Here is a 106,376-nt window from a genome sequence, read left to right as displayed (position 1 = left end):
AAGAGCGCCCACTTCCTGGCCGTCAACTTAAAGATGTCAATGACAAACTTGGCCAAGCTGTACATTAAGGAGATCGTTCGGTTGCATGGAGTTCCTTCGAGCATTGTTTCAGACCGAGACACGAGATTCACTTCTCGTTTTTGGCAATCGTTGCAAGAAGAATTGGGGAGCAAGTTGCTGATGAGTTCAGCATATCACCCTCAGACGGACGGCCAATCTGAGCGAACCATTCAGACGCTCGAGGATTTATTGAGAACGTGCGTCCTAGATCATATGGGAGTATGGGATGAAGTTCTGCCGCTAGTAGAATTCACGTATAACAACAGTTTTCAATCAAGCATAGGAATGGTACCGTTTGAGGCTCTCTATGGAAGAAAGTGTAGGACGCCGCTGTGTTGGTTCCAAGAAGGAGAGAATGTATTAACCGGACCTGAATTGATCCAGCAAACAACTGAGAAGGTGAAATTGATCCAAGAGCGACTGAAGACGTCTCAAAGCAGACAAAAATCTTATGCTGATAAGAGAAGAAGACCCTTAGAGTTCGCTGCAGGGGACCACGTTTTTCTAAGGCTGAATCCGATCACTGGAGTAGGAAGAATCCTTCGTCCGAAGAAGCTGTCTCCCAAGTTCGTAGGACCTTATCAAATCTTAAAGAAGATCGGATCAGTGGCGTATGAGTTAGCTTTACCACCTCAACTGTCCAACCTCCATCCAGTCTTCCACGTTTCCCAACTCAGGAAGTATACAGTCGATCCCTCACACATACTGGAGTTGGAAGACGTCCAGCTTCGCCCAGACCGAACGCTGGAGATGCAACCCGTTCGTGTGGAAGATAGCCGCACCAAACTCTACAAGGGAAAGGAAGTTAGTCTGGTGAAGGTGGTGTGGGATGCAAGGACTGGCGACTCAACATGGGAGGTTGAAGAGGCTATGAAGGAGCTATACCCTCAATTGTTCCCTGGTAAGTCTTAGAATTTTCGAGGACGAAAATTTTTGTAGTTAGGGGGATTGTGAAACCCTGAATATTTAACGCACCAAATCCCACACTCTGATCACCATTAAATGCACCGTGCCACGTCAAAACCCTCTCACACCCACTCTGCATGCGTTTGCCAAGTGTCACAGCTGGAACATTCTAAAAACGTTAGTGGAAGACAAGTGGCATGAGGAGAATGGACGTTCGTCCTGCGTGGGAAGGGAAAATGGTTTTCTGGAAAACTCTTCTCCACTTTTCTGCATGTTTCATCTTCTTCCCTGAAATTCTGATTTCAAATTCTCTGCCTTCTCTCTAAAATCGCTCCATCTTCTCTCTAAGATAACTCACCACCAACCTCTCCGATTCCATTTCAGAAACCATAGGACCATTCACGGCGTCGTGAGCTCTCACTGGAACCGAACGCTTTAGAGTTCTGTAACCGGTAAGTTCTCAAACTCTAAACGTTCCTTTCTGAGTTACATGCGGACCCTGGTGCAGCTGCATGTTAGAATATAAACTAAGTTCTCCTACGTTTCTTTTGGTTAGAATTAGTGAAACATTTGAGAAGCACGTTGAGTGTAGAAAAACCCTAGTTGGACGAGTCAAAAAGCCATTGTATTTGGAAGTTCACTGCTAGACCAGGTAAGGGAAGCTTTAGTAATTTAATTGATACTGTATAATGTGTGTGAAAGCATGAAGTGTACTGGATGTATGAAATGCATGATGTTTAACTGTGATTGAATGAACCATGTTGTACTGGTTGTGTATGAGTGATATTGTATGAACTGTATGTTGAGACTGAAACGTATGAATTGGAAAATGGATGATTTCTGTAAGTTATGTATGATAATATGAATTCTGTAATGTATGAGATTATGGTGGGGATAAATTATAAGATATGAATCGTATGAAAAATGTGAAGTTATTGTAGATGAAAAATCTGGAAAATATAATAGTTCTTACTTTGATAATGCACGCTCGTCATCGAACGGTCTTCTACCGTTCGGCTTTTCCTGAAAATGATTTAGAATAAGAGTTCTTTCATTTGGAAAGGATTCGGCTTAAGAACTAGCGTCCTCTTGTGAAAGTCTAGGTTTGAGCGTTCGGCTCATCCTAGTGGTGTCCAACGATTTTAAATAATTGAACTCAGATTTGTAACGCTCGGTCTTACATCGAGCGTTCGTTCTAATTAGTGTTCGGTCATCTACTGAGCGTTCGTCCAAATTGTGCTCTCGGTCTTGTATCGAGCGTTCGTCCTAAGTGGCGTTCGGTCTCAGACCGAACGTTCGTCCTTTCCGTAAATTGCAACGAGCGATAATAGCGTTCGTCTTGAATTTAAATAGCGTTCGTCCTGAATGGAAATAGCGTTCGTCCATAAAGTTAATTAGCGTTCGTCCAAACAGTAAATTTATATCCGCTACCGCGTTCGGTCATTGACTGGCGGGTAGTACCTTTTATAAATTCGTATCCGTTTTAATATCTAAAAGTCTTATGATGTCTTTATTCAATTAGATTTAAACTAATGTCCTTGAAATTTAAGTTATTCTAAGTATCAGTTGAATCGTTCTAGAATCAGTCATTTAACTGATTCAAGTGTTCACGACGTCCGCCATTGGAAGGACGTTCATTTTCCTTCTGTCAGAAACGAGTCTCTCTCTCTGTACCATATTAACGTCCGTCCTCATTATGAAGGGGGCTGAACGTTCGTCTTTTTATGAAAGTGGAAATAAGAATGAAAATGTGATTTAAAGGGAATTATAAAAGGTGTGAATCATGTATGAGATGAAACTGTGATTTTGGAATTTTAACGAGCGTTCCAAGGAGGAACGTCTCTCTGATTCGAATATGATAAGTTGTATAGTATGACCATGGTAAAACTGCTGATGGCTGTTCATCCTGATATTCCGTGAGTGCTCGTCCTCACTTAGATGGGAGTAGGTCATGTGTGGGAATGGCAGGAGGTCCTAGTCCTACTGAGTACTTTGGACTGATAGGGCTAACCTCGGGTGACAGCTGATGAGTGTTTCCAGTTACCACACCACCCGAGTGAACGAACGCCTGTAGTTACATGGATTCATACAGTCCGGACGGTCGGTCTTATGAGAGTTTGGATGATTTATTTTATGCTTTGATGTATTGTTAATTGTCGTGTATGTTAATCGCATATGTTAAATTGTTATATGGGTTGTATGGATTAAATTACTTAAGCTTACCCTGTGTCTCTTTCTTGTGTTGTCGTTCGTCCTTGAACGTTCGTCTTGTCTATGCAATGATCATCCGTGTGGATGTGAGCAGACGGAGGGGCGTTGCTTGAAGAAGCGCTGGAAGAAGAAAATTTGGAGGACGCCAATCTGGTTGAAGTAGAGGTTAAAGCCGAGCCCTAGAGCGCTCGTTAGTTGTAGTTTTTATGTTCTACTAGATTTTTGGACGTTCGGTTTAAGTTTGTAAAGCCGTTCGTCATTAAATTTTGAAATACTACTGCATGGTATTTTACCCCTGTACGTAAGAACGTTCGGCTTTGTAATTTTTCGTGATTAGTATCAAACTGCATGTTTTAACTGTTAATTGTAATTAATTCTAATTTATGGTAATTACTATATTTTGGGATGTTACATTAGTCCTTTTTATTCTTTTTACCATAATATTCTTTGAATATATATATATATATATATATATATATATATATATATATATATATATATTTGGCTCAACCCCTTATTTTAAAGGATTGAGTTTATTAGTGTATAGGTAATTTTAAAAGTCTATTTAGGATTTAACTTCTCTAAGTAGTGATCATTAGGTACATATTTTGATGATAAAATACTGAGTTATAATCATTGATAGAAAAATGAAAAATAATATTTGTTATGTATATAACATTCAGGGTTTAATAAATTCATAATTTGTAATATGTGTTTATTGTTGTACATTTGTATGTATATATTCTCAATTACGTTTATATACTTTGTTATAATCTTAATTATAATATTTAATTGATAATTGTACTTTACCAGTACATTATTAACTTTAAATTTGTAACATCCCAAAAATACAATCTAAAACTATATAATAGAATAATCACATTAAATAATATTACAGATCAGTCTTACATTAAAGTAGAACGTATGGTTGTGGCCGAACGACCTTACAGAAAACTAGAAAATTAAAACCGAACAATATAAGCAAATCCCGACCGAACGGTTTACAAAATACTATACCGAACAGTCCTACCAAAAGAAAAAGGAAAAAGATGATCGAACGATCATCTTAAAACTAAGCTAATAAACTGACCAAACGATTCTACTGTTCGGTCTTAACTTCTACCTCCACTAAGCTATCTTCCTCCAGCGCCTCTTCCAGCAGCTCGTCTCCCTCTGCTCACATCCACATGAATGATCATTGCAACAGAAGAACAACTGAACGTACAAAACAGACAAGACAGGAAACATAGGGTAAGCTTATGTAATTTAATTCATGTATAAACATATATTTCACACAATCAACCAAACAAGATAATTCATCATTTGTTCATGCAAAGCCTAATACTAGACTGACTGTCCGGACTGTATGAATTCTGTGTAGCTACGACGTTCGTGTACCCGGGTGATGTAGTAACTGGGATGCCCTCAACAACTGTCACCCGAGGTTAGTCCTATCTGTCCAAATTAACCATAAGGACTAGGACCTCCTGCCGTTCCCACACATGACTTACCCTCCTCTACGTGAGGACGAGTAATCACGGAACATCAGGATGAACCGCCAGCTTAGCATGTCCACATTCATACTTTACCAAATTCCAATATCCATTCATGAGCTATTCCTTCCCGGAACGCTCGTCCATAATCCAAAACATTTCATCCACATCATATTCTATTCATCTTTCATTATTAATCATCTCAATTAAACCATTCGTACAAAGATCACTAAGGATACCAAATACCGAACGTTCAACCCTAACTCAGAACGAGACCAAACACTTGGAGCAAGACCGAGAGGTCTCTAGTTCTAGAACAGATTAGACCGAGAGGTTACTATCGGGTTGAGAAAGAAACCAAGTACAATTAGATATCACAAGAACGAATGAAACGAATGTTATTTTCAAAGTGAGCCAATTAAATGAACTGACCCTTGAGAGCTCAAACCGAACACCGAAAAGACCATGTCAAGTACTAACACTCTAAGTCGAAACCAATGGATACAGACACTTCAAGACATTCAAAGAATAATACTTAGAAGAATTCACATGAAGAAACCGAACGCTTATAAATACTTAGTTTATTTGAGTTTAACATCAAGAAAACCGAATGCTAGTCAATGACCGAGCACGGTAGAGAGAGAACTCTATTGAATTTGGACGAACGCTATTTTCATCAAGATAGATTATAGAAAAGAGAATGAGCGCTTGGGGTAAGACCCAGCACTAAATAGTACGAGCGCTTGGTGAAAGACCTAGCTCTAAATCGTACGAGCGCTTGGTGAAAGACCTAGCATTAAATAATACGAGCGCTTGGTGAAAGACCTAGCACAGAATAGTACGAGCGCTTGGTGAATATAAGATATCATTTGACTAATGTTCAAGAACGAACGGACATACTACTACACAAATATACTTAAATTTATATTAAAATACCAAGGAAAGGATATCCTTGGTGGAACGCCTGTACACAAATTGTACTGGACGAAGACGCTCGTCCTCAACATAAATTCCTTCCAAATGAAAGAATCTGATTCTAAACGAGTCTCCGAGAAAAAACGAATGGTCAAAGACCATTCAGTAACGAACGTACATTATCATAGGGAATTTCATACTTAGAATTATTTATCTCAACTCATTTCTCAACATTTATCTTCATAATTTCATACATTCATATCATATTGAATTTCCATACTTCATACAATCAGATCATAGCAACAATCATATTAATTCAGTAAACTCAACCAACATACATGCAATACAAGCAACATCCAAATTAAATTAAATAAGCTTACCTTACCTCTGAGCGTGACTGAACATTTACAGAGGCAGAATACAGTTCACACCACTACAAGTCCTTCTACCCTCAACGCTCGACAATCCAAACTACAACAAGTAAAACCCAACACTATCAGAACCACTCATTATGAGAAGGATGATCAACACATGAAACCAGAACTTGGTTTGCATGTCCAGGAAGACGCACGACTGAGTGAAGAGAAAAACTTACCAGCTCAACTTCACAAACCGAACGGTTTAACTGGAAGCTCTTGACGCCGGAAGTGCTTCTGCGGTGCCTGGATGGTGATCGGAGAAGAGAAAGGGTGAGATTTTTTAGAGAGAAGGAAGAGCTTTTAGAGAGAAGGAGGAGATTTCATAAGGTTGAAGATGGCTGGTGCATGCAGAGAAGTGGCACGAAACTTAGAAAAATTTCAGTTTTACTCTACCGTAAAAAACGTTCGTCCAATCCGCGACACACAGCTGTTTTCCACTCTCTGAATCTCAGACTTCCTTTGGCTTGACATCTGACGTCCGTTCAGAGGGTTTTGGGTGCATTTTAAATAGATTCTGACAAAATTCATATCTAAAGCTCGCATTACAAATTACTTGTTTTTTAAATAGATAAAGTTGGGTCAAATAAAAAACTACCTTATCTTATCTTATCTTATATTATATTATCTTATATATATATATATATATATATATATATATATATATATATATATATATATGTTATTGAATAAAATTTAGAATTAATATTAAAAAAATCATTCAAACCTAAATTCAGTTTAACTTGAACTAACCCATTCACAAACTTAAACATAAGCAAGGTTGTGTATATCACCCTACCTAAATTCATGCCAAAGTTGAGATTGGGATTGTATCTTTTCTTAGTATCAAATTTCATTGAGTTTTGGTTTCATCAAATTACCGACCTCGTATTGCATATAACCTATATATTTTTAAAAAAAATATGTCTTTCATACACACTATTATCCATTTTTTAACATTATTTTCTTAAGTAACACTACAAATGTGTTAGTGTTTGTAAAAAAATTGTTTCTACCCCAAGTCTAATGCACTTGTTATACTAAGATTCGTAATAAGTTTAAAATATATTTATTATAAGAAATTACTATTAAAACATGTTAATACAGTATGGAAGGAATACTAAATTTAAGACTCTAGTTTTAAAGAATAATTTTTTTAATTTTAATTTAGTGACTAACTAAATTTTAAGTGATAAAAAATTGAAGCACAAATTTAAAAAACGATAACAATGTGAATTTTATAATACTATAGAAAAACCCAAGAACGTTTCATGTTGTAAAAATCGTTATTACTACTTCTTACCAAAAAAGGAAAAATAATTCAAATTTGAGCTAGTTTTTGAAAAAAATGATGAAAATATCTGAAATAGCATACTCCAACATAAAAGCAAGCATGAATTTTATTTTGAATAACACGAATTTGGATGAAGAATCAAATAATAGTGGATGCACGTAAAGAACAAAGTGATATAAAGACCACTAAACAATTGTATTTAGCATAATGATCTCAACATAATGATTTCAATTGGTGATAACCATCTAAGAATAATTATATAAAGTACCTACCAATTAATCAAGGAAATACAATCATGTCTTGATAATAGAAATAAGAAAATACAAAAAAAAAAATATTATAACAGACAAATTTATCTTGTGGCATGATTATTGCTAAGAATGATATTTAATGAGGTTAATTTGGTGAGAAATGAGATATTGAGAGACAATTCCTTTTATAAATATAATTTTTCATTAATATAAATAAGATTGATTAAATAAATTCAACATAAATAAACAAAAGTTCAATTACTCGTGTTTTTTCTTACACGTATTTTTTTCACATATAATACGAAAGTTCATTCCAGCCAAAGTGCGCGTGCATAGTTACGGGGAAAGTTACTTTCACCTTTTCTTAATATTACAATATACTTCAATAGATTACACATCTTTTAAATAAGTTGCTTCAAAATGATTTTCTATTTTCTTTTAAAAAAGAATAATTAATTAAATTACTTCCAAAATAAAAAGAAAAAAAGGTATGACATTAAATAATGTAACTCATGCCAATTTGACATATCCGCAAAGATTGAGTTTATAGCCAAAATAGATTTGCAAATTTTGATGACACTTGCCATTATGAAATACACGCATCAACTTTTTTTACTTTTAAGTAAAAGTTATCGGTTGTTACAAGATAAAAGAATATTTAAATGCATTTTACCTTGATTTTATGTAAGATCATTGAGTATGGAAAGTACAATAACAAACATATTTTTAGATATAGTATAAAAACTAAAAAAATGTGAATTAGATATATTGTATTAGAAAATGATTTTTAAACCTAACTCTAACTCTAATATCATGTTAAAAAATGATTTTTCATAAAATCAATTTGTACAGTGAAATTTGCACTAATTTATATATTATAATTTGATTTTATTTCTAGTCGACGTAAGATATATATATTATAAATTTATATATTGTATTAAATTTTGATCAAAAACATTATATAACGATTATGTATATATTTTATGAGAGAAAATTTTTTCGTGTTTAATGCATTATGAACTATGAATGAAAGTAATAGAATTTGCTAGAGTTGTTTTGTGTGAAAATATATGTTAATATGCATGTGGGTGTATGAGTTTGATTATTGAATAATATGTGTTGAATTTAAACACATTGTAAGTGAATGTGACATGTTGCAAGTTATATGGTGAGATTTAATGTGGGTACACATTGAAGTACACAGTTTGTACACAGTTTGTACGCAAGTATAGATACAGAAAAGAATTGAAGGGGAAGCATCCTTGTTACAGGGTATGTCAATTTTTTAATTCAATTCAAAAATGGCATTTAGTCAAATGGAAACAAAAAACCCAGCTGCATTTAATGCTTTGACAGAATGATGCTAACGACAACTAATTAAGGGTCTCAATCAATCATGCATGCACAATTCAACATTTTAAATTTTCCCCATATAATAATACTGATTATGCTGAATTTAGTATTGCTTAAGTATAGTCAACCACTTAATCAAAATTAGGCACAGGATTAGTTGCTGACTAGACCGGGGTTTAAGAATAAACCACTTGCACAAAAAACAAAGGACGTTATTAGTAAACCTAATATGTGAGTGTGCATAGATTCTCCCTTTCTATTGCTTCAATGCCACGTCTATGCCACCAATTCAGTAACACTAATGTGAGTGTGTGATAATATCATCACCTTCTGATCTCTCACTGTGACTCTCCTCAATTTGCTCCAAGTTTCGCATTAATTAATATTTTTCTGTCCTATTATAATATTTATTTTTATATTTTGTATTTTAAAAATAATTTTCCATTGACTATGATTATTTTAATCACCACCATCACTCGGTGTCTCAAACAATATTTAAAACAGTCAAGAACAACTAACCGATTCAAAATGGATGTTTCCTCTTCTTCGATTTTTATTCACGCGTGGTAATTTGCTTTTGATTTCTGATATTTTATAATATTTTATAAGGTGTTGGATCTTCGTATTTTCTCTTAATTATAAAACATCACAAACAGATATTTGATTAACTTTAACTTTAATCTTAAATATCATTTGATTAAAAATATTATTTACATTTATTTCTTATTAATAACTTAAATAACTTTAAATCTACTTTAACAAAATTATAAAATGACACATCTATAAACCTTACATTTGGTATGTCAATTAAACATCCTCGTAAAAGAATGTTTTTGTCAATAATCCTTTTATAATGAAAACTCTTCTAAATAATAAATAGTTCAATTCTTTCTATAAATAAAATTAGCCTTCAATAAAGTAATTATAAAGTTGTCAAAATGAATCATCTGGTCTAACCCAGTCCATTATAGATTGATTACTCCGTGAATCAATATACTCAACTCACTTATTAACAAGTCCAAAAAATTTCAAACTTGACCTAACTTACCAGAGGTTGGTGAGTTAAACGAGTTAACTCACTTAATTACAATTTTTTTCTCCCAAAAATAAATTATTTTTTTTCTAATTAAAATCTAAATAAAGTTCAATCCAAATACAATAAAAAACTATGTTAAACTCCAAATACAATCCAAAATTACAAAAATATTATACAATCCAAATACATTTAGATATAGGAGAACATTTAGGTTTTCATTTTTTTAATACAGTTTAATATTTAGAATTTATGAGTAGGTTGGTAAGCCAAATCGACTCATTACGCGTTTAACCCGGGTGGACGAATTCTTAGTAGGTTGAGTTCATTTTTTACCCGTGTCAAAATTTACAATTTTTTTAATCAAATCCTTCTCGAATATGTGATGTACCGAGTTAATTTTAACCTATTTCGAAAATTCTATATAATTGCGTGATATTATTCAAAAAAATATATAATTAGTGTAATATAGTATTTTGTAAAATTTAATATATTGAAAATTTGTGACAGTATTGGGCAAGTTGGATGGTAGGATATTTGTATCATCTACTCATAATTTTATTTTATTTTATTTTTGTGTGGATAACTATGTATATATGGACCAATACTTATTTAGCGAGTTTTTTATTTTTACAAATATTTCATTGAATTTTAATTGGTTTGGTTAAAAAAGACTAAACAAATTAAGACTTTGTGGATGATGGATGGACCACTAAGGAGTGAAAGGGAGAGAATAAGACAATTGTGAAGAAAATCAAATTCACAATTCATATTATTATAATATATTGATTTTGATTGGTGCTGAGCCCAGCAGATATTGGGTTTGGGCATTTTGTCTGTTCTTTTTTTTGCACCCCTGGTTGGTTGCTGTTCAAACCCCCCAATACGAAAATTCGAATAATAATAGTACGAGAAACGCATGGAATTGTCTGCATTGAAAAGTGAAGAACAATGGGAGCAAATTATTAGTCATAAGAATTTGATTATTTGCTAGGATAGTGGTTATTTAGATTACTATTTCAGTATAAATGACAACAAATGCTAAATAACATTAGTTAAAATATAAATTAAATGATAGAATTCAAGAAATAACAGCCTAATGAATGATAATTAGACAAAATAGTGAATATAGTTACCCTTCTAATCTTACTCAGTCTTTAAGTACTAGTTGGCCCATTTTAATTGTTCTTGGGTAATTTCTTTTTGAACCACATAGTTTTTAAGTACACCTCCATGAAAGTGGTTAAAAGACCAAACTATCCTCTTCCAAGTGATGCCGCGACCATCCTTTTGTCGTTGCTGCTACACTTGTTTCTTTGTTGTGTTATAAATGGACCAAAGAAGAAAGTATTCCAGATTGATTTTTGGATCGTACAATAAGAAATTTACGTTTTACAGAAAAAGAGGTTTCCAAATTGTATAATGTGAACTAAAAAATAACTCTCAGATTGAACAATCTAAAAATAAAAAATAATGCAATTCAGAAGCATTTTTTAATGCAAAAACTATTTTTTGAATTGCTCAATTTAAAAATAAAAAAAGAAGGTCTGGATTGCACCATCTGAAAATTAAAAATGACTTACAGATTGTAAACTAAAAAAATATGGCAATTTTTTTATTATATAACTCAGAAGTCCTTTTTAAGGATTAAATGCAAATTCGTATATTAATGAAGTTGCAGAAAGAAGATATGGGAGTGGAAAAAGAAATTCCCTTAATTTTGATCTAATTTCCCTTCATTTGGACCTAAGTAACATTAAGCATGAGAAGCCCGTTAAGTACACTGTAAAGTTAAAGTTGATAAAAAATTCACTGCCATACATTAATCTTGGGTTAACCACGGTGGTTTAGATGGTTTGGTTAATGGCAGTGAATTAACCGTAGTTTAAGTCAAACTTAAGCATTATACGATACACTATATGCTTAATGGCAGGGAATTAATGTTAATTAATGTTGTCGTCCATTGTTAATTAAAACCCTAAGGTATGGGGACCCATAATAGGTTAGGTGATCACTTTAATTTGATTGATTATGGTAACTTTCTTCTTCTTTTTTCATAAGAATCGTTTTAAGTTAACCATAAATTCATAATCTACATTCGATCTAAAGTTTTTAAATAACTTCTATTTCTTCAAATCACATGCTCTGATCTATTGAGTGGTTAATGTTGATTAAGTTTTTATGTTATATTTTTTTATCATTTATGAGCAGTCTTTATAGTTTTTTAAGTTGAGATTTAATTCTAGGTTATTTAATTTGTCACATGGATATCACATTGAAACACAAAGAAATGAACTAATCAAAGTAAACCTTTGATTGCAACTAAAATATTTTAACTAGAAGTTACCCCAAAAAAGTCAAACCAAACACCCCTTTAATATATATAAATAAACTAATTTAATTTTCCTAGATAATTTAATTGAATATATATAAATAAATTCAAGTAGTAAGTACATAAAATATTTTATTACTTTTTTTTAGTTGTCATAAATAATATAATATTGTATTACATTGTATAGTTTATTATAATATATAGCATGTTTTTGTATATGAATGTAGGTAGTAATATTTTGAGAAGAGAAAATAAGCTAAAAAATAATAAAAGAACCACATTCAATTATAATACAAAAGGTAAACTATAAAAAAAACATATATTCTAAAAAAAATATGGCAATTGATTAACATTTGTTCAATCCGATTTTATATTCTATTGTTTGCTTCTTCTTTTTTGCAAGTTAGAGAATTTTAGAAATGATTTTGAATTAAATATATTTTTAATTCTTTAATTTTATGTAAAAATTAAAATGTATTTTTTTTTAAATTGTAATTTAATTTAGTCTTTCAATTTAAAAAAAAGTGTGAATTTAGTGTTTTAAACAGAATTTAATTTAATTTATTTGACGTTTCTAATACATTCTTTTAATTAATTTTAAACAAAAATTTATTAAATTATATAAATAATTTAATTATTATTTTAAAATATATGAAACTTTAAATAAATTTAATAAAATTTAATTAAAAAGACATATATAAAATTTTAGAAACAAACTAATTTTAATTTTCAAAAATTAAAATCATATTTAACCATTATATTTATAAGAAAAAGTAGATAAAGTAGTAGATCATGGATATATATATATATGTATGTATATATATATATATATATATATATATATATATATATATATATATATATATATATATATATATATATATATATATATATATATATATATATATATATATATGGAAGTATTATTTTGTTTCGTTATTTTCTTATTTAAACAAACTGCACATTATGAAAATTTATTTGCCTGAATGAGTGATTGTGTTGGAATCGAAAATGAAGAGAAGCAGAGTAGTTGAGATTGGATGCTGAGACAGACGATGATGTTGAACTCAAGAGAGAGGGATGAATTAAGGGTTGACCTTTCATTGCCATAATAAGAGACTGAAATTGGAAGATGCAAATCTGAGTCTCTCTGTGATTTGTTCTTTCCATTGATGGCGTGTGAGGAAGTGCTTCATTCGAGGCCTCTGTTCCTCACGATCTACACCGTTGTCATCATTGGCATCGTTTTTTCCTCACTCTACGTCTTCTCCGCCATTCGCTATCCCTCCACCAACCCCTCTTCTTGGTCGCTTTCAAGTATCTTCACTTAACTCTACCCTTTTTCACACTCTCTCATTCATACTCATTTTCTCCTCAAATTCACACCTTTTTTCTTACTTCCTGTCAATGTCACATATCCTTTTGTCACTTTTAAATGTGTTGTCAATCTTCCTTAGTTGGATATACAGAATGTTTGAGTAATTAACATTGGTTCCACTTTTGTGTCCTTTAATGCACTGTTATTTGTTAAGGGGTCCTTTTGTATGACACTTTCCAATACATTGAGCTTCTTTTGTGTTTTCCTTTTTGACCCTTTATCTGTTTCATATGTGGGTGTGATTCAAATTGAAACCTTGAACTCTGCATGTTTTTCAGATGAGGATTTTCATCTTACAGAACAGACGCTCAACGGTTCTCGGTTAGCAACCGGACATGCTGTGCCTTCTGTTCCTCCGGAGGCACGAAATGTGAGGACAAGACCTATTTTGGATGTTCCTCCACGCAATAAAGAGATGCCACCTTTTGAGGCTTTCAGATTGACCAAAGAATTGATTCAGAAAAGGGTGAAAGATAACATTATAATAGTTACCTTTGGTAACTATGCCTTCATGGACTTTATTTTGACCTGGGTTCAACAGTTGAATGATCTGGAAGTTTCTAATTATCTTGTGGGTGAGTGTTTCAATTTAAAGCTTCTAACTTTCACTATCACGTGTTTTCTTATCGCCCTTGATAGAGATGCGTATCCGGCCGGCATTGTGTACGGTTGATCATAGTTTGTAAAAAAGGATTTGAAACTTACCTTTTAGGTGCAATGGACACCAAGTTGTTGGAGGCGCTTTATTGGAAAGGGATACCTGTTTTTGACATGGGCAGCCATATGAGTACAGAAGATGTTGGCTGGGGGTCTCCGACATTTCATAAAATGGGGAGAGAAAAAGTTATTCTGATCAACTTGATCTTGCCTCTCGGCTACGAGCTGTTGATGTGTGACACTGACATGGTTTGGTTGAAGGTGCTTTTCTCCATTTCTCAATACATGTTTGGTTTTAACTTTTAAGGGTGATTCATATGCTAGCTGTGTTTATTATGAATCATCCAAATTTTATTAGTAGCTGCAAAATGTCTACTATTACAGCATTTCATCTTTTTATTTAATTATTTTATCAATGTATTATTAGTTTCTTTTCCAGCTTGTTAATTCCTCTGTTCATATCCGGTGTCCTTTCTTTATCTTGTTCACACTTCTTTGGGTGCAACTATTGTGGGACTTCTTATCTGTTATATTCAATATACATAATCATCTTTTAAGGAAATCGCCTACCACATTATGTAATTGTTCGTCTGAGATATATTTCATTCTTAAAACTTATATGTAATTATGTGATCATGGAGCAGAACCCACTTCCATATCTAGCTCGTTATCCTGGAGCAGATGTTTTAACATCCAGTGATCAAGTTGTTCCAACAGTGGTTGATGATAGTCTGGAAATTTGGCAAGAAGGTGAATATTTTTGTACAGTATAGTGAGCAGAACTTACTTCTTTGATTTTTACTGTTCCCATATTGGTTTCTGGTAGTAGTTCTTCACTTCGGACAATTTTGAGTTATATTGAACTATATCTGCAAGTGAAAATCAAATAACATATACGGTTTGAAAATGTGTCTTATATGAATGATGGAGAACCTTTTTTACAAATTCCATATCTTGTCATTAGAAGCCCACAAAAAACACTATCCAATATGCAAACTACGTCTAAGACTCCAAAACTTTTATTATATTATGTCTTGTCTCTATTTAGGAACAACAGACAATCTTATTGAAGTTATTGCACATTCTTTGGCATATCAAATTAAAAATACCACACACTGAAGTTGTTTTCTACCTGATTTTTGCTTTGAATCTCAAGCTCTTTTTCACTTATTTAACCTCTCGGTCCCTCATTCTATCACATTTATTATCACACTTTATTAGCTTTAATGGAACAGATACTATATCCATGATTTTTGTCTATCACCTTGTGTAGTTGGTGCTGCTTACAACATAGGAATTTTCCATTGGAGACCTACCGGGTCTGCAAACAAATTAGCGAAGGAATGGAAAGAACTGCTCCTAGCTGATGACAAGATATGGGATCAGAATGGTTTCAATGATCTTGTTCACAGGCAGTTAGGACCGTCAGTTGATGAGGACAGCGGACTTGTTTATGCTTATGATGGAATTCTAAAGCTAGGAATTTTGCCTTCAAGCATCTTTTGTAGTGGACATACATATTTTGTCCAGGTAGGATCAAATTTTATTTTCATATTCCTTCTTTTCGAATTATATATGTTATATACTTTATGTTTTCTTTTACGTATTTAACTGTCTGAGTGAACCTTAGAGAAACAAACTGTCAGTTGTTCCTAAGAATGTACTTGCTTTCATGATTGTAGGCTATGTACCAGCAACTCAGATTGGAACCATATGCAGTGCATACAACATTTCAATATGCAGGCACTGAAGGAAAGCGCCACCGACTTCGTGAAGCCATGCTTTTCCGTGACCCACCAGAATACTATAATCCTTCTGGTAATTAGTTATTTCTCCCTCAATTTTAGCTAGCATATATTTGCTTTGCATTCTTGCTGAAAACCCATAATTGGTACTTAATGTTTCAATGCATTATTTTCATTATCTGCATGTGGTTGATATATTGATTCCCCCATGAGTAACCTTTGCAGGGGGGTTCTTGTCATTCAAGCCATCTATTCCAAAAAGCTTGTTGCTAAGTGGGAACCATACCATCGAATCACATTTTACACTTGTTAATTACCAAGTATGCATGTATCGACCTGATCCTTTTCACTTCTGCAATTTCAATGGAAATTGTGATGTTGCATCTCCTAATTTATGTTGTACATGAATTTGTCCAGATAAAACAGATCAGAACAGCGCTTGCTATTGCTTCCCTTTTGAACAGAACACTGGTGAGTAGTGAGAACTATTTTCTGGTATCATAAAATGCTTATATATATATATATATATATATATATATATATAATCTTGATAATATATGATATGCTCCTTATTTTATAATTATAATACTCCCCTCAAGATGGAGCATATAAGTTGTATGTACTCACATTGATGATAATATAATTGCTCCTTGGTTCTCTTAGAGACTTGGTGATGTGTAATTAATCATATAAGGTTTATATGGGAACTTTCTTTAAATTTAAGCCCTTTAATAAGTTGCTTTAGCCATATGAGCTCACAAGTGACTAATGTTATTGCCATGTGGTTTGTTTCTGCACTTGATCTTGTCAAAACATTTTATTTCTTACTTTTCTACAATATTAAATTACCTCCAACAAGAACATAATATCTTGAAAGTGGAGCTTGGTGACCCTTTGCAATAAACATCAAAATATCCAACAATTTGAGTATTTCCCTTATCTTTGCAATTGAGGCCTTTGACAGGAGCATTCCCAATATAATTTAGGATCCATACAAGTGCAACCCTAATGTAGTCCTTCTGAAGGACAGTAATGTTATGGTGACATTTAGATCTTTAAGGGATTAATTTGGTGGCATTAAATTTTTGGGAGACTAATTTTGTCATGAAGGACTGATGTGCTGATGCTTATGACTTTAGAGCCAATTTTAGTATTTTCTCTAAAAATCATTTAGGACAGTAGTAATATCTTCTACTTCCTGATTCCTTCATGCTTTTCTGTCCTCTTTCTTATTGATGTAATGTAATTAATTTCTTATTAGTCAATTTAATTAAAAGAACTAGCATATTTCCACACCCGAGTTCTTCACCCTCCCGCTAATATCTCCTTTTAATAATTAAGATTCCATTAATAGATGCCTAAAGGTTATTGGTGTAAACAAAGGGTGTGTGGGGTTGACTTTCTCATGCTTAAGCTCTTAAGCAGTCCTATCATCCAAAATAAAAAAATGTAATAATTCTTTTATTACATAACATGTTGCCTTGGTTGATATATGTGGTCAACTTTTATTCCTAGAGCATTTGATACAGCTGGTTTGGGGTTTCTTAATGATTATGATTAAAGATTTCTTTTTGCAGTGTATTTTCATTTCAGAAAGTATATAATTTGATCTTAAGTGGGTTCTTTATGTGTATATGTTTAGGTTGTGCCTCCATTATGGTGCAGGGTTGATAGGCTATGGTTTCCCCATCCTGGTGTTTTGGAGGGGTCTATGACTAGACAACCTTTTCTCTGTCCACTGGATCATGTATTTGAGGTATTTCCAGTTTGATCAAGTTGCTCCTAAATTATTATTGTCGTTGTTCACTTATCTTTATATTGTCCGGGTTTATGAATAACAGCCTTAGAAATTTTGTTCACAAGTACACAGGGTTTGTTTGGACAAACTTCCACATAAGGATTTCTGGAAGAGAAAAGAAAAAATAGAATGAGTTTCTTCATAACTTAAAATTAGCTTATGAATGTTAAAAAATAAAAATTTAGAAAAACTAAATGAGTGAACTTCTAGAATTAGCTTATTATAGAGGAGCCCATTTCATTTTTTTCTACAAGTTTTTATAGAAAAGTTTGCCCAAACAGCCCTCCGCAAGAAAGCTTTTCGAAATTGATGTTTTACATATTTGCATGAACTAGGCACGATGGTAGTATTTGCTTTAGATGTGAAAAACTGAGAATGTGAATCAAGGAATAATGTTCTTGATATCGGGGACATTGGGTATCAGAAAGACATCAAAGCCATATGTAATATCTGTTTCTCACGGATAGCTTGCTTCGAAGAAAGGGAGAGAAAACAAATCCTTTGAATATTAAAATGGGGGAAAAAGTGGGAGGGAATGGTCTTTGTCCCTGCGATTTCTCTTCCATTTTCCTTCAAACTTCTGAACCAAGAAAGGGATTTTTCACCAAAATTCCTCCCTTTCCCTTCCTGTTCCTGCAATCAAATTGAATGTGAATCTTTTGGATTTCAATTTGTCGGATGACAAGAGAAGAATAAGTTCATATATATGTAAATAAAAGGATTTTGTTATAATTGTAGGCATTAGAGTAGTGATGAAGAAATATGGGACAAACATGGGAAAATCTAAGAGTCAATGACAGAAGTTACGACAAAAAAAGTATTTTAATGGTATTATTTGTTTTTAGTTACTTTAAAAAATAAAATGTAACTTTTCACGATTGGAAAACCATATGCCAACATGCTTCTAATAGCAGCTACGTATAAAATCACTATTAAATTTGAAAACCTGCTTCCATAGAATTGGTCAGATACTTAAACATTACTATACTAAGCACTTTTCACTGAGTAAAGGCTACTTATCTCTCTCAAACCAAGTTGGTAGTCGTCCCCTAAACATTATTGAGATTTCAATTTTTTCTTGGAAACCTCGTTGGTTAAAGCAATTAATTTTTGGCTGCTTCAATAATTTATTAGTTCTACCAGTGGAGAAACTGTGCTAATTATTTTGTAACAAATATCAGTTACTGCTATTTGACAAGGCCTACCCTTTGATGTAATTGTGGATCATATATGCCATTATAATTTAAAAGAAGCTCAAGGGAACTGGAGTCAGCTTGAAGAGTGGAAATGATATTTCATTTTGACTACATTGCTCACCACTTCTAGTCCATAATCTACATGATTAGTTGTATTTTAAGAAAGCTTGTATAATTATTTTAATCATTCGATTCTGATTAAACATGGTGTCCCTTCGATGCTTTAAACTAACTGATAAATTCTATGCTTTATTTTATTTTATTAATTTTTTGTATGGTTTAAAATTTTTTGGCTTTCACTAATTCAGATCTCCATGTTTTCATGAATTAGATGCAGTCCTTAAGTAGGATATAGAGAGAAGAACTCTGCAGAGTAATACTAAATAATATACACCCTTTGTAATTATCTGTGCACGAGTTTACAACATTTAATGTAATCTCTTGCCTCTTCTGTATACATAATCAAACATTTTCTCTCACTGTCGTGTGCTCTGCTGTGAAAATGTACTCTGTTGCAGGTAAATGTCATGTTGAAACAACTTCCAGAGGAAGAGTTCGGCCCCGGAATAGATATTAGAGAGTACTCGTTACTTGACAACCCCTCCCTCCCCTCAGAGGTGAATTACATGTCATTTTCATTTGAAATTGTGATTTTTCCTTTCTTCTTGTATGTTACTCGGGAAACTTATGCCGGGTTTCTTGAATTCAGGTGAAGAATTCATGGCTTGATGTTCAGCTCTGTAAGGAAGGAGCTCAAGATTGTTTTGCATCAAATAATACCACTATTGGGGGAGTACTCAAATTTCCAAGGCATAGCGATGAAGAAACGGTACTTAGAATTTTTTTCCATTTAAGGGTTGTTTTATGTACTTCAAAGTCAACTCTATAAGCAAAGTACATATTCGTGTGCCGGATCTTTTTTCGTTATACCAAGTATAAACTTAAATTAAGGATAAGCAGCTGATTCGGAATGCTCACTTGGAGTATGGTGTGAGAAATTTTAGTTATGTCTGCAGTATGAAAATTAAATCTGAATCTCAAAATAAGTAATTTTGGTGTCCAACTTGTAATTGTGCTGGAATCTTTACCAATCACTGAAACATATAACTCAATTTTCTTCCTTCAAAAGTAATTCCTGCGTAATATCTTCAAGTGAAGACTTTCTCTTCTGTAGGCAGCTTTCTACCCTTTTTTTCCTGGAATAAGAAAAACATTGTTCTAAGAATTGCATGATAGGAGGATCTTTTCATGTAGGTAGAGACCGCCCATACCACAGCCTCATGCCATCAAAATTGAGCCCTTAGGTTTATCAAATACTTTTTTTTTTCATTTTCTGGTCCTGGAAATATATTTTTGGCTTTGCACAATTTTCAGGTTATATATAAAAAACGTTGATCCCGGTTGTTTTTACTTTGAATTTGCAGTACATGAAAGTATTTTCATCATTCAAGGACGTAAAAGTCATCCAGTTCTCTTCAATGCAAGACGCTTTCACAGGTTTTAGCGACAAGGCAAGGACTACTTTACTCATTTCTTTTGAAGTTTTTTTGTATTTATGACAAAAAAAATGCAAAGACATTCATGTTTATCATGTCCTGAGCCATCCATACTTTTATCAGGAAAGGAAGGACAAATTTAGAAACCGTGTTAAACGGTATTTGGGTATATGGTGCTGCGTGTTTGATCACACTCCTGGCCACATTTATTACGATATGTACTGGGATGAGAAGCCTGAATGGAAGCCTCTCCCTCCTCAAACTTCTGCAGATGATCATCCACCATGGTGAGGTCAACTTCAGGTTTATGTTTGTTTCAACACTAAGGACAGGAGATACAAGGAAGAGATTTCATTAAAAGGTGATTTGGTTTCCAACTGATTGCCAAGACCAAGGTTACTCACAGAAGTTCGGAATCTGTGTCCACATTGATGATGCTAGTTGTTAGAGAGATGAGAAAATGTCATTCTTGTGTAACAGTGGAAGAGCATGCTTCGTACCAAGTTTCCAACATTGCAGTTTTTCAGCCCTGATGTCTCTGTTGACATTGAATTGCTGTAATTATTAAAACAGGAACAACTGAATGCACCACCCCTTTTCAAATTTTGGTCACTATTTAGCATTATCTGTTGGGAATAACATTCCTAGAACTCCCTAATTGAAAAATATTTTATTAAAGAACAAAAGTCAGTTAAAAGCACAAGTATTTGATGCAAAAGATACTGATGAACTACTACTGTTAATCAAACCAGTTTCGCCTCTAGCATCACGTGACTAGACCAAGACAACTAAATCTTTAATACAAAAAATAGAGTTTGGCAACGGAAAAACACTGCTACAGTATGTTCTATGAATGGAAGAGTTACTACGTAGGAGCTATTTATTGTTATGCATGGCCTTTGGAAATTGCTAAGCTCTCAAATTCACGCTCTTCAGCGCAAGACGGGATTTTTTATACCTGCAATCAATAATGAAGTCAAGATGAAATTCTGGGTAGTCCACGAATTGACGTTGAAGTATATAACAAAATGGGCTAATGGAAAATTAGCCTTGGACCTGGAATATCACAATCATTCCATTCAATTTCTTCGCAGAACCACCAAACTGGGAACTTCAGCATTGTTAAACGACGACACAGGGTCCCCGTATTCTCATGTTAATGTCATTGTTTTCTCAGTGTCATTCAGCTGTTTGAGGAAATGCTACACAGAACTCTACGTGCGAGTGATATTCATTTTCAGCTTGTTGATTATATCAAACTGTCCCTCAGAAAGCCAAAAATTGTGAGTGCCACTGCTGCCCATTGTGCAGCATTAAAGTTAGGCGCTCTAGCTCACCCCCCAAACTCGACATCTCTACTCACTGTTTATTCTAGGGCTGGAGATTTTGCCTCTTCAAAGAGTTTGTTTGATGAGATTCCCAACAGAGATGTGATTGCTTGGAATGCTATTGTTGCAGCATCTCTTGAAAATAAGTGCTATAGAACAGCAATGGACTTCTTAGAGAAAATGATCAAGGCCGAAACTGGGTTTGATTCCACTACTCTATTGCTTATGGTGTCAGCTTCTTCACTGATAAAAAGCTTTGACCTAGGACGGGTAATTCACTGTGTGAGTATAAAATCTGGGATGCTAAAGCATATCGGTTTAGGTAATGCTCTTATTGACATGTATGCTAAGTGTGGTGATCTAAGCTCTTCCGAGGGTGTATACGAAGAGATGGAAGGTAAAGATATTATTTCGTGGAATTCGATAATGAGAGGCAGTATTTACAATGGTGATCCAGTGAATGCATTGTATTACTTCAAAAGGGTGAGTTTTTCTGAAGAAACAGTAGACAGTGTCAGTCTATCTTGTGCCATTTCAGCATCTTCAAGTTTGGGAGAGCTGGCTCTTGGCCAGTCCATTCACGGGCTGGGAATCAAGCTAGGTTACAAGGACAGCTCGTACGTTTCAGTTGCCAACTCTCTCATTTCATTATATTCACAATGTGAAGACATCAAAGCTGCTGAAACAGTGTTCAGAGAAATAGCACTCAAAGATACTGTTTCCTGGAATGCAATGATGGAAGGATTTGCATCAAATGGAAAATTTAATGAAGTATTTGATCTTCTGGTTGAAATGCAAATAGTAGGGTCGTTCCCACCTGATGTGGTGACATTAACTACTCTACTTCCACTTTGTGCGGAACTGATGCTCTACAGAGAAGGAAGAACCATCCATGGATTTGCAATTAGAAGACAGATGATGGTATCTCATCATGTTATGTTACTGAACAGCCTGATAGACATGTATTCAAAGTGCAACCTGGTGGAGAAAGCTGAGCTCTTGTTCAATTCTACCACAGAGAAGGACTCGGTCTCATGGAATATAATGATATCTTGCTATTCCCATAACAGGTATTCTGATGAAGCTCAAAAATTGTTCAGAGAGATGCTACGTTGTGGCCTAAACTGCAGCTCCTCGACCCTTTTTGCTATTCTTTCTTCTTGCGACTCCCTTAACAGTCTCCATTTTGGAAAATCAGTTCACTGCTGGCAGGTGAAATCTGGATTTTTGAACCACATTCTTTTAATAAATTCTCTCATGCATATGTATATCAATTGTGGATACTTAGCTGCCAGTTTTTCAATTTTGTATGAGAATTCTGCATTAGCAGATATAGCTTCATGGAACACACTAATTGTGGGTTGTGTGCGATGCGACCATATCAGAGAGGCTCTAGATATTTTCAAATTGATGAGACAGGAACCTCCTTTCAACTATGACTCCATAACCCTTGTAAATATCTTGTCTGCCTGTGCAAACCTAGAACTATCAAGCCAAGGAAAGTCTCTGCATGGCCTTGCACTTAAGACTCCTTTGGGATCAGATACTCGGGTTCAGAACTCATTAATTACTATGTATGGCAGGTGCAGAGACATCAACAGTGCCAAAGTAGTGTTCAAATTCTGTTCCATTCCCAATCTTTGCTCATGGAATTGCATAATCTCAGCTTTATCTCATAATGGAGAAAGTAGAGAAGCATTGGAACTATTTCGCCATATTCAGTTTGAACCAAATGAGATCACCATTGTTAGTTTTCTCTCTGCTTGCACACAAATCGGTGTCCTAAGACATGGAAAACAGGCTCATGCCCATGTGTTCAGGACTGGCATTGGAGATAATTCCTTCATATCAGCAGCTCTTATAGATTTCTACAGCAACTGTGGAAGATTGGACAGTGCCCTACACGTATTCAGAAATGCAAAGGAGAAGTCAGAATCAACTTGGAATTCGACGATTTCTGCATATGGATATCATGGAAAGGGTGAGAAGGCAGTCAAACTCTTCAATGAAATGTGTGAGTCAGGAGAAAGGGTGAGCAAAAGCACTTTTGTCAGCCTTTTATCTGCATGCAGGCATTCAGGACTTGTGAAGCAAGGCATTTGGTACTATGAGTGTATGTTGGAGAAATATGGAGTACAACCTGAGACTGAGCATCAAGTATATGTGGTTGACATGCTTGGGAGATCAGGTAGACTGGATGAGGCTTACGAGTTTGCTAAGGGGTGTGACAGCTCAGGTGTTTGGGGAACTCTCCTAAGTGCATGCAACTATCATGGAGAACTCAAGTTGGGAAAACTAGTTGCTCAACATCTCTTTCAATTGGAACCTCACAATGTTGGATATTATATATCATTGTCAAATATGTATGTAGCTGCAGGAAGCTGGAAAGATGCTACTGACTTGAGACAATCAATCCAGGATTTAGGTTTAAGAAAAACAGCAGGTTATAGTCTTATTGATTTTGATTTCTGATAAAAGGAGATTCACTTCGAGGTCAACAACACCTTGGCATAAATAGCAATATTTACAGATGGACACTATTACTTTCAAGCCAAATATATTTTTACACCCACTTTATATTCCCTATTTTCTCATTCAAAATTTCACTTTTCTAATGACTAAAATACTCCTACAAATTATCAAGTGGTGCATTGGATCAAAAAAATATTTTCCTTTACAGATTGCAAATGCTTGCAACGAGAATTAAACTAGTAGTGAAATAAACCATGGTAGTCGATGATTTAATTAGTTGATAACCAATAAGTTACTTTTAGTTAATAAATTATTTTTTAGTCGATAAAATTTCTAAATTTCTAAATTAATTTATTTAATTAAAAACATTTTGTAAATTAGTTAACAAATTTTAATAAATATTACCCAACATAAAATAATATAATTGCATAAAATTTATTGTATGAAAGAAATTTGTATTTTTAAATAAAAATATATTATTATCTAATTATAATTTAAGATATTTTTATAAATAATTAAATTCTTACAAATTTTTTTAATATTTTTATTTATTTTTTAAAGTTGCATCGTTTTTTATTTGAACATATCACTATATTTAAAATGTACATATTCACATTTTTATTACATTATAACGTACACAAAAACACATAATATATAATGATATAATAAGTACTAATCAAATTTATTTTTCATTTTGCAATAAAATTGAATTCTTCAATTTTTTTATGACATTATATAAAAAAACATTAGTTTCCAAAATATATAATTTTAATCTTTTTAAAATTTATTAATTAAAAACAAATAAACAAATACTAAGAATAATGCATTAATTATATCTATAAAATTAAAATTAAAATAAATAACAGTAGATAAAAATACCAAAAGATGACATAATAAGGAAAGGATTATATGATCTATAAACATAACGTACATTTTTTAAAATTCCAAAATAGACTACTAAAGTACATTCAACATATCTATAAAATTCTTTAATCACTCTAAATTATAATTAAACTAAACTAGTAACAATCTTATTATGTTACCAAATATTCATATTTGATAGGTTTTGTGGTTATTTCTTATTGCAAGTGAATGAAATGAAAAGAAACGAAAATAAGAATAAATGAAATAATTCATAAATTATGAAAAGATTTTTATGTGCTCATTTCAAAATTTCTGCTATATCCCTAACCACAAAACAGGATGATCCACAAGAAAAAAGTGTCAGTTGAAACTACCGTTTAATAAAATTGTCGGAAGAAATCACAACGAATATACTTCTATTGTATTTTGTCTAACAATTGAATCATTAAATCAACAATAATCTCCACTTTTCAAGAGGAAAACAATATTCATCAAGATTAACAACTTTCTCAACGGCAATATATTCCAAACAGGAGATATCTATCTAAATGAAAGTAAACTTCGTTACATACTCAACTGAAATTATGTGCCAAAGTGGCGATAAACCCCATCTGACGTCATGATGTTCCAATCTCGACCAATTAAACCCATGTAATATTCAGATTCACCCACCCAAGTAGTAGCAAAACTGGTGATAAGTAACTGCAGTAATATAAGGGTAAATGTACAAATGCACCAACCAACATAAGCATGTATGCAGGCTCTTCTATTCACTGAGAAAGATGCCATTGGTAAAAATGGCAATCTTATATTTCAAGGCATCAAATTAACTAAATCTGAGATCCCATGAAAAGCTCAAACTGATGCAATGTTGTAATGGTGAAAGAACAACTGCAACATCACAAAATATAGTCAGTTTCCATGTGCCACGTAATGCATTTTAAGAGGAATAAAAATGCACAAGGACGAACCAGTCTGTGAGTATGGAATCAGTCATCAAGGTAATAATAAGACCCAGCAGACTTTTGTTCTCTGTCCTTGGTTGAATCAAGTTTGTTGATCCTTGGGCGAAAATTAGTTGGGTCCCTTCTAAATGTGATATCAAGATGCTGCAGAAATGAAGGATTACATTATACATATTATGCATGTATAAGCAAAAGGCACAACAGATCAAAACGAAAAAAGTATAGGAACCAAGGTATGAAACTCACCGATAAGAAAAGGTTCATCCCAGACAACAATGATTGAGGAGAATTTGCAACACAATCAATTGATGGTTGACCAGCATAAACAATAACTCTGTCTGCGAGATAAGTTGCCATGATGAAATCATGCTCAACGACAAAAGCCGTTTTCTTTGCATGAAGAATAAACCTCTTGATCACTTTGGCAGCATGAATTCGCTGTTCAGAATCTAGATATGCACTTGGCTCATCTATCAGATAGATATCTGCAGGCTGTTATGGTAGGATAGCAACAGATCAGAAACAAGAGGCATGCATGCATCTTAAGGGTGATCAAAGCACACAACAAAACCAAGTGATACAATTCAAACAATCAGGCCACATAATTAGCATGGATATGTCTACAGGCCACTAAAGTAGAACAGTAAGGCACCAGGAACATTATTTCTATCTAGATTCTGGAGGCATGCAACAAATCCATGCAATCCCACAAAAGTTGACAACAGGATTAGCACCAAACTCATTTTCACCTTATGGAATGACACCAAACTTGACACTAGTTGCCTATAGAAAACAGGAAGTATTCAAAGTATGTATAGAGAAAGAAATATATGAAAAGAGCAACAAGGATTCAGGTGAATAAATAATCTCAAACAGTTATCATGGATGAAGCTTATAATACCTTGCCAAGACAGAGACACAGAGCAACTCGCTGCAACTCTCCTCCAGAAAGATTCACCACTTCTTGGTCCATTAACTGTTCGATAAGAAGTGGCTTCATCACATCTGAAACAAACTGGGGATGAGTATATGCATCACGTATTTTTTGATGTAGCAAGTGCCTAACAGTTGATTGGAACTTCGGACTAATCTTCTGAGGCTTGTACGAAACATTAAATTCAGGCATCTCCACATCAGATCCACCTTCTATGCTGTCAGGTTTCAATAAACCAGCCTGAATAATACCAAAGCAAGGTGAACACCAAAGCAATAAGAATTACTTAGTTTCATTGAGAACGAAGTATGACCAAAAGAATACCAGCATACGAATGAATGTTGTCTTTCCCGTCCCATTCTCACCCAGCATCACAATAATCTGAGAATCAGTAAATTCTCCTTCAACTACACGAAGTTTAAAATTGCCTTGAGTTTTGGTCATTGTTGGGTATTTATATCGAGCATATGTCTGAGCTTCCTCAGCACTTTCCTGTGGAGTCTCAGCAACCTAGACACAGCAAGAGAGCAGGGTGCGTTTGATAAAATTTAAAAACTCAGTACTGAAACATACAGTAATGAAAAATAAGCACTGATTTATAATGTTTAATTTAAAAATATTTACCTTTTAAGGTGTAGAAAATATGAGCATCTAATAATATAAATGATGTGACACTACATGAAGTAATTTTTGCCGAATATATTCAGTGAGCTCCCACATACAGAATATTCAGTTTTTCCCTAACATTTTTTGCATGTTGAAACAGTCACCACTAAATTTCAGCACCAAATATTTTCATTTACCTCACCAGAATGGTTTAAAATAATAAGAAAATGAGAGAAGGGAGATGCAAGAAGCATAATATACCTTGAAGGTTAGCGAATCATCCCGGAACCTCAGATTTTCTGTCGGAACAAAGCCAGCCAAGAAGATGTTAATTCCTTCTCTGACAGAGAAAGGAAGTGTCACCACTCCATATGCACCAGGTTTGCCATATAGACAGCAAATAAAGTCTGATAAGTAGTCCAAGACACTAAGATCGTGCTCTACAACAATTACATAACTGGAAAAAGAGAGAAGCAAACATATTCAAATTTATATTGGAAGTTGTTTGGTGAAGGACATATGATACAGACATTTTTAAGCATGTAATACTAAGAGAAAAGGGCAAAAAACCTATTAGGCCTGAGCAATGATCGAATAACTTGTGCAGCTTTCAGCCTCTGTTTCACATCAAGATAACTGGACGGTTCATCAAACATGTATATCTCAGCATTCTGGATTGCAACAACCGCAATGGCAAACCTTTGGAGCTCACCACCTGAAAGATCCCCAACATTACGATCTATAACTTGATTAAGCTCAAGATCTGCACAAAGCTCCTTCTTCATGTCTCTCTCATCTTTCTGGTCTAGCACCTGGCCCACATTTCCTTGCACAGCTTTTGGAATATGGTCAACATACTGAGGCTTGATGATAGCCTACATAAATCATATACAGATATATTAAAATATAAATACCTGGCCAAATGTGGTCAACATACCAAGATTGGTGATACTATATATATAAAAAAAGAAAAGCCATATTTTAATCATAACACTGTTTTAGTGTGATCTGGAAAAAAAATTCAACTAACTAGATTTTAATGAACAAATATTCAGAAAAATGTATGCACGGCAAAAGTGAGACAGCCAGTAAGGACAAGATAAAATTTTCAGAAAGGTTAAAAATTATGTAGGATAACTACAGAGGAATTACAATGCCTTCAGTTCAATCACACGTCTTTATATATTACAAGGCCTTCAAATTTTTTATGACCATAATAAATATGTAGGACAAAACACAAATTATTCCATTCTTGAACATTACATTAATTTCAGGAAGTGAATTTTCAAAGAATAGTAACAATGAATGAATTTCTCACATGAGCATGTATGGAATTAAAACAAGGAAAAGACTAAAAGATCTGAGACACCTGGCGGTTGACTCACTTATAACATTATATTAGACTTCCCCCCTCCATGTCTCCCATTTTGACTCCAACTACAAACTAGTCAATGTTTAGTCACATCAACTTGGATTGACAATTGACCCATATCCCTATCAATTAGTGGCATTTGATAAGCTAACATGTATATGTACTCTACCTTAAAATATGCATTTTATGATATGTAGTGAGACACTTTATTTCTTAAAATATGGCATTTTGATGTATCAATCAATGTATGACAAAGAGTCATTCAGTAATTTGGTTAATTAGTATTTAAAACAAACCAAATAGAGCAATAGATATAGCATTAATCAACTTGTGCTCTAACCATTCAGCTTTATACTTGAACTTGATTGTTTACTTTTCTAATGATAATGAACTAATTAACTATTTTGAGATTTATGATATTACCTTTGGATACCTATATATTAATTTTAAATGTTTATAGTTTATTGATCTTCATATATAAATCTATTACTTCTCTTTTATTGTAATACCTACAGTTTTTAAGTGCACTTTTGGGGGGAGGGGGAGGGGGGTGTAGTGTATAAATATATGATGTTATTTTCCGTTAAATACATCATGCTTCTCCGACTATCAGGCATCACCATCGGTCAAAATTTTGGGATGGATAGTTGCCTTCCCACACTGCACTCCACCATAAAAAAAGTTGCAATACAATAATAAACTCTCCTAACTTCATTCCCAGACATTATCAATATCCCAACTACGTTCCCAATCCCAAAATTAATTCATCCCTCTCAGTCAAACCAATTATAACAGACTAGTTCCACGGACTAACATCACATAATTGGCAATTGGTCCAGCGAGTAGAATAATGGGAAGAAGAAAACAAATCCAGATCATTAAATCACACTGGTATCAATGAGCACACTATCTAGTCAGTATTAGACTGCCAGAGACTAAACCATTAATACATATTAAACGGGGATGCAGATTTCACCTTCAAATCATCCTCGAGAATACGAGTAAAGTAATTCTGCAATTCAGATCCTCGAAAGTATGTCAAAATTTCCTGCCAGTCAGGGGGATTCTGCCACCAAGAACAAAAATCAACAAGAGCAACCCAAAACCCAAACAGTAAAGCAGTAAAGAAAGGCAAGTTCCGGCTATTACAGTAAATCGACCCAAGTTCGGCTTCAACTTCCCAGCCAAAACTTTAAGGGCAGTGGACTTCCCAATCCCATTCGTCCCGACCAATCCAAGCACCTGTCCGGGCCTTGGCACCGGCAACCTGCCACCACAACACAATACAATACAGTTAATCACAAACAACAAAACCCACAGCCTCAAATTTTTACTACAAAACAATACAATGGACTAACCTATGCAGCTTAAAAGTATTGGGACCGTATCTGTGAGTAGTATCCTTATCCAAGTCCTTTGGCAAGTTGATAATCTGAATAGCTTCAAAAGGACATTTCTACACAAACAAACAACAATCTCATCACATAAAAAAAGTACCACCTGAAAACACAGTAACAGCGTTTCCAAAATTACCTTAACACAAATACCGCATCCAATGCACAATTCCTCAGAAATGTAAGCAATCTTCGAAGCTGAAGTAACCTCAATACACAATCTACCTGTAATGACAGCGAGTCCCCCGTAAAGCCGTCCGAATTGAGGAAATGAGGAAAATTAGGGTTTGGCATCGAAAGGGGGAAGAATCAGATCTTACCGGTTCTGACCACTGGACAACTCTTCTTGCACTCCTGGCGACACTTCTTGGGCTTGCACCTGTCGTTGCTAACTATGGCAATACGCGTCAAGCGATCGGCCATGGCGGTGGAAGAGTTGAAGAGGACGAGATTCGTTTACCCTTTCAAAAGGAAAAGAGCAGAGCCGTGACAAAGAAAAGGCGTGTGGTGAGAACGTTTCAGAAAAGCATATAGCATTAGGGTTACCTGCTTCAACCTGCACTGAAATTGGGTATATGGGTCGGTTTCACTATCGGGTCGGTTTTACACGGATTCTTGTACTAGAGTCTTACTGTATAAACAAAAAAGTCTTTTTAATCATGATAATTAATCACAATAATAGTATTTGATTATAAAGAACTATTGTTATTACATAACAGTTTTATAACACTTTAAATTTCTTACAAAATAATAATTTTAATTTGTATATATTTATTATGTGAAAAAGTGTTTAATATTGAAAAAGGTAATATTAAACTATATATTATTTTTTTATTTTGTCTTTACATTTCATGTTCTTTTTAATTATTTCTGGTACTAATGGCGATGGCGTTGCATTAACGAGAGCGATCATTTCAAGTAAAAATTCATCCTGGTATAAATTTAATAATTATGAAATTTTTGCAACATTTTCTTATTCATTGTTATATTTATATTTGTCTTTTCATTATTTTAGATATTAATTAAACACTTTTTATAAAAAATATAAAAAATATAAAATATAAAAAATTATATTAAAATGATATACATGTTTTCTTTAATATCTTGATAAAAGTTTTATAGTTATATATAAATACCAAATAAAAATATTAATAATTACTACATATGTGAAACGATTATAGAAGAAAAGTAAAAATATAATGTGTACTTAAAAATAAACTACAAAATTTTGAGAATAAACTATATTAATATAAATAAAGTGTTTTTACATTAATGAGCTAAAGTTATTTTAATAATTTAAAATGAAAAGAAGTATAAAGATAAGTACACGCGCCAAAAGCGGTATATACAATGAAAACATTAAATAATTTTTATATTTAATTGATGTAATATATTTTTTTTGTCAAAAAACGGAAATAAATTCAGTACCTATAAAATTATATTTTAATAGAAAAAAATTACTAAATAAAACTTACATGAGTGATATTCCAGAGGCAGGTGAGACAAAAATACATTTCTTAAATTACACTCATCTACAAAATATAGTCATCCACTCCTAGAGTGAGTATAGGAAGTTATATACACATTAAAAGGCTATCATTTTTATTTTTATTTTTTTCTAAAACTTAAAAAAATTATATAATAGAAGAAATCTTAATTAAGTTATTGTTTTCTCTCATTCTTTACATTGTCAACTAAAACATATTTATCAAATCACATTTACCAAACAAACAGAAAATAAAGAATGAACTATTAATGCGCTGAAAAGAGTAAACATACAACATTTATATAAATATTAACACTTATAAATATTCATATTAATCTTAATACATGCAATCATATATATATTATACTTGACCGTCGGGACACGTGTATTGATGTTGGACTCTGGTAGATTATGTTTGGCCTCTACTATTTTGCAGAGTCAATAAGTTTCATTCTACCATACACAATGTTAGTTCATTCACGCCTTAGGCCAAGGTAAAACTCCTAAACTAAAACTTCCTGTTACTTCTCACGACATACCACACCCTTCTCTGCTTGAGATTTGATGGTTATTGGAGTGTTAAAATAACCCCAAAGTCAGAATCTCTACATCAATACATACACTGCTAAAACGCCACCATAAAATCTTTCCACGAGATTTATGGAATTACTCCAAACACATATATCATATTCACAACCAATAATAAACTCATCATCATCACAATCTCATACATGAATAAATATCATACATATTCACAATCATGTTATTAACCAACTATCGTTTCATCATTCACATAATCACATACATTAAGCACATCATAAAAGGTATAGGTAAACTTAGTTAAAATTATGATATTTTCACTTAGCCACCACATTTGTTCTCTCGATGAGTAGTGTCTGACAACACACTCGCCCAACGACTAGATTGCTCAGTCAACGGAATATCAATGGAACTTATTGATTTAAATCCTCTCAAAAGTCGCCCAACGAGTATATTCTCGCTTAGCGACTATCAAGTTAGTGAATTCTCTAACTTTGACTTCGCCCAACAAAAATAAATTCGTCCAACGAGTTTGCATAATTCTAAAAAATAGGATTCAGTAGATTTATGTAATTCCAACACTGCAAGACCAGTTTAACACTAATCAAGTGTGCTTAAACAACCAAACATCATATTATACATAATTCAATGACTCAAATCATCTTAAATGACATCTCAAATATACACACATGTCTCCAATTCAACATACAATTACTATTACAATTACTAAGGACAATTCAACTCGTCTAACCCAACTCAACAGGTCAAATTTCATAAGATAAATAATGTGTTTTAAAATTATAAAACTCGCTTATAACAAAACTATTTATATTAAAAATGTATATTAAAATAATTAAAACTAATACTACACTTAAAATGTATTTTTTAGGTTTTTATCGTATCATCCTAATACATATTCAATAAGTATATGACTATTTTCAAGTAAAAATTAATTAATTAATTCTTGTCCCTCACGATAAATTAAATTTAATATCAAATTACGTTAAACAATATTATAATATCACAATAAATTAAACATTGTCATATAAAAATATATAATAGTATTTGATCTAGATGAAATATTGAATTTAAAATACATTATAGGTCAAACTTTGTGTTTTTTTTTCATTATAAACTCCTTTCGCTAAAATATAGTATAAAATTAAAAGTTTAAAAATGCATTAATTTATTTTATAACAATAGAACGACCAAAACTAATTTTAATAACTTGAATTGATTAAACAAATCACTAAACATCAACTATAATACATGGTTCGTTAAATTAGATGGTTTCTTTTTAACTCATTTTTCATAGTTAATACTATTTAATTATTTTTTGAAAAATATGAATCATATTTGTATTTCAAAACAAAAGAAACATTGTTGGGAAGTAATCATCTCTAAAACAAATTTGTTTGTGTTATTTTTTCACTTGTTTATTTTATTTATTTTTTCTTTTATTTTTTATATTTTTCAGATAATACATAATATATATTGATTATTGAGACTGAAAAAATTAAAGGGAAAAACATGAATTTTCATACTAATTCAAATTGAGTGGTTGTTCTTAAAATATGCTTTCGTACACAATATTCCAATTTTTTCACTCGAAGATCCTTTCACGAAAGAACTAGTATTAGATTATCTTGAAAATGAAAAAAGATACATAAAACTAAAATCAATATTCTTTAGATATCAGTTTTTCCCTTACATCTATATGTATGCAAATTATCTTTAAAGAAATTTAAATTGTTATAGTATACTCAAGAAACACTATAGAACAACTATATCTAATAACGTATATTGAGATTAAGTTATCGGTGATTTTTTAACTTAATATAAAAATAAAAAGTATGAAAAATATTTACATTTTTTCAATAATAAACGATCATGTACTGTAAATTTTATAACAATATTGTCATTAATTATGTCTAACATAATTTCTAATCATTAAAAGTATATCTAACATTTCTAATCATTAAAAGTATATCCAACATTAAGATGGAACCACTACAAAAGCTGTTTTGTTGAAATATATATTTGAATTCTTTCGGGTTTGATAAGATGTTTATGAACATACCATTACTAAACTCATGTAGTAAAATCTTAAAAAATAGAATATTAAAGTTGATAGTGTTTTAAAATAATCAGACTGAGTATTTTAATATTAAAATAATTCAATAATATAAATAGAACTTTATAAACATTTTTCATTATCTAAAACACTCACCATCTCTATACCTCTTTATCCGAGTTTCTTAACCCTTCTTTCTAAGACTTTTTTACTTTTGGCTCATTTTGTTAGAAAAGAGATGTCTTATATCTTAAACCGAGAGGAGGTGAATTGGATTTTGCCTTAAAAAAATTGATCTTTTCGAAAGCTTTACAAAATTTTTGGTTTTCTTGAAATCAATAACACAAGAAATGATGAATCACCAATATAAGAGAAAAGGATAGAGAAAGATTAACACAATAAATTTACACTGGTTCGGTCAAACCTACATTCAGTCTTCCTTCAACAACCTTAGTTGAAGGACTTCCACTATAATGATAGAGTTACAAGAATACAAAGATATTCCCTCTCAATGTACTTCTCACCACACTCAAAATCACTATAGCAAAACAAGAGGTGAACACTCTCACACTCTTACCACATAGAGAACAATCACAACTCTCTCAATACCTTGAGAACAATCCCAACTCTCAACACCTTGAGAACAATCCCAACTCTCACAGAGAACAATCACAACTCTCTTAGCACACTAGCACATGAACACAAAACACAGATTGTATAAGATGAATATGATATTCTAAACACACTCAATAGTGTAGATCGAATCAGAACTATTCAACATACTTTCTTGATAGAATCTTGATGTATATGAAACCCAAATTGATCATTGATTCCTCAAGAAAATTATTGGACGCTCTTGTAATAAAAACTCAAAAAATAGTTAGTTATGAAATTGATTGCAATTGAATTGTTTTGAAACAATGCACAAGACAATTATTTATACGATTTTCTGAATCCTAACGCAATATAATCGATTAAGAAATTTATGTAATATGTTAAACTTTTTCTTCTACTTTAACAGATTCTCCCAGGTTTTCTTATTTTGATTTTAACAGATTATACAACACATGCAATCGATTATATAATTCTCATAAGTCAACAATAAATTCATTTGACCGTTAAAATAGTTCAGGCTTTAAATGAAATTTATTTTGACATATAAAACATATTTAACCGATTATGAAACTTATGTAATCGGTTATGTCAACACTTAAGCAAATTTTCAAATCAACTTTCATTCTAAATAGACCAATACACGAATGAAACATATATTGGCATAGCTTCGTGTTTTAATTGATTGCCCAACTTATGTAATCGATTACTACACAACTGTTTGCCCTTGTTAAGCATACAATGATATGTGAAGAAATCTAACAGATTATATACATTGCTTAATTGATTATTTCTACTAGAAATGATATGTTCAATCTGTTTAAGGCATGATTCATATACAAACAATGAATTCATATATCAAGCACAAACACAATAAAGATAAAACAATTGTTATGCTATTTTTTGTTCAAGAAACTATAAAATCATTATTTTGTTCATCATAAGAAACATAGATATTAAGGGTTGGATAACTCCCCCTATCAACACATTGTTTTTACGATCATAATGTGTCTAGGAGATCACAATAGTGCACTCTCCATCATCTATCGATCAATTTTAATTTTAGAGCAAGTAAGATTTTACTATTTTTCTTTAATTCTTAGTTTAAGAAACATGTAATTAGGATTTCTAGGATGTGTCATCTAAGCTCTTTTTCTAGCTCCTTGTTGATCAAAGGTCCTAAGAACTTACTTTGATCATTGTTATGTAGTTTGTAGGTGTTTCTAGAGTTCCTTGAGGTGAGATAAGGGTAGTGCGTTGTATAAAACTGCGGTATTTTTTCCTAACTAGGTAAAGGAAGCTAGTGTTCGTTTTATTTTGCATTATGAAGTATAAAATGATAGTTATTAATGTGTGTAGTTAGTGTATGTTGAATTATTGTGACTCAAATGATTGTTAATGTAAATTGTTGTTAGATGGGCATGTTTGACCAAATGATGATTGTTGACATTGAATGATTATGTGTTAGACATAATTTATATGATGAATGTTGTGGTTGTGGAGTTTAATGATATAAAATTAGTGTTGTATTGAGAAATAAAGAGTATACAAAGTGTAAGTTGAGTTTTAGACCTTAAATATGGGGTTTTGATAGGTGAGTTTGTGAAGTAAGGGTTAAATGGGAAGAATCGAGTCCTTGGGTTTGTTTTAGGGTCATTTGAAACTTATTTGAACCTTAAGTGAATATAAATCTGAAATAGAAAAGATGGTTGGTAAATAAGGTGATTTTAGAAGGTTTCAGGTTCAAGTTTAGCGATTTTGGCTAGTAAAATTCTAATGTAGTAGGTTTAGGCTGAAGTAGAGGGTTTGGGGTCTATAGTTGGATCATTTCTAACTGGTTTAGACCCCTAAGTTGTTAATTTATGAAATAGAAAGAGTAGAAGTGAGATTAGGTGATTTGGAGTAGTTAATTGGTTTGGGATATTTATTTTGAATTGGAAACATGTTTTTAAATCGTTCATAGTGTCTAAGAGGTCATATTAATTAGTTAGATAAGTGTGAAGAGCAATTAAGGTGAAATTAGAGTTATTTTACATTCTAGTGTGGCGTTCAGCATAGTCGGTGGAGCCTAAGCGCTAAAATTGCGAGAGGTTTGGCGCCCAACTGCAACGGGTGGCGCTCAGGCGCCAAAAATGCGAGAGGAATGACACTCAACAGTGAGGAGGTGCCGCTCAACGCTAGTTTGCATGGTTTTTTTCTTTGTTTTCTCCTAATTTTGGTTTTTGTGGGTTCTCTTAAGGATTGAATGATATTGTATAATATGTTTAGTATGCTTTACGAAATGTTATTAATGGTTGTGAATGAGGTTGATGTATGTATCAAGGTGTGATGGAATAAAAGTTTCTAAGGAGAAATTCTAAGTGGTTGTATCAAGTGTTGTTTGTATGAGTGTATGCATTTATTCTCAATTAGAGAAGAGTGAATCATGTAGTGAGAGTAGTTGGAGGTCCAAGTCTAGGTGCTCTAATATGCGTAACGAACTAACATTGTGTGTGTGATACGATGAAACACATTAGTAATGGCTCTACAGAGCAATAGAGGTCACCACAAGTGCATGATTTGCCATAACTCGACATTCATACTATATTCGAATGGTCAAGTCTAGGTTCATGGCATTATTAAGATATTTGTTTAACTTTGTGTGTAAAATGTGATGTATGATAAATTATGATATTATGTGTTTATTTCTTTTTAACATTAGTTATCCCTTTTTGTGTGTTTCATGCTTGTTTGTTTGTGTGTGTTTGATTTCTTTTGCAATGATAATCTGGTTGGTGTGAACATATGATGAAGATGTCTTGATGGAGTATGTGCTAGAAGTGATAGTCCAAATATATAATTGAAACATTCTAATTAGTTTAATATAGTTATATTTTGAGAAACTCTATGTTACTCTTCTTTAGAGCTTTCTAAATACATATATTATGTATAGTTATGTTGGATAATTTATTGATATTTTATATATTTTTAAGTTTACTAATTGTATTTTGTTAATTATGTGATAGTTTCTTTATAGTATTTATATTATTTAATTGAGATGTTACATATGACAAATATTTTGTAGTTATTTTTGTAAGCTAACTGCCTTGAAATAATCTAATATTAATTTTACTGAAATAAAATTACATAGATATGATATGAAATTTAATAAATTGATAATAAAATTTAATAAATAACATGAAAAGATTATTACAGCGAAAATATTACTATCATTTTTTACTGTTTTCTTATTTCTAAGCTTATGTCATAATTCAAAATGTTATACACTACCTCACTAACCGACATAGTTAAGACTAAATTACAGCTATACTTATTTTAATTGATTTTTTCATCTATTTTCTTCTTATTTTACTTTTAATATCGATAACTATTTCTTCAGTTTTATAATTATAACAATCAATAAAATAATAATTTTATAACTATTTTTCATATAAATTTTTATTGTCTCACTTTTAATGTTTGTAACCGTTATTTTGTAACTTGATTTATAGTAATTTATTCTGTTATGGTAAAAAAAATGATAAAAGTGCAATATGGCCTTTCTCTTGCTCATGTAGTTACAGGAATATCCATTCCTTTTTTATATTTGTCAATGGGATGTAATTAACATTATTTTTATTGCATGGGTAACCTCATGGTTTTTTGTGTATGTGTCGGTTATAGTTTTATGTACAAAAAACATAATTTAAATAAACATAAATAATGATATAAAAAATTAATAAATTTTGATATTATTTTTAAATTAATGGATTATGCAATCACTTCTTATTAAAAATTATACAATCATATATTTTATTAAATAATACAATTATTTAAATTTGAATAAAAGTAAAATCGTCTTAGTTAAAAATGTTTCAAAATTAGTATGAAAATTGTATAATTAATACAACACTAAAACTTATCAAATATTTATTATATATATATATATATATATATATATATATATATATATATATATATATATATATATATATATATATATATATATATGTATGCATGCAGTTAAGTTCGAGAAAAGCTTAGAAGCAAAGAAAATATAACAATAACACTTTTAATCAATCGGTTTGCAAGTTTAAACCAAACAAGGAAACTAGGTTTAATTTAATTTGTTCTGATCTAAAAACAAAATAAAACTCTATAATGTGCTAAACAGACCCCTCCGGAAAATAAAATAAAATTATACTGATGAATCAATGCAGTACCCTGATACCAATTCCTGCAATCTCTTGCTTTCTGCTCTTATAAAATGAATAAATAAAGCACAGTCACAAATCGATGCAGGTCATTTATTTATGTTGCAGTACTACTCCAACTTTAGTGTTCATGAGCATTCTATACCAAATAGTTAAACAGAAGATACAACGGCTTACTACCATTAGGCCACTAATTTACATGTTATGTTCTTGCCTTCAGAAAAAAACTAACAGGCTTAACAAGTTCTGAAATTTGAAGAATTAAAATCAACTTAAATTATTTTTATTTTACATAACAATTTTATAAAACAGCTTTTAATCCTTACACAATAAAATAAAAGATATAAGTTGCCATTCATACTAAAAAATAACATTTCTTACTCTACAGTAGAAAGAAATAGAATAAAGTATATCATATGTAACAATAAGAAATAAACATTTAAATTTAAAATGAACATACATGTCATATTAATTTTATTATTTAAAAAAGGTAAATAGAAAAATTGGATGCGCAGATGAAACCTGCCATGGATCAAGTCTAAACCTCTACAAGGGGAAAAGGAGGACAAAATGGTGATGAATAGATGGTGTGAAGACAACCCTTTTGACTTTGTCCCATTCAAACAGCATTCACCAGAATACTAGTTGTTATATATATAAACCACCCTTGAACTATTTTAACCAGTACATATATATACACAACATACAGTATATACAAGATATAAACCATACATACAAGATATTGGGTTTAATGTCTTCTTATAAAGACAGTCATGAATCCATTCTCATTTCAGTAGAATCAACCCAGGCTAAAACTAAAATGGTACACACAAGAAAACACAATAGACATTAATCAATCCTTTGCTAAAGGAACTGCAACCTCGCACATATCATCCAGGGATCTATTTGCCGTTCATAAGGAATCGATGATGCATCTTTGTCTGACTAAAAAATAATTAAAAACACTAGAGTTCCACCAAAGTATGGATGGACATCAAACAAAGTAGAGTTTATTTATAAAGGCAATCCGCACCAGCATTTAGAATAGCTGTTGCATATACTCAAACTATCATCATTTCCACTTCTTGAACATACCCTTGCCGAACTTCCCGTGCTTAAATTTTCCATGCTTGCCAAATTTCCCGTGTTTAAACTTGCCATGGTTTTTGAATTTGCCGTGCGGCATGTGTCCATATCCACCATGTCCACCATATCCATGGTGACCGTGGGAAAGATGATGAGCCCCATAGGCAGCTGCTGCTGCCGCAGCACCACCTGCAAGCAATGCTCCTGTCCCCACACCGCTGTGTCCAGACCCATGAGATCCTAATGACAAAGCATGAAAGTTAGCTTCCTTCAAGTATATTATTGAAAATTCCAACAGCTGGGAAAAAAGTTTTAAATAGGCAATCCATAGGTCAACTGAGTTTAAATATACACAACAAATTCCAAATATAGCAGAGGAGAGTCACGATACATATTGAAATTTTGAAAACATTATTGTAGACAATATATATTAATCAACAATTGAGAGCAACAATGTGGCCATAAAGCATTAACAACCCATTATCATGAGTCAGAGTTAACACAGACTCATCCATGAATTGTTATCAGCAAAACAATTTTATGTTAAATGAAACTTGTAATGTAAATCATACAGCATATATTTTGGTTTAGAAGACACCAGTATGCCAATAAGATCGTTTTAAATCATGAGCTCCGTGTAACTTCAAGAGTTATACAATTGAATTGCAACCATTTGTCGATTAAAAGATTTGATACAGATATATAAAAATGAAGCAATAATACCATGTGGAGCAGGATAACCATGTGGAGCAGATGGCGCAGGATAGCCATGTTGTGGAGGGTAACCAGCAGGAGGGTAACCCCCGGCAGGAGGGTAACCTGCAGGAGGGTAACCTGCAGGGGGATAACCAGCTGGAGGATAACCACCTTGTTGTGGAGGGTAGCCATGACCAGATGGGTATCCTTGAGGAGGAGGATACGCCCCTGGAGGAGGGTAGCCCCCAGAAGGATACCCATGGGCAGAATGAGCTACCCCATAAGCCAGATTTGAGAACAGTCCTTTGTCTTCTTCATCATGCTTGTCCTTGCCACCTCCCATCTTTCAAAGGTAAAAGCTGATGATTCACAATCAAGAATCAGTAAATTAAAAGAGTAACGCATTAATCACATATATGTAAAGAAAACAAAAAACCACACAAGACAAACACTGCTTTACAAATTAAAAAAGATGGGCATTCTCCAATCCAACACAAACATTAAACAATCCCGCACAGATCTTGGGTGCAAAACCGAATTTTCACAATCTTTATTGGTTAAGCCATTGTAAACACAATAACATCAGAAGGTGCCATATTTTAGGAGAAACGTTATCAGACAACATTAGCCTAAGCATCGCTGAATTATCAATCATAACACAAAAACATTGAACCAGCACTCCTGTATACATCATGAATTAAAAGAAATATAGCATCGCAAATATACAAAAAAAAAAAAGGGAGACTTGCGTGCAGATGAAGAAGGTAAAAAAACACAATTGAATGAAAATTGGTATTTAAGGGTTCCGAATAATTGGGAAAATATAAAGAAAAAAGAAAGAACTCACAGATTCAGATTTTGCAGAAAGGCGATGAAGAAATTGAAAAAAATGAAAAGAAAGAAAGTGGGAGAGAAATTGGTATTTATAATAATAAGTATTATTGGGAATAAGAAGGGGAAAATGTGTCTTATATATGGTCAAAAAGAGGGTTGATGAAAGGAGTTAGCCTTACGCGTCAGGAACGCGCATAAGCAATCAAGCCCGTGGAGATACACGTGGAATTTCTAGATATTTTGACAATAAAATATTTTTTACACTAATTTAATATTAACTTTCAATTTTTTCTATAATTATAAATTTTTTATATTTTCTTTTTATGATTTATATCTATATATATAAAGAGAATATTTTTAGTGTTAATTTTTTTTTTCACTTTTACTTTTTAAGTTATAGTTTTATTTAAATTAAACTAATTTTTAAATTAAATAAATAAAGATAATTTACTAAATAATCAAAAGTATCATAATTAAATTATAAAAATTATTATACTTATTTTTATAATTATAATTGTATTAAGTTATAGAAAAAGTGAAAACATGTGTTTTACTAATATATATTATAAATAAATTTAACGTTTGTTAAAAATTTATTATTTTCTCCAAGATTTTCCTTTTCCTTAACCCTTTCATGCTTTTGGTAAGGAAATTATGTATGAAATAGGGCAAAAGTACATTCTTGTAAAATCTAAAAAAAGAAACCAAGAGTAATCTCTAATTCTATTTGATCAATTTTTAGAATAGAGTATCTATTTAATCAATTTTTAGAATAAAATAAGTAAAATTTGATTCCTTTTTTATTCTAATTTGAAATCACGCGAAGTGATTCTTTGTCGCATGTATTTTAGTGTTTTTTTTCCTAATTCTTTTGTAATATGAGGTTTTAAGGACTCATTCCATTTTCAATTTAACGTTTTGTAAGTGTTTCTAGAGTTTCTTGAATTTTATGGAAGGAGTCAACGTTTTAGAGCTGCGTTGACCGGTGTAAAGTAAGGGAAGCTAGTGTTTATATTTCTATTATGATTGTTTTGTAAATTTAGTGCTTCCATGTATGATAATTTGATTTGATCGCATTCTAGATATTTTGGTTAGTATTAGTTCCTTTAAATGATGATTATTGACTATGTGATGGTTGAATGTTTGGTATAATGATGATTATTGACTATGTGATGGTTGAATGTTTGGTATGGCATGGTTGTAATAATTCTACTATTATGATTGTGTATAACGAAGAGTATTGAGGCTTAATAATGAATTCAAAGTGGTTGGAGTGAAAATTAACCAATTCTTGAATTTTAAAGTCAAAAAGAGAGGTTTTGAGAGATGAGTTTGAGAGATAGGTATTGGAATAAGCAAATAGATGGTTTAGTATTGTCATGGAGTCATTTGAAACTTGTTTAGACTCTTAGTTAAGAGAAATATGAGGTAGAATGAATTAGTAGTTGAAATATTGAGTTTTGTATGGTTTTAGGTTCAATTTTAGGAGTTTCAACTAGTGAGATTTCAAATTAGAAGTTATGGGCCATAAGTGATGAGTTGTAATCTGTTATTGGGTCTATTAGGACTTGTTCAAGTGGTTAGGTTGCAAAATTTGGTGTATAAGATGTAAATCTTAGTTTAGGTATTTTGGAGTGTCAAAAACGGTTTGATGCAACTAATCTTGAGTCTACTGATCAAATGGATGCTTATTTCCACTTATAAATATGTTTTCCTATCAATTATAATGTTTAAAGAATCAACTTGATCAATAGAACAAGTTCCTCGAGCATAAAAATCCTTTTTCGAAGTATTCTGGGTTCTGTCATGGGGCTTGGGCGCCCCCTAAGCGCTCCTAGGCGCCCCATTCCAGAGGCACCAGAGTTGAGCGCCGATTTCCAATGGCTAGGGCGCTGAGCGCCAGCCCCTGGAGCGCCCTTTGAGCATCACTGCACCAGTTTTGGAGGGGTTTTTAGGATTTTGGATATCAATTTTGGATGTTCTTTAGGTCGTTTTAGGGGGTTTTAGACCCTTCCAAAGTTGTTGGTGAGAGTTTTCAAGTTGTTTTCCTTACCTAATGTGGGTATCAAGATGCTATAAAGAAAATTTATGTTATTATGTGACTTCTGATGACTTGTAAGGGTGTTTCTAGATGTTTAATGTATAATCAGAGGTTTCAAGTGATAGTATGCAATATTTGTGTGAAGTATGTGTGTGTGTGTGATTATGAGAGGGACATGTTGATGATGAATATGTAGTTGATTGTGTGAATGATGTTAATGGATGTAATTCCATGATTCTTATGGAGAGGATACATGGTGATGCCCTATGTTGTTGTTGTATGAATGTATGGAGCTTTGTATTGGTGGTTCGTATTGACACTCTCAATAAGCCTAACTCAAGTAGAGATGGATGATTATGTCGTGGAGAGTAGCAGAAGGTCTTAGCCTGAAGGGCCTTTTCCGAGTTGGCAAAAGGGCGTTTGAGGACTAACTTTGTTAGTAGTAGGGTGAAACTCATTGATAAGGGCTTTGCAGAGTAGTAGAGACCACTACAAGTGCAAGAACCACCATAGTTCGACATTCATACTATATACGCATGAGTCAAATCAAATGTTGTGATATGATTATGATGTATGTTTATTATGTGTGTAATATAATGTATAATGAAATGTTATTGTATTACGATGAACTCTTTTATCACTGGTTTACCCTTGCTTTTGTGTTGTCAGTCTATGTATATGTTTTCTCTTTTGCGATGATCGCTTTAATGGTGTGAGCTTAGAGAGATGTTCTTTATCATTACTTAAGCGAAAGATGAGGGTGAAACAATTGAAAAGTCAAATAATTCTACAAGTTTAGATCTTATCTTGCGTAATTTTGTTTTATTACAGCGGTTTCACTATCATATATGTAATATTTCATTTTAGTAGTATTTTACTATTAAAAATGAAATGTGACACAAGAAAAAAAAACAAAATTGGAAATATAATAAATTATTAATTTACAATACATAAAAATATCAAATTTTAAACTTTTAATTTTGTGGTGGAAGTATTTTAAACTTTTATTTTTATGGTGGAAGTGTGTGTAAGTTTTATCTTTAAGTTTTATACAAGAAAAAACTTAGATGTATGAATTTTTAAGAAATTTGAAGTTATACTGTAATTAGATCTAAGCTTGATTATTAATTATTTAGGAACTTTCAATTTAACTCCTAATTACTTTTATTAATTTATTAAGTTTGAACTATTAAAATTTTCAGTTATATTATTTAAGTGATTGTTATTTTCATAGTCAATATATATTATTTTATAATGTTATAATTCTATAACTTTATAATTTCGTAATTTCATAATTTTATTACTTTATGATTTTATAGTTTTGTAATTTTATAATTGCATAAGTTTGTAATTTTATAATTAAATAAATTAACTGGACAAAAGCCAAATATGTATAGTTTTATTTTCGAAAAGGAAATTAATTTGACTTATATAAAAATATAAAAGCATCTGCTCTAAACAATATAATAAGAATATCTTACCAACTACAATGAATATGTCTATGTCTGTCTGATTCTAATTTAGAGGCTGAAAGAAGTTCTTTTTATTATTATTTATTTTAAAGGATAGTAGTCAATCCACATGGCTAGTCTATTGAGGTGGGAGATTCTAATTTCACCACCACCATTCTAAAGGGAAAAAAAATGTAATAACCTTTTTTATATTCACCAAATTTGGTTGATTTAGCGTATCCAATTCCGTTCTAAAAAGACAAAACAAAGAATCTGATTCATTTATATTTATTGGAGGGGCTCACAACATTTACTTTTATAGTATGTGGAAAGGGAATTTTAGAAGGATAACTCATTTTTTAAAAAGTTTAGAATATTATGAAAATTATATTTTTAGATAAACAATTATAAAATAAATTAAAATTTTGAATTATAAAAGTAATTAAACTTTAAAAAAAGGTCATTACATTGTTATTTATTTTGACTAAAATAAAGATATTATTGGAGTGGTTATGTTTATCGTTTAATATTATTTAAGATTTTTTTGATTAATGTTTAATTTTTTTATAAATGAAAATCATATTTTTTTTATTAATATTTATTGTTGGGGTATAATGACTTTTTATCATCAACATTAATTAATACTTGTCCGTGATAATTTGGAAAAAAAATTGGTTGTCATGAATTTTCTTTCTAGACCATAATTGATCGTGAAAAAATTTCAATAATATTAATTAAAAAGAAATGTTTTGATGGGGTTTGGAGGTTTCTTACTCAAAATACTTCATGTTGTGTCTAAAACCAGATGAACCTTAAAGACTAGACGAACCTTGAAGGCTGGACGAACCTTATTTGTTGTCTCTAAGACCGGGCAGGTTCGTTGAAGGCCGGACAAGCTCCCTAGTCGTCCTCGCACTCTAAGTTATGATATTCGTTCTCCATCCTCCATCTTCAAGCCGAATGAGCGAGTACCTGTTAAAGACACTCCAACGCTCAAGTTAGTAATGTAACCGAGCGATTGACACAACAAGTAATGCATGTATATTGTGCATCCTAGTCTAAAATCATACCTGATACCTTTGTTTATACTAGTTGTAATGAATTTTTACCTTTCACTGGCCTAATAACAGCCTAATTCCACCTTAATCTGTCTTTAGAGGCTTAATGAGTCACTACTAGTGGACCTGGCCTAGGTGAACGACCATGGAAGGACGATAGACGACTTGGGCAGTATGATTGAATGATGGTCAATCTGAATGGTCAGTCGTCCTGAGAAGAGTCATTCGGTACATGGTGTTGAGAGAACCTTGCAGTATGTCGACCTTGAAAGAGTGTTCGATTCAAAGAGATTAGGAGAACCATCTGAGGCAAAAGTGTTTTCATAGTATACCCTTTTCTCCTTTTGTTAACTTGGAGACGCAGGATTATTGATCAAAATATGCATGCTTAAATAGGATTTAAAGTGAGAAACAAGTGATTTTTGTTTCTTTTTATTATTGATAATATATTTTAGTTTTGAAGTTTTCAATCACCTAAATAAGATCTTTTATATTTTCGAAATCAATAATACTGTAATTACAATTAATAGAAAGTAAAAGGAAATAATTTAATGAAATACTAGTACAAAAGGGATTTTTAAGTGAACTTTATGAGGAAATGTAGAGTGGAAATATGATTTTATTCAGATAATTAAATTATTTTTCAATTTAATCATATTTTAAGATTGATTCAATAATAGTTAAGGTTAAAAAACTTTTTACCGCATTCTCATGTACTGATTTAAACAAATAAAAGAAATAAAAAATCTATACTTAAAAATACTTGACATATCTACTAGCAGAGAGAATCAATGATCTTGTCAAGATGAGTTATGTAAGAACAGTACACAACAGTTTTTCGTATGCATGTGTTTAGTTTATGAAGAGTCTCCAAAAAGTATCAAGGAAGTTCCAAAAAGAAGTCAATACAATAACCCTAAACACCTGCTTTATCAAAAGACATCCTGACTAAAAAAGGAAAATACTACAAAGAACTTGTCTGAACCAAAACTAAATTTATCCTCAATTGCATTATGTTCTTTCATCTTTTAATATATAATAATGTACATTTTAAACTCACAATTTACATTGTAATATAAAACTAGTTTTAACTATTAATAATTTTCTTTCAATTTAGAAAAAAAAAAGATAAAGGAACAGATAAAAGTATCAAGGATGTCTCGTTAAGAACACCGATAGAGCAAGATTTCCATTTTCAAATTGGATGTTATGATATATAAGAATAGATTAGATGGAGTGTTAATTCTTTTTTATTAATTTAAAAAGTAGAAGTACTTAATTTTAAGCAAATAAAATAACAGGCACCAAAATCAGCCACGTAATATAGAGATAAAACCCAATTGGGAAATAACAAATTAAAAATGTCAATAATTATTAATTTTGGAACATCAAACCAACTATTGCAGTAACGGGAGAAAATAAAATTCTCTACTTAAATTCAACTATACATACATTAAAAGGATGAAACTAGTAACATATAAGACAAAAGCAGAGTTTTATAATCTTAAACTAAGCAAGTATTCTTCTGCCAATAGAAACTACAGCATATTTAATGTTAAACACCAAACAGGTAAATGATGAAACATAGGATCATCCAGTATAAAGCTCAAAGCTGGGATCAGCAAAACCTCAAAGTAGCTTCAAGCTCCTTTTCATCAGCACAATTGTACCCCAGCAAATAAGCTCGTGCTGTTAAAATGGAAATATGCGTCAGAATAATAAAATACATGCGATGATGCGCAAGGGATGGATTTTAACAATTCCAGATAAAAGGAACGAAGCCAAAGAGATAAGTTTACCAAAACGGCCAGATCCCATAAATGGTTCTGCCTCATCAGTCACACCACCTTGCTGCTGCTCCTGAAATTTCAAAAGAATAAGAAACATTAGGAGGTTTCACAAAAGTAATCATTAACTTATTTTTTTATAAATAGCATAAGTTTGTTTAGGGTATAAATTTATTATATATACTGACCCCTTTAAAAAGATCAATTTTCATGAATATGTATTGCAGTAAACAATATAGAATATCATGTTAAAGAACATACACACTTACAGCATCAGGCTCCATTTCAGAAGGTGACAACAATCTATCAAAACAGTGACCTGATATTGTACATACCAAAAGCTCGTTTGTGGGATCCATAATTACTTCTCTACATGTATCGTCACAAACTACAAAAGAAAATAAGCGCAAATTATAAGTTCCACTCAGCCAAAGGATTTAAAGTTTAATGTAAAAAACGTTAACTAAAACACGTAGAAGCATTGGCATAGATAATGCTCTCACCATGAACTTGTCCAGTCTTCTCACAAATAAATACATCTCCAATTTGGTAGTAAGAGCAATTTTCCCCAGAACAAGTATGATCAGCCACCACTACATCACTTAGGCCTCTGCTGCTTTTCCATGATGCCACTTGATCAGCTAATGTTTTGTCAAGAATTATCCTATCGTCCTTCAACTTCATATAAAGAAAAAAGGTGGGCAAATAACAAACAGTTAAGAAGCATCTATTATATAGATGTATGAGTAGATGAATGAAATCATAATATAAAAGATGCAAATTTAATTTCCAAAACAACATTAGCATAATATTATAAAATCTCAATCAAGATAGACATTGGGAACAAAAACAAATAATCATTGCTATATAAACTTCAACTCCGTCCTTTCCTCCCCTTCGACAGAAAGGAGAGACACCTGTGGATCATGAAAAGTTGTAGAAGGACTGGAACTGTTAATCTAGGTTTTCTTTAGATAGCTGAAAGGATCTCAATGTATCAGTATAAAGTTCCACATTATAATAGTTTCCATCATTACCTGTGAAGGAAGAGGAGCTTGACTTCGCTTAGCTGCTTGCATTTGAATGTAGTACTCCTTAAACTCATTTTGGCAGTTCCTAACAAGTTCAACCATGTCCTCTCCATCACGCTGCATAATAATAACAAAAGTTGTGAGAGAGATCACACCAACTCACGAAGTACAGTTGATTAACTCCATCCAAGTTTCAGAGAGTAAAGATTAAAATACATTCGTCAACGTGGGTTACGTATATTTCAATTTATGCAATCAAAATCCTCAACCAAAAACTACCAACTGGTGCAATAATGAAATACTACTAAAAATAACAGAAATATAAATTGTGCGAACACCTGGATGTATAACTTCTTCCATGGGCATTCCCTTAACTTCCGGGTAGGGGGGAGAAGACCCCATCGCATACAGTACCTGAAATTTTTTTTACCATGACGATAGCCATAAATATATATTTTAATAATACATATGGGTAAAAAAGGAAACATAAATAACAATAACTTAAAAAGAGGAGAACCAACTCCTCAGAGCCAAGCTGATAAAATAGGGGCAGCCACCACTTCAAACAGGGGAGTTCCGTCTCTCATACCCGGCAGATATGGGACTGGCACTCCTGAGTCAAGTAGAACATCAAGACTAGCTAATTGACAGTGATCAACTCCCAAATCGACAAACTATGTAAAATCCAAACCAGTCCACACAACCTAATCCTAAGCTAAATCTCTAACAGAAATCATATCTCAACAACACTTTGAAAAGATGCAACTTGGAGTAGGAAATTATATGTACTTACAGACGACGCCACAATGACTCATCTGATGCAGCACAGTTTAGAAACCTACAGACTAAGGAACAAGAAACAAGGTCCTGCGCCCATAGAAAAAAAAAAGTTAGCTAATTCATATACCAAGGTAGACAAGAAAATAAAATCCATCCACATTGAGTGCCACAATTAAAGGAAGTTCTATATTAAAAACAACTTAAAAAAAAAATACATTTCTATACACACAAGGCAAGAAAAACTACTTATGTGATACCTCAGAAGACAGAAATTTAAGGATATGATGGAAAAGCTCGGGTGGAACTTTGCTGAAACAACCAGTCTCAATCCTTCTCTGCAACACAGTATTGTTGACAACCATGCTCTTCTGTGCAGGTGATGAATCAGAAATTTCTTTTCCTTTAGTACTCTCGTCCTCCTCTGTGCGCTTTCTCTTTGCTTTTGGTTCCTCCCCAGTTTCCTCTTCCTGCAACAACAGACACTCAAATTAAACCCACCAGGCCACAATTTCCTATAGAGCCACCACAAAACAAATGTTCTCTCTGCGACCCCCAAATCAAAACCCTAATCTATCATCTAACACACGAAATAAAATTTAAAACCATAAACAGTCACAATACCTTGTCAGATGCCTCCGAGAGAACCTCTGATTCCAGAAATTGGGCCAGAGTCTCGTCCTCGTCCTCGGAGAAGGTCATGGTGTCAAGGAACCTTAGGAAGGTTCAGAAAGAAGATTTGAGAGAGATCGAAGGAAAAGTGAAATTGAAGAAAGACCGCCAGGTCAGAAAACCAAGAGAGAACTCCGGTGGCCGGAATTCGAGGGACGGAATCAGAACACGGCAAAAGAGAAAAGAAGATTGATGAGATAGTGCAAAGCAGAATGGACGGTTGGATTTTCTCGAATTGACCCGACCCGATCTATTGGCATATGGACTCTGTCCGATTCTCAGTTATAGTCTTCAGATCAGATCTTTTCTTGAGTAAATCTAAATACCTTTGGAACTCACAAAGGTGTTGATCATTTATTTATATACAGTAAAATTTAATATACTTTATATTTATATTTGTCATTTTTAAATATCATATCATTGTCTTAATTTACACATTTTTTATCAATATGTTTACATTGTGAATTTATTATAAATAAGTTTAGTTAGTCATATGTCAATATTTTATTAAAAAAAAGGGCATTGTGAATTTATCCATATAATTAATCATTTTGTTCATTTATTCACATAATTAATTGTCTCTAGTAACAACTTTATATCAATTTAATGGTATCTAAATATAACTATGAAACTTGTAGTTATGTATTTAATGACATTAATTTTATTGTTTCTTAATTAAATTACAAGCTGTATTTTAAGTTTTTAACAAGTTTTATATTTATAAATTAAAAGAAACTTCTATTGGTTAATATTAATAAAATTCATTCTATATACTGAGATTAATCCAATTACTATTTTATTGAATACAGCTTTGTAATTTATAATTTATAAAAAACAAAATCTTAATAACAATATACAAATACTCCATAGTAAAATCTATCATATCTATCATCTAGATTTCCGATAGAAACAGATTAAAAAATGTGTGAATAAATTTAAGAAATATATAGAGCTTCTTGAGAAATATTAGGATATTTTATTATATGGTAATTTTGCTTAATTTAAATAGATTATATTACATGTACTTTTTTAAAAGAAAATTAAATTATGTTTTTCCAATTTCAATAAATTAAGTGGTGTTTGATCACCTATTTCTATCTCATCCATTTATTCTGTCTGAGTCCAAAATCACCAGCTCAGTACATCATAAGGCTTCATTTTCTTTAACAAAACAATAAGTAAGGCAATAAGAAGTTACCTATGTCATTAATAATTTGTTATAATAATGAGTTAAAAAAATTATTTTATTTTCATATTATTATTTTATCATAGTTTCAAAATATAATAATATGTACTAATTTTAGTATTTTAAAATATATTAAAAATTAAAAATTTATTATATTTTAAAAATACAATAGAGATAAAAAGGAAAAAACTTGAACTCGAACAAATCTTACTGATTTTTTGTGCAGTTGAAAATTTTATCAACCCATTTAAATGTGCACATGGTTTTTGAGATATATTTATACTAAATTTTGAGAAGACAATGCTACTAGTTCCGTCCGATTAATTAAAATCAAATAAAATTGATTTAAAAAAATACAAATATTATTTTTTTAAATACCAAAATATATTTCAGAAAATGACATTAGTATAATAAAAATATATATTTCATAATAAAAGAATATATATTTGTTTAGTTTAATAAAATCTTAAAAATATTGTTAAATCAAATATTGTAATTTCTTTAATTTTAAACTAACATAAACAAATGGCTTTGACCAATATATATTTTAATTTAAGTAGTAATCTATATATATATATATATATATATATATATATATATATATATATATATATGAATAAAGTATGCCTAACGTATATTATTGAATAAAAATACTTATATTTATTTACTGGAAGAAAAAATTAATTAAAAGTTATAAAAAAAATTATCAAAACATTTATTTTCTTTTATTAAAGAATAAATTTGTTAAACAAAAATATAGCACTAAAGATAAAAGAAATAAATTTTCATTATATAACAGTGTAAATACATTTAAAAAATATTAATAAAAAAAAATATTTACGTTCAATAATCAGTTCAAATAATTTAAAAATTAAAAATTAATTATTTGAAGGTTAAGCGTACATTAAATATATACATATGGGGTTTGTTAATGCGCGTACGCTTGTTTTTCAGTTGGTAATGTGTATCGGATTTTAGTAGACAAAAATACCCTTATATATCATGGATTCTATGTTTTAAGGTTAAGGGTAGCCTTACTCACCTCTCTCATTCCTCTCAATCCTTTCTCTTTCATCTCTCTCACTCCAACCTTTTCTCTGTGATCCCTACCAATTGAAAAAATCAGAAACACTTGCCTTTAAACAATTTGCCTTTGTAAAGAGTTGAGTCATTGACATATTCACCTTTAGGCAAAGGTTCATTCAAGATCTCTTCAATTTCACCATCTTCACTAACCTCTCTAATTTCATCATTTGCATATGTTGAATCATCATCTCTAAAAAAACCTTCGAGGCCAATTACCAATTCTTTCGAATGTCATTATGCTTGTGAAAATTAGATAATTTTTTGTAAGAAATTGTTTAACAACGAGTGTTTCTGATTTTTTCCAGGCCAATTACCAATTCCTTTGATGTCATTATGCTTGTGAAAATTAGATAAAATTAGATAAGACAAAAATTATAAAATAAAAACTCATCATAAAATCATTTTTTGTAAGAAATTGTTTAACAGGGAGTATTTCTGATTTTTTCCAAGTCAATTACCAATTCCTTTATGCTTGTGAAAATTGGATAAAATTATATAAGACAAAAATTATAAGATGAAAACTCATTATAAAATCATTTTTTTGTAAGATTGTTTAACGACAAGTGTTTCTTATTTTTTCAATTGGGGCTACACTAGGATAACAGAGAAAAGATTGAAGTGAGAAAGATGAAAAAGAAAGGGTTCAGAGGAATGAGAGAGGTGAGTAAGGGTTTGGGGGGTTTCTTTTTCTTTTTTAGTTTTGAGAATGAAAATTATTAAAATACCCTTAACATTAAAACTTAGAATCCATGATATATAAGGATATTTTTGTCTACTAAAACCCGGTACACATTGCTAAAATGTACCAACTGAAAAACAAGCGCACGCGCGTTAGCAAATCTATATATATATATATATATATATATATATATATATATATATATATATATATATATATATATATATATATATATATATATATATATATATATATATATATATATATATATATATATATATATATATATATATATATATATATATATATATATATATATATATATATATATATATATATATATATATATATATATATATATATATATACTTGCATGTTTGTCCATGTAGAAAACCATATTTTTATATAAATGTTATAATAATAATCAAAACATTAAATTAATAAATATATTAAATTAAATATTTTATAAATAATTAAACATTAAAAATTTTAAACTATAAAAATTATAATATCTAATTAATTTAAATGAAATTATGTAGAAGATTTAGTTGTTCTTCCAATTCATATCATTAAAGTTGAGTTTTTAAAAATCTCTTAAGATACTATTTTGGATATATCTAGGTCTTTCTTTATTTTTCTTTCTTTCTTTAATCTTTGTTTTCTTGTTTATTTTTATCAAAATTATGGTTAAATTTTTTTTTTCAATATTCAACATTAACTTATCTATATTTACTATTGTTATGCTAACAAAAAATATCACGAACAAAATTTTTTTTAGACGTAAAGATTTATTGTCTTTAAGAACTTATCTGTGAGGTGTTACGTAAATCCTCTAAAAAGATATTAAAACTAGCAAAGAATTCTAAAATGAGTAAAATAATAAACTCGAGATATTATAAGAAAGAAAATATAGTAGGAAGAAAATAATTGAATAAGAGAGTGAGAGAAAGTGTGTTTTGGAGAATGCATCGCCTTCTATTAATAGAGTTTGTTAACCAGCCAAAAGCCCATGATGGAAGAATCCCACACAAAGCTGCTAGTCAAAATCGACTTCAAAAGAGAAAAGGGAAAGTTCAGAGCAATCTCGTGCCTTAACTTGCGAAAGAACCTTGCAGTTTTGGTGAAACTCGTTCACTAGGAATCAAATCATAAGCCTTTTTGAGAAGCAACATTCATTTGTCACATTTAGAGGTAGGCTTTTGCAATATAAGTCACAACTTTACAACAATTCCCTACATATTGCAAACGACGATAAAAAAAATATTGAAAGAAAAATAGAGGAAAAACAATATCATGTTGCAACTCATACATCACTCGTAAGGGATAAACTTTGCTTAAACTAAAATCTTAATATATGTTGTGTTAAAATTAATGGTGTACAAACTGACCTAAACATGTTATATAAAATTATAATAACACATTCACATAAACACAACGAAAACAAAAAAACAGAACGAAATGTGTACCTTTTGCCATTGCAGCTTAAAATCTAAACCCAATTTTATTTTCTAAACTTTCACTCACTCAAAACTTGATGGTGTGTTTATCTGAAAATAGGAGTAAGGTTAGTGATCAAAACTGAGAGTATCTCATTTCTTTTAAAGCCAGGCCATCATAGGGTTCAAATGAGTGGGTTTGTTCTTGCATTGAAACAAAATGAGTAACTACTCCATAACCTAAACCTTAATGGCTTAATGGACCACATTATGTTCCTTAAAAATAGGAACCGAAATTGGCACAATATTCAAAATATTGCTAACATTCTCCCACTTGGTCCATTTACTCAATTATCAACCACAACAAGTGACAAATATATACGAGCCATGGCGATAGGTTATCTGATAGTGAGTGTTAACTTCCACATACCATAACATATCTCTCTCAACATACCTCTCAACTTAATGTATAAATCATATGTTTATGCTAGATGTAAACCAAATGATATCTTCTTAAAATAAATATGCATAAAATCATATGAGAAAACATCAAGCTAAATAAGAGTTTCTTTGAAAATAATAGATGTACTAATAATGAAACTACATCGTGGAATCAAGTCTCATTCGTACTATATGATAATTAAAATTCTTTGGTGGCATGCCTTTAATTAAAGGATCAACAATCATCAATTCAGTGCTAATGTGTTCAATGACGACTTTCTTTTCCTTAACACATTCTCTGATGGCTAATTATTTGATGTCAATATACTTACTTCGACATCCACTTGCTATTGTTCTTAGCCATAAACACTGTAGCAGAGTTGTCACAGTACAACTTTAATGGCCTAGAAATAAAGTCCACAACTCTAAGCCATAAATGAAACTCTTTAAACCATACATCATGGGATATGTAGCCTCAAAATAGGAAACGAAATTCATAGTAGAAGTAGCAATTAAGGTCTGCTTGACACTTCTCCAAGATACAACTTCATCGGCTAACATAAAAATATAACCAGTTGTTGATTTTTGTGAATCAACGCAGCCAACATAGTCTAAATCAGAGTAGCTAATCACCTCTAAACATTCAGTTCGCCTATATATGATCATGTAATCTTTTGTCCCTTGACGATATCTCATTACCTTCTTTGCAGCTTTCCAGTGGTCAACGCCTGGATTACTTTGATATCTTCCCAAAACTCCAACAACATATGCAATGTCAGGTCCAGTACAAACTTGAGCATACATAAGGCTTCCGATAGTTGAAGCGTATGAAATATTCTTCATGTATTCCCACTAAAAATCATTTCTCAGGCATTAACTCAAATTAAGTTTATCACCCTTCACAATGGGAGCTACACTTGGTGAACAATCCTTCATGTTAAACCTCTCTAAAACTTTGTTGACATAGGTCTCTTTAGACAAACCCAAAATGCCTCAAGATCTTTCCCTATGGATCTTAATGCCAATGACATAAGATGTCTCTCCCATATTCTTCATGTCAAAGTTCTTTGAGAGAAATTGTTTCACTTCATATAACAAATCCTTATTTTTAGTTACAAGCAAAATATCATCCACGTATAATACAAGGAAACAAATCTTACTCCCAATAACCTTTTGGTACATACACTGATCCATGATGTTTTCTTCAAACCCGAATGAAGCGATGGCATCATGAAATTTTAGATACCATTGGTGGGAGACTTGTTTTAATCCATAGATGGATTTATTAAGCTTGTAAATTAAGTGCTCATTATCTTTAGAAGAGAATCCATTAGATTGTTTCATGTAAACCTCTTCTTCCATATGACCATTAAGGAATGTTGTTTTCACATCCATTTAATGTAACTCAATCAAAATGAGCTACTAATGCCATAGTTATTAGGAAAGAATCTTTCTTAGATACAAGAGAAAAATGTCTCTGTGTAGTCAATTTCTTCTCTCTCAATGAACCCTTTGGCAACAAGTCTTGCCTTGTGTCTCTTAATGTTGCCTTGTGTGTCTTTCTTGGTTTTAAAGACCCATTTACATCCAATGGATTTTACACAATTAGGAAACTGAACGAGAACCCAAAATTTATTAGATGCCATAGAATTCATCTCATCTTTCATGGCATCATACCATAAGTTTGATTCTTTAGAAGTCATGGCTTGTGAAAATATGTTAGTATCATTTGAAACTCCAATATTATAGTCAAATTCTTGCAAATACACTGCATAATCACTAGGAATTGCTAACCTTTGACTCTAGTAGATATTCTCAATGTTGCCTAATCATTTTCTTGATAAACTTGTAGCTCAAGCAATTGTTTAGCAGGTTGTTCAACATTATCTTGTTGTTCCTTATTAGCAACATAATTTGTAGGATCATTTTCAACAGTTTGTGATGCTTCAATTATTGTTTGGTAACACCCGTTTGTGTCTGAGGGGTGTGAATGACAATCAACCTATCACTTGAGCTAGAGGGTTGAGCTTCATAGTGATCATTTTCATACCCAATGTTTGGAAACTGATCACACCCACTGACCTAAAGTTCATTTTCAATAAATTTTTCATTTCCTTATTCCACAATCCTACTTTCTGTTTGTAATTATTGTTCATAAAAACAGTAATCTTGTTTTAGGGGTTTTCAGTTTTCTGTTAGTTTTTCTTCTTGTGTAGTAAACACTCACCGGAACCCTATATAATAGGGATTCCAGCGCTTCTTTTGATTAATGGAAAATACATAGAATGATCTTTATTTTACTTAGTAAAAGCAGAATAATGTGATTGTCTCTTACCTCTGTCATCGCACTTCATCATCTTAGCATTTTCCTTGTCTTTTCTCATCCCAGCGCCATCACCGCAAGCTTTGCCGGAGCACCATGAAGATCGCCCTCTTCCTTTCTCTCTGGCACGAAGATTCACGCTTCTCACCTAACTTCTGAATCACAGAAGCTTCAAGTGAGGCCTTTGCCTTACGCTGTTGGGTCACAGGATTGGGCCTCAGTCTTTCAAAGATTGGGCCTACGTTTTTCATTAATACCAAATGTTAAAATTAATGGTGTACAAACTGACCTAAACATGTTATATAAAATTATAATAACACATTCAGATTAACACAGTGAAAACAAAAAACATAATTAAATGTGTACCTCCTACCATTGCAGCTTAAAATCCGAACACAACTTACTTTGTTTTCTAAACCTTCACTTACTCAAAACTTGATGGTGTGTTTATCTAAAGATAGGAGTAGGCTTAGTGATCAAAACTGATAGTATCTCGTTCCTTTTATAAAGTCTGGTCATCATAGGGTTCAAATGAATGAGTTTGTTAGTTGAAATAAAAATAAGTAACTATTTCATAACCTACATGTAGTTGAAACAAAAAAAAAACTTAACGACTTAATGGACCCCATCATGGTCCTTAAAAATAAGAACTGAAACTACCACAATATTTAAAATATTGTTGATGATATCTTGTTTGCTGGAGATTATTTATAAGAAATAAACAACATAACCACTCTTTTAGATCAAGCTTTTAAGATCAAAGACCATGGATATTTGACCTATTTTCTCGACCTTGAGATGGCGAGAGTGCGAAAAGCATACATCTTTCTCAACGAAAGTATGTTATAGATCTTTTACAAGAAACCGACATGCTTGCATATACTCTAGTTTCAACACATGAACTTTTCAAAACATCCTTCTACTAACAATAGGAACGTGTTACTTGATCCCACATCACATAGAAGACTAAATGGTAAGCTAATATATCTCATTAATACACAACCTAATATCATGCATGCACCTCACAACCTTAATCAATATGTTGTTGCCCTTCCATCAAATTATCATCAAGCTGCTACACTATTTAAAGCAAGCTATTGGTTTAAGCATGTTCCTTAATGCTAATAGAAACATCAAAGTCACTAGTTTTAGTGATTTTGATTTGGCTAAATGTTTAAACACACACAAAATCTATCACAAGGTTCATCATCTATCTCAGACATTTACTCATCAACTGAAAACAAAATAAACAATGCATTATGTCTAGTAGCTCTTACAAAGCGGAATACAAGACTCTTGGGTCAACCACTTATGAGTTACAATGGATTCTCTTCTTCAAGATTTCAAAATCCAACACCAATAACCTAGTCTTTTGTTTTAGGACAACCTAATCTTTTGTTTTGTGACAACCAATTTACTCAAATTACTTTCAATGAAGTTTTTTACAAGTACACAAAACATATAGAAATTAACTATCGTGAGAGGACAAGTTTAAAGTGGCATCATCAAACTTCTTCCTATCAACACGAAACACCAACACACTTATATCTTTACAAAAGCGTTGCCACCTTCAACCTTTCATGCCCTTCTCTCTAAGCTTGGATGTTAAACATGCATGCCCAGCTTGTGGGGGACTTTCAGAATATGCAAAAAAAAAAACATTGACGAATCTCGCCCAACAGAGCCTTTCGCAGCCAACGCCATTCTTCAGTTTTATGTTTTTTCTATGTTGCTTTCATTTTAGATATAGCTTTGTTTTCCTTTTCTTTGTAACATAGTCTATATTTTTTTTAGAAATAAAACCTTCCTTCGTTTTTTCTTTATGTTTTGTGTGAAATTACAATACCATGCATAATTATGTAGAAGTTTTCGTTGTTCTTCCTGCTCAGATCATCAAAGCTGAGTTTTTCCAGAAACTGAAGATATAAAAGAAAAAGTTGTGTGACTTAAAGATTAAAACATAATAAATCTTTTTTGCAACTTATATAGATCAATCCCGAATCACATACATTGCAAGTAGGTTAGTTTGTCTCACCCTAGGTCAAGCATATTGCGAGTTATGCTACCTACTCTAAGCGAATTAACAAAATAATATTTTTTCCTAGACTTTTTCTTATAAATCAACCCACGTGTGATTTGTCTCACGTCATCTCAATCATTTATTCATGTTTGATTTGCTACTTAATTAATCAACGTTTAAATGCCATAATCTCATATCATATATTATGTCTAATATTTATTTGAAAATAAATTATTATTTGTGCATGAATATAATTACGCAAGCATCAATAACTAAACACATGTAAAATTATGATTTCATAAAAAGAATTTATTCAAATTTTACATAAATTCCTTTACCATATAGTTTATTTATATTATATTATCTTTATAAATTTACGCATTGTTTAAATATATGTTTGATAACATGTATTTTTTTTAGTGTTTATTTATTTAAATATTTGAATAAATTTAGATGTGATAGAAATGAAAAATAACTTATTTTAATATTTATTTTATACAACCTAAAATACATTTAAATAAAATTTAGAAATATGTATATGTATGATGAAATGCATCATGGTTTTGTATTTTACTATTTAAGAATCATTTTAATAAATAAACTTTGAAAATAGTTATTTAAATATAATACGTTTAAAAATAAGTTATCTAAAATATATATGTATAGCTACATGTCTTATCTTATATTTAATACTCAATAATTTAAAAATTATTCATATATAAAAACATTTTAATTATTTTTTTAAAATAAAAATCATGTAAAAATATAAAATAACGATATATAAAATTACTGAATTGATTTTTTCTAGCTGCAAGCAACTTCCACTTCTTGAAAATGACTTGCCATACTGTTTTCTCCTTTGTATCAAGGATTGTGCTACCTTTCCCCATTTGTTAATCATCAAACTGAATTAATCAATAGCTTCCATGTAATTATCATCAAATTAAATTATCATTTATCTGACCAGTTTAATCACAATAGACTGGATTTTGATACATAGTATATGGTAAGAAAACAAAGATGCTAACAAACAATACAAGAAGAAAACTGATGTTTATGCCACATGACACAACCATAGAAAAAGAAAAAGAAAACTGATATCTATACCTATTCAAAATACAACCACTGAACTTCTTCAACATCTTTAATTACTGTTCATGCGTCGAATTGTTCATACATTGAATTGCTAAGTTATGGTCGGAAGATTTGAAGAAAGAAATCAAGCACTGCCAAACTGTAAATAGAGAAGCTAACATTCTTTTTCATTCATCGATGAGCATAATACATGAATTCTTTATCTGCCACAATAACAAATAGAAAGAGCAAATTAATATAGTTTTTTCAGTTCCTTGAACAAAAGAACAAGTATATCATGTCAGTGATGAATGTGCCAAAAGAGCATAGTGAGAGAACTCAGATTATTTCAAAGGACACCAACACAATAACCAACCTTTCTCAACAGTCTGCCACTGAAACTCACTCATCACGTTATCATGCAAAATAGCAGATTGAGCAAACACAAAATTTCATCTTTTTCAAAAACCTAAATTGGGTTCTCAAAATAAGGACACGCGTGTGAAGGACCTACTTCTTAGAAGGCTTCCCTTTCTTTTGAGAACCTTTCCCCTTTGTACTATCCATTGAAGAATCCATGTTACTGTCCTTCACATTAATGGCACCCTGGCTGAATTCCGAGGACAGGATCTTAGCAATCTCAGGAAAACCAACACTGTTTCTTCCACGCAACAACGATTGCAAATTCTGCTCCCAAATCTTGTCCTTCTTAATACCAGGACTCTGCACACCAAACATAATGCCTTAAATTTAAGGTAACATAACCAACCAGCAATCAAAGTTATATAATCAAGTGTTGAATAAAATTGGGGAAAAATAAGTGAGGTGAGGGGAGTGAACCCGGAAATTGTAGAGTTTGATGAACTTGGAGAGAATGAGGGCAATTTCGGAACGAGAGTGGCGAGGGATACCGAGAAAGTTGCAGAGTTCACTTGAAGATTTGCGGATCTTGGTGTTGCCGGTGCCTGTGATTTCTGCCACCGCTTTCGCCACCGTGGACATGCTCCTTCGACCCAAGGACCCCATTTTCTCGACCTGTTGCGGCTGCGACCACTGCCTTCAGTTCTACAAAGAATTAAATATGGTTTTTTTGGGTTAACTTTTTATTAAACATTAGATATTTTTTTTTCGAAATTTTCAACTAATTTAGTAGTTAATTTTTAGATTTGTGTAATTTTTTTAACAAAATTTATTTGATGTACAAACGCATCATTTGAGTTATTAATGTCAGTAAAAAAATGCTTTACACGTTTTCTTTTTAAGAAATGTATTTAAAATATTAAATAGACTTTTGATTAAAAAAATTTTATATAATTTTAAAAATAAGAAATTAAATTAATTAATTTAAAAAAAACTAATTTTAATTTTTACTGAATATAAAAGAATAAAAATTATATTTAACCCTTCCATGAATTAATAAAAACATTATATGTAGTAGGTTTATATAGTTTTCTTTCACTTCCAATTATGTTTTACATTTAAAAAAAATTCTAGAGGATGAGATATTGTTACCATGTTAAGAAACAATTACTTTCTTTTTAATGTTTTTTTTCATGTATTTGTTTAATTTTTCTTAAATAATTAGAATATGAAAATAATTAGAAAATATATTTTGAATAACATTAATAGAATTAATTTTTTAAGAAAATTTATTCTTGTTATTAATAATTGTAACATCCCAAAAATACAGCAAGAAACTATATATTAGAATAATCACAATAATAATAATCCAAAATCAGTCTTACACTAGAGTCGAGCGTACGCTCATGGCCGAACGACCTTACAAAAAAAAGAGTTATAATATAATTACAAGAACAACCCAAGTCTGACCGAACGGTTTACAAAAGAAAATACCGAACGGTCAGATAAAAACCAAAAGAGGGGTGACCGAACGATCACCTCACGATAACACTAATCCTCTACTAGCCGAACGTTCCTACTGCTCGTTCTTCACTTCCACTTCTACCGAATTTTCTTCTTCCAGCCGCTCGTCTCCTTCTGCTCACATTCACACGGATGATCATTGCAATGACAAGGACGGACGTAAAAACCAGACACGACAGGAAACACAGGGTAAGCTTATATAATTTAATTCAGGCATAAACATACATTTCAATTAATCCAACACCAAATAAATTTCAACGTACGTATCATACAAAGCCTATCACTAGACTGACTGTCCGGACTGTATGAAATCTGCGTAGCTACAGGCGTTCGTGCACCCGGGTGATGTAGTAACTGGAATACTCTCATCAGCTGCCACCCGAGGTTAGTCCTATTCATCCAAAGTACCCCTAAGGATGGGACCTCCTGCAGTTTCCACACATGACCTACCCTCCTTGTCGCAACCGGAATCGCGACGGGACGACGATCCAATAAAAGGATAAATATATTGAAAAGAGATTTTGGAGTCGCCACCATAGTTTATTCTGGAAAACTACGGAAAAACCATAAAATGATAAGGCGTGGTCAAAATGAACCAGATTCTTGGTTCGGGAGTCGGTTACGTGTAGGGAAGGTGTTAGCACCCTACAACGCCTGCCTTAAGGCAGTACCTTTAACTAAATGCGCGAATGTGGATGTGGTTTTCAAAGTGTTTAACATTCCCTTGAAATAAAACTCTAAAGAAACAAACAATATTTTTTAGTTTTTTGGGCCCGACAAGGATTGACCTTGCTCCTACGTATTCTCATTCAGAATGAGAAATCAGGGTTCCGTAGTTCATTTAGAAAACTGCTTTAAAATTGTTTGAGAGATTTGTTTTGAAATGATTTTGGATAAATTTGGATTTTTGGGAAAGTGAGCCTGACAAGGACTGGCCTTGCTCCTACGTATCTCCACTTTTGATGGAGAATCAAGGATCACGTAGTTCTAGGAAGCTATATTGTTTGCTGTTCGAAATTGTTGATGTTTTTGGTTTTATAGATTTTATATGTTTTTGGTATTTTTATTTAAGAAGGATAAAAGGTTCTTAGCACAAGGACGATGCGAGCGATCACACGTGTGCTTAACCTTTAAAACATATTTTTTGTAATTTTTATTTATAAAAGAGAAAAGGTTTTTAGCACAAGGACGATGCGAGCGATCACACGTGTGCCTAACCTTTAAAACATACTTTTGTAATTTTGATTTATGAAAGAGAAAAAGGTTTTAGCACAAGGACGATGCGAGCGATCACACGTGTGCTTAACCTTTTAAAACGTATTTTTGTAATTTTGATTTACGAAAGAGAAAAAGGTTTTAGCACAAGGACGATGCGAGCGATCACACGTGTGCTTAACCTTTAAAATATACTTTTGTAATTTTGATTTATGAAAGAGAAAAAGGTTTTAGCACAAGGACGATGCGAGCGATCACACGTGTGCTTAACCTTTTAAAACGTATTTTTTGTGTTTTTATTTTTGTAAAAGGAAAGGAAAAGATTTTCAGCACAAGGCCTACGCGAGCGGTCGCACGTGCGCTTAAACCTTTTCAAAATATTTTTGTAATTTTTATTTATGAAAGAGAAAAAAGTTTTAGCACAAGGACGATGCGAGCGATCACACGTGTGCTTAACCTTTTAAAACGTATTTTGGCGTTTTACATATGAAACAAAATCCACTTAAAGGGGTGGGGTTATCTTACAATGGGGTGCGTATAGCAAAACCTAAATGTCAAACAAACATAAGAATAAAAATAAAAATGCAAGCAAAACAAACAAAATAATAAAATAAAATAAAACAAAACAAGAAATAAAAGCAAAATAATAACTCAAAAGAACAGGGGCGCATGGATGGAATTTGGGAGGTGCCATTGAGTATTTGCTTGTCAAATCCAATTCTTCCCCTTCCTCTTTTTTTTATTCTGTTTGCACAGAGTGGGCTTAAGCCCAAACGAAAATGGGGTGTGAAATACCAAAACCGAGGGTGCAGATAAAATACTGTTTAGTTTTATTTTTTTACTTGGCCCAACATCTCTTCAGCACATTAGGGGTTCATTCTCCTTCTCTTCATTTCTCCATTTTTCTTCTTCCATCTCACACTAACACAGTTAAATCTTTCTTCTCCCAGCCAGGAAAACCCGACGAGGGGCGTCGTCTCCGCACACTACCGTTTCTGCCAGACCGGCCACCGCGGATCGTCGTTCAGTCGCCAGCTCAGCCGTGCCACTGCCGAGACTATCGCCGGCCGCTGTTCCAAGCTTCCCTTTTCGAATTTTTCTCATGCCAAAACGTCTCCAGCAGCACCATTTTTCCTTCTATTCTTCTCATCTGTTTTATCGTTTGTTGATTGGTTTGTCGTTTTGTCTACTGGGATCAAAAATTTTGAGTGTGCTGGGTGTTGGGAAATTTTTTCTTGTTTTCCAGTTGTTGAAGAGGGGTGTTGGGAAATTTTTTCTTGTTTTCTTGTTTTCCAGAGATGAGATGTATGTTCGGGGGAATGATCGTGAGCTACTGGCTGTGTGGGAATATGGATGCCGGGTGTTTGGCCGTGTGAAGTTGGAATGGAGGGTGATGATCAAGTGAGGGGAGTCGAGACTGGATTAAGGTTGAAGATAGAGGTGTTGGAGATCCAGTATTGGACGTCAAGGCTCGTTCAGAGGTGAATGACGATGGTCGTTCATGTTGAGGTGAGTGAGGGGTTTCACGGGGCTCAGCTCGCATTCACAGAGGAAGGAGCAAAAATGAGAGTTTGAATGGGATGTTGGTGGCATTCACGGTGGCTGGTGGTGATGTTGGCCGTTCGGAGGCTAGGCCGTGAGTTGTTTCTTGAAGTTCTTTCGGTATTGACAGAGAATGGGGAGGGATGAGGATGGTGGGCGTTGGAGTCTGTAAGGTGGCTGTAGCGGTGAGTGAATACGGATGAGGAGGGTGGTAGGTGTTTGGGTGATGGAAGTCACAGCCTAGTTGAGAATCCAAGCACAATGGCTTGCGGGTAAGACCAGAGCTGAAGATGAAGATGAAGGTTATAGGTTGTGGTCACTGATACCATAAGGAGAGGTTGTGTGTTTTCGGGGTACAAGTGGATGAATACTGAAGCTCCTTTTCTTTTTGGGAAAATAACCCTTGTATTCTATAGTTACTTATAACTGATGAATCTTGTTGAGACCATATTTTGGTGCAGTTTTGATTAACAGAGGAAAGTGAATATAACCATGTACGTTGACCGAACACATATTTCAATCACCTCTCCGCATGCATAAAGGAATCATATCTATGAGCATACAGATGAGCTTGGGCATGACCAAAGAGTTTTAGGTATACGAGACTTACCTCCGCAGCTTCAAGATGCTTCACCCTTCTGTTCTCCTACTCCCTTCTGTAAATGATGCTCCCTCTTCCAAAAACAAACGCCTCTTCCGTCTCCTCTTCTTCCTTTCTTTTTTCTCCTCCCCCTCTTATTTTTATTATGTTGTTACAGGTGCACCTTGGAGGTAAGGAAAAATGGAAGTGAAAAGGGAAGCCGTTAACTGTGGTTATGGGTGTTGGAGCTTGTTGAGTGAGGAGAGGTTGGTGATGGAGTTCCGTCCCCTCTTTTGTGCGAATTCCGAGTCTTGTAGTGGTATCAAGAGACTTTTCAGAGTTGCAAGATGGGCAGCCGTGCATGAGGGATACCACCATCGGCGTGTTACAACCCAAAAACCAGTGGCAGCCAAGAATGATTGAATCCTTTTCAGAGATATGATTGAATCCTTTTCAGAGATACCAGTACTGCCTCCTCCTTTCCACATCCTCCGGTCGTCTTTTTCTATTATTTGCAAACAACTTTTCAGACATTTTATCCAAACCTGACTTCTTTTGTTTTTTTAGTTGTTGTTTTTATATTTTTTTTTTATTCCTTTTTTTATTTTTTTATTATTATTTTTTTTATTTTTTTTTGTTATTATTTTTTTGTTATTATTTTTTTGTTATTATTTTTTTTTATTATTATATTTTTATTATTATTTTGTTTATTTTTTGTTTATTTTTATTTTATTTTAAAACAAATAAAAAGAAACAACAAAAATATTAAAAAAAAAAGAACACCCTACTGTTGGGACGAACGTCCCAGAAACAACAAACGCCTGAACGTTCAACTAATCAAGACCGAACGTTCACAAAGAAATGACCGAACGCTACATTGGCAAAATATAAGAACGAGCGCCAATCTGCGGGACCGAAGAGCCGAACGTCCGTGAACAGAGAAAAGCCGAACGTCAACAAAGGCTGAGAACGATCGACGGCGCGAGACAAAGGACGAACGGTCACGCGAGGGTGAGGACGAACGCTCATGAGGAGCGGACGAGCGGTCATGAATAGAAGAGGGCGAACGGTCAAATGGTGAACGTTCCAGGATGACCGAACGGTATGGGACGAACGTTCCACAATTGGAGAACCAACGCTTGGGTCGAACGCAAGCCAAGAACGAACGTTCAGAAGGTAAAGTTCTTATCCAGGCCGAACGCTTAAAAGTTACCGAAATTCCAAAAACCGAACGTCCTAAACCGAACGCTCACGGAGAATTCCAAACAGACCGAACGCTTGAAGAACGGTTTACTATTAGGACGAGCGTCACAATACCCAAATGTCGAACGCTCGGTCAAAACATAAAACGAACGAACGCTCACATTGTATGAACGAACGCTCTAAAACAACTTAAAACACTGCCCTCAATAAGTTGAACGCTCGGTTAAATGAACGAACGCTCAAACCAACGAAACACACGGACCGAACATTCACAAACCAAAACGAACGTCCAGAAACAAAGAACGAACGTCGCAGGCCGAACGGGCGTACAAAGAAAAGACGAACGCCAGAGGACGAACGCCCTCAGTGGAGGACGAACGTTGTTGTGATTATTATGATTTTTTTTATTTTTTTATTTTTTTATTTTTTTATTATTTTTTATTTTTATTTTTTATTTTTATGAGAAATAAATTTATTAATCAACCCGGACGAAATTGAGTGTTGACAGCTGCCCCTCTTTACTTAGGTTTTACTAGATCATATGATAAACAATGTTTTCATATTATCAGAGTAAAAGATAAGTAAAGATAGAAATACTAATTTCGTCTGGGTTCCAAGATAAACAAGAAACAAATAGAGAGTAAAACAAACGAACAAAGCTGAGAAAGTTGAAGTGGGGCAACCTCGCGGTGGGTAAATGAGAATTTTGAGTTTGATTGGGTTCGACCATTGCCACGCAGAGGGTCGTTTGAAAAAAATTAAAATTTGGACTGACCATTGCCATGCAGAGGGTCTTTTGAAAAATTTGGATCGACCACTGCCACGCAGAAGGTCGTTTGAAAAATTTTCGGATTGACCATTGCCATGCAGAGGGTCGTTCCGAAAATTTGGATTGACCACTGCCATGCAGAGGGTCATTTGGAAAATTTAAGCTCGACCATTGTCATGCAGAGGGTCGTTGGAGAATTTGGATCGACCACTGCCGAGCACACGGTCGTTTGAAAATTTGGATTGACCATTGCCATGCAGAGGGCCATTTTGAAAATTTGGATTGACCATTGCCATGCAAAGGGTCATTTGGAAAATTTGGATCGACCACTGCCATGCACACGGTCGTTTGAAAATTTGGATTGACCATTGCCATGCAGAGGGCCATTTTGAAAATTTGGATTGACCATTGCCATGCAGAGGGTCATTTTGAAAAATTTGGATTGACCATTGCCATGCAGAGGGTCATTTTGAAAATTGGACTGACCATTGCCATGCAGAGGGTCATTTGGAAAATTTGGATCGACCACTGCCATGCAGAGGGTCATTTTGAAAAATTGGATTGACCATTGCCATGCAGAGGGCCATTTTGAAAATTTGGATTGACCATTGCCATGCAGAGGGTCATTTGGAAAATTTGGATCGACCACTGCCATGCACACGGTCGTTTGAAAATTTGGATTGACCATTGCCATGCAGAGGGCCATTTTGAAAATTTGGATTGACCATTGCCATGCAGAGGGTCATGATACCAATGGCAGAAAGTAAAAATGGGCTCGACCATTGTCTTACAGAGGGCCGAGACACTAGTGACAGAAAGTAAAATTTTTTGATTGTTTTGAATTTGAAATTTTTGCATTTGTTGAAATTTTGAGAAAATATATATTTTTTTATTTTGATTTTTGATTTTTTTTTTTTCTTTGAGAATTTTGAAATTAAGAAACGAGGTGCTGCATTTTTGTACAAGGATTTGAAATCTAGATATGCAAGACAAACTTGGTTGATGTAAACTTTGAAATGAGAAGAAAACTTTGATGCATGCTGATTTTTTGTCTTTTTGAAAGAAGGAAAATTGATGAATATACATGGAGGCAAATTCAAGGTTTATGGAAATATGTACATGAGGTTGACTTGTGATTTTTTTGTTTTTTGTTTTACTGGAAGATTATGAAACTATGACATTTTTTTTTATTGAGTCAATTTGTTTTCTTTGAAATCATCAAAATTTATGAAAATTTAAACCTTCATCTTCCTTTTTTACAATGGATGTCCAATTCTAAAGTCAAATGTTCAAAATGAAGCTTCTGTGCTAGAGATTTCTTGACGAAATATTAGTGCGTACATGCTTGATATCAAGGGTTGGGACAAATATGTGGAAGGATTTGGAGAGTACCGGGTTGGCTACTTGGGCCTCTTACTCCTTAAAACAAATACAACTGCCAATGTGAAGTCGTAGATACTCAGAAGTTGCCCCCCATTCCGGGTTTACGAATGATGGACTCAGAGCCACAAAGTATCTGCCCCCGTTTTGAGGGTAGATTTATGAATTTCAGCGCGGACAAATCTAGGAGGCCCAACAAGGGATGCCCTGGTCTTGGTACGAACTTTGAATGTACACATGAAACAAATGTGAGATTAACAAAGTTGCCCAATATTTTGAATGGGCCGGGCCGAAACATATGAAACTCACAAAGTTGCCATGGTTTCGGAGAAACAGGCGAAAATGTTATGTAAAACTCACAAAGTTGCCTCAAGTTTGGGACCCGGGGGAAGAGTTTGAAAGGGATATGAATTTGTTCAGAAATTTGTGATGGATATGGAAATGATTGGCTTGAATGGATTGCCCAAATTGACTTGATTTTCCTTTGTATAATCTTGATTAATAGGGAGTTCCCTTCTTCCGAGGACTTTTTTTTATTTTTTATTTTTTACAACTGCATTGTTAGTCGTTTTGTCTTGTCCCAAAATTAAGCTTTATGAAAAATTAAGCAACCATCATTCAATCTGTGTGGACTTTTATTGGGCTTGTAATGTGGCTTGGGCTAAAGGGTGTTGAAAGAAAGGATATAAAGGCTCAAATAAATTTTTGTGGGTATTTTTTTTTGAAAAACAAGGGTTACCATCTATACTTTGTATCAGTTATTCGTCAAAACTGTTTTTGACTACTTTGCCCTTTCTCAAATTTCATTCTTTGCTTGCCATCACTTTGTGATTCTTTGTATTTTTGCTTCACTTTTGAGGAGTTCGCTTCATTTGATCACTAAGTGTGTTCTTCTTGCAACTTGAGTCGACTTCTACTGTGATGGTAACCCTTGTTCAGGTAAAATTTGAAAAGAAATTTCTTATTGGCTCAAATTGGGTATCAACGGATATATTTTTGTTGTGTTTTTTTTTTTTTTTTTTTTTTTTTTTTTGGATGAAGAAAGATGGCCACACATCATTTCAGATTTTGATTGCCTTATTTTCAAAAGATTAATTAGGAGACAAAGACTAAATGATCTCAACAAGAGTCATTCATTTTTTTTTTATTTTTTTTTACATTTTTTTTTATTTCATTTTTTTTTTTTACAACGGATTTCAGGATCTCCCAAATGAAAGCCAATGGAGATAACGGAAAATCTGCCCCAGTGTAAAACTTGGTGTTTATCAATTGGGCTCAAGAACATGATTGGGCCAATTTTGGTTTAATGAAGGCTGAAGGATGATGTTTTCAAGCAATGCACACACAAATATCTCTTAAGAATATGTGACTCAAACATTTGACTATAGGAGATTATGACATCCATTACATTTTTGAAATCTCATAAAATGGATGATTTGCATCGAAAACAAATGACACAAATTTTTGCGTATTTTTTGGTTTTATGCATGAAGAAAAGTAATATGAAATGAAAATGATGATGTTTGTTGAAAAACGGATTTTTTGTTTGAAAATTGGGCTTTGCGGACCAGCCTGGAAACTAGGCCTTGCGGGTCAGTATGGAAACTGAGCTTTGCAGGCCAGTATGGGAAATGGGATTTGTGAGCCAAAATGGAAACAAAGGCTTGGGAATCAATGCAGAAACTAGGCTTGGTGAGCGATGCAAAAATTGATATGAGTAAACTTGATTTAGAAAAATGTTTGAAAAATGTTTTTTTTTTTCTTTTTTTTTTTTTTACTTTCCGACACGGGAAAATCCAGATCGGATCGGCCCTGAGGAGAAGTAACATAGAAGGAAGTTGGACTTACCAGGCACATTGACCCAATGGATCAGATGACCTGAGCCGTGTGAACTTGTCACAAGAAGATGATAAAGAAAGCATTTTTTTTTGCAAATAATTGTTCACACAAATGAAAAGGGAAATTATGAATTGAAAACACAAAATCTACACAAACAAGGATTTTTATTTTTTTAGAAATTCAGATGCACTGGTTCAGGAGAAACCACATATGACAATGGGCCTAATGGGCTCAAAACTGTTCATCTTTCATTCTCAGATTTTTTTTAACTACAAATTCAAAGAAAATCACACAGGACAACTTGAACAAATGTACAAAACATCATTCAACAGCAAAAATGTGAAAACAAAATATTTTTGACACATTTTCAAAAGAAGTATACTCGAGAGAGAACCACGAAGGCCATTGGGCCTAATGAGCTCGAGCACTGTTCCCCTTTTTTTCAATATTTTTGATTTATTCAAAATGTAGAAGAAGGAATAAAAACAAACATAATGGTGTGATGTGAAATTACAAACATGCCAAAATAATTCTTCACTCAAATTTATATCAGAAAGAATTGGATTCAAAGAAGGCTAATATGACAATGAGGCCCAATGAACCTGAAAAAAATGTCCTTTATCATGCAAATGAAAAACAATCTTGAACACTTCAAATTTTGCATCACTCCATTTATTATCATTTTTTTTTGAAAATTTTCTATTTATCACATTTTTTATGTTTTGTTTTATTTTATTTTTTTTTGGGTGAAATTGGATCATCTAAGAAATCTCGAATTGGGCCGGATTGACCCAACAAAACCCTGCCCGTTTTCAGATTTTCAAATAAAATTTTTTAGTATTTTTTGAATTCAGAAAGACCGGGACTGTGACATCAAACGGTGGCAATGACCGAAACTGTGTCTACAGTGGAAAATTTGGCTACAAATCGAGCGTTCCTCCGCATCGGCCGACATTCCAGTCTGATCACTCTCTCTCTTGCTCTCCCTTTCTCTCTCTATCTTCTCTCTTCTCTCTCCCACTCTCTACTCTGAGCCGAGAGTCTGGAAACCTGCAGGGAGCCTCTGCCACAGCGCCTTCTGAAGAGTCTGAGATCGGCGATGAGCCTCTCTGCCAGCTCTACTTCTCCAGGTAAGTATCTGCACCTGGATCTCTCTTTCTGCTTTCCTTTCCTTCATTTTTTTCGCTTTCCTTTTCTTCGTTCCCTCCCCATCTCTGCTTTCCAGAAATTGCTTATTATTTTTTCGTTATTTAAATTTTTTTCTTTTTAGCTTTTCCAGTTTTCTTATTATCCACACTAAAAATAACTAAAAATTAATCTAAAAACAAAGTAAGGACAAAACACTTGACCTAGATCCGTTAGGACCCTTTGCAAGGATCAGGACCTAAAACTGGACAAAAACTCTGATGGACCTAAAACTGGAAAATGAACAAACCTGACTTAAAAGAAAAACTAATAAAATATTTTTTTTTTTTTTTTTTTAGAACACAGAAAAGAAATGGACCAAAATTTACCAAATCTGCAAGTTCAGGACAGGAAAAGGTATAAAAGATGGTCCCCAACTGAAGAACAAGTGGCCTTATTAAAGGCATTATTTGTGCACGGGATAAGAAACCCGAATAGAGAACAAGCACACGAAATCTCAGAAAAACTTAGGGTTTATGGGGAGGTCAGGGAAATTAGTGTCCAATACTGGTTTCAGAACTATGGGTACCGCTACAGACAGAAACGCCGGAAGCGCAGCACAACTACCATATCCTACTCCCCCATACCCCTTCTTTTGGATGGTAAGAAAAAAATTTATTTTTATTTTTATTTTTATTGCATTATTATTTTTTTTGCATTTTAACTTTTCTAATAATTTTTTTTTTTTTTTAGATCTATTAAGGACATTGCCGCCAGTGCCAGATCGAGTGACGCTCGATCTCTTTCCGATCCCACCTGTTCCGGACAAAGCTGAGGTCCCTCCCGTCTTTGGGTTCCCGGTGAAGCCTCCCTCTGTCGAACTCACCTTGCGACTGCCCTCGGCTGACGAGTAGCCTCCCGAGGAGACCCGAAGAATGTATCTTATGCATGAATTTTATGTTTTATTTTATTTTCAAGTTTTATTTTTTTTTTCTTTGGTGTGTAATATTAACGATCAGAAATGATCGAACCCCGAACATCTCTTATTTGCTTATTTTTTTTTTTTTTTTTTTTTTTGTAACTTTGTACCTTTTTCTGTTTATATATGTTTTTTTTCCTTATCGTTTTTTGCATTTTTATTTTTTTTATTATTTTTTTTGAATCGGTATCCTGTTCAAAACATTTCCCTCCGACCTTACCGTAAACCCTGCTCTGATGATGAAATAAATCAGATTCCTTATGCTTCCCTTTTTTTTGTTTTTTTTTTTGTTTTTTTTTATATTATTATTTTTTTATTTTTTTATTTTTTTATTTTTTTATTTTTTTTTATTTTTTTTTATTTTTTTTTATTTTTTTTTTGGTACGACACCCTCTAGGACCGGGCTAAACCGACTGAATACCCGTGATGCTTTTATTGACATTTGCTCAATTATTCGTTTTCAATCTGCCTAAACAGCTCAGCGCGACATGCAATAATTTCAAAGACGAACAAAAATTAGTATGCAGTATTTATTGAACGAAATAACACAGATTACAACAATTTAAAAGGTAATGTCAATATTCGTTAACGGCAACCCCTATCGCGGAATCATCATGCATAAAACTTTTTAACCGCATCAGAATTAACCGGTAACGGTAATTCCTCCCCATCCATCCTTGCGAGAATTAGTGCCCCACCAGAGAATGCTTTCTTCACCACAAACGGCCCTTCATAGTTTGGGGTCCACTTGCCCCTATAATCCTTTTGGATGGGCAAAATCCTCTTCAACACCAGTTCGCCTTCGTGAAATTCTCTCGGTTGTACCCTTTTGTCGAATGCCTTCTTCATTCTCCTTTGATACAGTTGTCCATGACACACTGCTGTTAACCTTTTTTCTTCGATAAGGTTGAGTTGGTCGAATCGAGTTTGAACCCATTCCGCTTCCTCTAACTTAGTTTCCATTAACACGCGTAAGGAAGGAATTTCGACCTCAAATGGAAGTACCGCTTCCATTCCATACACTAGCGAGAATGGCGTGGCCCCGGTCGGTGTTCGTACTGATGTGCGATATCCGTGCAAAGCGAAAGGAAGCATTTCGTGCCAGTCCTTGTAGGTGACCACCATCTTCTGCACAATCTTCTTAATGTTCTTGTTAGCAGCCTCTACTGCCCCATTCATCTTTGGACGATAAGGAGAGGAATTATGGTGATGAATTTTGAATTCCTCACATAAATCCGCCATCATGTGATTGTTCAAGTTGGTAGCGTTATCAGTGATGATTTTGTTGGGTAGCCCGTACCTACAGATCAATTCCTTCCTTATGAATCTAACCACCACCTTTCTGGTCACGTTGGCATACGAAGCAGCCTCAACCCATTTGGTGAAATAGTCGATCGCGACTAGTATGAAGCGATGTCCATTTGACGCTTTCGGTTCTATAGCTCCAATGACATCTATTCCCCACATCGAAAATGGCCATGGTGTAGACAACACGTTCAGAGTCGTGGGTGGCACATTGATATTATCTGCATATATCTGGCATCTCTCACACTTTCTCACGTGTATGCAACAATCGTTTTCCATGGTCAACCAGAAGTAACCAGCTCTTAAGATCTTCTTAGCCATCGAATGTCCATTCATGTGTGTACCAAATGTACCTTCGTGCACTTCTTTTAGTAGCAACTCGGCTTCCTTTGCATCCACACATCTAAGGAGAACCATGTCATGGTTTCTCTTGTACAAAACATTCCCACTTAAAATGAAACTGCCGGCCAACCTTCTTAGCGCTCTTCTATCGTTTTCAGACGCACCCTCAGGGTATTCCCGCGTTGTAAGATAACGCTTGATATCGAAGTACCAAGGTTTACCGTCCAACTCCTCCTCGGTGAAGTGGCAATACGCTGGTTCTGTATGGCTTTTCATTTTGATTCTCGATAATTCTGCATCTTGATCAACCTCAAACATTGACGACAAGGTAGCTAGTGAGTCTGCTAATTGATTATCTTCTCGCGGTATATGGTTAAAGGTGACGGAATCGAAATACTCCATTAAGCCCCTGATGTAAGCTTGGTAGGGAATTAATTTTATATCCCTAGTTTCCCACTCTCCTTTCAATTGGTGAATGACCAGAGCTGAATCTCCATACACATCCAGAACTTTTGCCTTTGATTCGATTGCTGCTCGAATACCCATGGCACAGGCCTCATATTCAGCGATGTTATTTGTGCAGTTAAAACACAACCTTGCCGTCATTGGTATATACTGCCACTGCGGGGAGATAAGCACCGCCCCTATTCCGTGTCCCATCACATTCGAGGCTCCGTCGAATAACATTGTCCATGCTTTCTCGTTTCGGCCTTCTTTGCTCCCTTCAAATACAGCCATGATATCCTCGTCGGGAAATTCAGGTCGCATTGGTTGATAATCACAAAGGGGTTGATGGGCCAGGTATTCTGCTAGTGCGCTGCCCTTCACAGATTTCTGAGTGACATATACGATGTCGTACTCCGACAATAGCATCTGCCATCGAGCTATCCTTCCTGTAAGAGCAGGCTTTTCAAAAATATACTTGATAGGATCCATCTTGGATATCAACCATGTGGACTGACTCAACATGTATTGCCTTAAACGATGAGCGGCCCATGCCAATGCGCAGCAAGTCCGCTCTAACGATGAATATCGCTGTTCGCAGTCTGTGAACTTCTTGCTTAAGTCATATATAGCGTGCTCTCTTTTGCCATCCTCATCATGCTGACCCAATACACAGCCCATGGACTTGTCCAATATAGTCAAATACAAAATGAGGGGCCTTCCTGGTTCTGGTGGTCGTAATACAGGAGGGTCCTGTAAGTATTGTTTGACTCTCTCAAAAGCGGCCTGGCAATCCTCATTCCCCACCACAGCCTGATTCTTTCGCAACAACTTGAACAGTGGTTCACAAGTAGCAGTTAATTGGGAGATGAATCTAGCAATGTAATTCAATCTACCCAAAAACCCTCGCACTTCTTTTTCTGTTTTAGGTGCCGGCATTTCCGTTATTGCTCTCACTTTGTCAGGATCAACTTCTATCCCTTTTTGGCTGACAATAAAACCCAACAATTTTCCAGACTTTACTCCAAACGTGCATTTGGCAGGATTTAACTTGAGTTTGTACTTTCTCAATCTTTCGAATAACTTTCTCAAGTTGAGGATGTGTTCCTCTTCTGATTCGGACTTCGCGATCATGTCGTCCACATAAACTTCAATCTCCTTATGCATCATATCATGGAAAAGTGCCACCATCGCCCTTTGATACGTAGCCCCAGCATTCTTGAGTCCGAAAGACATCACCTTATAACAAAATGTGCCCCACAATGTAATGAAAGTCGTCTTTTCCATATCTTCTGGGGCCATCTTGATCTGGTTATACCCCGAAAAACCGTCCATGAACGAAAATAGTGAATACTTGGCTGTATTATCAACTAGGGTGTCGATGTGTGGTAACGGGAAATTATCCTTTGGGCTTGCGCGATTCAAATCTCGATAATCGACACACATCCGAACTTTACCATCCTTCTTAGGCACCGGTACAACGTTTGCCACCCATTCTGGGTATCTCGCCACAACTAGAAACCCTGCATCGAATTGCTTCTGTACCTCCTCCTTGATCTTCAAGGACATTTCCGGTTTCATTCTTCTTAACTTTTGCTTTACCGGTGGGCATTCTGGCTTAAGTGGGAGATGATGTTGTACAATATTCGTATCGAGGCCTGGCATGTCATTGTAAGACCAAGCAAACACATCTCTGAACTCCCTCAACAAGACACGCAAATTTTCTTTCACTCCCATCTTCATGGCTGTACCGATCTTCACCTCCTTTACCTCATCCTCATTTCCCAAATTGAGTACTTCAACATCTTCCTGGTGAGGTTTCATCTCCTTACACTCTTGTTCCACTAGTCTTAACAGTTCAGGAGGGGGTTCCGGATCATCTTCGTAATCATCTTCCGTATTATCGACAGGGTGCTCAAAATTAGGAATATCGACATCGTTATTTTCGAAAATTTCATTGTCATATCTGCATTATTTGAATTTATGAAAAAGAGAATAAATAAAAGGGAAAACCGATGACGAATGCAAAATGAAGATAAAACACAAACAAACACAATTTGATTATCACGCTGAGCATAAGAACTAAACGTCAACCCGTAAGTCTTGAATCCTAAAGCCCCGGGTGAAGCTATAGGATTAATTAAAACTATTACATTTTATTCAAATTAAGCATCACGGGTAGACTCAGAGTTTCCCAATTGTTGAGTGGTGCAGATGGGGAGCAAGCCCGCACGAAACTTGAGCATTCATAGCTATCTTCATCCCCCACGGCGGCTATATGGCCCGTGTTGATCCATCCAGCACTACGAAAGCTCTCCTTGATGTCACGAATACCAATCTTTTCCATCCAAGGTTCACACCTTTCTACACGAGCAAGACCGCGCTCTCTCTTTTCTTCCATCAGCCTTCGTTTGTCCTCTTTGTTGGGCTTGTACCCTAGGCCGTATCGGTTTCTTTTCTCAACGACCTTTAGGGGGAAAGTTCGCCCCTGCCCATGCTTGCCTAAACCTCTACCAGGTATATATCCCTCTTTCAGCAATACCTTGACCATCATAATAGAAGCACGTGACAAATGTGGGCTTACTAGGAATGGTTCCACATAGGCATTTCCCACGATCTCCAATGACTGGAAGGCTGTTTCAAGAGCTTCCTCGGCCACCTCAACATATCGCGTGGACGATGGTCCGCTCACAAGGAGGTCCTCCTCTCCTGATATTATCACCAGCTTATCTCCCATAACGTATTTCAGCTTTTGGTGTAGTGTGGAAGGCACAACTCCTGCGGAATGGATCCACGGGCGACCCAACAAACAACTATACGCTGGGAGGATATCCATAACTTGAAAGGTCACTTGAAAGACACAAGGACCGACTTGAACAGGCAATTCTATTTCTCCCATCACTACCCTTTTACTGCCATCAAATGCCCTCACAATCATAGAGCTTTGCTTTATATGTATTCCATCACATGGTAGCTTCTCCAACGTCGATTTTGGCATGACATTGAGAGAGGAACCATTGTCCACCAAGACACGCGCTATAACGTGATCTAAACATTTCACCGAGACATGAAGAGCCTTGTTATGACCTCTCCCTTCAGTGGGTATCTCCTCATCAGTAAAGGTGAGGTAATTATTGGCAATGATGTTGCCAACGATGCCCTCAAACTTGTTCAACGAAATACCATGCTCGACATGAGCCTTACTGAGTACTTTCATCAACAACTTTCTGTGAGAGGTAGAATGCATAAGCAATTCTAACAAGGAAATCCGGGCAGGCATGCGATTCAGCTGCTCCACTACTTTATACTCACTCTGTTGAATGAATTTTAAAAATTCGCAGGCCTCTTCTTCGGATATTTCTTTCTTTTCTTCCTCGTTAGGGGTCTCCTCTACCTGCGCGCCCTTTCCTTTTAAGACCTCCCTAGCTTTCGTCGTCATTGTTGTTTCATTATTATCGGTCCCCTCTTTTGTCACCATTGGTGACGCGAAGATTCGACCACTTCTCGTCATCCCACCTATGCCTGTTATGTTCTCAACGGCCGAATCTGCGCCTTTTCCCTCATTTAAAACACGCGCTTCATACGTCCAAGGGACAGCCTTCTCGCTTTTGTAAGGAAAGGGAGAGGGCGCCCGAATGACGACAGACGGCCTTTCTTCAGTCACTGGCACGGGGGCGATTCTAGTGAAATGGATCACCAATGGTTCAGGCAAGGTCACGTCGGATTTCCCGCCGATTTGTGTGAACACTTCACCCTCCTTATCCTTGTATCGTACTTGCATTAAACTTCTATCCAGCAAGTCCTGTAAAATATCTTCAAATTCACCACATTCCTCAATAGAGTGTCCATCGTCTGGATGAAGTGCACATGTTACATCCTCGTCACAATTGCCTTTTAAAAGGCCCACTTTTATCAACACCTTAAAGATAAGTTTCCTAGAACTCTGGATTTCATTCGCGTATCTTATCAGCTCATGTTTTTCATTCTCGACGGCATTTGTTGAGGCACTCCCATGCCCAGCAAGCGGATTAGTCTCGACGCTAGGTTTATCTTCTTCAAACTTTAACCACCCCGAGTCGATTAGAGTCTGTACTTTGTGTTTAAAAGCCAGACACCTCTCAGTTGAGTGACCAACACCTCCCCCATGGTAACTACATTTGGCTTCTGCATCATAACCCCTAGGGTACGGAGGTTGCATGGGCTTCATCGGGCAAATGGCAACCAAACCCCTTTTGATGAGGTGGGGTAACAATTCTGTGTAAGTTGTAGGGATAGGGGTGAAATTAACAAATTGGTTCCTTCCTTGGTAAGTGCTTTGGCTCGCATTCTGATTTGGACCTGCAATTGTCCCAGCCCTCCAAGTATTAGTTGAGGGCAATGGTGGTTGATAATACCCTTGTTGTTGTTGAGGCCTGACTTGATGAGCAAACGCCACATTAGCTGCATAAGGGGGTTGCCCCATGTATGGTCGAAAGCTATGAGTGGGAGTTTGACCTCTCCATAAAGGCATTGCCGAAGCCGCATGCACATCCCCTTCCTTCTTCTTTCCCGCATTGAAATTGGGTTTTTTGTAATTCGCAGTTGCGGGCGAACCGTACGCAATTTTCCCACTTTTAACCCCAATTTCTATCCGTTCCCCTATTATAATGATATCGGCGAAATTAGCAGATACATTTGCGACCATGTGCTCGTAAAATGGCGGCTGGAGAGTGTTCACAAACATTGCCACCACCTCCCTATCATACAAAGGCGGCTCAACTTGTGCAGCTAACTCTCTCCACCGTTGGGCATATTCCTTGAAAGTTTCGTCGCCCCTCTTTGACATATTTTGCAGCTGCAGTCGATCCGGTGCGATGTGCGTGTTGTATATATACTGCTTTACAAAGGCGTCTGCCAGGTCTGCCCAGCAACGGATTCGAGACGGCTCAAGGTGGGTGTACCAGTTCAACGCTACCCCAGCCAAACTGTCTTGGAAAGAATGGATGAGTAGCTTATCATCGTAAGCGTACGCAGCCATCTTTCTACAGTACATGGTCAGATGGCTTTTCGGGCAGGTATTACCTTTGTATTTTTCGAACTCCGGCGCTTTAAATTTGTGTGGTATCCTCACCCCAGGAACCAAGCTCAGTCTTGCAACATCTCCGAACCCATAATTTTCAAATCCCTCAACAGCCCTCAATCTTGCCTCCAAGCTCTCCAATTTATCCTTTGCCCCGTCGACATTACTAATTACCCCTTGAAACGAAGTATGTGGCGCAACCTTGGCAAAAAAGCCCTTTTCAGTGATCGCGCGAGGTCCCGGAGTTACTCGTATTCCATCATACATATTCGCATTCATTTCTTCACTCACCATAGGTGCGGACATTACAACAGGTTCCTGAGTATTGATTGGCGGTACATTGACAGTGGTAGGAAAAGAGAATGATGCGGGCTCAGCTTCCGAAAACTCTCCTACAGGAGGTGTGTAACCCGGGGGTAGGCCATACATCGGGAATGAAATCGACGGGCTCAAAGCGTTAAACTTTGGGGGATAAGGGAGAATATTCTCTTCGATTCGTGCTGATGAGGACTCTCCCGCAGTCTTAAGAGATTCTAGAGCAGTAAGGATCTGACCCATCTGGTCCTTCAGCTGACTGATATCGGCTTTGATAATTTCGTGGGCTTCCTCCCAATCTTCCATAATTCTTGAATTAGCCCGGGTCCTATAAGGATGTCGTGGAAATTTCGCCGTTTGTTCTTTCACTTGTAAAGCTCTATTATTTTAATCGGATTAAATTAGATGAGAATGAGGTATGCTAAAGAAGAAAAACAATAATGATGCATGAAAACATAGTGAAGTAAAAACAATATGATGAACAAAAACGCATGTATGGTATGAGAATGCAAAATATTTGTTTTGTTTTTTTTTTTTTTTTTTGAAAAAGAACAAACAGTGTGAGAGGTACAGGTATATACATTTCTCCCTTTGTGCCCTAATAGAGGTCCAACGCTTTGAAGTTCAAGGTCAAGTATATGTAATCTCACAAGGATGGTTCCCTAATGCTTAAATCAGGCCACCAAAGCTATGGCTCTTTTCACTGTTTCTCCACAACAGTTAGAGTAATCAACTAGATGTGGAGACACAAATGAAAAGAACAGACTCTGGCTGGGGTTCTCACGATAGCCAAACAGGAAGTACATCCCAGAGTGACACCGCTACACAACCCCTCTATTTCTAAGTTGCGCTCAGACCCGGGTATAGGGCCTCACTCATGATATGCATACTGTGCGTGTGTGTGAAGGGAGAATGCAATGTACACCCCAAACCCTCACCTGCAAAACAACCAGAAAATTCCCAGGCAGATATAACATGTTTTCTGCCCTAGGGTTCAATAAAATCACAACAAACACAGATGCAATTATGACAAATATCAAACAAAGACAAAGAAAAAGGGGAAGAAAAACACAAAGAAAAAACCACATTAAATTTGCACATCTAATTAAATGGCCTGACTCTCTGGAGGGCATCCAGTCCCCAGTGGAGTCGCCATCTGTCGCAACCGGAATCGCGACGAGACGACGATCCAATAAAAGGATAAATATATTGAAAAGAGATTTTGGAGTCGCCACCATAGTTTATTCTGGAAAACTACGGAAAAACCATAAAATGATAAGGCGTGGTCAAAATGAACCAGATTCTTGGTTCGGGAGTCGGTTACGTGTAGGGAAGGTGTTAGCACCCTACAACGCCTGCCTTAAGGCAGTACCTTTAACTAAATGCGCGAATGTGGATGTGGTTTTCAAAGTGTTTAACATTCCCTTGAAATAAAACTCTAAAGAAACAAACAATATTTTTTAGTTTTTTGGGCCCGACAAGGATTGACCTTGCTCCTACGTATTCTCATTCAGAATGAGAAATCAGGGTTCCGTAGTTCATTTAGAAAACTGCTTTAAAATTGTTTGAGAGATTTGTTTTGAAATGATTTTGGATAAATTTGGATTTTTGGGAAAGTGAGCCTGACAAGGACTGGCCTTGCTCCTACGTATCTCCACTTTTGATGGAGAATCAAGGATCACGTAGTTCTAGGAAGCTATATTGTTTGCTGTTCGAAATTGTTGATATTTTTGGTTTTATAGATTTTATATGTTTTTGGTATTTTTATTTAAGAAGGATAAAAGGTTCTTAGCACAAGGACGATGCGAGCGATCACACGTGTGCTTAACCTTTAAAACATATTTTTTGTAATTTTTATTTATAAAAGAGAAAAGGTTTTTAGCACAAGGACGATGCGAGCGATCACACGTGTGCCTAACCTTTAAAACATACTTTTGTAATTTTGATTTATGAAAGAGAAAAAGGTTTTAGCACAAGGACGATGCGAGCGATCACACGTGTGCTTAACCTTTTAAAACGTATTTTTGTAATTTTGATTTACGAAAGAGAAAAAGGTTTTAGCACAAGGACGATGCGAGCGATCACACGTGTGCTTAACCTTTAAAATATACTTTTGTAATTTTGATTTATGAAAGAGAAAAAGGTTTTAGCACAAGGACGATGCGAGCGATCACACGTGTGCTTAACCTTTTAAAACGTATTTTTTGTGTTTTTATTTTTGTAAAAGGAAAGGAAAAGATTTTCAGCACAAGGCCTACGCGAGTGGTCGCACGTGCGCTTAAACCTTTTCAAAATATTTTTGTAATTTTTATTTATGAAAGAGAAAAAAGTTTTAGCACAAGGACGATGCGAGCGATCACACGTGTGCTTAACCTTTTAAAACGTATTTTGGCGTTTTACATATGAAACAAAATCCACTTAAAGGGGTGGGGTTATCTTACAATGGGGTGCGTATAGCAAAACCTAAATGTCAAACAAACATAAGAATAAAAATAAAAATGCAAGCAAAACAAACAAAATAATAAAATAAAATAAAACAAAACAAGAAATAAAAGCAAAATAATAACTCAAAAGAACAGGGGCGCATGGATGGAATTTGGGAGGTGCCATTGAGTATTTGCTTGTCAAATCCAATTCTTCCCCTTCCTCTTTTTTTTATTCTGTTTGCACAGAGTGGGCTTAAGCCCAAACGAAAATGGGGTGTGAAATACCAAAACCGAGGGTGCAGATAAAATACTGTTTAGTTTTATTTTTTTACTTGGCCCAACATCTCTTCAGCACATTAGGGGTTCATTCTCCTTCTCTTCATTTCTCCATTTTTCTTCTTCCATCTCACACTAACACAGTTAAATCTTTCTTCTCCCAGCCAGGAAAACCCGACGAGGGGCGTCGTCTCCGCACACTACCGTTTCTGCCAGACCGGCCACCGCGGATCGTCGTTCAGTCGCCAGCTCAGCCGTGCCACTGCCGAGACTATCGCCGGCCGCTGTTCCAAGCTTCCCTTTTCGAATTTTTCTCATGCCAAAACGTCTCCAGCAGCACCACTTTTCCTTCTATTCTTCTCATCTGTTTTATCGTTTGTTGATTGGTTTGTCGTTTTGTCTACTGGGATCAAAAATTTTGAGTGTGCTGGGTGTTGGGAAATTTTTTCTTGTTTTCCAGTTGTTGAAGAGGGGTGTTGGGAAATTTTTTCTTGTTTTCTTGTTTTCCAGAGATGAGATGTATGTTCGGGGGAATGATCGTGAGCTACTGGCTGTGTGGGAATATGGATGCCGGGTGTTTGGCCGTGTGAAGTTGGAATGGAGGGTGATGATCAAGTGAGGGGAGTCGAGACTGGATTAAGGTTGAAGATAGAGGTGTTGGAGATCCAGTATTGGACGTCAAGGCTCGTTCAGAGGTGAATGACGATGGTCGTTCATGTTGAGGTGAGTGAGGGGTTTCACGGGGCTCAGCTCGCATTCACAGAGGAAGGAGCAAAAATGAGAGTTTGAATGGGATGTTGGTGGCATTCACGGTGGCTGGTGGTGATGTTGGCCGTTCGGAGGCTAGGCCGTGAGTTGTTTCTTGAAGTTCTTTCGGTATTGACAGAGAATGGGGAGGGATGAGGATGGTGGGCGTTGGAGTCTGTAAGGTGGCTGTAGCGGTGAGTGAATACAGATGAGGAGGGTGGTAGGTGTTTGGGTGATGGAAGTCACAGCCTAGTTGAGAATCCAAGCACAATGGCTTGCGGGTAAGACCAGAGCTGAAGATGAAGATGAAGGTTATAGGTTGTGGTCACTGATACCATAAGGAGAGGTTGTGTGTTTTCGGGGTACAAGTGGATGAATACTGAAGCTCCTTTTCTTTTTGGGAAAATAACCCTTGTATTCTATAGTTACTTATAACTGATGAATCTTGTTGAGACCACATTTTGGTGCAGTTTTGATTAACAGAGGAAAGTGAATATAACCATGTACGTTGACCGAACACATATTTCAATCACCTCTCCGCATGCATAAAGGAATCATATCTATGAGCATACAGATGAGCTTGGGCATGACCAAAGAGTTTTAGGTATACGAGACTTACCTCCGCAGCTTCAAGATGCTTCACCCTTCTGTTCTCCTACTCCCTTCTGTAAATGATGCTCCCTCTTCCAAAAACAAATGCCTCTTCCGTCTCCTCTTCTTCCTTTCTTTTTTCTCCTCCCCCTCTTATTTTTATTATGTTGTTACAGGTGCACCTTGGAGGTAAGGAAAAATGGAAGTGAAAAGGGAAGCCGTTAACTGTGGTTATGGGTGTTGGAGCTTGTTGAGTGAGGAGAGGTTGGTGATGGAGTTCCGTCCCCTCTTTTGTGCGAATTCCGAGTCTTGTAGTGGTATCAAGAGACTTTTCAGAGTTGCAAGATGGGCAGCCGTGCATGAGGGATACCACCATCGGCGTGTTACAACCCAAAAACCAGTGGCAGCCAAGAATGATTGAATCCTTTTCAGAGATATGATTGAATCCTTTTCAGAGATACCAGTACTGCCTCCTCCTTTCCACATCCTCCGGTCGTCTTTTTCTATTATTTGCAAACAACTTTTCAGACATTTTATCCAAACCTGACTTCTTTTGTTTTTTTAGTTGTTGTTTTTATATTTTTTTTTTATTCCTTTTTTTATTTTTTTATTATTATTTTTTTTATTTTTTTTTGTTATTATTTTTTTGTTATTATTTTTTTTTTATTATTATATTTTTATTATTATTTTGTTTATTTTTTGTTTTTTTTTTATTTTATTTTAAAACAAATAAAAAGAAACAACAAAAATATTAAAAAAAAAAGAACACCCTACTGTTGGGACGAACGTCCCAGAAACAACAAACGCCTGAACGTTCAACTAATCAAGACCGAACGTTCACAAAGAAATGACCGAACGCTACATTGGCAAAATATAAGAACGAGCGCCAATCTGCGGGACCGAAGAGCCGAACGTCCGTGAACAGAGAAAAGCCGAACGTCAACAAAGGCTGAGAACGATCGACGGCGCGAGACAAAGGACGAACGGTCACGCGAGGGTGAGGACGAACGCTCATGAGGAGCGGACGAGCGGTCATGAATAGAAGAGGGCGAACGGTCAAATGGTGAACGTTCCAGGATGACCGAACGGTATGGGACGAACGTTCCACAATTGGAGAACCAACGCTTGGGTCGAACGCAAGCCAAGAACGAACGTTCAGAAGGTAAAGTTCTTATCCAGGCCGAACGCTTAAAAGTTACCGAAATTCCAAAAACCGAACGTCCTAAACCGAACGCTCACGGAGAATTCCAAACAGACCGAACGCTTGAAGAACGGTTTACTATTAGGACGAGCGTCACAATACCCAAATGTCGAACGCTCGGTCAAAACATAAAACGAACGAACGCTCACATTGTATGAACGAACGCTCTAAAACAACTTAAAACACTGCCCTCAATAAGTTGAACGCTCGGTTAAATGAACGAACGCTCAAACCAACGAAACACACGGACCGAACATTCACAAACTAAAACGAACGTCCAGAAACAAAGAACGAACGTCGCAGGCCGAACGGGCGTACAAAGAAAAGACGAACGCCAGAGGACGAACGCCCTCAGTGGAGGACGAACGTTGTTGTGATTATTATGATTTTTTTTATTTTTTTATTTTTTTATTTTTTTATTATTTTTTATTTTTATTTTTTATTTTTATGAGAAATAAATTTATTAATCAACCCGGACGAAATTGAGTGTTGACACTCCTCTACATGAGGACGAGTACCCACGAAACATCAGGATGAACTGCCAGCACTAGCATAACCACAGTCATACTTTACAAATCTCAAATTCTCAAACCTGAGTCGTTCCTCCATGGAACGCTCGTTCAAATCCACAACATTCCATTCATCTCATATTTTCTTTATCAATCATTATCAATCATCTCAAGTTTTCTTTCATTACCAATCATTTCAATTTCCTCTTTGTTCAAAGATTATTAAGGACATCAGGTACCGAACGTTAAATCCTCCTTCAGAACGAGGACGAACACTTGGAACGAGACAAAGAGGTCTCCAGTTCCAGAATAGAATAAGACCGAGAGTACTAAATATAGCAATGAACGGATGAACCGAACGTTCATTACAAAGTGATTCAATTATATAAACTGACTCTTGATAACTCTGACCGAACGCTGAAAAGACCTCGCCAAAGGCTACGACTCTATGCTGGAACCAATCGATACAGACACTTCAAGATATTCCAATAAAAATACCTAGAAGAATTCTCATGAAGAAACCGAACGTTTATGAATATTTAACTTATTTGATCTTACATCAAGAAGTCCAAATGCCAGTAAATGACCGAGCACGGTAGATAAGAAAATTCTATTGAAGTTAGACGAATGCTATTTTTCATTAAGATAGATTATATAATGAAACGAGTATGAGCGCTTGGTGTAAGACCGAGCACTACTAAACTTATAATAAAAAGGCTTGATAATTATACTTATATATATATTACTGGGATCGTGTTTTCGAATAACTACATATATAGATATTTAAATTTATAACAGGACAACAAATACACACCTATACTTGGCCGAACGCTCAAGCATAGTGGTTTGAGATACAAACGCTCGTTCTCAAATAGGATTCTTTCCAAATGAAAGAATCCACCCCCAACCAACTTCACTAGAAAACCGAACGGTCGATGACCGTTCAGTACGAACGTACAATATCTTAGGGGAACTCATATCAGGATTATTTATATTTACACTCATTTATTAACATATAGTTTCACCACTTATTACATTCATATCATGATCAACTTTCATAATTCATACAGCCCATATCATATAAGTTTCATGTATTTCAAGCATCAGAACATGGCAACCATCATATATCATATAGTCAAATATCACAATAATCATACTTCATTTTAATTTAGTAACTCGACGAACGTTCATGCAATTCAATCACTTCAGTCATCATGCATCAAAATCATTCAATCAACTAAACGAACGTTCAAACATTTCAACAGCATACAAATTAAATTAAATAAGCTTCCCTTACCTCTGAGCGTGAACGTACGTTCCTCAGACTGGGACTCAGTTCTCTGAACTACGATCCTTTCTACCCTCAACGCTCAACGACTCTTCGATCCAAAATAAAACAACAGACCAAACTTGATCAGAATGAAACTAAGGGCTAATGCAACCAGAACTTGGTTTGCATGTTTACAAGAATGAACGGTTAAGACAAGAAAAACTTACCCGTTCAGAATTTGAAACCAATCGGATCAAACTAAAACTTGGGACGCCGGTAGTGATCCTACGGTGCCGGAATAGTGATCGGAGGAGAGAAAGTGAGTATTTTCTCAGAGAGAAGATGAAGAAGACGTAGAGAGAAGGAGGAGAGAATGGGATTTCTCAGAAATCTGGAAAGGGGTGCATGCAGAGAGTGGGGTAGATCTTTCTGAAAATTCAAGTTTTGCTCCACGCGTCAGAACGAACGTCCCCTCTTCAGTCGACACCTGTTTTCCACTAACTGACTTTCTTATCATCTTCGCTTGACACCTGGCGTTCGTCATCTGAGTGTCGCGCCTCCCTCTTGACACGTGAATTCCACTAAGCGAGACGTGCTTGGATTTTACTGGTTCTGACAATAATAATAGACATAAATAGCAAAGCCGATATTTTTTTTTTGTTTTCAAATTACTTAATCTTTTGTGTGGTATGGTGTTAGAAAACAATAAGGAAGATAAAAGGGTTTTCATCATATTTTCTTATACATATTGTCAAGCACATAAGTGCCATGATTTAGAAAAATGAAGAATTTGTTTTATTCATTCTCAAATTTCATATAAGTAAAACTAAAACAACCTTAATAGAAAAGTGTTAATATAATACAAAATTTATTATTGTAATTTCAATCGGCATCTATTTTATATGGATATAGTCGATATTCATGTTATTAAACACATAAAAAAAAAGTTCGTTTCCAACAATGGAAACTTGAAGTTTGGGTAAATATCATGATTGTGTAAAAACAAACCAATGAATGTATAAAAACAAGAAAATGTCATTCCTTTGTTTGGATTTGAGGATGAATGAGTGAAAATATATGGATTTAGAAGAAAAGAAACTAAAATATGAGATACTTTAGATTAAGAGTAAGAGAGTTGAAAGTGAAAATAAATTTTAAATGTGATAGATAAAAAAACATTATAATTGATAAAATTATAATATTATAACTTTATTTTTATGATTAAAATTAATTTAAAATAAAATATAATTAGTTTAAATCATATTGAAATAAAATGTAAGTTATTATTTAAAAAAAATTAATTAATGAAATTAAATTGAAATATATTGTGATGGTGGAAATTAAGTTGAAATAAGTGAGTGATTAGTTTAAATAAAATAAATTTTTAACTTTAATTGATGAAAATGTTTTAAATTAAAATGTGATTAATTAAAATTAAATTGTGAGGGATTTGTTAAAAGATTGTATTTTAATTGATGAAATTTAAATAAGATGGTTGAAAATGAAAGTTGATAAAATGAAACAATAACATGAATTCAAAAAGTTATAAAATACGAGTAGTTAAAATTGCCATAGAAATAAAATGCGTGGTTAGTTAAATAAATGATCTTAGTCCATGAAATTAATTTAAAATAAAATTTTAATCATGATTTTTCATAAAATCAAATAAATCTAAATTGAAATAATTGTCAAAGTATATGAAGCAAAGTTGAAACATCTGAAAAACTTAAAAAATATACAAAATTGATGTAAGAATTTGATGATGATAGATTATATCACACATACAAAGTACAATAAAATAAGATTCAAAACATAATTAAACCACAATAATTAAAATAAAATAAAAATAAAACAATAATATGATTCATTTGAAAAAGTTTTGAAAGTTGTCAAACATTAGCTAAATTCCAATCCATAAAATTTCATCAATTCGATTCTGTTTCAACCTAAGCACAGATATGAAATAAAACAAGGCTAAAAGCGTCAAATTACCTTTGTCTAAGAGTTTTTTTTTCGCTTTTCTCACAAGTAAAAGTTGTCCTAAATTTATCATTTACTTTTTTTTTTCATTGTGGCACACACGTGTCACTGTTATAAGCATATTATTGTAATTTCAGTTGACATCACTCTATTTTTTTACCACAAATGAAACGAAAGGAAAAGAAAAGAAAACTTAAAAGTAATATTTACGAGACAAAAGAAAAACTCAATAAGGAAGGGAAAGGAAACTCAAAAATGAAAGGAAGGGAAGCATTGTAATATTTGAGTTTTATACATAACTGTAGGCGGTTCTTACCCAATAAAAATCCTCTACGAGCTCTCTTTAGAATGTTACCAAATAAAAATCCGCCACGTCACTACTAAATGTACGCACTCGTAGCAATCGAAAAGTTCCGTGGGATCATCGAGGAGGAGGGAACCCAAAAGCTTAAACCCTCTCACTGACGCTCTAGGGTTTCGTAATTCCAGAGTAAGGTTTTTTCGCAGAGCAAATATGGCGCTAACTAGGGTTTTCGGTGCGACCGCTGGCAGGGCATTCATGGAGGCGGCAGCGAAGAACGCGGCCAAGGTAAAAGCTTCTCCATCAGGCGGAGCAGCTGCAAAACCCGCGGGGAAGAAGACATCTATGGCTAGAGCCAACACCGGCATACAGAAGCCGGTTCCGGTCTCTTCCGAGCTCGGCAACTTCGTCGGCGCTTCTGAAGTGTCACGAACCGCCGCGGTTAAAAAAGTGTGGGAGTACATCAAGCAGCAGAATCTTCAGGTCTTGTTTCCGTTCTCGCTCAATGCTGCTATTTCTCTATGTGATCATAGTTTTTCAGCTCATTTTTAAGTTCTAGGAAGAGGCTATTTTCCACTGTAGAAAAATGAAACGTATTTGGGACTTAGAGATTGTTTTAGTGCTTATCATGTGTTAGATTATCGCTTATAGTGACTGCTATAGCGAGTGTTGGTTATTATGTTTGGTATAATAAATTTTGATTTTGTTCGTGCTTCTTAAGTGAGATTACTAGCATTGGTGATTCAATGAGGCTAGAAATGGTTTGCCTTTTGTCTCTTAGGTTTTAGAGTCGTGGCTCTGATGTGCTTTGTTTTGCGTAAACCGTTGTTCTATTTATTGGAATTGAATGAGGTAGTCATTTGGTCTCAGATTTCATAAAGCCTTCGCTTTAGTTGCTTTCGAGAAAGTCTTTCATTTTAGTCCTTTTTAGCTTGATTTTTTACAGCCCGTATTGCACCGAAAGGGATTTTGCAAAGGGAAAACTATTTGTACAAAGTTGGGACTAAAATAGAGTGAAAATGTTGTAAATTCAAGGAGGGACTATAGTAAGACGCATATGACTGCAGGGACTAAAATAGGGGCGTAATTGTTTGTATTAAGAGGGTTATAGATTAGTTAATATTTGGTGATAATTGGTTTCGGGAGGGGGATAGTTTATGATTATTTATGAGCTGGTTTCTGGAGTTTCTGTCTGATCCTTATATTTAATACTTCCTAAGTCTATTTGTGGTCTGAGTTGCTAATGGCATTCTTGATCTTGTTGGCTTTATCCTTCTTTTATGCTGGCATCTTTCTGCTGTATGTTTCCCATCATTTTTGTATTATGTATTTTTTTTTTCTTTCTGTTACCAAATAAGTGGAAGTATTCGTGGTATTATTTATAGGGTGCGTTTGGATTTCAGTTGGGAAACCCAAACCAGCTTTCATCTTCAATTGAACAATCGTACAGATATGTATGATGATTTTCTTCACATCCAGTTAAAAGCAAAATTAATCTCCAACCCGATTTGAATAAAAAGTTACAGGGAGTTGTTTTGTTGTTAACTCCAGCTGAAGTCCAAACGCACACATTGAAGTAGGATAATATATTTTGTCTATTCAGTGTTGTCTGTCTTTACAATGCATGACAGAGCTACCCTTTTGCAGAATCCTTCAAATAAGAGGGAGGTCTTTTGTGATGCAAAGCTGAAGACTATTTTTGCTGGGAAGGATAAGGTTGGGTTCACAGAGATTGCTACGTTGCTGTCTAGTCATTTCGGGAAATCAGGCTGATATTCAGCTTTGAAGGTACACTTAATGATGGGAACTTGTTCCAGTATATTAAATAGGTTATTTGGTTTTTAATTAACATGGTTTGTGACCAGCTGCTAAGAAACATGGAAATTTGTGGTATCGGACTGGGGGGTTTTGAAAGTGGTGTTATTTTGTCCACTAACTGCTTTCGCGTTGCTCGGGCTTAAGTATATTTTAGATATGTGCATGATTTTTCCAAGTCACGTGTCATTCAGCATTGTTATTTTAGAATCTTACATTCAGTTATTCGCTATCGTCATGACATTTTGGATGTGAATTAAGGATCTCTGTTTTCTAACAAATCAAAACATAAAATTTTATAAGTGACGAAGCAAGTACTTTTTGCTTCAAAGATGACGCACGTTCACAGTAGTGAATGCCCAACCAAACAGGCACATCATGTGACTGACCAAGTATTTGCATCACATGAATCCGAGGTGACTGATATTCACGAATTAACTGTGGATTCATGTTAATCCATATAAACTACACTGATTCAGTATTTTCCTTTTACTTTCACTATTGTGTATCATAAATTAAAAACATAAATTATTAAAGGAAAGGGAGCCTAATGCCAATTTCTCTTTGTTGTATTTGGCTATTTTATTCATTGCACATTATAGAGCTTGTGAATTAATTTCTGTAACTTGGTATTGTTGATATTTTTTAATACGGAATTGTTACTATATACTATTTATATTAAGTACAATCAGGTCTATACATTCCATCTCTTATATATATATATATATATATATATATATATATATATATATATATATATATATATATATATATATATATATATATATCCTAAAAATATATAATTTTTATTTTTTTAAGCATATATCAGACAGAGAAATATATTGGGTGTACATCAATATTTTTCATATATTAATAAATAAAATAATGAGTTCAACATAACATGTTAGTTGCAGATAATATGGCCACTTATTGTTGACTGGTGTTTATATTTAGCATTTGATCATTTATCGAATTGCTGATTAAATTGTTTATGATGGAGGAAGTCTTTGAGAAGTTAATTTATATTATATACTATAAGTCAATATTGTATCTCCTGAAAAAGAAGTCATTATTGCTTCTCTTAATCTTGTAAGCCAAGTTCTCTATCAATTTGAACTTAAAATCACTATTATCAATCAGCTATCACATGTGATCATGGATTATTTTCAGAATTACTTATATACACATCAAGTATAAAGATCAAAACAGCTTAAGCTTTAATGAAATAATGTTAGATCACCAAATTAAGGTATACTTTAATACAATTAGATTGGATAGAATGAAATTAGAAACATAAATTGAAACCTAATTAAAATTTCACATATTTTTCATTCACAGCCAATGAGCTTAAACATGTTTCAATTATAAAATTATTAGCATTTTATTCATTATCAGTATAAAATATCTTTTATTTTATTCTTTAATCTCAAATCATTATATACAATAAGTTTCATAAATAGTTTTCTTTAGAATCATAGTAACAAATATATATTAAATGGGCATAAATTCACTTTAATTTATTATATTAATATATTAAACTCGTTATACATGTACCAGTCAAAACACGTGATAACAAAAAAATAATATTATAATTATAACAATAGATATAAATAATTTTTATAATTGAATTATATATAATTTTTATTATTTATTAATTTAGAAAATAATTAAATTAAAAAACCAGTTAAATAAGAAAATAGTTAAGTTTAGAGGAAATCATTTGAAAGGTAAAATTAAAAACACGTGGACCAAAATAATGAATCCTTTTTATATGATAGTATAGATTATGAAAATAAATATAAATAATTTTTATAACCTTTTGTAAAACCTTTTATTTATTTTACAAATAATTTTATAATTAAAAAATGGTTAAATTTTAAAAAATGATTAAATTTAGAATAATCGTAAAATTAATAATATAATTATTTTAATTTAACTATTTCTATTTAATAAATAAATTTGAAAAACATATTAAAAAAGAAAATTCTTCATTATATATAACTATAGATATCCGTTATGTCAAAATTTCAGTTTTCTCAATATAAAAAGTACTTGCTTTAAAAGTGATATGGATGAGCAAAATAAAAGACTTTCTTCAATAAAGAAGGAAATGAATAAAGGGAGGCCAACTGTTAATCGAAAGTGATGTGGAAAGCACACAAGAATCACTTACTCTGTAAATACATAAAAAAAATACTTTAATAGACATATGGTCACAGTGAACATAACCACGACATTGGTGTTACTATTTTGGCATCCCTTACGAAGACCTACTCTGCCTGATCTAATAATTTCTGACAGTCACAATGAGCTGCTATTCATCGCTTGTAGTTCCTTCTTGACTCGTGATGTTTCTCACGATGATCAGAATAATCGGATGAATACGAACGCTCATATCTACCTCTTTTACTTCTATGAAATCCATCGGCAATAGATTCGTTCCATGAATACCGCTTTTTTCTGTTCTCTTTATCCATATCATTCTCGGGATGTCCAGAATACTTGGGCCTATAACTTGGTTTGATTCTTCTATTTTGATAATCTCTGTCCCCATCAGAATCTTCAGGTGAATAAGATTGCACAGCTCCGCTCTTCTGATTTCCTTGGTAGCGATCGAAACCAAAATTTCTCTGATGCTTTTGAGAATCCGAATAGGTGGTTGATGAATGCTTATGGCTGCTCTGTTTAAACTTTGGTTGTCTTTGATGACTGGAATCAGATGAATAAGAAATCACATCCCTGCTCTTGTTATCAGCATGATCACATGCAGGACCAGAATCCTCATTGGAAAATGGAGGTCTTTTTTTTGTATCTTTCCTCTCATGCTTTGGTACATTCTTTTTACTTTGATCATCCCTCTGACTGTCAGAATCTTCTGATGAATCAGTATACTTTCTTCTGTCATGTTTACTTTTTCTGGTATATTTCCACTCATGCTTTTGTGCATTCTTTCTACTTTGATCATCCGTCTGACTGTCGGAATCTTCGGACGAATAGGGATGCTTTCTTCTGTCATGTGTACTCCTACCATGCCTACGACGTTCAGAACCTTTGGACAAAAAGGAACGCTCTTGTTTAGACCTACTTTGACAATTCTTGTAACTGTCAGAATCTTCAGACGAATGCAAACTCTTGTATCTGCTCCTTCTATGGCCTTCTTCAGAGACCGAAGTTTCAGATGAACTTGACCTTGCATGATCTTGCTTCTTTTTCTTTACCTTAACCTTTTTTTTCTTACGTCTCCTTTCTCCATCGTCAGATGATGCTTCACTATCTGAATTTATTTGTTGCTGCCTTTTGTGCTTACTCCTTTTGGACTTCTTTGGTTTCTTAGAAAAGTTGGTTAATAACTCGGGTATATTATCCATACCAAGAAAACCTGAAAAATTAGACAATAATTATGATTTCTTATAGACAAACATCCAAGACTTATCACCAAATAAGTTCAAAAGTAAGTTGCTAGCAGATACCTCCATACTCATCAAATATGTCCTCGGCAACTATCTGCTGGTTGGGATCATCTGGTTTGAAACCTCCACGAGGAGGACTGATTCCTGGCCTCTGTTTGAGCTCCCATTTTAGGGGCTGCATCAGTTGGCAAACATGATAAAATATATGTCAACATTCTATCATCTTTTAGGAGATAAAAAACAGTACACATCTTCAATCATCAGTTGGCACAACACATAAAATGCAACCAATAGAAAATTGAGCGTACAATAAAGGACATTGGTGAGAGGCACTCTAAAAAGACTGCGGAAATCTCAAATTGTCCAGCTAACGTTGAGTTTTCAAATTCTTCCTGAATTCATATTCTCTGCCCTTCGTCTATAAGAGGGAGATTTTTTCCCTTCCATGTTCTAAACTAACTTTTTATGTGGATGCTTAGTTTTTATTATTTCACCACAGTATCTCACTAGAAAATTTTCATTTTCATCTTTGACAAAAGTAAAACTAGCTAACCCAAATACACCCATCAGAGACTCGACATATTCAACAATTGGTTGCAAGTGGACTTATGTTCCCGAAGATCTTAAACTAATTAGAGACAGGGGATTGAAATAAAGATAGGCAGAAATGACAATTTTGCACATGCCATTTTCAGCATATGTGAACATCAGTTTGTAGTTAATTTTACCATGGCACAAGTTGTATTAATTCTATGAGGATAGGATAAGTATATTGCAATTTAGTAGCCTCGTACTGCGAAATTGAACCGAATAAAAAAGTATCATTTATTAAAAGAGTGAGGAAATAAATGAATACAAAGAACATTTACTTCCAGTTCAAATTAATAAATGTCAACAAAAATATTATTACAAAAGTTTAACGAAACTATACTCCACTGACACAAATGTAATCATTCCCAGTTAAAGACTGAACTGTAAAATCTTCAAAACAATGGTTCAATTAAATTAGCAACTGACCTCAGTAGGATCTGTGTGAGCAAGGATAGCATTCAAGGGATCATCTCTTTTCAATCTGCTTTCCTCATTAGGCATTATAACATCCTTCAAGGGACATTCACGATCACCACTTTGATGACCATAGTTCCCACATCTTAAACATTTTACATTACGAACTTCAACTGCAAAAGGTTTCACCCTGGCAGGAACTCCTGTTTCCAGTCTAAAAACCATTCAGTTACTAAAAGCACAATTAAATAGGTTGACAAAAGTTCATGGGATCAAACAGCAGCAACTAAAGGTGAAGAATACATTTCATTTCAAAATATATAACTAGAAATTTGGTTGTCATATTCAATAATGAAAGATAAGAAGAGTTTTACCAATCTGTCAATTACCAACAAACTGATCTAGGCTGCACTTGATACACTACAGATTACGGTCACTTTCAACACATATATGGTAATTTAACATGTACCTCACATCCATGACGTAGCAACTACAGAAAAAAAATTTCCCTGTACCCGACAAGTAAGAAATGCTGTGTGATTGTTTGAAACTGTGATGTTAACATCCAGAGTTTTTCTTAAAACGGGGAAGAAAGAATAGTTCCCTCTAGTGAATTTATGACTTCCAATAAGTTTAAACTTCAAACCTAAATGTTACGTTCACTAAAGGATGGTGCACACCAACGAAATGTGGTTTGCACAAGTTTTCAAAACCCTATTTTCATTAGCTTGTACTGAAATAACAAAAAAGAAAAACCTTTGAAAAAACCAATAAGTCTACTCTATACTTTCAAGTTCCAACATTGGACATAATATAGAATCCATCTTGGTCTAGAGCCTAAATTGGTAAATATTGTACTTCATGTTATCCTTATTTCAACTTTAAAATGTTTTGGACTCCTGCTCAACAAAATAACAAACAAGTTATCTAAGTGGTTTAATGATAAGTAATTTAAGTTTCACTCTGAGAATTGTTTGACCAATTTTAACCCATAATTGAGACAACAAAATCCTGATCTCCACGTGCGTCAAAAAGTATAACTTCCGAAACTAAGACTCAATTATGCTTCTGATTGACAACAGATCAAGCAATCAACCAAATTAAAATAGGCACATCATCAGATAGTCTTTTAATATCTCATAAAACCTATGATGCACCGGTACATCAATTTGTATCAAGTATTCATGTCCGACACATGTCCTTATCCATTACTTTAGAATACTTCTTATCAATAAAGTATCTAACCTATAAAACTGTAATATTTTTATAATGACAATAATTTAAATTTTTTTATTTTGAAAATGTTTAATAATTTGATTTTAATTAGATTCACACAATAGCAATCATATATTTATCATATTTTTTAAAAAATTCTATATTTTTCAAAATGCACGGATTGTATCCTATCATTTTAAAAATAAGCGCATATCAGATACGGAGCATAAAAAAAATTCATCAACACCAAAGGTTTCAATCCTAGGAAGAGCAATGCATACCCAGGCAAGGCAATAATACAAACGCACAAACCACAGAAAATAAGAACAATTGACATACCTTGGTGCATTTTTAAGAACTTCGAATTCTTCTTCTGTCGGAAGAGGCCGCCCAAAAACATCCTTGGGCCTCGGTTTTTTCTTCTCTTCAATCAAATTTGTACTCTGCGGTCTGGGAGGCAAGAAACACGAGTATATTCAATCATACAATAACTTAAACCGAGTGACATAATAATTCCATTACTATTTAACACAAAGCAAGCGACGGAGGCGGTACACTGAAGAGGAAGGTCCATCATCGTGCTGAGGTCCCTTGTCCATGTCCTCTCGTTTCTTCTCATCATTCATCTCCGCAGCTTTGGCGCTTTCGGCATTGTAACCTGGAGGACGAACGTACATGAAACTAACAGCTTGCATAAGCTCCACCTACACAAAACCCTAATTTCAATAACAAGCCACGAAAAAAAATGAAATTATGAAACACGAAGAGAGAGGATCCGATGTGAACCTTTTCTTTCTCCTTCTTGGAGATGAGAGCGGTTTGGCGAAAAAACTCCTGCTCCTGCGCGAACTGGAATCGCAAACAGAAAGTAATTAATTGGAGGACGAATTGCGGTAGAATGGCAGGAATAAAAGAAAACTTACCTCGCGAGAAACCTCTTCGACGCGGCGTTGGCGATTGGCGTGGGTTTGTTCGGCGATCCACTTGCGGCGTTGGTTGGGATAAGAGAGAGGATGCCATGGCTTCTGGTTGAGATAGGAGTGGCTCCATGCGGTGCCGGATTTGGTCTTGTAATCAACTTCTCCGTTCGCGATTCGCTTGCTCAGCCTTATGCCTCCTCCTTCTTCCCCCTCCATCACATAGATTCTCGATTCTTCTTCACCTCTCTATCTGGAACACTGTTTATGTTTGACCCTTCTTCAACTAAGGAACAAAATGATGAATAAAAAATACTGTAAAACCTCGTCAATTTTTTAAATCCTGAAAGGTCACTGAATTAGACTTTAAATTGTTTTTTAGATAAATCAGTGGAAACATAGGTGTATAGTATATATTATAATTTTTTTAATTATAAAATAAATAATTTTTAGAATTTTAATATAGATTTTTTTTTATTAAAGATAGATTAATTGGATTAAGCAAAATAATTGTACAACTTAAAGATAAAATAATAAAATAATTTATATCAATCAAGATAAAGTTAGTAATGAATTATGTGAAAAAACAGTTTTTAAATCATCATCAAATAGTTATAAAAAATCATTTCAATAATAACTATACATAATGTAATATAGCTTCATTCTATATTATTTAAAAATATGAATATTTAAAATATTAATATTTTAATTAGTTATTCCTAACTTTAAATCAGAAAAATATTTTTTTACAAGAATGTTCTTTGTTTTTTTCTTAAATGTATAAGTAGTTAGGAAAACTGCTCCTAAAATTTATATATTGTAACTGGAACATATAAAAATATACTTAAAATTATTTATTTATAGGTGCATGCTAATATATTTTAGGATAATGATATTATGACTCATCTTTCTTAAAATATTTTAACTTACATTTTAACTTTGTGTTAAGCGGTAATTGGTCCACATTGGCTGAAATTAAAAGAAAAATAAAATAATATGGAATGTCCAAAATTAGAGATTCTATGTTTACGGTTTTCAAATATTTTTCTCAAATATGTTTTTCTTTTTGACAATTTTGGTTTATAATGTGCCGTTAAAATCCCACCATTTTTAGGAAAGTGTGAGGAAAAACTCATCAAATAACTTTTATTAATAGTTAACGGTTTAAGTACATCAACATAAAATGGTGATCAAGTTTCTAGTTCATATTGATATTGACTATTATAATAATATGTTGTTTTCAATCTCTTTTCGACTTCGTATATCAGAATATTCCCTTCCTTAAACTTATATTGAGTGCAAAAATTTTTCCATCTTTTTCTAAACTTTGTGAAATTATGTGACTGAGAAATCAGAACTTTGCACGTTATCTCATCCTTATGGCCAAACATCATAATCTCTGTCAAACCTTTGTTTCTCATAAAGGTCACGTGACTGAGAAATCAGAACTTTGCACATTATCTCATCCTTATGGCCAAACATAATAATCTCCATCAAACCTTTGTTTCTCATAAAGGTCACGAGCAAGTCTTGCTCAATAACAAAATTGCAGGCAATTAGATTGTGAGTTTTATTTATGTTAAGTAAAACGAATGAAAGTATTGGCGACATTAAAAATTTATAACAAAATCAACCATTAAAAAACATTATTCAAGAATCCAATCTTGTAGCACTTATTGACTTTGCACATTGTCAAAAATTCAATCACAAACATATTTTTTCCTAAACGGTTGGAGTTCCTCCTAAAAAAACAAACAAATACACACAAAAATAATTAAGTGGTGATTAAAGCATAATACACTGCAATATAACAAAAACACAATACCAAAATATGAAAAATATATCATGTACACTACTTTTATCTAGCAAAAACAGGACAAAAAAACTAGTTGTCAAAATTGAACTCTACAAACTAGCAATATACATTAAGTTCAAAAACACGTTCAAGAAAACATGCTGACAATTTTGACATTTACTGATTGTTTTATGCATAACTTTTTCCACGTAACTCCAAATGAGATGATTCTTTTTGTTTTGGAAACTATACTCACACGACTTTCTTTTGACATCATACTCGTAATTTTTGGACCTCTAAGCTAGCTGCAGTTAAATTCTCAAAATCAACATTTTTCCTAAACTATACAAAACACTTGCAAGTTCTTCAGGATCAATTAAAGAGGAAAATATACTAAACTAAGAGATAAAATGTCTCTTTTATTCTCTTTGAAACAATTTAGAATGTCATGGTTCAAGAAAGTTATACTCAACGAACACATTTTTTTTATTCCAATCAAAGGCGTGAGATTCATATCAATAGCATGAAATTTTTTTTTGAAGAAAAAGTATAGTAAAGCTTTTATTGGCAACAAGTTCACCCTAAGGTACAAGTAAAAAATGATCCTGCCATATAACAACTTCAACAAAATCATAAATGCATATTTCAGAACGAATATCACAAGGAAATCATACAACCTACACAAAGATTAGATCTCCTACCTCAAGTCTAGTAAAATCTGTTAATTCTGGTTGCTCTAAGGTCCACTGCTACTCCCTTTGCACATTCAACTAAGAAGTTCATATTACCTCATGTTTTCTCCTTATTTTCCTTGTTGTTTCGTTAAAGTTCGCTTAAGTTTCATTAAGGAAGAGGCCATAACAACATTCACTTTGTTCACCAACTTCTTCCATTGCAAGAATACCTACAATATATGAAACAAGGAGTTCAAAATTAGAAAAAGAGCCAAAAAAACAGACTCAATAACAACCCAAAATGATAAAAAAATTGAAAAAATTGAAAAAATAATCAAAATAATCAAACAAGAAGAAGAAAACAAAAACGAAAACCTCAACAACCAACCGCAAAAATCCACATCAATGGTGATTCAATGCTGGTTCAATGCTTCAATGGTAGTCCGAAACCAACGCAAAATGTAACAAACGACGACAACAATAAATGATTGCGAACTCTAGACTAAACGGCGAGAACCTCAAAATCCCACATCAATAGTGGTTTGGTTCCTCAATGGTGCTTCGAAACCAACGGAAAGTGAAACCAACAATGAAAAAAATCAGTGATTGCGAACTCCTATTGTTGAAGTAGCATATTATTATCCTATATTTTAATATAGTTCCTACAAATAAATAACTATTTTATATTATGTATGAGAGAAATTTAGTATGACTAGGCTTTTGTTGTTTGTTTGCACACCCAGATATAAATTACTTCATGTTACGCCATAATTTCCACCTACAACCCTTTAAATTTGTATATTTTGGAATGTATAATTTAAAATATGTTTCTTATATTTTGGATTATAAAATATATATTCTGTATAATGAAAACTTATGTTTTAGATGTATATCACAGGATTAAAAATAAAAGATGTCTTCTAGAATTTACATTTCAAGATGCACAGGGAAGAATATAAGAAATTGTGATGGGTGTAGAAAGAAAATTATAGCCACATATGGCTGCAATGGGGTTTGTGTCCAATGGGCCAGTATAATAGTAGGCGGCTATTTCTTTCTATACTTTAACAATTTCTTTTTCAAATATAAATTTTATATTATGAAATATATAATTGGAAATATATTTTTTATGTTTATTTTGAAATATATAATTTAAAATGTAAAATTCAGAATTATTCTACGTAATTTAGAATACATGTACGTTTTTATTTTAAAATGTATAATTCATAATATAAAAAATTGTTTTTCAGATTATACTTCGAAATACAAAATTTTATGGGATTGAAGGAAGAAGTGGCTGGTTCTTTTTACACACCTTTACTCAGTTTGGAAATTCTAAACTGTTTGAATGGTCTATGATTACATTTTCTAAATTACATATTTAAAGTCGAAGTGGTTGTGGTTTCCATTCTCTTACTAATTTTTGGAAAATATAAAGTTGATTTAAAGGGTTTGGAAAGAAAGGTAAGAGTAGGGATAACAAATATATCCATGTTCACGGATATCTACAAATATTCGTGAGTACTTTAATATGTAGATATAAATGAGTTGAGTGCATGTATCATATTATTCATACACAATGATATTCATTATCTGCGAAAAATAAAAATAATATTTTATTAAGTTAAATTTAATTAAAATTAAAGATAATTTATATTTTAAAGTTAAATTTAATTAAAATTTAATTTAATTTATATTTTATTTTAAAAATTTATAAAATATACTTTTTTTAAATATGAGGGTATCCACGAGTACTCTCAAGTTTTAAAATATCAGTGAATATTTTTTAAACGGGTATCGAATCGATAACTAGATGAGTAGCGTGTGAATTTTTTGTTACAAGTTGGGTAGTTGGTAGACACTATTTGTGCCTGATTCGTTGTTACCCCTAAGTGAAAGAGGTTGTTGGTTAAACTCCCACATTGGCAAAAACTAGTAATTAATATTTGCCAATAAAAAAACACATTTTGGAAATATACTTTGGATTCAACGATGAAAATATATCTCATAATTTTCTTGATTAACTTTTAAGGGGTATTGGAAAAGTCTAAATTGATCTGGGGTAAGATTTTATGTGTTTAATTTAGTTATATTAATTTGACTTAAGTACAACTTTTGTTTATATTTTCATCTACTTTATTCAATTTGACTTTCTTTTATTTTTTTATTCAATAAAGTTTACACTTTTGCCAATTTTGATCTTTTTTATAACTATATTTGAATCGTTAACAAAATATGAGTAATGTGTATTCCGTGTCAAATCATGTTCTTTTTTTCCTTCTTAATTTTAAAAGTGTTGTCCACAATTTAAGTTCACATTATATTACATGACAGTATTAGTGTCATATGTTAAGTCAGTATTAATCTCGTGTTAGTGTTAATGCCATGTGTAACTTCAGTGGCACTAAGAATAACAACAAGTCAGACATAAATAGTGCATACTCGTAAGTATCTGACCCGCAACAACAAAATTAACCACTACTTATGGGTAATAAATATTCGTCAGTACCCATTATCCATTGCGATTTTTATCTATGGATACCTACAGACTTTGTCATTCTATTATCAGGTATCAGTGTTTGTTCAATTTAATTCCAATTTTCATTAATTTTGTTTGATTAAGTCCCAATTTTGTCACTTTCCAAATTTATCAAATATAATTTGTACATAAATGTTGTATTGAATTTTTTACTAAAATTTATATTTTTATTAAATATTTCTTTCATTATTTTTAAATCAACTCTATCTATATTATTGAAAGGAAATTGTTATATTTATATTTTATTTTTGCTACTTGTAAAAAAACAGGATCAGAGTTGGTTTGAAGATAATGAAGAAATTATATTTCAATAATATAATTAGAGTTGGTTTAAAAATAGTGAAAGAAATATTCAACAAAAATGTGAATTTTAATAAAAATTCCAGTATAACATTTATATAAAAATTAAATTTGTTCTATAGTGACAAAATTAGGTCTGAATTAAAAAAATATAACTAAATTAAACAAAATTTACATTAATATGTGACACTGGTACTGATTTCATACATGATACTAACACTGTCGTGGTAGAATGTTAATTTGATATGTGGATATTTTTTTTTAAATTAAGAAAAAGTTAAAAAATTTACAAAAATTTGACACACAATTTACGTTTTCTTAATGATTTAAATGCAATTAAAAAGGACCAAATTAACAAAAATTGATAGAAGATTAAGACTACAAAAAAAGGATCAAATTGAATAAAGTAAAATAAAATAGGGACAAAGTTGTATTTAAGCCTATTAGTTTAGTTATTTAAGTTTTTAGTGTTCTTTAAAATATATATTTATCGTAAGAGGAGATTCTAAAAGACTTAGGAAAACATTTGTTCAATATTGTACCATATGGCCGGACGGTCTCCATTGACCACAAGAAAGTTCCTGACCGGACGGCCAGTAAAGAGACAAACTGACTGGTCGGGACGACCGGTCTCATACGCGTAATTATTAATAACTAGGGAGATTAAGGCAAATCACGATTAAGCTTACTGGATCAGGATTGGGTCGAGATTAAACCATCGTTAATCCTGGGCCCACGCCAAAAAACTATAAATGTAAGTCAAAGGTAACAGGTAGGTGAAGACATTTACTGTTCATTTATTAGTGTCATTGTCGTATTAGATAACCGTATGGTTCAACTACTGACTTTAGTATCGGAGTATCTTTAACATGTATACACCAGGGACCCCAGGAGCAAACCGAACGGCGAGGAAGGACAAATTGTGAAGGTGTTAAGTGACTCACCCCATAACCGAAACAAACATCATTTAACAATAGGGCAAAAAGATTATTTACCGTGAATACTAGACTAATTCTTGACTAGTTTTATTATATCGAATAACTTAAATGACAATGAATTAGCCAACAAAAAGAGCACTTAGATTTGTCTGTATATAATCGATTTTTGTCGAGGATGAAGAATAATGGTTCAGGGCTGTGACAGTTGAAAGTTGAAACCTTGCTGGATTGATGTTATCCATTTAGAGGAAAACAAAATAGAAACATGTAATCTAATATTCGTCATTATATTCTTAATTAAGGTAGCACTTTTGTGGAGCCTAATTGTCCTACGCCTCTGTTCAGTTTGCCTTCAGTGCAATTTCATTGTAATTTTTCTACAGATAAGATTCGAATTCAATGCATATAGACCTTCAACTTTACATGTGATAAGTGCATGCATACATATATTTATGATATATCTCATCTTATACCCAAACACATCTTTGCTCAGCGGTCAATTTCTTTAACTTTCGGTTTTGTTTTTGAATATGTGCAATTTGCTGCAAACATAAACGGAATCACTCAATTGGCTTCTCAAAATGCAGCCCTTTTGAGGTCCCACTCACATGTAAATGTTTGAAATGAAATGAATTGTTTCTCATTGGATTGCTGCAATTTGTAAAGATTGCAGACTCTGGTGGCATCTGGTTCCTAAGCCAACTACCGAATCTTTGTTCTTTACTTTTGACCAATTTCTTGCTTAATACCATGATTAACTGAATGCTAGATTGTTACTTAACATCTCTCGATGATACCATGATTCTTCTGTGGATAAAAGTTACATTCTTCAAATTTTGTTTATTCTTTGTAGTTGTAACTTCTTGAAACTTTCGGTTATGGCTACCAACACTTTAGACATGTGCAATGTGCTGTAAGGCTTTAAGCATAGCATCACTCACATTGACTTCTCTATCTCAGCATGAAGCCTTTCTGAGGTCCCACTCACACGCAAAATTGTTGAATTAGACGGGTTCTTGCAGCAAATTGGAAAGATTGCAGAACTTTGATGGTACCTGGTACCTAAGCCAAATTTCGAATCTTATATTTCATTTTTGACCAATTCTTGTTTAGTATCATGGTTAACTGAATGCAAGTTATAGGACATCTCTTGACGATATCATGATTCCTCCGTGAATAAGTTTCATTCCTCAATTTTGTTTATTCTTTGTAGGTAACCAGTGACAATGTAGGAAAACAAATAGCATATTCTTCCTTCATCATCTCATCTTCCAAGAAGTGCATTATGTTCAAAATAATGACATGTTTTGAAACTTTTTAAGTGTAGTGATTTTCATTTGATACACATTCTGCATGTGGGCATGCTTTTGCAGAATAGGAAAAGCATGTAATGAGTGAGTCTTGGAAGTAACACCGTAATGGAGATGAAAAGGT

The 106,376-nt window shown here is 33.6% G+C and overlaps 10 protein-coding genes across 12 annotated transcripts; 3 read left to right on the top strand and 7 right to left on the bottom strand.

Moving 5' to 3' along the window:
* The first annotated feature begins 13,221 nt into the window (after positions 1 to 13,221).
* LOC108335783 (arabinosyltransferase XEG113) lies at positions 13,222 to 21,146 on the top strand. Its single transcript, XM_017571933.2, has 13 exons — positions 13,222 to 13,581; positions 13,921 to 14,217; positions 14,355 to 14,560; positions 14,944 to 15,049; positions 15,573 to 15,829; positions 15,982 to 16,117; positions 16,270 to 16,364; positions 16,462 to 16,515; positions 17,687 to 17,800; positions 19,557 to 19,655; positions 19,748 to 19,867; positions 20,463 to 20,549; positions 20,658 to 21,146. Exons 1-13 carry the CDS (start codon positions 13,437 to 13,439, stop codon positions 20,823 to 20,825), a joined length of 1,884 nt encoding a protein of 627 aa, XP_017427422.1. The 5' UTR covers positions 13,222 to 13,436; the 3' UTR covers positions 20,826 to 21,146.
* A 245-nt stretch (positions 21,147 to 21,391) lies between these two features.
* On the top strand, positions 21,392 to 24,634 carry LOC108335782 (pentatricopeptide repeat-containing protein At4g19220, mitochondrial). Its single transcript, XM_017571932.2, has one exon. The coding sequence runs from the start codon at positions 21,734 to 21,736 to the stop codon at positions 24,332 to 24,334; it is 2,601 nt and encodes an 866-aa protein (XP_017427421.1). The 5' UTR covers positions 21,392 to 21,733; the 3' UTR covers positions 24,335 to 24,634.
* A 1,009-nt stretch (positions 24,635 to 25,643) lies between these two features.
* On the bottom strand, positions 25,644 to 31,012 carry LOC108335878 (ABC transporter E family member 2). The gene is made up of 12 exons (XM_017572069.2): positions 30,790 to 31,012; positions 30,609 to 30,694; positions 30,434 to 30,531; positions 30,225 to 30,342; positions 30,052 to 30,141; positions 28,274 to 28,578; positions 27,965 to 28,160; positions 27,422 to 27,607; positions 27,065 to 27,337; positions 26,410 to 26,655; positions 26,170 to 26,307; positions 25,644 to 26,089 (listed from the first exon to the last, which is right to left on the bottom strand). Exons 1-11 carry the CDS (start codon positions 30,890 to 30,892, stop codon positions 26,188 to 26,190), a joined length of 1,821 nt encoding a protein of 606 aa, XP_017427558.1. The 5' UTR covers positions 30,893 to 31,012; the 3' UTR covers positions 25,644 to 26,089; positions 26,170 to 26,187.
* Positions 31,013 to 40,116: 9,104 nt separating this feature from the next.
* Positions 40,117 to 42,138, bottom strand: LOC108334647 (glycine-rich protein A3). Its single transcript, XM_017570543.2, has 3 exons — positions 42,004 to 42,138; positions 41,184 to 41,515; positions 40,117 to 40,700 (listed from the first exon to the last, which is right to left on the bottom strand). The coding sequence occupies exons 2-3, from the start codon at positions 41,497 to 41,499 to the stop codon at positions 40,447 to 40,449; spliced, it is 570 nt and encodes a 189-aa protein (XP_017426032.1). The 5' UTR covers positions 41,500 to 41,515; positions 42,004 to 42,138; the 3' UTR covers positions 40,117 to 40,446.
* A 5,750-nt stretch (positions 42,139 to 47,888) lies between these two features.
* On the bottom strand, positions 47,889 to 51,154 carry LOC108335103 (F-box protein SKIP31). Of its 2 annotated transcripts, none has more exons than XM_017571043.2 (9): positions 50,760 to 51,154; positions 50,396 to 50,605; positions 50,152 to 50,225; positions 49,697 to 49,772; positions 49,365 to 49,475; positions 48,831 to 49,005; positions 48,589 to 48,715; positions 48,340 to 48,400; positions 47,889 to 48,229 (listed from the first exon to the last, which is right to left on the bottom strand). In XM_017571043.2, the coding sequence occupies exons 1-8, from the start codon at positions 50,835 to 50,837 to the stop codon at positions 48,379 to 48,381; spliced, it is 873 nt and encodes a 290-aa protein (XP_017426532.1). In that variant the 5' UTR covers positions 50,838 to 51,154; the 3' UTR covers positions 47,889 to 48,229; positions 48,340 to 48,378. The 2 variants fall into 2 exon arrangements, with proteins under 2 accessions (XP_017426532.1, XP_017426531.1); XM_017571042.2 differs by having other exon boundaries at positions 48,597 to 48,715; positions 50,760 to 51,153.
* Positions 51,155 to 55,963: 4,809 nt separating this feature from the next.
* Positions 55,964 to 58,334, bottom strand: LOC128194377 (secreted RxLR effector protein 161-like). The gene is made up of 4 exons (XM_052869965.1): positions 58,325 to 58,334; positions 58,054 to 58,196; positions 56,093 to 56,487; positions 55,964 to 56,039 (listed from the first exon to the last, which is right to left on the bottom strand). Exons 1-4 carry the CDS (start codon positions 58,332 to 58,334, stop codon positions 55,964 to 55,966), a joined length of 624 nt encoding a protein of 207 aa, XP_052725925.1.
* Positions 58,335 to 60,910: 2,576 nt separating this feature from the next.
* On the bottom strand, positions 60,911 to 62,120 carry LOC108335405 (uncharacterized). Of its 2 annotated transcripts, XM_017571419.2 has the most exons (3): positions 61,893 to 62,120; positions 61,567 to 61,775; positions 60,911 to 61,276 (listed from the first exon to the last, which is right to left on the bottom strand). In XM_017571419.2, exons 1-3 carry the CDS (start codon positions 62,076 to 62,078, stop codon positions 61,273 to 61,275), a joined length of 399 nt encoding a protein of 132 aa, XP_017426908.1. In that variant the 5' UTR covers positions 62,079 to 62,120; the 3' UTR covers positions 60,911 to 61,272. The 2 variants fall into 2 exon arrangements, with proteins under 2 accessions (XP_017426908.1, XP_017426907.1); XM_017571418.2 differs by lacking the exon at positions 60,911 to 61,276 and having other exon boundaries at positions 61,283 to 61,775.
* Positions 62,121 to 73,995: 11,875 nt separating this feature from the next.
* Positions 73,996 to 81,278, bottom strand: LOC108323520 (uncharacterized). Its single transcript, XM_052869964.1, has 2 exons — positions 77,813 to 81,278; positions 73,996 to 77,625 (listed from the first exon to the last, which is right to left on the bottom strand). Exons 1-2 carry the CDS (start codon positions 81,274 to 81,276, stop codon positions 74,181 to 74,183), a joined length of 6,909 nt encoding a protein of 2,302 aa, XP_052725924.1. The 5' UTR covers positions 81,277 to 81,278; the 3' UTR covers positions 73,996 to 74,180.
* A 9,104-nt stretch (positions 81,279 to 90,382) lies between these two features.
* On the top strand, positions 90,383 to 92,327 carry LOC108335255 (upstream activation factor subunit spp27). Its single transcript, XM_017571234.2, has 2 exons — positions 90,383 to 90,817; positions 91,982 to 92,327. Exons 1-2 carry the CDS (start codon positions 90,548 to 90,550, stop codon positions 92,105 to 92,107), a joined length of 396 nt encoding a protein of 131 aa, XP_017426723.1. The 5' UTR covers positions 90,383 to 90,547; the 3' UTR covers positions 92,108 to 92,327.
* Positions 92,328 to 94,281: 1,954 nt separating this feature from the next.
* LOC108336032 (uncharacterized zinc finger CCHC domain-containing protein At4g19190) lies at positions 94,282 to 99,031 on the bottom strand. The gene is made up of 7 exons (XM_017572326.2): positions 98,703 to 99,031; positions 98,566 to 98,628; positions 98,335 to 98,483; positions 98,119 to 98,229; positions 96,577 to 96,778; positions 95,620 to 95,734; positions 94,282 to 95,528 (listed from the first exon to the last, which is right to left on the bottom strand). The coding sequence occupies exons 1-7, from the start codon at positions 98,913 to 98,915 to the stop codon at positions 94,468 to 94,470; spliced, it is 1,914 nt and encodes a 637-aa protein (XP_017427815.1). The 5' UTR covers positions 98,916 to 99,031; the 3' UTR covers positions 94,282 to 94,467.
* Between the last annotated feature and the right edge of the window lie 7,345 nt (positions 99,032 to 106,376).

This window comes from Vigna angularis, chromosome 10, assembly GCF_016808095.1.
Source record: "Vigna angularis cultivar LongXiaoDou No.4 chromosome 10, ASM1680809v1, whole genome shotgun sequence".
Taxonomy (NCBI): Eukaryota; Viridiplantae; Streptophyta; class Magnoliopsida; order Fabales; family Fabaceae; genus Vigna; species Vigna angularis.
This window is presented reverse-complemented; position numbering and strand designations above follow the sequence as displayed.

Excerpts from the sequence above, each read along its gene's own strand:
- LOC108335878 (XM_017572069.2), bottom strand. The coding sequence starts at position 30,892 with ATGGCCGATCGCTTGACGCGTATTGCCATAGTTAGCAACGACAGGTGC. Across the intron at positions 28,161-28,273 it reads TCATTGCTCAGGCCTAATAG|TTATGTAATTGTTGTAGAGC; the intron begins GTTTTTTGCCCT and ends CTCTTTTTCCAG. Across the intron at positions 26,308-26,409 it reads GGATGAACCTTTTCTTATCG|CATCTTGATATCACATTTAG; the intron begins GTGAGTTTCATA and ends TCATTTCTGCAG.
- LOC108334647 (XM_017570543.2), bottom strand. The coding sequence starts at position 41,499 with ATGGGAGGTGGCAAGGACAAGCATGATGAAGAAGACAAAGGACTGTTC. Across the intron at positions 40,701-41,183 it reads TGGTTATCCTGCTCCACATG|GATCTCATGGGTCTGGACAC; the intron begins GTATTATTGCTT and ends CTTTGTCATTAG.
- LOC108335783 (XM_017571933.2), top strand. The coding sequence starts at position 13,437 with ATGGCGTGTGAGGAAGTGCTTCATTCGAGGCCTCTGTTCCTCACGATC. Across the intron at positions 15,830-15,981 it reads GACATACATATTTTGTCCAG|GCTATGTACCAGCAACTCAG; the intron begins GTAGGATCAAAT and ends TCATGATTGTAG. Across the intron at positions 16,118-16,269 it reads AGAATACTATAATCCTTCTG|GGGGGTTCTTGTCATTCAAG; the intron begins GTAATTAGTTAT and ends TAACCTTTGCAG.
- LOC108335782 (XM_017571932.2), top strand. The coding sequence starts at position 21,734 with ATGCTACACAGAACTCTACGTGCGAGTGATATTCATTTTCAGCTTGTT.
- LOC108335103 (XM_017571042.2), bottom strand. The coding sequence starts at position 50,837 with ATGACCTTCTCCGAGGACGAGGACGAGACTCTGGCCCAATTTCTGGAA. Across the intron at positions 49,773-50,151 it reads GAGTCATTGTGGCGTCGTCT|GTACTGTATGCGATGGGGTC; the intron begins GTAAGTACATAT and ends AAAAAATTTCAG. Across the intron at positions 48,401-48,596 it reads CTGAAATGGAGCCTGATGCT|GAGCAGCAGCAAGGTGGTGT; the intron begins GTAAGTGTGTAT and ends TTGAAATTTCAG.
- LOC108336032 (XM_017572326.2), bottom strand. The coding sequence starts at position 98,915 with ATGGAGGGGGAAGAAGGAGGAGGCATAAGGCTGAGCAAGCGAATCGCG. Across the intron at positions 98,629-98,702 it reads TCGAAGAGGTTTCTCGCGAG|TTCGCGCAGGAGCAGGAGTT; the intron begins GTAAGTTTTCTT and ends TTGCGATTCCAG. Across the intron at positions 98,484-98,565 it reads CCAAGAAGGAGAAAGAAAAG|GTGGAGCTTATGCAAGCTGT; the intron begins GTTCACATCGGA and ends GGTTTTGTGTAG.
- LOC108335405 (XM_017571419.2), bottom strand. The coding sequence starts at position 62,078 with ATGGGGTCCTTGGGTCGAAGGAGCATGTCCACGGTGGCGAAAGCGGTG. Across the intron at positions 61,776-61,892 it reads TCAAACTCTACAATTTCCGG|AGTCCTGGTATTAAGAAGGA; the intron begins GTTCACTCCCCT and ends TTTGGTGTGCAG.
- LOC108335255 (XM_017571234.2), top strand. The coding sequence starts at position 90,548 with ATGGCGCTAACTAGGGTTTTCGGTGCGACCGCTGGCAGGGCATTCATG. Across the intron at positions 90,818-91,981 it reads TCAAGCAGCAGAATCTTCAG|AATCCTTCAAATAAGAGGGA; the intron begins GTCTTGTTTCCG and ends ACCCTTTTGCAG.
- LOC128194377 (XM_052869965.1), bottom strand. Across the intron at positions 56,488-58,053 it reads GGAAGAGGGCGATCTTCATG|TGGGAATACATGAAGAATAT; the intron begins GTGCTCCGGCAA and ends AATGATTTTTAG. Across the intron at positions 56,040-56,092 it reads GAGGCTACATATCCCATGAT|GCCATTAAAGTTGTACTGTG; the intron begins GTATGGTTTAAA and ends CTTTATTTCTAG.
- LOC108323520 (XM_052869964.1), bottom strand. The coding sequence starts at position 81,276 with ATGGGTCAGATCCTTACTGCTCTAGAATCTCTTAAGACTGCGGGAGAG. Across the intron at positions 77,626-77,812 it reads ATGCTTAATTTGAATAAAAT|ATATGACAATGAAATTTTCG; the intron begins GTAATAGTTTTA and ends CAAATAATGCAG.